This window comes from Furipterus horrens, unplaced genomic scaffold, assembly GCF_987537825.1.
Source record: "Furipterus horrens unplaced genomic scaffold, mFurHor1.1.pri manual_scaffold_1, whole genome shotgun sequence".
NCBI classification, from domain to species: domain Eukaryota; kingdom Metazoa; phylum Chordata; class Mammalia; order Chiroptera; family Furipteridae; genus Furipterus; species Furipterus horrens.
Window position 1 is genome coordinate 40,813,173 of NW_028327171.1, and position 126,771 is coordinate 40,939,943.

Here is a 126,771-nt window from a genome sequence, read left to right on the forward strand (position 1 = left end):
GCCGGGGTCGCGCACCGCCAGGGGCTTGCGTAGCCGCTCTCCCCAGCTCCGGAGTCGCGCACCCCCCGGGACTTGGCCACCGGGACTCCTCGCCCGGGTCGCGCACCGCCAGGGACTTGGCTACCGGGACTCCTCGCCGGGTCGCGCACTGCCAGGCCAGGGGCTTGGCCACCGGGACTCCTCGCCGCCCGCCGCTCCGGGTACGACCGCAAACAGCACTGCCCACTTTAACTCTTACCTGCCCAAATGGCACCGTTGGTTTATAACTTCATATGTTGGACTTCCGTGTAGTTTTATTTTCTGGAATTTCTAGTTATCCTTTGTTTTGAAGTAGTTGTATTCCTGTATAGTTGTAGAAGGAGACCTAGCGTGTCCGTCTAAGCCTCCATCTTGGCCGGAAGTCTATATATAATGTCACCTTTATGTAGTTCCATGAAATACATTTATTTCATATCCCAGCATAGGGGCAAAATAAAAAAACCTTTCTTTTCCCCATGAGACTGCTTTGTTTTTTAAGTTAATAGCACTGAATCTTTTAGTTTGATCATTGTGGGGCCATCCAACAAGACGGCCCCACAATGATACCCATCTCCTGATATTCACATTCTTGTGTAGCTGCATCCCACAGTGTAATAAGGGTGGTCTGTGTGACTAGCAGAATACTGTAGACGTGGTGATAGGTCATTTCCAAGACTAAATCATGGAAGGCAATACGGCTTTCTCTCTTGCTTTCATTCTTAAATCACTCACTCTGAGAAATCCAGCTGCCATGTTATAAGGACACTCAGGCAGCTCTGTGGAGAGGAATGGTCAGGAATTAATGCCTTCTGCTGACAGCCAGTGAGAAACCAGGGCCATCAGATGCAGCCAACAGCCATGTGATGAACTATCTTATAAGTGAATACCACAACTCCAGCTAACATCTTAACTTCAACCCCATGAAAGACCCTGAGCCAGACCATCCAGCTATACACCACTCCTGGATTCCTGACCCTCAGATATAATAAATGTCTGTTATTTTAAGCAGCTAAGCTTTGCAGTATTGTTATAGCATATTAGATAACTTATCTGCTTTCCTCTTTATTTTGACTGTTAGGAATTCCAGATTCAAATTCAAATATGAGACTCATCTCTAAAGTTTATACATGACTCTCAACATGTATTTTTCTGTTCTGTTATTTCCTTATTTTCATTTTTCTCTTATTTCAACTTCCGCTTCTATTTGTTTAATTTTACTGTAATATATGCTATAAGCCACCTCAAATAGTTTTTTGGGGATGAGGTAAAGTATTTTTTATGACCAAATTAAGAAATAGGGCCAGAGGAAGCTAACAGGATATAAACAAAGCGACAAATATTACATGTTAGGCCTAAATTTGAAGGTGTCTTCAGCATGAAAAAAGAAAACAGAATTATCTGAAGCTTTCCTAATGGAACAAGTTATAGGTAGGAAAAAATAAAAGTATTCAACAAACCTATAAATTATTGAAACAAAGAATATACTTTTATCCTGAGAACTGATGCTAAATCACCAGTTCATAAAAATATTTTTACCAGTCTTCTAGAAAACAAGAAAAAAATAAGGAAAATGTAGCCTATTTTCCACTAAGTTAAACTTATTTGCCCTAATTTGACTGTATATGTTGAAATTATGTAAGAGGGAGCATCTGTTACGTTCATATTTTCAATATACCCTTTGTTGTCATAGCACTAAATATAAGGGAAAGCTTGTATCAACTTGTATCTCAGGCCCTTCATTCCTAATTCTGGTTGAGTTTCATTGTTTCACAGCAGTAGAAAGGTTTCTCCCTTTGGACCTTAAGCCTGCAGAGATAATACAACAGTTTATCCAATACTTTTGCTCACTTAACATTACCTATAGTTTAAAGAATGTCTCCAGATAACATGGGGCAACACAATTTTCATTGAGTTAGATACGACACTTGTTTTTGACTAACTTTTGGCATCTGAATCCAAAAATGACCCCAGTTTTTCTCTATCGCGTCAACTTTTTAAAGTACTGGATACCCTCCTTTTGTCCCAAAAATCATACAAAATGTACATACAAAGGAAAATTTTAAAAGTTACCTAAATATACTATTTAGAGTTATTTTATTCATATAAAGGCTACATATTGTTACTGTAAGTCAAATTGTGTACAAGTAGTGAAGTTCTGCTACCAAACATACATATTAAGGTATTTTATCTTTTCAGACAACAGGCTAGGAAATGCCAAAATGAGATACTTGAAACAGTCTCCTTTAGTTGGCAAAACTTTAACAAACTGCTTCATGAGAACTACTTTTATGTGCAGAGGTGGAAATATAATGTTCTTTCTGTCAACAAGCACCTCATGTAGAATGTTTGGATCACCAGGTTTGAGGTCAGATCTTGGAGCCAGTTGGACTCCACCCAGTGCTTCTAGCGAGCTCTGCTGTCCCCCATACACAGAAAACAGGGATACTTGGTGTATCTGTGTTGCTGATTAAGAAGGAAGCAGACCATTTTAAGGTAAACACAGATGATCCAATTGTGCTTGTGATATTGCAACAGATCAATGACTCTCTTTATGTCTTCATATTCTTCATGAAAACAAACTGAATGGCCAACTGGGACTGCACCAAATAAATTATCATTGTGGAGGAGTACACACTTCAAGCTCTGCTTTGAGCTATCAATGAATAGTCGCCATTCAGTTGCATTCTAGATTAGAATTCCCAATTCCTCCATTAAACCATGGATGTTATGGAAATACACAAAGCCACTGTCACTTCAAAAGTACTGCAGAAATGCACTTTCTCTTGATCGAAAGTAGGATGCCTTCGCTCCTTTTCCAAGCAAGTTTTTCTCATGCAGTCTTGATGCTAGGAGTTCTGAAGCCTTTTTGGATAGTCCCAAATCTTGTGCCAAATCATTCAACTCTTGCTGATCAAATCCCTTATAAATTGAGTCATCTTCAATTTCAAAATCTTCATCATTGGTATCACTCAGTTCTTCACCATACTCCTGTTTTTCAAAAGAGGGTAGTTCGATGAAAACTGGCACTAGAATTTCAGCTGAATGAGGCATTGGGTGTATAGCTGATGGTAGACTAGGATACTCTATTCTACATTCATTTTTCTTGTTATATCCTGACATTTTCACTATACAAAAGTAACAGTCACTTGAATGATCTCTGGGCTTTCGCCAAACCATAGGTATACCAAATGGCAATTTATCACATGTTCCCTTCGTCCACATCCATAAACTCTTGATACACTGCTTGCACACCTCGTAAGGGGCCCAAGACTTATCTTGATCACCAATTTTTACTTTAAAATATGCAAAATAGACCTGCCTGACATATGTGCTGATGTTTGTCCTTTGGGAATGGTGAAACTGCCACAGATATAACAAAATGAATTAGGGTGGTTTAGGCACTTATGATGAGAAATAGCAGAGGCAGACATAATGTGAAGAAAAGGAAATAAGTACATATGTAAATTAAAAAATAAATTCTGCTAACTCCTTTTATACAGACAAGAACTCAGACTACACTTCGGAATACGATTAACTATATAGAGTGCCACACAACCTCTCACCACACTGTCTCATGTGTAACTGAATAGTCTAGACAAGTATGAACTTGTCGCTGGTCTCCAAAGTCATCCCCTACACCTCCCCACTTGAGGGAGGTTTGCTTTCAGCCAATAGGAGAGCACTAGTGCTTCCTTCGATCCAGGTTCGATCTAGCCTAGAGCGGTCGCATTAAGATTAACTGTACAGAAAAATCTTGACATGACAGAAGAAAATTAACTGCAGTTTTGAAATCAGCATGCCTATTTAAGTCTAAAACAGCTGAAAAATCGAACTCAACAGGAATTATGTTAAAAGTTATTCCCCTGTGTAATATATGCACTGCATTCTAATTGTACAGAATTGCTAGAAATAATTACTTAAATTCCATAAATAGTGGTCTAAATTCATGTCAGTTTTTATATATTGTGTCATCTCCTAATTACTAGATACAAAAACAATTATTATGAGATGGGCATCTTATAAATATTTTTTATGCCTTTTAAAGGTGACCTTGAATTAGTGAAGAATGACTGGTGCTAAATAAGTTTTTGGATAGATTATAGTGGCCTGAAAGAAGAAAACAGAGATCTCTGAGCTTCCTTGCCACCCAACTTACAGCTATTAACAGTACCTTTCCATATGAATGGCTGGTCTTGGCTCATGCTTCACAACTTCCTAAATCCTTTCAAACAGGCAACAACTGACCTCAGTGAATCCCCATCACCCTCCACCCCACACCTCTTGCTAGGTGGCCCCAGGTACAGGACTAGCAGCAGTCAGCCTACATTCACAGCTTGGCTTGGCCTGGGAATCTCCAAGCCCAGCACAAGTAGCAGCCATCTCAGATTGCTCTATAGATCAGGTAGGATGGCCCTAGGCAAAACACAGGTGGTGGCTGACCTTAGTCTGCACCACCCAGGAAGACCCAGAGCCAGAGCACCCAGTGGAGAGCTACAGACCATGTCAGAGCACCACCATCCTTGCACAGCTGATTCTCCACAGAGAGCAGAAGTTGGTGGCCAGTGCTCACAGCCAATACTTGCAAATGACTGGCCTGGGTAATTCCTTCCTATTGATCTGCCAACAGTAACCAAGGCTCAATTACAAGAGGAGAGTGTACTCAGCCCACATGAAGGGTGCACCTCAAGTACCCAGCTTGGGTGACAAAGGAGGCTATGCCACTGGACCCTACAGGATACCTACTAGATTAGACCATGATACCAAGACAGAGAATCATAGCAGCTCTACCTAATACATAGAATCAAACACAGGGAGGCTGTCAAAAAAGCAGAGAAAGAAACATGGCCCAAATGAAAGAACAAATCAAAACGCCAGAAGAAGAACCAAATGAAATGGAGATAAGCAATATATCAGATGCAGAGTTCAAAACACTGGTTATAAGGATGCTCAAGGAACTCAGTAATGACAGCAACAGTATAAAAAAGAGCCAGTCAGAAACAAAGAATACATTAATTTAAATAAAGAACAATTTACAGGGAAACAACGGTAGAGTGAATAAAGCTGAGAATCAAATCAATGATTTGGAATGTAAGAAAGCAAAAACAACCAACCAGAGTCCATTTCCCCCACTCCACCCTCAAAAAAAGAATCCATAGTGTAAGCAGCCTCTGGAACAACTTCAAGTGTTTCAACATTTGCATCATAGGGGTGCCAGAAGAAGAAAAGACAGAGCAAGAAATTGGAAATCTATTTGAAAAAATAATGAAAGAAAACTTTCCTAATTTGGTGAAAGAAATAGACATGCAAGTTCAGGAAGCACAGAGTCCCAAACAAGACTGGTGCAAAGAGGCCCACTCCAAGACACATCATAATTAAAATACCAAAGGTTAAAGATAAAGAGAGAATCTTAAAAATAGCAAGAGAAAAGAAGTTAGTTACAAGGGAATTCCCACAATACTGGTAGCTGATTTCTTAAAAGAAACTTTGCAGGCTAGAAAGAATTGGCAAGAAATATTCAAAGTCATGAAAAGCAGGGACCCACAGCCAAGATTGCTCTACCCAGCAAAGGTATCATTTAGAATCAAAGGGCAGATAAAGAACTTCCGAGACAAGAAAAAACTAAAAGATGTCATTATCACCAAACCATTATCATATGAAATGTTAAAGGGACTATTTAAGAAAAAGAAAATCAAAACTATGAAAATAAAATGGCAATAAATACATACATGTCAACAGTTGAATCTAAAAAACAAACTAAGTGAACAAGAAGAACAGAAACAGAATCATGTATATGAAGGATGTTTTGATTGTTGCCTAATGGGATGGCAGTGTAGCAGAAAGGGGGAAGAGGTGAGGGGATTAAAAAGTTCTAATAGGTAGTTACAGAATAGCCATGGGGTTGTAAAGTGCAACATAGGAAATGGGGTAGTCAAAGAACTTATATGCATGACCCATGAATATGAATAATGGTGTGGGGATTGCCTGAGGGAATGACGGGTGCTGGGTAGAGGGGGATGAAAGAGGAAAAATCAGGACAATTGTAATAGCATTATCAACAAAGTATAATTTTAAAAAAAGAAAACAGAAAAGAAAGAGTGATGTGCTTGAATCTTCTTTTACATAATACAAGCTCCTGGTGAAGCTTCTAAATAGAGATAGGCTCTAAATCTGACACAGAACTGTTTTTATTTTCTTTATAAGTATCCCTTGCTTACTTCAAATAAAGTAAAATTGCCTCTCCTTTAATGGCAAAAGCCTTCTTTTTCTTCAGACTATCTGAAGAATGTTTTCATTAAGTCTAATATCCTATTTCTGAGGCAGTAGTACCAATTTTCATTTTATACTAGAAAATCAGTAATTACTTCATAAAAAGAGCTCCAGTTTCCAGGAGTCATGTAAGTAGATGGTGACAGCATGCATCTCATCGGTGAGGAGTCAGGATCTTCTGCAACTCCTGTGGTGTTTTAAATATTTAAATACACCTCCAGTACTTTAGCTTCCATTTCATTTTTTCTCACCAGAGCCTTAGGTTCCCTTATGATACACTGCATGCTGTGAACTTACATCTTTTCCAATACTGAATATTGTATCCTTTTTCTAACAGAGACACAGCTCACACGTAATAGAACCAATTTTTTGTTTTTGTTTATTTTTTTAATTGTGAAAGGATGAGGGATATTGCTGAAACTATTCTGCTACCTTTAAGCAAATGGACCTAAAAGAAAAACAGTAACCACTTAACTTTCCTTATTTCTCCAGCAACTCTTTCACTAGTATTTATTTCCCTACTTCTTCAGAAACTGTTTTCTAATAAAGGTTTGCATTCCCTTCAAATATGGAGAACAAATAAAATCCAGCAAAGTAAATAACAAGAAAAATTACTGCATCTTACAGATAGAAAGAACTGTTAAAAAATCTAAACTCAATGCTTGAATGCGTAAAAAAAGAGAGTCCAGAGTAGCCTATGTGTCTTGACTAATGTCATACCACCACTTAATGAGCAGGAACAGAATCAGAATTCTGGTCTTCTGGTACTCGCTTAGAGTTTCTTCTAGGTAGGAATTCATATTGTTTATGGTACACCTGGATGGAGAAATGGGAATAAGAATAAGATGAAATATTCTAATAAAGCATTCCATTCTAATTTGGTCCTCTCAGAGGAAACTCTGAGGGGCCCTTAGCCTACAAGGCAGGAAGTCCTCTTTCCGGATTCTCTTCCATCACACCAAGTGCTGGCTTCAAAGACAATTGAATGTTACATTTGTATTGAAAGTCTATTGATGGTGTCATGGCAGACCTACCCAAGCAGCATTTCCTTCAGGGTCACACATTTTCTAAGAGTGAAATAAAAACTAAAACCAGTATTTTCCTTGCATGGAATGCAAAAAAGAAAGAGGAGGGATGGAGGAAGAAAGTGAGGATGACAGTATGATAAGTATATGACAATTATAGCCAGTGAATAACTTAAATGGGAGTTTATGATTCAATTGACTTAAGGTTGTTTAATTATTGAGAAATAATCTACCTAATTTTTTAAACATTAAAAATCATCACCAGGAACACATTAATGAAGTTGGAGCAAAGAAAGTACAGGAACCCAGAAGCCAGCAACATAAGACAGAAAGTGTTCCAAATTATATCACATTTCATTGCACTACTTTAGAGTGTTCTTAATTTTTTAACTTATATTAGTTACCTTTTCTGTACATACCACCCCTTGAGTTATTTATATCGGTTTCTTTCACTGGTTTAGCTTTAATACATAGAATCTAATTTGGGAAATCATTACATGCTATTAAATAGCACCATTGGTATGATACTTTCTCACTTTCTATTTTAGTTTTAATTATAGCTTAAGATTTTAATTTAATTATTTACTTTTAGAGAAATGGGAAGGGAGTGAGAAAGAGAGAGAGAGAAACATTAATGTGTGAGAGATACATGGATCATTCCCTCTCACATGCCCCAAACTGGGGACCTGGCCTGTAACCCAGGCATGTGTCCTGACTGGAAATTGAACCAGCAACTTTTCAGTTTGCAGGTTGGCGCTCAATCCACTGAGCCACACCAGCCAGGGATAATTATGGCTTAAATTTTTAAATGGATTATGAAGGGCATTACTCCTCAAAAACCAACAGAGTATCATGTTAATTAAAAACAACATTACAAAGAATATATATGAAATGCCAACAGACACATGACTAGATGCTCAGCAACACTAGTCATTATTGAAATGCAAATTAAAACCATGTTAGAATGACTATCATCAAAAAAGAAGAGATAACACAGGCTGATGTGGATGTGGAGAAAAGGGAACATTTGTGCACTGTTGGTGAGGTTGTAAATTGGTACAGCCACTATGGGAAATAATATGGAGGACCCTGAAAAAAGTTAAAAATAGAACCACATGACCTAGCGATATGATACTTCCACTTTTGGGAAGATATCTGCACTTCCATGTTCATAGCAGTATCGTTAACAATAGCCAAGACTTAAAACAACCTGAGTGTCCACTGATGAAAGAATAGATTTTAAAAAGACAAATATATTAAATATAAATATAAATATTATTCAACCATAAAAAAGAGGATATCCTGTCATTTGCAATAACATGAATAGAACTTGAAGGCATTACACTAAGTGAAATCAGTTAGATAGAAAAAGACAAATACTGTTGGATCTAACTTACATGTGGAATCTAAAAATGAAAGAAAGCAAACAAACTAGAAAAAGTGATCAGACTTGTGGTTACCAGAGGTGGAGGGGCAGGGAAAGGGGGGAATACAGGAAAGTGGTCAAAAGAAAAAAACTTCCAGTTATAAAATAAATAACTACTAGGGGTGTAATGTACAATATAATGGCTATAGCTAACACTGCTGTACCCTATATGGGAATGTTGTTAAGAGAATAAAACCTAAGAATTCTTATCACAAAAAAAAACGTTTTTCCTTTTTTTCTTCTTTGTTATCTTTCATTGCATCTATATGATAAGATGAATGTTAGCCGAATCTATTGTGGTAATCATTTTATAATACATGGAAATCAAACCAGCATGTTGTATGCCTTAAACTTATATAATGATGTTTGTCAATTATTTTTCAGTAAAACGGGGAAAAAGCAACATTACAACATCAACTTTATTACACTAGATGGCAGCAAATAATTAGAAGGGCTAAATACAAGAAAATATTTTAGTATCACATAAATATTGAAGCACTGGATGTGAGTAGAGAAAGAGTGGTTATATTTGAGAAAGTACTAAAACTTCTACCCTGGCTGGTTTGGCTCAGTGGATTGAGCGTCGGCCTGCGAGCTAAGTGTCGCTGGTTCGATCTTCCAGTCAGGGCACATCAGATAAGGAAAACTCTGATTCCAAAAAACCTCCGCTGCCTTGCGGCATACCTCTTCAGGGGAAAGGCTAAGGGAGTAAACCCCGACAGAAAATCCGGAGCCGGAGTCCCTAAGGCGGTTTGACGTTGTAGTCAACACCGGCAACTCCTGCGGCGCACCTGAAGCCAAGCTGTATTGACTTCGTCTTTCCCTTGGACCCTTCAGCTGCGAAGAGAGGGGGGGTCTGCTGCATGGGCAACAGCAGACCCTCCATATCACCCTGCCCAGGCTCTGTAGCTTCATCGAAAGATGTCGATTCAACATGGGAGGAGACAGATACCATGTCACTCCCGAGTCGGACTGCACAGCCATTCTCGGCGGTGCAGATAGACTCTTAAGAAGCTACACCATCGTCTCTCGAGACGGACGGCTGCCGACGACTAAAACTTCTGCCTGTCTGACTCCTGAATGTTCTCTAAGATTTATCTTTTATTTCTTTCTTCATCCAACAAATACTAACAACTTATTAAACAAATACTTAGATTAGTACAAAGTGCTATGGGAGTACTTACTTCTTCTGTCCTGATTTTATCATCCTCAGATACTACGGGAGGACTTAATTTCCTGCTCTTTTACAGGCAAGAACTGTTTTGGTCTTTGAAGACTCCGTGTTTACTATATAACTTTGATAGTCATCAGAGTTTACATTCAAGTACTTACTAGTTTCCAATCATAACATGCGCTCCCAAACCTCTGTAGTTTTGCATATGTTGTTCTCTATACCTGGAATAATGCCAAAGCCCCCCCACACACACACTATCCCTTTCAAGTGCTTTGCCTTTACCAAGCCTTCATAAGCATATCAGAATTCCCTCTTCTATGTCCCCAGCATTCTGAGAAGGCCTATAATAGTGGGGAGTTCTGTGTTATACTGACTGTCTCTTCCTCTAGACTGTAAGCAGTGTGTCATATTTTTATATAGCCCCTACCCAGCACAGATTCTCTCACAAAGTAGTCCTTATGCAAAATTTGTTGAGTGTTTTAGGTGTGTTATAGGAAATCAAGCTTCTTTGTTAGAGATTTGATTAGAACTTAAGAAATGTAGGTGTCAATATCATGATTTGGTATGGTGCATGTGGATAAGACTTGTGAAAGTAGCCAATAAGCCAGAAGTTCCTCCAAGAAGGATTCAAGATTCATATACTACATTTTTATATAATACTAATACTAAGGAAAAATATGAGGTGAAGGAGAAGCAGAAAAAGAGGAGGAGAATAAGGAGAAGAAAGGACAAAATAAGAGGAAGTAAAAGAAGAAGAAAGCGGATGAGGAACACTGTGTCCAGCACTGTTTTAAGCAACTTATCTCATTAAATCCTTAAAACAACCCTAGGGTAGATACTATTAATATTCACATGTTATAAAATAGGTTCTTAAAATTGAGAAACTTACTCAAAGTCAAAGACAGTAGTTTATGGGGTCTACAATGATTCCATTGACATTTAGCTTTGTTGGAAAACTACTGTCAGACTAATCAACACTCAATCTACTAGTTCTATTTACAAACAATATATAGGGTTTTTTTTTAATACAGGCTTATACGTTTTTGGTTTACCTATCATATAGCTTTAGAAGGAGGAAAATTCAAGCAGAACAGTGTAGAACTACCACAGAGTACTTCTAATTCACACTATATTAAAAATCTTTGCCACAGATGGTATGGATTAAGGAATTCGAGTGTTGATGATAGTTGATGAAATTGTGAACAAAAAACTCTAAAATATATTCATAGATCTCTTCCTTTTAATTTACTCTTTCTCCCCCTACTTCACTTTCCTTGATTCCTGTAGCAGACATTTGCAATTTATTTGCCTCCCCTCCCACCACCTCACTCCAGAATCTGCATCCCGTTCCATCTTTTTGGCTTTTTGTCAACTATCCTGAAAGAGAGAGAGAGAGAGAGAGAGAGAGAGAGAGAAAGGGAGAAAGAGAGAAAGAGAGAAAGGGAGAAAGGGAGGAAAGGGAGGGAAGGAAGGGAAGGAAGGGAAGGGAAGGAAGGGAAGGAAGGAAGGAAGGAAGGAAGGAAGGAAGGAAGGAAGGAAGGAAGGAAAGAAGAAAGGAAGGAAGGAAGGAAGGAAGGAAGGAAGGAAGGAAGGAAAGAAGAAAGGAAGGAAGGAAGGGAGGAAGTCAGAGGAGTTAGAGACAATGCAGTGAGGAAAATAAACAAATAAAGATTATTAGTGCCCTGTGAAATTACAGAAGACAGAACATCTATGAAACAAGAACAGGATGCTATAAAAAGGAACATTCAACATGAGATATGTTAGTTATCTATTGCTGCATGACAAATTACCCCAAAACTTAACAACTCAAAAGAAACATTTACTATATCACAGTTTTTGTGGGTCAAGAATCTCGGAGTGACTCAGCTGTATAGTTCTGTCTCAAAGGCTCTTATGAGATTTCTGTCTAGCTGTCAACTGGGATGCAGTTTTCTGAAGACTTGACAAGGACTGGAGGATCCTCTTTAAAATGGCGTATTACACAGCTGTTGGCAGGAGACTTCTGTTTCTCACTGTGTAGAACACTTCATCACACCATTGCATGTTCTTACAACACAGCAACTGGCTTCTCCCAGAGTAAATAATCCAGAGAAAGAGAAATAAAAAACCCAGTGTCCTTTATGACCTGGTATCTAAAACTTATATACCATCACTTACATTTTTAAAAAATTCATTATAAGCAAGTAACTAAATCCAGCCCATACTCAAAGAGAGGGTTATTTAGACTACACATTTTGTTGGGAGCATCAAAGAATTTATAGACACATTTTAAACCACCACATAAGAAAATAGCTGTAGGAAATTATATATATGATCAAAGCATGACCATCAAAATAAAAATTCAACAAAAACATTAAAAGGTAAAGTTAAGAAAAGTTAACAAAAAGTCAGAGATAGTTAGTATGAGAAGAGTAATAAGAACAATGGAGCTTTAATCCAAAAGTTCAAATTCCCAGCTAATTGGGATTTCAGGAAAAGAAAACATATGAACAAAAAATAGAAAAGGGGAAATAATTAAAGGAAAAAATTTCCCAGAATTAAAGGACATAAATCTCCAACTTTATAAAAGAATTCCCCTACTGCCTAGCATAAGAAAAATGATCCAAACCAAAGCATAAGAAAAAATGATCCAAACCAAAGCATAACACTAGAAATAAAGAGGAAATTCTAAAAGCTTCCAAAGTGAAAAATTATTTCTTTAATTATAAGCTTCCAAGAACCACCCATCTGGTATTCAAATTTAATATATTAGCAGGGGTATGGGGTTAAATTTTTTAATGTCTGCTAAGTTCCCCAGGTGTTTTTAAAGATAAGTAAGGTTTGGAAACTTTGGGTATAAAGAATTCTGAGAGGAGAGTGAGATAAACATCTTTATATTTAAGCATCACCTTTTTAAAAATCATTGCACATGTTTTCTAAATATTCTGCTATAAATATACCCACATTTTTCCCCACATGGGTGGCAGAATTATCCTCGTTTTCTAGAATCATAGTTGAGAAAAGCAAAAAGAATTTCTAAAGCACGTGTGACATTTCTCCAATATCTATACACAAGGAATAGTAACTTGTTTTCTAACACCACTAAAGAAAGAATTAAAGGAAATGACTTAAACTACAGCAAAATAGCCTTAGGGTAAGGAAGTTTCCTGACATTGAGATTTGTTATACACTAACATGGATTTCTAGGGATGCTAGAAATCTTGGAGAGTTTTTAGAAAATGTTTCATGTCTGTCTGAGTTTAGAGGACAAGCTTGATGAAAGAATATAGTTGGGAAGACCAAATACACTTTCGTTTAGTAACTTCTTGCTAAGCTACTGCTAAGTGCCTGGCATTGTGATGTGTCGGGTATTTTAAGACAGAATTTTCAGATTTACTTGATCGTGGAATACTTCTCAAATGAAAGTGTGTGAACAGATCTCCATCAAGAGGAACTGCTAACAAATCATGCTAATTTGCATAAAAATAAAATAGAAAAAAATCACAAATTGCAGCAAGAAGATGAAAAATAATATTTATCAACAAAATTTATCAAGCTTAGTAAACCAGCTTTCATCTCATATTTTGTGATAAAATACAATACAAATTTTAACATTGTTTATACACATTTGTATAAAAGAATCAATTCTCCTTTTTCAGAACATGCAAGAGTTGATTGAAGTTATCTGATACTAGATAAATACAAAATATTTTCTATAGTCAATTAGAAAATGTAATGGAGGGTTGAAATAGGGGTCTATTCCCTAGACAAATTAAAATGATGAAATATCTATTAATAAGATAACAGAAAACATATAAGCTCTATATGAAGAACCTGGTAGTAATTTACTGAACAATATCAAAAAACACTTGAATAAATTAAGAATTTCAGAAACGGAAAACTCAGTATTGTAGAGATATCAGTTTCACACAAATTAGCCTACAGATTTAATGCACTTCTAAATAAATTAGATAGCTAGGTGAAGGAATGGATAGGTGAGTTAGGATAACATGGAAAATTGATTATATGTCCATGAAGAAGAATAAATACATTAAAAGAAACAGACACAGATGTTATATTTATCATAGAAATTTAATTCCTCTGCCTCCAAAGTCCCACCAAAAAATAACATTAAATGTATTATTGAAAAAGATAAGTAACTTTACAAGGAAGAGAATACCAGCTGGAAAATGATAACAAATTTTTGGAAGATGGAAAACAGAGATATGATACAGAAAAGAAGAAGATGCTATAAGATGCCTACCAAAAAGAAATGTGTTGATTCACCTCAGTGAAGCCCTAAGAGGCTCAAAATATGAAAAAATCAGGTGCCCTACTTGTGGACATCAGAGGCAGAGATAAAAACAGAGAAATTAGTCAAAAGTCTGTATACAAAATGACTGGAACAACAGGGCCTCTTCTCAGTCCAGCATAGGCAAACCACTGTCTCTGAAGAAAATGAAATCAGAGAGCTTCTGTGCTTAGACACAATGTGTACAGCAGCGTATTAGAGAAGTACATCGTAAAACCTACATCCTGAGTAGTGAGAACTCAGGATCCTTTCTTCATTGTAGAAATTTGGTGAATCATAAACGTGTCTCACAAAGAGAATACTAGAAAATCCTTTAAAAAGAAAGTGGATGGCCGTGGAGCAATTACTTACTAATATCTAATACTGATGTCATCCTAACAGCTGAATCACCCTACAGTGAAGCCAGCCATTCAGTCTTTTTAGCACCTCATTCTAAAATATAAATGGGTAGTCTGTGTCACCAAACCTTTGAGGAAAGTCTCTAACATACAGTATAACATTGAAAAAACAAACAAAAAGTGGGAGTGCAAAAGGAAAAAAAACCCAGTCCAGCAGCAAGAAAATGAACAACAAAAAAGAGGATCCATTTTGTTATGCCCCTTGGTGGGAAAAGGAAGACTTCACATATATGATATATGATCAAACAGAATGTTATTTTTTAAAGTAACAAGCACAACAGAAAATAGCTCTAACAAGGGTAAAATTTAATCATAAAAATTAAAAATTCAATAAAGAGAAGATTAAAGAAACAGACTATAGTGCAGCTAATATTAACAAAAACAAAAAGAATGATATAGAATATATAATAACTGACTAATAAGAATTCCAAAAAGAGAACATAGAAAAAATAAAATAATAAACTTTTCCAAAGTAAAAGAATTTCCAGATTAAAAGAATCTACTGGGTACCCAGGAGTATGAATAAAGAAAAACTACACTAGTATCATTAAATTCTAGAACCAAAATCATGAAATTATGGTACACTTAGAGCAGAGAGTCTAGAAGATTCCAGAGAGAAAAACAGATCACTTAAATTAAATCAAACAATTAATTCAGATTATTTAAAAATGGCAAGCCCTGACTGGTGTAGCTCAGTGGATTGAGTGCTGGCCTGCAAAACAAAAGGTCACTGGTTTGATTCCCAGTCAGGGCGCATGCCTGGGTTGTGGGTCTAGTTCCCATTTAGGGGCATGTGAGAGGCAGCCAGCAACTGATTGATGTATCTCTTGCACATCGCTCTTTCTCTCCTTCTCTTTCTCCCTCCTTTCCCCTCTCTGTAAAAATAAATAAATAAAATCTTTAAAAAAAATGACAATAATAAAAATGATGACAATTGATTCAGGCAGAAATCATCAAACAATTCTAAAACTAGTAGGTGAAAGTAATTTAAGAACAATTACAATAACATACTCAAGAATTTTCCCACATATTATTGATTAATTATAAAAAGAAAATAAAAGGAAGAGTAGTAGCTTATAGTAGAGAAATAGAGATCAAAGTAATTGTTATAAAAATCTTCAGCAGCATAAAAAAGACAGAAATAATAAAAAAGTACTAGATGGAAAAAAATGCAATATGTGAAATAAATAATACATTGGAAGGAATAAACAGAAGGTTATATGAAGCAGAAGATCAAATCAGTGATTTGGAAGACAAGGTAGAAAAAAAAAAAAACCCAAGCAAAAAGAAAAAAGAAATTTTTTTAAATGAGGCTAGTTTATGGGAACTTTGGGAAGCATGAAGTATAACAACATCCATATCACAGGATACCAGAATGAGAAAACAGATAACAAGAGATTGAGAACCTATTTGAAGAAAAAAAATGACTGAAAACATGTCTAACCTAAGAAGGAAAAATACACACAAGTCTAGGAAATACAGGGTTCCAAACAAGATGGACGGAAAGAGGCCCATACTAAGACAAGACGTAATTAAAATGGCAAAGCTTAAAAACAAGGAAAGAATATTTAAAGCTGCAAGAGAAAAGCAGTTAGTTACCTACAAAGCAGCTCACATATAACTGTCATCTGATTTCTCATCAGCAACATTTCAGGCCAGCAGGGATTGGTATGAAATATTCAAAGTGATGAAAAGTAAGGACCTACAACCAAGCCTACTTTACCCAGTAAGGCTATCATTTAAAATTGAAGGATAAATAAAGAGCTAACCAGACAAGGAAAAGCTAAAGAGTTTGTTACCACCAAAATAGTATTGCAACAAATGTTAAAAGTCTTGACTGAAGAGGGAGGAGGAGGAGGAGAAGAAAAAGAAAAGAACAGAGGAACATAGTTAAAAATAAAATGACAACAGGTATATATATCAATAATCACTTTAAATGTAAATGGCTTAAATGGTCCAATCAAAAGACACGGTATAGCTGAATATATAGGAAAACAAGAGATATATATATGCTGTCTTCAAGAGACCCACCTCAGAATGAAAGATACACACAAACTAAAAGTAAAGGGATGAAAAAAGATATTTCATGGAAGTGGAAAGGGGAAAAAAAGCTGGGGTAGCAATACTTATATATGACAAAATAGACTTTAAAACCAAGGTTACAGTAAGAGACAAAGAAGGACACTACATAATGATAAAGAGAACCATCCAACAAGAGGATATAACCACAGTAAACATTTATGTACCCAAAATAGGAGTAGCTAAATATGTAAAGCAAATCCTGATGGACATAAAGAGCAAGATTAACAAAAATACAGTCATCATAGAAGAGTGACTATATTGTCAATACACCCTATTGACTTCAATGGATAGATCTTCCAGACAGAAAATCAACAAGGAGACTGTGCTTAAATGACACACTAGATAAATGGATTTAACTGATATCTTCAGAGCATTTCACCCCAAAGCAGCAGAATATACATTCTTTTCAAATGCACGGGGAGCATTTTCCAGGATAGACCACATGTTAGGGCACAAAACCAGTCTCAATTTATTGAAAATTATTGAGTTCATATCAAGAATCTTTTCTGACCATAATGCTATGAAACTAGAAATCAATCACAAGAAGAAAACTGATCTCAAAGATATGGAAGCTAAATAACTTGTTACAAAATGACAAATAAGTTAACAGTGAGATCAAGAAAAAAATCAAAAGATACCTAGAAACAAATGAAAATGAGAACGCAACAATCCAAAATCTGTGGGATACAGGAAAGCAGTCCTAAGAGGGAAATTCATTGCATTACAGGCCTATTTCAAGAAACAATAAAAGCTCAAATAAACAATCTAGCTTTACACTTAAAGGGACTAGGAAAAGAACAGCAAACAAAGCCCAAAGTGAGCAGAAGAAAGGAAATAATCAGGATCAAAGCAGAAGTAAACAAAATAGAGTTTAAAAAAATAATACAAAAGATCAATGAATCTAAGCTGGTTTTTTGAAAAGATAAACAAGATTGACAAACCTTTAACCAGACTCATCAAGAAAAAAAGATAGAGGACCCAAATAAAATCAGAAATGAAAGAGAAGTAACAAGTGATGCCAAGAAATACAAAGGATTGTGAGAAAATGCTATGAACAACTATATACCAACAAATTGGACAACCTGGATGAAATGGATAAAATCCTAGAAACATACAATCTTCTAAAACTAAATCAGGAAGAATCAAAGAATCTGAATAGATAGATTACAACTAGTGAAATTGAAGCAGTAATCAAAAACTCCCAACAAACAAAAGCCCTGGACTGAATGGCTTCACAGGTTAATTTTACCAAACATTCCAAGAAGAACTGATACCTCTACAGTATTCCCTCACTTATCGTGGATATTATGTTCTAGACCCCCCCTTTGATAGGTGAAAATCCATGAAGTAAGAACCTTACATTTATTTTAGTATTTATATGTATTTTAAGGCTTTATAAACCCTTCCCACACACTTATAAACCATTTCCAGTCCCTTATTAACCTTTTCCACACTTTTATAAACACTACTTATGTTCTTAAACACATTCTACACTCTTAAATCTACGTAACTTTAACAACATATGTATACAGTACCACGAAATCCCACGAAATAGTGAAAAATCCACAATAAATAATTAAATATAATATTTTAAAAAATCCTGTGATACAGTGAGGCCGCGATAAGTTAACCACAATACAGAGAGGGACTACTGTACTTCTCAAACTGTTCCAAAGAATTTGAGAGGAGGGAAGATTCCCAAGCTCATTTTAAAAGACCAGCATTATCCTAATTACAAAACCAGGTAAAGACACTACAAAGAAAGAAAATTATATGCCAATATCCCTGGTGAACATAGATGCTATAACCCTTAACAAACTATTAGCAAACTGAATACATCAATACACCAAAAAGAGCACAAACCATGATCAAGTGGGATTTATTCCAGGGATGCAAGGCTGGTGCAACATTTGCAAATCAATAGACATGATACACCACATAAACAATATGAAGGATAAAAACCACATGATCATATCAATAGATGCAGAAGAAGCACTTGATAAAATCCAGCATGCATTTATAATAAAAACTCTCAGCAAAGTGGGAGTAGAAGGAACATACCTTAACATAATAAAGGCCATATTTGACAAGCCCACTGCTGGCATCATACTCAATGGGCAAAAACTATAAGCATTCTTTTTAAGATTGGGAACAAGACAGGGATGTCTGCTTTCACCTCTCTTATTCTCATAGTACTGGAAGTCCTAGCCACAGCAATCAGACAAAAAGAAGAAATAAAAGGCATCCAAATTGGAAAAGAAGAAGTCAAACTGACATTATTTGCAGATGACATGATACTATATTTAGAGAACCCCAAAGATTCTGCTAAGAAACTGTTAGAAATGATAAATGAATTTAGTAAAGTAGCAGGATACAAAATTAATATCCAGAAAACAGTTGCATTTTTATATGCCAATAAGGAACTATCAGAAAGGGAGATTAAGAAAACAATCCCATTCACATAGTTTCAAAAAGTATAAAATACCTAGGAATAGATTTAACCAAGAATGTAAAAGACTTGTACTTGGAAAATTATAAGATATTGAACAAAGAAGTTGAAAAAAATACAAATAAGTGGAAGCACATACCATGTTGCTGGATAGAAAGAATTAACATCATTAAAATGTCCATACTACCCAAAGCAATCTATAGATTCAATGCAATTCCTATCAACATACCAATAATGTATTTCACATAACTTGAACAAATATTTCAAAAATGTATATGGAACCACAAAAGGCCCCAAATAGCAACAGCAATCTTGAGAAACAAGAACAGAGTTGGAGGACTCACACTACCTAATATCAAACTATACTACAAGGCCATAGTAATCAAAACAGCATGGTACTGGCATAAAAACAGACACATAGATCAATGGAACATAATAGAAAGTCCAGAAATAAGCCCATGCCTTTATAGTCAATTAATATTTGACAGAGGAAACAAGCACATACAATGTACTAAAGATAGTTTATTCAGTAAATTGTGTTGAGAAAATTGGACAAATATGTGCAGAAAAATGAAACTGGACCACATTTTTACACCATATTCAAGAATAAATTCAAAATGGATTAAAGACTTAAATATTAGACCTTAAATCACAAAAACCCTAGAAGAAAACATAAGCAGTAAAACCTCAGACATTGCTCAAAGCAATATTTTATCTGATATATCTCCTTAGGCAATGGAAACAAAAGAAAAAATAAACAAATGGGACTACATAAAAGTTTTTGCCCAGCAAATGAAACCATCAATGAAATAAAAACACAACCCAAGGAATGGGAGAATATATTCACCGATATACCTGATAAGGGGTTAATATCCAAAATGTATAAATAACTCATAAAACTCAACACCAAAAAAACAAACAATCCGATTTAAGAAATGGGCAAAGAATCTGAACAGACACTTCTCCAAAGAGGGCATACAGATGGCCCATCGACACATGAAAAGATGCTCAAAGTCACTAATCATCAGAGACATGCAAATTAAAACCACAATGAGATATCATCTCACACCTGTCAGAATGGCTACCATCAATAAATGAACAAACAACAAAGGCTGGCAAGGATGTGAGAGAGGGGAACACTTTTGCATTAGTGGGAATATAGATTGGTACAGCCACTGTGGAAAGCAGTGTGGAGGTACCTCAAAAAATTAAAGATGGAACTGTCTTATGGCCCACTGGTTCCACTTCTGGGAGTTTATCCAAAGAAACCAGAAACACTAATTCAAAAGAATATAAGCACCCCTATGTTCATCACAGCATTATTTACAATTGTCAAGATAAAGGAAGTAGCCCAAGTGTCCATCAGTAGATAAGTGGATAAAACAGCTATGATACATATACACAAAGGAATACTACTTGGCCGTAAAAAAAAAGAAAAATTTACCCTTTGCGGCAACATGGACGGACGTGGAGAACATTTGCTAAGTGAAATAAGCCAGTCAGAGAAAGACAAATACCATATGATTTCACTCACAGATAGAGAGCAGACCTACATCTCTGGGGTTGGGGGTTGGTGTTGGGGGTTGGAGTGATTGAGGGAAAAAGAAAAAGGACTCATGAACATGGACAACAGTGTGGTGATTGCGGGCGGGGTCAGGGTGCGTGAAGGTGGAAGAGGAAATGGGGGAGATAAATGGTAATAGATAAAAATACAATAAAAACAAACTATTGAAAACTAAAATTCATAGGGAAATAATTTAACTCCACCCCCTAGAATTCTATGCACAGTTTTCTATTGCTGCATAGCAAATCTCCATAATCTCAATTACCCACTTATAATCTTAATAGTTTTTATGGGTTAGAAGCCTGGTCACCTAACCTGTGCTCTTCTCTGTAACTCAAAATTTTCTTTCAATCTCATTTGAGTTGTTGGCAGAAGTCAGTTCCTTGAGGTCATATGACAGAAGTTCTTATTTTCTTGCTACCTACCAGCCTGGGACTGCCCGAATTCCTAATGGCTTTCCCTCAGGCCCTTGCCATATAGCCCCCTCCTCTCACAACACAGCAGTTTGCTTCATCTTTCAAGGCCAGCAGGGGAATGTCTCTCAGATGCTTTAAAGACCTTCCCTTGAAGGACTCACCTAGACTCAACCAGGATAATCTCTCTAACTCAAAGTCAACTCATTAGTAACTTATTCATGGGAAATATATTTCATCATATATACCACTACCACCCACACTCAACAGAAGAAGATTATGCATGTTGTGTACATCATGGAGAGAAGATGAGGGCCATCTTACAATTCAGCCTAACCTTCATTTCAAGTTTGCAGCAATCTGATTCTCAACCTTGTATCACATTAGACTCTCCTGGTGAATTTCAACCCTATTATCAGAATTCTCCTTTAATATGTCTGACGCAGGGCCTCGGAAGGTGGTTTGACTTTATTTTTGTTTTTAAGACTCTCCCATGTAATTCCAATATGTAGCCAGTGTTGAAAACCACTGGAATATAACAACCTTTTCAGATACTTAAAATCTCAGATAATTTACTTCCCCTTCACCCTGTCTCAGGAAGCTACTAGAGAAGTACTCCTCTGAAATGAGGAAGTAATCAAGAAAGAGGAAAGCACAGCATCTGAGAAACAAGGACTTTAAGAAATAGCAAAGGAATTCTCAGATGCCAGGCAGCAGGAGCCTGAAAAGTAAGCAGTCCAGACTGGAGCAGCAGTAGGATGAGGGCTCTAACACATGGTTTGAGAGAAAAAATAAATAAATAGAATTAATGGGTTATTTGATGTATCTAATCAGATATATTGGGGTAAGAGAATAAGTATTATGCACATCACAAAATTGATTCGCAATATATAAAAATTATATATGTGATAAATGATGCAATTATTTTCTTCAAGAAAAATTCAAGCTTTTCAAGACAGAAAGACATGCCCTATTTGGCTATGCAGTTAACAATATTAACACAGTCAAAATGTAAATATTGATCCTTAACTGAAAATTATAATTATACTGAGAGTATAGGATGAGGGAAAGCAAGGGTATATATGTGTCTATGTAACAGTTAAATCAAGAACATGCAAAATAGTTCTATAATACTAATTCCTGAAATAACAAGAGTTTAATGTGTTTGGCTCCAAAAATAGCATGCAAGAAATGAGAAAGTACTGTTGTTTTTTTTAAAAATGTAATATTTTTAGTGAGAGTACTCACTTAGGCAGCATGTATACTAAAATTGGAATATACAGAGATTAGCTTGGCCTCTGTGCAAGGATGACATGCAGATTCATGAAGTGTTCCATATATATATATATATTTTTTTTAATGTTAAAAAAGAGCAAGACCAAAAAGAAACTTATTAATAATAATTCGTTTAAAAAACAAATTGATAGTTGAATGTCAGTTTTTATTCAATAGATTAGCAAAAGCTAAATATTCTAACATTATTAATTAGAAAAGACAAGGAAAAATTCACAACTGGTAAAACGATAAATGAGCATAGCAACTGCGGAAGGCAACTTAGCAGTCTACTAAAATTGAAAATGTGCACATACTACTACCTAGACATTCATATTCATTCATGAGACATAGAAGGACATCCAAAGCAGCATTGCTTATAATATGGAAAAAATTCAAATAACCTAGTTGTTTATTGACTGGCACATCACTAAATTCATTTGTTTCTTAAACAAATATTTATTGAATGCTGCTACATGTCAAACATTGTTCTGAAAACTGGAGACGTAGCAGTTAATAATACAGACAAAAAAATCTTTGCCTTCATGTAGCTTCTATTCTAACAGAAGGAGATATCAAAAATAAGAAGTACTTAATATGTTAGGTGGTAATAAGAGCTGTGGAGAAAAACAAAGCTGGGAAGCCAAAACAGGAGCCCTAGGAGAGAGAGTGTGTGTGATTTTCAAAAGGAAGGGCAGGAAAATCCTTACTGATATTTGGATAAAGACTTGAAAGAAGTTAGCCAGTAAATCAAGTGAATATAGGAATTGAAGATGGGGAAAGGAGTGTGCCAAGCTTTTAAAATAAACTAGATCAACATACATCAACACAGATAAATTTCAAAGACAATGTTGTGTAGAAAAAGCTGTAAAGGAAAATGTACCACACGACACTATTATTAAAATTACTTTATATGTAGGGAGGTAAAAGTATGAAAAGTGCAAGTGAAACTAAGAAGAAAAAAATACCAAATTAAAAATAGTGGTTGGTTCTTGGGAAGAGGGAATTGGAATGGGACTTGGGCAGGGGGGTCAAATGATACTTTAGCTTTATTGTAATGTTTTATTTTCTTTGATAAAAACAATAGATTTCACTAAAGCATAACAGACTGTTAAATATAATATGGGGGAGAATTGGAGATTTTGTTCCCTGTCATATATGGTCAGTTTGACTTATATAAATGCTTATAAAACTTCTCTACAGGTTTGGATGTTTCTTCTGTTGACAGTTACTTGGCATAGTCAGCACAATTCCAAAAAAGCCCACCCAAAAGAACCCTGTGAACCAAAACCCAGTGCTAGGTAAAAGCAAGGGCCCATCATGCCCTACCAGCTCCCTACTTCATATCGGGTGAACTGGGGTGAGTTTTTCTTGGACTTTGGGACCTCCTTGCTTTAAGTAGCAGGCCATGACTTTATTTGAGCTGTTCTTAGAAAATCCTTGGGGTGGATAGGGTTGGGATAACCCAGGGGAGGCAAAAAGAGAAGAAAAAAATGGGTTGCTGCTTTTAATTTTGGCTTTGCTGGTTAAATGAGAGGTTGAACTTTTTTAGCTCTGAAAGAGAAAGGACATTTGCTTCCCCAACCCAAATAGCCAATGGGGTGACAGAAGTTGTTCACATCCCCGAATCTAGAGTGGGAGAGATGGGCACCATGAATCATCCAGTATGTAGCACAGCTAATACTGGAGAAGCCAGTGGTGGAACTGCAGGGAGAAGGGCAGAGCACCTTAGAATAGGTTTAACTTCAGAGAGGGGCCTGAGAGAGTGTTCTGGGCCTTGGAAAGCATCCTGGTTTAGGCAGAGTCCAGTAAGCTCTCATTGGCCCTTGCTCAAGTATTCTTAGGTGACTAAAAATCTTTGTAGGGTTGCCTGAGAAAAATTTTCTCTAGGGTATAAAGCAGTTATATAAGTATATTCACTGCAGTGGGTCATCTAGAAATATGGACATAAGGGCTGGTTTTCCCCTAAAAGTTTGTTCTGTCTCTACAGATCTCATAAATAACATGAAAAATTGTACCTTTGAGGCCAATAAGTCTCATGAAAGTCAGCCTTCCATTGGTATTCATACTAAGATAGCCAAGATGAGGATGCTTTGATACCTCTAAATTAATCTTTTGCATGCATACTTAGAAAAATCCATCTTTAATATTAGGCAGAAAGAATGGAAACATGTTTAATTGGTCTCTCAAAGCTTCAAAAAGAGGATTTAGATAAGTGGGTCAACCTATGATGTCCTTTAGGTGCTAACCCAATTCTTTATAGTATTAAAAATGGGTGTCCTTATTGCAACTTGAGTTGTCAAGGACATACATAAATTGTAAATGTCTCCAAAACAAAATTTGGATCCAACTATTCTGTTTGTGTCTATGTGTGTCTGTGTGTGTGTGTGTGTGTTGTAAGTGTGAGATAATTTTCTACCTCCACATGGTACTGTTAAAATGAATTTAAAGGCAAGTGATTGTAAGGATTAAATATTCTAAAATTCTTAGAAAAATAGAAACTAAATCATGCTTTTCAAGTTTACATGATCTAAAATTAGTCCTTAGTAAATGAAACCTAGTTTAAGTTTGTTGGTTTAAGTAAAACAAACATGTCTCTTTTTTGGCCTGGGTTTAATAAAAATAAGGGTATATTGTGTAGGTAAACAATAGTTGTAAATTAAATGAACAAGTTGGAGCTATAGAAAACCCAAGGTGGCTGCTTGGTTCTCCCTGGCTCTTTGGCACCACCATAATGCATTTAAGCTGGCCTTATATGAAGGAATTGATGAGCTGATATTATGGGAAAGAGACATCTTACACTATTGCTAAGGTTTGATAGAGTCACTTCATGAAAATGCCAAGTTGGTAATCACTTGCTTTCACCGAGAGCTCCCAGGAGACAAAGACTGTAAACATCATTTATGCTGTTCCCGAAGGGGACAGTGACACCAGCACTTCCCTGCCCACCTCTGTGTGGTTGTCTCAAGCAATTATATGAAGGGCTCAAACCTTAAACCTCCAGCACAACACACAAAGAGTAAAAATCACTTAACTGCCACCTGGAGATTTTGTCTGTTGGAAAGAACTTCAAATAAAAGACACTCTCCAGCCTCATTGGAAGAGAACTTATCAGGCTCCTAACCTTAAATGGACACCTACAATAGTCTGCAAACATCAAAGACTCCTTGAGGATAAGAACCTGCTGCCATCAGAGGTAGATAGCTATCCTGAGAGATCAACAAGGCCTGGATACCAATGAATTGATATTGAACTCAGAATCCATTTGGAGGGACTTTGGGCCAAGATGGAGGCACAGGCAGACATGCTGCATCTCCCTCCACAACTAAGAAGGAATACAACTACCTCAAAACTGAGAACAACCAGAAGTTCCAGAAAATGAACTGCATGGAAGTCTGATGAGCAAAAATATAAAGAAGAAATATCCAGACAGGAAAAAGGGGCAGAGCCTGGCACAGTGGATGAGGTATGCAGGAGGCGGTGGAAAGCACAGTTACACATTTAAAAAACTAGGAAGAGACACCTGGGGAGTGATCGCAGCACCACACCAGGTTGTGCAGCTCATGGTTCCAGTGTCAGGAAAAATAAAGCCTAATTTCTTCTGACTGTGAAAACCAATGGGGGTTGGGGCAGAGGAAGAAACTGCCAGTCTCTCAGTGGAGTCTGTTTATTTAGAGGCCCCACAGTCCTAGAACATCTGCAGACTCACCCACTCAGGAAAACAATACTAGGGCAACAGCTAAAGAGGCACCAGTCCCATACAGGAAGTGGGAGAAGTACCTGGAAAAGGGGCAAGTGCTGAGCAAGCAGCATTGTTCCCTCTCAGACCCTTCCCCCATATACAGTGCCACAATGTGGTGAAATGGGTCCCCTGGCACTGACGAATACCTCAGGCCCCACCCCTTACAATGTAACAGGTGCAACAGCTCTATCTAAGACATAGAGGCAAACACAGGAGCCTGTCAAGTTAAAGAGACAGAGAAGTATGGCCCAAAAGGGGTAACAGATCAAGGGTCCAGTGGGAGAACTAAGTGATAAGGAGATAGCCAACCTAACAGATGCAGAATTCAAACGCTGGTGATAAAGATGCTCACGGACTTGACAGATATACTTGAGTACGGCAAGCACATAAGGGAAGAAGTGAAGGCTATGCTGAGTAAAACAAAGGAAAATCCACATAAAACCAATGATGAAAGGAAGAAAACTGGGGTTCAAATCAATGATTTGGAACATAAAGAAGAAATAAAAGTCAACCAGTATAGAATGAAGAAACAAGAAGTGAAAAAAATGAGGAGAGGCTTAGGAACCTCTGGGAGAACTTTAAATGTGCCAACATCCGAATTACAGGAGTGCCAGTAGGAGAAGAGGAAGAGCAAGAAATTGAAAAATTATATGAAAAAATAATGAAGGAAAAGTTCCCTAATGGGGGAAGGAAATGGACATACGGATTCAGGAAGCACAGAGTCCCAAACAAGCTAGACCCATAGAGGACCACACCAAGACATATATATCATCATTAAAATGCCAAAGTTTAAATATAAAGAGAGAATCTTAAAAACAGCAAGAGAAGAACAACCTATGAGGGCGTTCCTAGAAGACTATAAGCTGATTTCTCAAAAGGAATTTTTCAGGCAAGGAGGGACTGGCAAGAAGTATTTAAAGTGATGAAAAGCAAAGACCTACAATCAAGATGACTCTATCCAGCAAAGCTATCATTTAGAATGGAATGGCAGATAAAGTGCATCCCAAACAAGGTAAAGCTAAAGGAGTTCATCATCATCAAGCCCTTATTATATGAAATGTTAAAGTGACTTATTTTTTAAAAAGAAGATCAAAACTATGAACATTAAAATAACAACAAACTCACAACTATCAACAACAGATGTAAAAAAAAAAATCAAAACAAATGAAACTAAGAACACCAGAATAGGAACAGAATCATAGGTATTGGATCATTTGGAAGGTTATCAGTTGGGAGGGGGAAGGAGAAATGGGGATATGGTGCAGTGATTAAGAAGCAAATTTGGTAGGTACTAAATAGTTGGAGGTAGGAGGAAAGTTAAGAATAACATAGGAAAGGGTGAAGCCAAAGAACTTATATGCACAACTCATGGACATGAACTAAGGGGGATGGGATTGCTGGAGGGAATGGGGGTACTGGGCAGAGGGGAACAAAGAGAAAAGGAATTAAGACTACTGTAACAGCACAGTCAATAAAATATACTTTAAAAAAAGAATCCATTTGTTTATCTTTAATGATACTAGTCATAATAATAGTTACACTTGTTTTTTGATTTTTCTATATTGTCCAGCAGTTTATGATTACTGGACATGTATAAGATAACTTTTAATACTCTTTTTATGGCTTATGTAAATGTTATACTAGATGCCAAATACAAAAAAATGAGGTAGAAGGCAAAACTCTGATATGGTATTTCCCAGGCTAGAAATGATTCAATGTTTTTTTCATAATGAAGGGCATAAGACCTGACTGCCTTTCATTTACCTGCTTTTCCCTTTTGGAAAAAATTCAGCCTCAACTCAGCTCCCATGGCTATAGTATTGTCCCATCACCAATAGTCAACAACACAATGTCAATACTGACATGTCCTAGAAATGAGCCCTCCTAGCTCTGTGAGAACACACTATCGGACCAAAAGGTTGCTTACCAAAGCATCCTTCATATTGATGTATGATCAAAAGGGGCTAAGTGTGGATGAAAAAAAAAAAAAAAAAGGGTTCTATGGAAAGTAACCTCAAAAGGTGATCTGGTCATAAACTCCTAACTAGGAAGGTCATAGTGGGTAGTCACAATCCAGGCCTATAACTTTTTTAGTGAAAGGTTTTAAGCCAGCCCTGTCCATTGTTCTTGTGCATCTAGATTACATACCTTTGAAACGCCGTAAGTAATACCCTTCAAAGGAGGCATTAGCCCTCAAGAAGTACATAATCTTGTTAACTATTCTGTAATCCAATCCCACCTTGCTTTCTCCAACCTCCAAGTACATTCCCTCATCATTTTCAAGAGCATAAAAGAAGCTACAAAACTTACCCTCTGGAGCATTTGAGAACTTACTCCCTGACATATGTCATCAGTTTGGCTCAAATAAACTTTTATAAAAGTTTTCAAAATAAATAAATATAATAGTATATCAACTAGGACATAAAAGTTAGTAGGGAGTGGGGACAGAGGAACCTATATGGTAGGAAGGTATCTCTACATTTTACTTGAAGTGGTGTAATATTAACACTCACTACCTGTGAAAGTTTAGATATTTATATTTAAGCCACAGAGCAACTACAAAAGAGACAGCTGTATTCAAAGACAATATATACATTAAAATATAATATTAAAAATATTCAAACAGAGACTTCCGGCCAAGATGGAGGCATAGACAGACACGCTGGGTCTCCCTCCACAACTAAGAAGGAATACAACTACCTCAAAACTAGAAACAACCAGAAGTTCCAGCAAATCGAGCTGCATAGAAATCCAACAAACAAAGATATAAAGAAGAAATACTCATTCAGACAGGTAGGAGGGGTGAAGCCAGAGCGGAGAGAAGGCGGTGTGGTGGCAGCAATGGCAGGCTGGTGGAAAGCAGAGTTACACATTTTAAAAAATTGGGAGGAACACTTGGGGAGCGTTCCCAGCTCCTGACCAGACCCTACAGATCATGGTCTCAGTGCCAGGGAGAATCAAGCCTCATCGCTTCTGACTGTGCAAACCAGTGGGCGTTGGGGTGGAGGAAGAAACTGCTGGTCTCTCAGCAGAGTCCTCTTGTTTAAAGAGCCCCCACGGTCCTAGAATGTCCACAGGCCCACCTACTCTGGTAACGACAGTCAGGGCAACAGCTAGAGAGGTGCCAGTCCCATACAAAAGTGGGAGAAGTGCCTGGAAAAAGGGCAAGTGCTAAGCAAGTGGCATTGTTCCCTCTTGGACCCTTCCCTCACATACAGCGTCACAACAAGGTGAAAAGGGTCGCCCTGTACTGACGAATACCTAAGGCTCCGCCCCCCTATAATGTAAGAGGTGAGAGAGCCCTAGCCCAAATCACAGGGGAAAACACAGGAAGATGAGGAGACAGAGAAGTACAACCCTGAAGCGGGGGCAAATCAAGGTCCCAGTGGCATAACTAAGCAATGAGCAGATAGCACACCTAACGGATGAGGAGATAGATAACTTAACAGAAGCACAGTTTAAGGCATTGGTGATTAGGATGCTTACAACTCTAACAACAAAGATTAAACAGGACAGGGAAACAATGAAGGCTATCCTGGCTGAAATGAAGGAAAATCCATATGAAATAAATGGTGAAGGAAAGGAAACCAGGGTTCAAATCAACAAATTGGAACATAATGAGGAAACAAAGAGTCAACCAGTACAGAAGGAGGAAATGATAATTTTAAAAAGTGAGGACAGGCTTAGAAACCTCTGGGACAGCTATAAACAAGCCAACATCCGAATCATAGGGTTGCCAGAAGGTGAAGAGGGAGAGCAAGAAATTGAAAAATTATGTGAAAAAATAATGAAGGAAAACTTCCCTAACGGGGGAAGGAAATGGACATACGGGTCCAGGAAGCACAGACAGTTCCAAACAAACTAGACCCAGGGAGGACCATGTGAAGGCACATCATAATCAAAATGCAAAAGGTTAAGGATAAAGAAAGAATCTTAAAAGCAGCAAGAGAGAAGAGGAGAATTACTTACAAAGGAGTACCTATAAGACTGTCAGCTGATTTCTCAAAAGAAACTTTGCAGGCAAGAAGGGACTGGCATGATGTATTCAAAGTGATGAAAAGCAAGGACCTACAACCAAGATTACCCTATCCAGCAAAGCTGTCATTCTGAGTGGAAGGGCAGATAAAGTGCTTCTCAGACAAAGTAAAGCTGAAGGAGTTCATCATCACCAAGCCATTATCATATGAAATGTTAAAGGGACTTATTTAAGAAAAAGGATATCAAAACTATGAACATTAAAATGAAAACGGCCGCATGTGCCCCTGCCTGGCTGTGCGCCTGACTGCAGACTCGTGAATAAATGCTTCGCTTTGTTGCTCAAAAAAAAAAAAAAAAAAAGAAAAAGAAAACAATATCACAACTATCAACAACAGAAGCTAGGGAATGGAACAAAGGTAAACTAAGCAGACAACTAGAGTGGGAACAAAATCATAGGTACAAGGAGCATGTGGGGGGGAGGGCAATTAGGTGGGGGGAGGGAAAGAGGGAAGGAAATGGTACAGGAATTAAGAAGCAAGGTAGGAGGGTGGGGAATAGACAGGGGGATGTTAAGAGCTTTATCCACAACCCATGGACATGGACTAAGGGTCGCGGACTGCTGAAGGGAGGGGGGTTGCTGGGTGGAGGGGAGCAAAGGGAAAAGAAACTGGGACAACTGTAACAGCATAATCAATAAAACATATAAAAAAATTCCAACAATTCAAAAGAAGGGAGGAAAGTAAAAATAGGAAAAAAGTAAGGAAAATCAGAAAACGAATAAAAAATAATAGGCCTAATTCCAACTGTATAATTACATTAAATGTAAATCATCGAAACATATCAGTTAAAAGAAGAGATTATAAGATTGGAATTTTTAAAAAAAGACCTATGTGTTATCTACAAGTAAACCATTTTCAATATAACAACATAGAAAGATGAATAAAAAAGTCGGAAAAGATACTATATCAGAGAAAAGCTAATCAAAAGAAAGCTGGAGTGTTTATATTAATGTGAAACAAATGAGTTTCAGAACAAGATATTACAAGAGACAAGGAAAAATAGTACATAATGATAAAAAAAAAATCAATTCATCAAAAATATATCATTCTAGCCCTGGCTGATGTGGCTTGGTTGGTTGCAGCATCCTCCTGCACACCAAATTGTTGAAGGTTCGATTCCCAGTCAGGGCACATTCCTAGGTTGCAGGTTCAATCCTGGTCAGGGCAAGAATGGCAGGCAACCAATCTCTCTCTCTCTCTCTCTCTCTCAATCTCTGTCTCCCTTCCTCCTCCCTCCCTCTCTAAAATCAATGAAAAAAAAAAAAAAAAAAAAGTCCTCAGGGGAGGATTAAAAAAACAAAAAGCATTACCATTCTAAATGTGTGTGCAACCTAACAGGGCTTCAAATTGTATAAAGTATGTTAGGAAAAATAGACAAATCCACAATTATAGTTGGAGACATCAATACTGCTCTCCCAGAAATTGTAGAATTAGTAGAGGAAACCAGTAAAAATATACAAGACTTAACAGTATAAACCAACTTGATATAATTGACATTTATAGAACACTTCGCCCAAGAATACACATTAAATTTTTTAAAATAAGTGCACATAGGACATTCTGAGGCAAAAGAAACCTTATGTTTTCTGACCATTACTGATTCAAAATGTGCTATAAAGTAGCTCACTCTGTTATCCCTTGGTGTATTTTCAGTTTGACTTGGCAATTTTACTCACCCACATTATATTGCTACATAAACCAATTTGACCTGTTTCCAAATTACTTCATGAATTAGTAGTGACTTAAATGCTATTAGAGAATGTTTTGGTCCACAATGCAATTTGAATTTTCAGTTATCTTTCCTTTCATGGAAATGAATCCAAAAGGCAAGAAACTTATATTTGCAATGTGTTAGAATGAAACAATAGTTTCATCTTGGGCATTTTGAAAACTTAGGCTGCAATTCTTTAATTCTGAAGTATTCCATTTTTTTGTTTGTTTGATATATGGTCTGAGAATTGCTATTTCAACTGTTCCTGTCAAACATTCTTTGTGCAGTCAAAGGACCTTGAGTAAAATATACCTAGTAGAATTTTTCCCCACTAAGGACTACCTACTAATCTCTCATGAAATTCTGCCTGTAAACACAATTTGGAAAATGCTGCCTTGAGGTTTACTTTGACTAGTAATTCGATTTTTTAAAAAAAATTGCCTGCTATGGAGTTACAGTGTTGTGAAACTGATTTTTTTAAAAGATTTAAAAAAAATAAACATTGGTTCGAGAAAAATATTTAGAGAAACGTACCCCTGGAATGTGAGATGAAAACAAGAGCTTAAGAAAATACAATAAATACAGAAATTCAATCAGATGAAACTATGACCACATAGAGGAATGCATCTCATTTATGATGGGGTATGAACGTGTAGCGCCAGGTTTTAGCTCTGCTTGACAAGTTGGGCTGTAACATTTCTGGGGTGGGTCACTTCCAAGACCTCTACTCATTAAAAATTCAAGAGAACCAACGTTTGAGGACTTTATCACTGCTCCCCTCTTCAGTACAATGAAAGACCACTAGGGGGAGAAACACGGAGAAAACCGGGCCCTAATCAATTGTGATCTCAAAAGGCAACAAATCGCATTATAGGGTTCTCAAGCAAAATGAGGCTTCTTTGGTACACAGTACCAAAGCAACACCTTGAATGTGATCTATAGCCAAGATGTCTTGTCTGAAGTCTCCCTGGGAACTACGCGGAAAAAAGGCACGCCTTCTAAATAGTCAGAATTGAATCATACAAGCTGATTCTAATCTGAAAAAAAAGGAAAGAAAAGAGGGGCGGAGGGGGCATTGCAAAAGGTCTCCCCCTTGAGTCAAAGGATTGCAGAGGGCTTGTGGCAGTGCATTCCTCTTTCGGAATGGGCTACAATTTAACTTTACCTTGAACGTTTTGTAAAAGGCCTTTCTAGTATCTATAACCACTTCTGGTTAGCCACCGACCAGCGGCGGTTAGCCACCGCGCCCCTTCTCTCGCCCCCAAATAAGAGGAAATGCCATTTCCTCTATGGGCATAAAGTGAATGAACTCACCTGCTCCCTATACCCGCCCCCCCTTTCTTTATCCCTACCTCAGGCCGCCTGATGCTCATAGAAACCGATACACGACACCTATACCGTCCTAGGATGACACACACCTCACTACAATAGGCTAAGCAATTAATACATGCACTCCAGAAAAACAACCCCAACACCACCCGAACTTCGGGCGGAAAAGCAAGGCGCAACCGCACCAGCACATTGTTACCCGATTTACCCACTTCCCCCTCCTGGCCTCCGCAATTTTACTTCCCCTTTTGCACATCTGCTTCCGGGGCGTTGTAGGCCCGGCCCCTTCTTAGCTCCTACCCTCCTCTGCAAGAGGAGGGGGGGAGTCAAGGGGGTGGGGATGAGTTCGTTGTTTGTTTACACGATGTGAGCGGAAAAGGAGACCAATAAAGTTTATTCTGGAAACCAAAGGGAAAAAAAAACCCAGGGGTGACAGAGAAAGGAGACGGGGGGTGGGGGCGTGTGACGGAGGCTAGGCAGGAGAGGGAACGAGAAGGAGAAAGCGGCAGTTCCGGTGCCGCCGCTGCGGCCACTGAGGTCTCGGGCTGCCGCTGCCGCCGCGGCCGCTGGGGCTGGGGCCGCCGGCGAGGCAGGGCTCGGGCCCGGCCGGGCAGCTCCGGAGCGGCGGGGGAGAGGGGCCAGGAGGCGGGGGTCGTGCCGCCCGCTGTCCTCTCCCTCGGCGCCGCCGCCGCCGCCGCCGCCGCCCGCGGGGCTGGGACCCGATGCGGCTAGAGCCGCGGAGCCTGGAGGAGCTCCGAGCGTGAGTAGAGCGCGGACTGGTCGGGAGCGGGCGCGATCGGGATGGGACCGGGTGGGTGCCGGGGACTCCTGGGCGCGCCCGCCGTATCGGGCGGGGGCTCCCACCGGTTGTCTCTCCCAGCGTCGGGCCGCAGCGGAGTTCGCCTGTAAGAGCCGCTCCCTTTCCCCGGCCTGCCACTGGCCTCACCCAAATGCTGAGACCAGGGCTCCCTCTTTTCTCCCTGTGGCCGCTGCCTCGCTCCTTGTTTCCTTCCTCTCCCATTTTTGGTGATGGGGCGGCTGGGAACTGAGGAAGTGCGCCCAGGGCCGCCGCCCCATCCACTGTAGCTCGGTCCTCTGCGCCCTTGCACGCCCACCTAGCCCGCGGGTGGCCGGGCAGTCCAAAGCACCGCGGCTGGAGGGATCCCAGCGCTGAGCTGCGAGCTGGTCCTAAGAGGCTGTCATGCCCGAGGGAGGACTCCGGCCCCGCCAGCCCGGCGACCCTGTGTTTGCCTCGGACTGGGTTTAAATCGCCCGGCTGGGGCATGAAGGAAAACTGCTCCCCTACCCTGCAGTTCCCCTCCCACCCTTCCTCTCGAGGTTGTTTTTCCCTTTTGACGGTGACAATCAAACGTCTTGGAGCTTTCATTCATAGACCTGAGACAATTGTCTCGTGATTTGTGTCTCTTAAGTCTATTCTACTATGCCGATTTTATAGCTCCTAAGTGGTTCGGGAAGAGCAGGGTAGCGTGCCCATGAACACGGTTCGAGTGGTTTATTTTAGAATGCTAAAGGAATAGTGGTGATGGTGGCTAGTTACCAGACTTGGGAATCGAAAGCTACTTTCTTAAATGTCAATAACTAGGGAGCTGTTTACATAGCTACTTGAAAGGTAAGGGGAGCGTAGCAAGAGGAAGCTTTTAGAAAACAGCCTGCATATTCTTTAATGAGTTAGAGTTGTGATTTCGTTTTTTGGTGAAGCTTCCTCATTTTAGCGCTGCGCCTTTATGCACATGTAGGATATGGGTTGGCGTGATGATGTTTTGATTCGTAGTTTGTGAAGCCTGGGAGAAGCCCTAGAAAACTCGAGTAGGTAAACTCCCGGTAACCCAAGTCGGGTGTTTTCTAAGGCTACGTTTCAACCACTGCGGGCAGTACTGGTCGCATATTTCCCTGCTTAGAAAGTAGATTCTCTGGTTATTTGCTTACATTGCACTGGACAGAATTTACGTGCTGCGCTGCCTGTTAAGAAAGATCTCGAAATACTTAGGATACCATATTGCCAACTTAATTTGGAAAAATAAAACTTTGTCTTTATTAAGGGACCCTTGGATTAACTGCAGCCTAAGAATTTGTTACTATGTCTGCGTGTTCAAGTTTTAAGATTTTTAAATTCTCGTTGCCAGCATAGATCTCCATCTAAACATCGCGTGTTCTGGAAAATTTTAAATATCAGAATAACTGTTTTGCCGTGTCAGCAGCCAAAATTATCTGACAAGGGCCCAGCTGTGTGTGTGTGTGTGTGTGTGTGTGTGTGTGCGCGCGCGCGCGCGCGCGCACGCGCATTGGGTTTTTTATTTCTTATCTCGTGTTTTGAGATAAAATTAAATAAAATTTCATTGATAACTTATTTCAAAAGTTTCTTGTGCCTTTTTCACCATTATAAATTAAGTGATTTAAATAAATAATAGCACATGTAATAGTAATAGTCATGGTGAAAATAGCAGTAAAATAAGTTAATATTAACTTAGTATTTTATCATTGATTATGAGTATAAAGTTTGAAAGGCATTGCTATCAGTTTTAGTTGAAGAATTAAAAATGAACCACGTATAAATGTTTAACAGTGTTTTTATACATCTATAATAATTCCTTGACTATGAGTAAATTGGATATAGCATTAAAGAAATGTCACTAAATACAAATACTGTATATTGTCATGGGGCTAAATATATATAAAAGGGAGACTGTAAAAGAGCAGTGGCTTTGCCTGGCTCTGTGTATGAAACAGTCCTTCTGGACGCAGAGCTTCCTTCCTGTCAGGATAAGATCCTCTCCATCCCAAATAAGTATTCCCTTAAAAAAAAAAAAAAAAAAAAAAAACCCTAAACTTATAAATAAAATACTTATATAATAATGTCGATAATAACTTTTCCCCCTAAAACAGTTTACTTTGTGTGTAACTTTCCTTACTAGTACCTTTATTGAGTAAAGATTTCTAAATATTCACTGTTACCATTTTAAAAAGGCATTTACTCTGTTGATTAGTTTATTTGAAAAGCTAATTTAATCCCACTTGATCTCTTTAGCAACTAGAGTAGCATTAAAAGATTGGTTATTTTATTATTTTAATATCTTGAATGCCAAGGTAGGGGTGCTTCTTTAAACAAAGTACCATAAAAGATTTCATCTCTGGTGAAAATATTTATGATTTAAAAACTGTACGATTTTAGTAGCCTAATACTTGGAATTTCATGGTGTATATTTTATTAGCACAGTTTCTAGCTGTTTTCTTAAGTGTTATTTATCCTGAAGTATACAACAATGCCATAAACAGGGCAGAATTATTATCTCTGAGAAACGATATTTTTAATCTAAGGTCAGACAGGTGTCAGATGACAGACTCATTGACAAAAACCAATGTTTTCTGACTCCTTTCACTATATCATACCACTTCTAACCTACTCCAGCATGCTTTTTAATAGATGAGAAAGTAGGGCCCACAGAAGTTTAGTTACTTAAGATAACCTTTTATTTGCAATATATTTTTAATTCACTATAAAGCTTAAAGAGTGTTTTTCTATCCTGGCTACATATTAGAATCATTTAATTGCCAGTAGCTTTTTAAAAATACCAGTGCCAGGGTCTCATTCCCAGAAATTGTGATTTAATTGGTTTCAGATGGGATCCAGACATCTGTGTTTTGTTTGTTTGTGTGTTTTAAAGTTCCCCAGGTAATTCTAATAGACAAGATTGTAAATTGCTTGCTTTCAAGGACCTGTATTAAAGGTTTAGTCTTTCTCTTTCTAGGTACATTCTCTTCCCTCCTACAGCTCCTCCTGAAACATAGGTATGCTCTATACCCCATCCTTAAGTAGCTGACTCCCACTCATCTTTCATATCACCTGCTTTCATGTCCCTGCTTCCTGTTCCCATAGCACCTTGTACTCCCACTATCATAGCACTGACCCACTGCATTATAATTGCTTATTTATTTATCTTTACCCTCTACCAGGACGCAAATAGGGACTCCTTCTCTCTTATATACAGTTGTATTCTTATTGCCAAGCATAGTAGCTAGTATATAATGGGCACTTTATTAACTGAATAACCAGGCATATTGACAACAAACATCTTTACAATTTTTGTTCTTGCCAAATAAATTTGATAATTTTGATCACTAAAAATGTACATCCCTGAACTTGCCACACATATGAATTTCATTTGGAGACAGTTGTGATGTTATAAATTATATGCAAGTTATAATAAGAGTGACACTCAATGTGAAACACACACACATGCAAAAATAAGGATCATTATTATACACAAACTACATTGGAAATCCGGAGACTTGAATTCAAATCCCAGTTTCACCATGGGTGTGTAATTGGGAAGTCTCATTCTCTTTGGCCTCAGTGTTTTCATCTGTAACACAAAGGAATTGTACTGGTGCTTTACATGCTTCTAGTGTTCTAACCTAAAAATCCTGAGTATGGCCCTGGCCAGGTAGCTCAGTTGGGTCCTGATCCTCCAAAGCTGCAGGTTCCATCCTGGGTCAGGGCACATACAGGAATCAACCAGTGCATGCATGAATAAGTGGAACAACAAATCTATGTCTGTCTCTCTCTTTCTCTCTCTCCCCTCTTCTCTCTCTCTCAAATCAATAAATAAAAATAAATTCTGTGAGTACTAAAATTATTGGATTGGGAATCTGGAACTCCTTAATTCAAAGCCTGGCTCTTACACTTTCTGGCAGAATTACTTTGCTACTCAATAAGGTTGTTGTTGTTGAATTAAATGAGATATATAGTTAAGAGAGTTTTTGTCCTGAATCGGGTGTTTAATAAATGTTCACTTCCTTTTCCCTTCAGAGTATTAGAGCTCATGAGTAGACTTATCTGAGATAACAAACACAGTTGGTGTAATAAATCCTGTTTTCCACATTGCTGACTGCTAGCATTACAAGTGTTACTAGTGACCAAAAATTACTGTGGCTTTTAGGTTCATTTTACTAGAACCCCATTCCACTGTCAAACACAAAGGTGTTAGTCAACCTGCTTGGGAAATAATTATGCCTAGAAGTTTCAGCCATGACAGGATAGTGAGTTTCAAGCTATCAGTATATCTATAATACATAATAGAGGGAGGGGAGGGTCTAAACTGATTTCCTTACACCATCTCCAAAGATAAGTAAAATCAGACTTGACTTCCAAAGGAAGGAAGCAAATTTTAAAAGACCCAGGGATTTTGGTGAAATCTCTGCCCACCAAAGCTTAAAATTTAGGAACCATTATTTAGTTATTTCCAGGAGATATAGGAAATAGACCTCTGGTCACAGCCAGTTCTAGAAGATGAGATTATTTTTTATGTCAGATTAGCAGTTATAGATAACAATGAACAGATTGAAGTTGTTAATATTTTTCTCTATTTGGGAGCCATGTTTCTTAACTTTATATAATTATCTTACCTTTTATTTATTTGATAATAGAGAGTAACCTTACACACAATGTAATAATATCTCTGCTGAAGTTTCTTGATATCAATCTTATTTTTGTATAAATTAAATTGGATTGCCTGAGTTTTTCCTTAAGCATATATTTAAAGGGAATCTTAACCTTTTGGGGAGAAAATACTGTAATAAAAATTAAAAACTGTGAGTAGGAGAAGCTGAAGTATTAAGGGTATAAAAAAGAACTATGAGGCAAAACATAAAGTCTGAGGATTCCACTTGAAGGCTTGAGAGTTCCATCATTCTAAAAGATCATTCATCCTTAGATATACTGTTAGTGTTTTATAGCTATATATCTTATTCACACTTAATCCTTTATTAAATGAATCAGTTGATCCTGATAAAGGAATTTTTATGTGTTCTATCTTCCTTTCCCCAACTATTCAGTGTGGGGAGTTCAAAGTTAAAATGCTCCACTAAAGAGTTTGTAAGTTTGTAGTAAAAGTGGTAGCTTAGAGCGGTTTCTTCTAGTTTAATACATTTTTTAAAAATGAAGCTGTTTTTAGTATGGATTATAGAGCTCTGGTCTTGATGGCTGAGAGATTAAATTCCAATTCCAAACTGCTACTTTGTATTTGTGTATGGGGTAGAGGAAGGAGACTGTATCACATCTTTGCCTCTTTTTCTGCATTGATACAATGGGAACTGTAATATGTTGCTTGTTAAGTAACTGATATAATTAATTAAGGCAGTGATTTAAATAATCCGAACTTGCATAAAATTATTTAAGAAATAATGTATATATAGTAACCATTATTTAAAATTTACATCTAATGCAGGAATAACATGTTTCATATTTGGCATGACAACTAAATATTCATCTTTTCTGTATCATTTTAGTAGTTCGCTTGATAATTTATCTAAATTGCACTCATTCATAAGAGGTTTAAGTTTTAGTAACTTTTAGCACATAATTGCAATTGTTAACAAAGGAATCTTTGTATCAGGGCCAGCATTACCATTTGAAATAAACATGGGATTTTTAAAAATAGTAAAAATTCTTATATACCATGCTTATCTGGTACATACACTTACGAGTTTCAATATTTGTGTAGTAGAAACCAAAGAAGTCAGTGTTGTGATGTGGAAAAAGTCTGCATTAGGATAGAATCTACTCTGATCACAATTCCCTTGCCTAACTCACCAGGAGTTAATGAGACTCAGTGGAGAGATACATCTTATAAAGTCTGTGTTCATTCTTATATCCTCAGCACCTAGTATGGTGCCCAAATGTAGATGACCAGCAAGCATTGATATTTTTGAGGTACAATCATAATTGGGAATCAAAATACCATATTTTTCGCTTGATAAGGTGCACTTTTCTTTTCCCAAAAAGTCAGGGGGAAATGACTGTACGTCTTATGGAGTGAATATTGCATCACAGACCATGATGTATATTATCTGACCAGTCAGCGGCAGCGACAGCTGTTAGAAGAAGAAGCGTTGGGCCCATGTGAAACCCCTGGGGATGCTTAAATGTCCCACTTTACTGCTCAATCTCAGGGTGTCTGGTCAGTATGAAGATAGCAAAGAAAGTGATATCAGTAATTGTGAGCAACTGAGCTTCATAAATTCTGACACTAGTGATGATGAGTTCTTGGGGTTCCCAGAAAACAAGAAGAGTACTTGAACCTTAAAGCCTCTCCTCATTTTTTAATGGCAGTGATGATGGTTCTTAATACCGCGATTGACTGTTGTTCACTTTACATGGTTGAAATATTATTCTGTATATTTTATTGAATATTTTTGTACACCATTTGGTTCAGAATATTTTTTTTTCCTTGTTTTCCTCCTCTAAACCTAGGTGTGTCTTATGGTCAGGTGCATCTTATATTGCAAAAAATATGGTACTTTTCTCTCATTTACTAGCTTTATTCTTTAAACTATCTGAAAAGTAAGTAAATTGCTATGTGCCAGTCTTAGTAGATCATTTATTAAGTATAGATTTGAAGTATATAAGAAATATTTTTCTATAAGTTGTTAACTAGCAACATGTTTTTATTGATATTTGGAGACATTTTTACAAAGATTAGATAGGCCAAGGAGAGGATGTATGCTGTGGTTAAAAGAACATTGGATCAGGAATCTGAAAATATGTGTTCTGTATTGACAGTTAACTAGCTGTTTGGCCTTAGATTTTAACCTTTCAGCACTTGCTTCTTCACCTGTAAAATTTCTAAGGTTCTTTACAACTCCAAAACTCTCTGAGATTACTAGTATTGTAGAGTCTATCTCTGATTTCAGGGAAGATGAAAATAAGCCACTCCTTAAAGGAAGGACATTTTATCTCAGTTTGTAGTATTTTCAGAAGCTAAAATAATTTGTCTGCCTGTTTATAAATTTGCACATATTTTAAGGCTCGTGTGTGAAATTCTGTGGTCAAGACAAGCTGCCTGCCATCAGAAAAGAATGGATTGGAAAAAAATTTTTTTTTTCTGAAACCACCAGTGACTTCAGAGATTTAGACTTCTTGCAGGCATGGCCATTTTGTTTACTAGCACTGAGAACAATTTAATGACTGACAGGCATTGAGAGTAGATCATCCGTTGCACACCAGTTGCCAGCGTTAAGAAGGCCAACAAACCAGTCACAGCACTCTTAATAGCCACTGGCTAACACCCTTGTTAAAGACTTCTAGGAAAATATGTTCTATAATTTCCCTAGGTAACTCACCCCGTTAAATGATTATCAGAAAATGTGTTGTAATGTTAGAAACCTAATCCTAGAGGCATAGTACTACTCTTTTTTTTTTCTTTTTCTAGATGTATCCTATGTTGTGCAGACAGATATATGGTTGACAAAAATCATTGTCCTTGATTAGAAAGTAATGGTGTTTGCTATTGATTTGTTGTTTCTATAAATGTTCAAATTAGTCACCTTCAACTTTTGAATATTTTTTAACCAGCAAACTGTTAGCGTAATAATATATTATTTAGAGTATTTTGAGTATACACTCATTTTCGACAAGGCTAAACATATTTCTGTGGCTTATTTTTCTTTGAGAGATAGTCCTTTTGCTAATACTTTTCTGACAAACTTACTGCAGATCTAGACTGAAAGTACTATTGCATTTTCAAACATTTTGCTGCCTAAAAGCAAGTGAATTGTGCTTGTTTTTCCTTAGGAAGTTAATGTTTTTGCAAGGGCAAAAAACCTGGGAGTTTTTGTTTTTGTTTTTGTTTTTTTTGCTAAATAAATTACTATTCTGTGAATATAGATTTATGGAGCATATCATCAAATGTAAAATGGCATTAATGGGAAAAATTGTAAGGAAGAAGATTGAAAGTAGGCATTACTGTAAAACCCAATTTGAAATCAAACCATACCTGACAGCAGAGGAAGGAAAAGTTATATTTTCAAACTGTCATTTTTACAATTATCATAAATATTAGTAGTAACATTATTTTATTTTACTTTTATTTAACCATTTTTTATTTTTAATTACAGTTTACATACAATATTATATTAGTTTCAGTTGTGTGCCCTAGTGATTAGACATTATATAACTTGCTAGGTGATCATCCACATAAATTTAGTATCCATTTTACCCCATAGGTAGTTATTAAAATATTATTGACTATATTTCCTATCCCATACTTTACATCCCCACAACTATTCTGTAGCCACCAATTTGTGCTTCTTAATCCCTTCACCTTTTTTCACCCATCCCCCTATACCGTCCTCCCACCATTAAAATGTCCTCTGTATCTGTGAGTCTGTTCCTGTTCTGCTTGTTCATTTATTTTGCTTTTTAGATTCAGTTGTTAATAGTTAATAGTTATGTATTTACTGCCGTTTTATTCATATTTTTTACCCTTTTCTTCTTCTTAAGGAAGACCCTTTTAACATATGTTAACATATCATGGTTCAGTGGTGATGAACTCTTTTAGCTTTTTCTTGTCAGGGAGGCTCTATGTATGTCCTTTGATTCTAAGTGATAGCTTTGCTAGATAGAGTGATCTAGGTTGTAGGTCCTTGGCTTTTCATCACTTTGAATATTTCTTGCCATTCCCTTCTGGCCTGCAAAGCTTCTGTTGAGAAATCAGTTTACAGTCTCATGGGAGCTCCCCTTATAGGTAACTCACTGCTTTCCTCTTGCAGCTTTTAAGATTCTCTTCTTGTTCTTAACTTTTTGCATTTTAATTATTATGTGTTTTACTCTAGGCTTTTTTGGGTTCATCCTGGTTGGTACTCTGCACTTCCTGAACTTGTAAGTTTATTTCCTTCACCGTGTTAGGTAAGTTTTCTGTAATTATATTTTTCAAATATGTTTTCAATTTCTTGTTCTTTCCCTTCTCCTTCAGGTACCCCCATGATACAAATGTCGGTACATTTGAAGTTGTCCCAGAGGCTACTTTTACTATCCTAATTTTTTGGATTCTTTTTTCTTTTTGCTGTCCTGATTGCCATATATTACAAATAGTTGATTTGATTCTCAGCTTCATTCACTCTACTCTTGATTTCCTATAAATTATTTTTCATTTCAGTTAGTGTATTCTTTATTTCTGACTGGTTCTTTCTTATGGTTTCCGCATTCTTTTTTATACTATTGAAGTTATCGCTGAGTTCCTTGTGCATACTTATAACCATTGTTTTAAACTCTGCATCTAGCCAGTTGCTTATCTATTTTGTTTTGTTTTTTTTCCCTGGAGTTTTAGTCTTTTCTTTTCTTTGGGCCATGTTTCCTCATGTCTGCATTTCGGCTTCTTCTCTGTGTTTTTTTCTATGTATTAGGTAGAGCTGTTATGTCTCCCAGGCTTGGTAGAGTGGCTTTGTGTAGTAGGTATTCAGTAGGTTCCAGTGGCACTGCCTCCCCGATCACCCCAGCTGGGCACTACAGGTGCACCACCTTGTGTGCGCAGTGTACACCCTTCTGCTGTAGTTGAACCTTGATTGCTGTTGGCATATCAGTGGGAGGGATTTACCCCCAGGCCAATTGGGTACAAGGACTGGCTGTGACCACTGATCACCATGGAGAATCAGTTTTGCAGGGACCCACCCGACAGAGCAGGACTTAGTTCAGCTGGTCTCTGGTGCCTGCTGAGTCTTCCCTTTGAGAGTGTCACTTGTGGAGGTGGTTGGGTGGTGCCCCAACGTGGTCTGAAGCTGTCCACTGGGTGCACTGGCTCTGGGGCCTCCCAGGAGGTGCAGGCCAAGTCCAGCTACTGCTTATGTTCTGCTAAGGGCCACCTGGCATGAGCTACAAAACAATCTTCAGATGGCTGCTATTTGTGCTGGGCTTGAAGGTGCCCAGGTGAGGCCAACGTGGGAATCAAGGCTGGCTGCTGCTAGGACCAGGCCTGGGGCCACTTAGTGATAGGTACGGGGCACACTGAGGTTGGATGCTGCTTACTTGAGGAATTATAGGAAAATCTGAAACAAGAGATGAACAGGCTATTCATATGGAAAGGTCACTGGAATCAGCTTAGATAGACTAGCAAATGGGGTAGTGTAGGGTCTCAGGGAATTACCAGGGTGGGGTAAACAGTATGAGCTAGGTCAATTGGAGACTCAGATATGGCCCACCTGCTGTCTCTGGTGGAGGGATCAGAAAAGGAACAATGGCCTTTGCCAGCACTTTTTTCTGGCAGAAAGCTGTCCCTCTTCCCCCAGCTTTTGCCCTGATGCCAGACAATTCAGTTTTTCCCTTTATGCCCCTGGTGCTTTTCAAGTTGCTATCCCCACACTGAAGCTCAGAGGGAGTAAGTCTGAGTAAGTATCGGTATTGGCCCTTTAAGAAGAACTGCCTTCAACTTCAGAAGTCCTTTGTCTCCCTCAGCCTTAATCCCCACTGGTTTTTACAGCTGGAAGTTATGGGGACTTGTCTTCCTGGTACTGGGACACTGGGCTGGTGGCCTGGTGTGGTACTTGGACACCTCACTCTTCCAGGTGAGGGACAGCCTCTGCGGCCAAGATACCCCTCTTGTTTTTTAAATGCCACATGTGGGTGTGGGAACAGCCCATTCCATGTATCTGCCCCTCCTACCAGTCTTGATGTGGTTTCTTCTTTAAATCCCTAGTTATAGGACTTCCATTCAATTTGATTTCAGGTGGATTTGAATGATGGCTGTTCTATAGTATAGATGTAATTTTGATGTGGTTGTGGGATCATGCAGATACCACATTTACCTATGCCGCCATCTTGACCGGAAGTCAAAATTACAATTTTTAAAATTATTTTCTTTTTTAAGTATATTTTATTGATTATCTTTTTAAGTTGTACCAATTTTTCCCCTTTTGTCCACCTCAGCCTGGTACCCCCCCCTTCCCTCCAGCAGTCTCCTCCTTAGTTCACATCCATGTATCATGCATGTAAGTTCTTTGACTTCTCCCTTTTCTATACTATCCTTAACATCCCCCTATCTATTTTGTTCCTACCAGTGATGCTTCTTAATCCCTGCACCATTTCCCCCATCCTCTCCCTTACCCCTCTCTGCTGCTAACCCTCCATATATGATCTCCATATTTATGGTTCTGTTCCTGTTCTAGTTGTTTGCTTAGTTTATTTTTGTTTTCTAGATTCAGTTGTTGATAATTGAGTTTGTTGTCATTTTAATGTTCATAGTTTTGATATTCAATTTCTTAAATAAGTCCCTCTAACATTTTATGTAATGATGGCTTAATGATGATGAATTATTTTAGCTCTACTTTGTCTGGGAAACACTTTATCTGCCCATCCATTCTAAATGGTAGTTTTGCTGGATAGAGTAATATAGGTTCTAGTTTCTTGCTTTTAACCACTTCGAACACTTCTTGCTAGCCCTTTCTTGCTTGCAAAATTTCTTTTGAGAAACTAGCTGATAGTCTTATAGGAACCCCTTTGTGGGTAACTCTTCTTTTCTCTTGCTGCTTTTAAGATTCTCTCTTTATCTTTAACCTTTGGCATTTTAATGATGATGTGTCTTGGTGGGTCCTTTTTGGGTCTAGCTTGTTTGGAACTCTGTGCTTCCTGGACTTGTATGTCTATTTTCTTCACAAAATTTGGGAAGTTTTTCTTCATTATTCTTTTACGTAAGTTTTCAGTTTCTTGCTCTTCCTCTTCTCCTTCTGGCACCCCTATAATTTGGATGTTGGCACGTTTAAAGTTGTCCCAGAGGTTCCTAAGTCACCTCATTTTTTTTCAGTTCTTCTTTCTTCATTGGATACTGGTTGACTGTTTATTTCTTCCTTATGTCCCAAATTATTGATTTGAACCCCAGTTTTCTTCCTTTCATCATTGGTTTTATGTGGATTTTTCTTCGTTTTACTTAGCATAGCCTTCACTTCTTCCCTTATGTGTTTGCCATACTCAAGCATATCTATCAAGTCTGTGAGCATCTTTATCACCAGTGTTTGAACTCTGCATCTGTTAGGTTGGCTATCTCCCCATCTATTTAATGTTGGCTATCTCCTCATCTGTTAGGTTGACTATCACCTTGTTGCTTAGGTCTCCCACTGGAACCTTGATCTGTTCCCTCTTTTGGGCCACACTTCTCTTTTCTCCTCAACTTGACAGGCTCCTGTGTTTGCCTCTGTGTGTTAGAGCTGTTGCACCTGTTACGTTGTAAGGGGCAGGGCCTTAGGTATTTGTCAGTGCCAGGAGACCCATTTCACCAGATTGTGGTGCTGTATGTGGGGGAGGCCTACAATGACGACACCTCCCCTACGGATTCTGCCTGCAGCCAGTGCTCTGCATCTCACTTCCCCCAGCACAGCAACTTAAATTGCTTCAAGCCAGTCTCAGAGCATCCTTAAAGCGCCTTCCCCGCAGTCCCTGCACAGCTGTCTGGGTGATGGGCTGGAGTACAGAACAGAGAGGGACCCTCACCACCTTGATTACCTCTCTGCCATGAATAAGCCTCAGGAAGTGGGAAGGCTGGTGTCTTACAGCCTCCCCACAAGAGTGAGAAAAACAAACAGCAGCAGAAGGCTGAATAGACAGAAAGCCACAATGGCGGGGGGAAAAAAAAGAACAGAGTTTAAAAAAATAAAAAAGGCCCTTTTGTGGCCGGCTGTTGGGAAGATTCATGATACTGATTAGATCAGGCCGGTGTGTATTGTAGTTCCTCCCAAGCCTCCTTCTGCCTGACAGTGAGGTCACCCCCAAGAGCTGCAAATATCCACCCTAACTCCAAATTAGAGGCGCACAAAGGCCATAATCTTTGGACTTTAGGGTACATAGTTGTATTGGTCAGACTTTTCCAAAGGAAAGAGACTCAGTCATTGTAGGCCTTGGCTCCTTTTAAGCAACACAGATAAAAAAGGTGGGAGACAGGACATGGGGCTGCAGAAAAAGACAGTCCTGAAAGGTGATTTCTCTCCTGGCACCCTGAACATCCTCTGGTGGCAGAGTTAGTTAGGGTCTATTATCCCTGTGACCATGACGGTCATCATGGGCACCAGCTACAGAAGGAATGAGACTAATCATGGTGCCACCTTGTTGTAAGTATCCAGTGAGATGACATGTGTCGAAGCACCTGAAGCTACACCGATGTCATCCATTTATTGTTTTCTTAGTACCTAGAGACCATGAACTCTTACACTAACCCCTGGGTTGCTGTAGCAAATCTAATTATATATATATATATATATATATATCCCCTGGCTGGTTTGGCTCAGTGGATTGAGCGTCGGCCTGCGAGCTAAGTGTCGCTGTTTCGATCTTCCAGTCAGGGCACATCAGAGAAGGAAAACTCTGACTCCAAAAAACCTCCGCTGCCTTGTGGCATACCTCTTCAGGGGAAAGGCTAAGGGAGTAAACCCCGACAGAAAATCCGGAGCCGGAGTCCCTAAGGCGGTTCGACGTTGTAGTCAACACCGGCAACTCCTGCGGCGCACCTGAAGCCAAGCTGTATTGACTCTGTCTTTCCCTTGGACCCTTCAGCTGCGAAGAGAGGGGGGGTCTGCTGCATGGGCAACAGCAGACCCTCCATATCACCCTGCCCAGGCTCTGTAGCTTCAGCTTCACTGGAGAGGACACTCCAGCGTCATCACAAGATGTCGATTCAACACGGGAGGAGACAGATACCGTGTCACTCCCGAGTCGGACTGCACAGCCATTCTCGGTGCAGATAGACTCTTAAGAAGCTACACCATCGTCTCTCGAGACGGACGGCTGCCGACGATGTGGGGGAGGGATCTGAGAGGGAGCAATGACACTTGCTCAGCACTCACCCCTTTTCAAGGCACTTCTCCCACTTCTCCTATGGGACTGGCACCCCTCTAGCTATTGCCCTAGTTGTGGTTCCCAGAGTGGGTGGGTCTGCGGACATTCTAGGACTGTGGTGGCACTCTAAACAATCATACTCTGCTGAGAGACTGACAGTTTCTTCCTCTGCCCCGATCCCCATTAGTTTGCACAGTCAGTAGCAATGAGGCTTTCTTTTCCCCCGTGCTGGACCAGTGAGCTATGCTGTCCGGTCTGTGACTGGGATCGCTCCCCAGGTGTTCCTCCCAACTTTTATAATATGTAACTGCGCTTTCAACCAGCTGGCCACAGCCACTGCCTTGCTGTTGCTACTGCCCCTACACCGCATCCTCTTCACCCCAGATCCACCCCTCCTACCTGTCTGGATGAGTGTTACTTCTTTATATCTATGTTGTTTAGACTTCCTTGCAGTTTGATTTTCTGGTGGTTGGTTGTTTTTAGTTTTGAAGTATTCGTATTCCTTTTTATGGTTATAGAGGGAGGCGAAGTGTGTCTACCTATGCCTCTGTCTTGGCCAGAAATCTCAACATCTTAAAGTATAATATTAATGAGAGATATTAGTGTATTTTTTCTCTATATACCAGTTGATAAAGTTGAACATGACTTTCAAAGCAGCTACTATACTTGCCTTGATCATTACAATGATAGTAGAACTAAAAACAATTTAGACTATTAGTAATTTTATAGTGTGGAAACTGGTTCTTTCTTCATATTCTCTTCTCTACAAATGACCAACTTTCAACTTCCGTAGTGATATTATGGGACTCCAGATTTTCTCAAAATCACTTTGAATAATTTTTACTCTTTCTATACAATAAAAGCCAGCTCTTTTTACATCCATGTGATGTTCACAGACACTACTAATATACGATTAAACACATTTACTAATATATAACTGGTAACCCACAGCTAAATATAACATGATACGGTCTTTTTTGTTAAGTATAAATATCAGACATTTAAATTAGTACATTCTTCCTGCAAAATTTATTTTTCTTTTTTTTAAATTTATTGGGGTGATACAGGTAAACAAAATTGTACAGGTTGCACAATTCTACAGCATGTGATCTATACACACAAATAATTTTTTTCCCAATCAAAATGGGCAAGTATTTGACAACAGGACAGAATATTTGAGGTCCAGACAGTCTTAGAAAATGCACAAAATATGGTCAGTGTTCTTAGGGTTCTTTAATTTTCCTTTTCTTCTTCTAAATATACTCCTAATTCCATAATGGTTAAGAGTGTGTGCTCTGGAGCCAGACTATTGAGATAACTAGTTTTCTAACTTAGGGCAAGATATTTAACTTGTCTGGGTTAAATATTCTCTGGGTTAATACATACTTCCTCATTTATGAAAAAAGGGACACTAATACTATGTAGTAATATTATAACGAGGATAAAATGACTAATACATGAAAGCATTTAGGCCAATGCCTACCACATAGTAAGCACTCAAATATCTGTAGGCTGCTTGAGAGCAAGAACCATGTCATATTCATCAGTTTATTTTTGTGATTTAACATTATGTAGTGAATTGAATTCTGTCTATTCTGCATATTTATAAATGGTTCGAATCTCTAGAGAGTGACCAATAAGGCTGCGTTCTAACAAGCTTCTTGACATTACTGCTTGCTTGCTTTTTGTTTTATTGCAACTTTTAAAGTTTTATTCTAGCTCTAGGAATCTGAATTCTATTTCAAGCCTAGTTCTAAGAGAAGTTAGCATATGGAGATTAAGTTTGATAGGAATGAGAGATTAATGGATGAGAAGATATTAAATAAATGTATGACTTTTCACATCTAGTGTGATCTTCCTATGGATTGATTTTACCTGTCTATTCTTGGAATCTCAAAATCACCAACAGATATCTTAATAGTACTGTGCCATTGAAGCAGTATTTGTTTTGTGCTTCTAGGTATTTCTTTTCCCTATCTTTCTTCATGCTCTAAAGACAGTACATGTGTCATATTGTCACGTAGTCCTTAGGTAACATGGCTTTTATAGACTTATCATGTCATGTTTTAAAGCTCCTTGTATCTCACTTGCCCATAATATTTGCTACGAAGTCTTTATTAAATACAGTATTTGTTCTTTTATATATCATTGTTACCTACTTTACACTGACTGGACATTGTATAAATCTTACAAGTCATTTATGTGAAAATAAAGAAAGCAACTCTGTGTTTTCATTATTCTCATCAGTTCAGTCTCTTAAGTCTTTGTCTTTAATCACTAAGGTGAGCTACCTGGCATCATTGTTACAAGTTTCTATGGCATCACCTACCTGGTTTCAGTACTGTTGTTTGCACTTTTTATAAATGAGACTATTAGTTCATATTTAAGATTTGGTAACTAAATATGGGATTATATTGTCTTATCTCTTAGTTTTAGCAGTTTTGATTAAACTGCTTTTGATGGACACACAAGGTAACTTGTTCTTCTCAAGTTAATGGCACCATAGTTTATATCTCTCATATGCCAGAATAATAATAAAAAAACGCATACACTTTTAAAGCCTACATAGATTGCTATGAATTTATAGGAGATTGCTTTAGAAATGGTCTGTAATTTTTGGCATAATTGTTCAAAATTTTCATTATCACTTGCTTTTAAATAATTATTAAGCATACTTTTAAACATTTTTATACATGTAAAACTATATAGAATTTAGTCTCTTTTTGGGGGTGGTATGCACAATGAAGAAAAAAACAAAACAAAACATGGCACTAGTACTGACCAAGAGTTTATTGCCATACTATGTGGTTATGACTAAACTAGATATTGAAGTTAAGAATTAACTACTTATTTTAAAATGGTATTATAAAGAACTACAGTAGACAGTGTACGGGGAAAAAATTTCTTTATTCTCTAAATGTACACATTAATGTGTATATTTTGAGTTACCTCAAACACAAACTTTAATATCATGAATCTGAGAAAGGGGAATATTAAGGACTTTGCATATTTTATCTCCTTTAATTCAGACAGTAACACTTTTATACACATGTGATCTCTCCATTTCACAGATTAGGAAACTGAAGTTTCACATCTAATCAGTACAGTGGAGTCTTATCACATTTAATTTACATGAATTCAACTATATGTACTCATCCAAAAGTAAAACCATGATGAAAGTAATCATCTAAATATTGTAATAGCATCCCACTGCTGAGCACTTTGCTTCAGAGTAGACATGAGATTAAAGATGTGAATTGGTTGTCACCTCAACTGGTCTCAGTGTGTAGCTATGGAAATCCCACTGTATTGAGTGTGATTCTGTTATTCAGGCATGTTTAGTGTTCATACAACATGGCCTTTTATACTAAGCCTCTAGAGCTCAACCAAAGAAACAGCAATTTGTTCCAGTGCTTGAAGAGAAACTGCTGTTTTAGACTTGCTGAACAATTGTGTTGATTTCCAAGATGACCCATGGATACGGACACAAAAAACTATCACCTATGCACGTACTTCTCTTATACTGCACAAATGTGCATAAACCTACTTCTTTTCAATACTACATATATGTATCGCATATATAATTTTATTGCGTGTTCTGGATTGCTATATATATATATATTTTTTATATAAAACATTGCTATGCAAGGTAGTATACAAAAAAAAGATATACATTGTAATTTATGGGTGATTTAAGAGATTTTGCAAGGAAAAATACTGACTTTGTACATCCGCAGACTATGTGTATGTTGTTTGCTACCATATATCCAGGGTCTAGCACATTTGTTGAAGAAATGAAGAAAAAAGTCTAATCACTCAGTTACTCATTTTTATGTTAAAAATATACATACAGTGATCATATTTTTCTCATCCCAAATTCTGGAGTCTCTTGAAAAATGTGCTTCATTCCCTGAGATGGGTTACATTTTAAGTCACATTAGAACAATATGGAAATAGAAAATTAGAAATAACAACTATCAAACAATATCTGGTCTTAATATGACCACTCAACTTACCATTATTTATGTTTCTTTCCTTTCTTTCATGTTTTTTTTTATATGTATATGGATTTATTAAGGAAAATCAACCATACCAAGCAGAATTTATTTCATGAAAACTCTGAGTGGCTTTCTGCTCTTTCACCTAGAGGAATGGAAGGACTAGAAAATAGAAAATGTAAATAATGTGACAAATTTATTGTACGCATTACTCTTACCTTCTTATGTAACATTCATTCCCTTTATACAAACACCCACTTTTTGAATGTTCTTTCTGTTTTCTTTCTTTCTTTCTTTATTTGTTGACATTACGACGGCTGTTCCCGAATTCCCTTCCTTTGCCTCCCACCCTCCCAGCCAACCTTCACCTCCGCATTGTTGTCTGTGTCCATGCGTGGGCTATGCATATATGCATATATGTTCTTTGGCTAGTCTCTTCCAGTCCCCTTCACCCTATCTGTGTGGGGAAGTAGAACTTTCCTTAGAGCTTGGAAAGAGAAAACTGGACACTGAGCTGCCATGTGCCATTCTTCTGAGCTGGCCAGAAGACACGACTACCAAGCCAAGAAAACATGGGGGAGAAGGAAAGGTTTGATGCAGTGAAATGGTATGTTTGCTTGTAATTCTACATCAGAACCAGAATGGATGACCTGCCTGCTAATTACAAGACACAGAATAAACTATGTTTTAAGAGCCTGAAAAGTTGTTACTGGATGGCTAGTCACTGAAAGATATGTTTCTAGAGTTTTTTGTTCCAGAATGTAGAATTCAAATAAAATAGCAACTGTAAATAAGATAGGAGTAAAAATAATTCAACAGTACATTAAGTGCATTTTATGATTACCAAGAAAGAATTATCCTAAGAATGCATAGATCACTTAATATGAAAGTTTGTATTGGATGGGTGAATAAATCTGATAAGGGAAATAAAGATCATATCAGTAAATATGGAGAAGAAACTAATAATTTCCTTTTGTCTCTTTAAAAACCAGGAATGAGGAGAACTTTCTTTAACTAAATATATCAAACTAAAAACTAAAATAATAATTAATGGAGAAACACTAGAGAAGTAATCATTATTAAACACTTGGAAACTCATTTTCACTACATTATTATATAACATTATTCTAGAAGTTCTGACCGATATAATAAGACATGAATTAGAAGGAAAAGGGTTAAATACTGAAAAAGAAGCTGCACAGTTACATTTTTGGGGTGATGTGATTTCATTTCTAGGAAAACCAAGAGTCAACTGAAAAATTATTAGAATAATAAGACTATAGAATAACTAAATTTAAGACAAATATTTTAGGAAAGAAGGGGAAGGGGACTAGTCAAGGAACTAGTATAAATGACCCATGGACATGGACAATGGGGTGGGGACAGATTGCGAGAGAGGGGGGAGGTGGGCGGGACAGGGGAGAGCAATAGGGGAAAAAATGGGACAACTGTAATAGAAAAACAATAAAAAATAAAAACAAGAAAATACTTTAAAATCAATAGTTCTTCATAGTAATTATTCAGAAAATATAATTTTAAAAAACTTTTTAACAATAACAGAAAATTAGGTTAATAAGAAATGTGTTGAACCTATGTGAAGAATCCCAAAAATTTTTTGGACATTAGCAGAGCTGGGGGTGGGGTGGGGTGGGGGCAGTATTAAGAGGTATAGGCAGAAGAATATCATGTTTCTCAATAATTGGACTTCCCATTCCAACTATTACAAATATCAGTTTTTCTTAAGTTAACTTACAGGTTTCGCATAATTCTAATTTTTAAACGTATTTGAGAAATCAGTGAGATAATTTTTTATTTTGTCCAAGGCACTAAACAGGTAAAAAAAAGTGAGGTGACTTTTAAGTGAAAAACCAAAAACAGTGACAGAGAGCTAACTCTATAGCCTATTAGATATCAAAACATATTATAAATTTATAGTAAATAAAATAGTTGGATATTGGCATAGGTGAAGTTGGTAAAAGGGAATCAAGATCCCAGAAATAGACATTCTAAATAGTACAATAAAGGCATCATTAGAAGTTAGTAGAAAAAGAAAAACATTCAGTAAATGTTTTTAAGAGTGTTAAATAGTTGGAAATACATAGTCAGTTTGAATCTTTATACCAAAATAAATTCCAGGTTAATTGAAGAGTTTGATAAAATAAATGCCCTTATGCTAGTCTCATTTAAGAAAGATATTTATCTGTATGAGGAAATACTTTTCTAACTTTAAAGAATAGGAGGGACTTAGGAGGGTAAAGTTCATTACATTTGACTCGTATAAAACAAGGACATTTATTCTGTCTTTTTTCTCCTACCCACTTCTCCTCCCAATACAAATGAACAACCTAAAAGATGTGAAAACCAGGATCCTAGGAAAAAAAGAAAAAAAGGAACAGACATATTTATATCTATTTTATTACTTGGTGGATGGGGGATCAGATCCCTTTATTGAGGGTTTTCAGAGGAGGTTTGAATAACTGGGAAGCTAATGAGATCAGACCTCCTCAGCCTAGCAGGATTTCCCCAACTTCACAGTTGCAGAAAGCCAGATTTTCATCTTTAAATTTTAAGGTGCTTATACAAATACTTTCAAAAGCACCAAGATCCATGGAGATAAATGAGCAAAGAACTTGAAATTAAAAAGTCCATTTACTAAAGACATAAAAGCATGTGGAAAAATGTTTTTCCCTAACAGATAATCAAAGAAGTGAGACTTTAAAGTGCTGTGATATAGTTTTACTATTTTGAGTTAGCAGTATGTTTTTTTCTGTTGGTGGTGTTGCTGGTGAAGGTGACATGAAATGTGCCTGCTCATATATGTCTACTGGCAGTCTAAATAAATTCATTCAGTTTTTTTTTTTATAGGAATTCAGCAATTTTTGTGCCTTTAAAATTAATGTATTTTAATCCTGTAATTCCATTTGCAGCATTATGTATAGTAGTGAAAATTTTAAAAGTTTAAGTGTTCAACAAGTAAATTGTACTGTATCTCCCATAGCAAATAGGTAGTCATAGAGGACTATTGTTTATGGAGAGTTTACAGTAATTTGAGGAAGTATTTTTGAAGTGAATAAACAAAATACAGTTATACTATATGAGCACAACTGTATAAACAAGTATGCATAGAAAAAAGATGTAAGAGAATAAATAAAAAATGGTAATAATATTTGTTTCAGATGTGTTTTTCACTATTTTGTTCTCATTCTTCCATGCACCACTGTATTTCGAGCAGGTACAGAGCACTGTCCTAGATCTTAATAGACAATTCAGTCAGTATTTAAATGAATGAATGAATCTCTATAGTAAGCATGAGTTACTTTTACATTGAAAGAACTATGAATATAATCCACATCTAAGTTCAGAAAAGAATTGTGGGAAGCAGTCTAGAAAGGAACCTGATTAATATGATCTTACACTTAATTTCCAGAATTCAAAAATACTTCCACAGTTTCATTTTGTATAATCCTTTTTTATTAGTAACATCATTACTTGCCTAGGTTAGAAATTTCTGTTAACCTTGACTCTCTTCTCTGACCTATCAAATCCAGCTGATTACCAAATTTTGGGTATTCTTTCTTAGAAATGTCTCTTGATGCTATCTTTATCTTTTCTCATAATCACTGCCTTAGTTTAGTCCTTTCCTTTAGTTTAGTCCTTTCCTGTGTCTCTGAATATCCTAGTCAGTCAATCCACTTTTCTCTTTTGCTTTCCACACTGCTGCCAAAATTATCAGACATGTAACTAGCAGAATTTTGTGGAAGAGAGAGATTGACATTGCTTTTATACTGCTGCCAAAATATCACTCCAAAATACAAAAATTTAAAAATAAAAAAAATTAAAGCTTAATAATTCCTTATGGCCTATATTGCTGCTTCTCAAGCTTTGTATATGTAAAAATCACCTGGGGAACCTGTCAAAATGTGAATTGCCTAGACCCTAAAAAATCTGATTTGGTGGATCTAGGGCCTGGTAGTGTGCATTTTAATAAGTCTTCCCATTCTTGATGCTTGTGCATGTGATCCCAGGACAAGATTTGGAGGAACACTGACCTCAGAATAAAGTGCAATTTCATTAATTTATTATCATTCTCCTCATAATTTGAAAACAGCCCACTTTTCTGTATGCGATATGTTATACTTTCCTGTCCCTAAACTCCGTACAACCCAGCCAGTTTGAACTGCCTTAGACTTCTGTGCTTATTGTGCTCACATTGTTCCTGCCTCTCAGAGCCCCTTTTGCTATGGCTGCTCCTACCCAATAACTTGTTGACCTGGCACACTATCTTCAGATTCTGTGTAATCTGTATAAAGTATTCCTAGACTCACTCTCCAAGGCAAAGTCAATCTCCCTCTTCTACATTTCCCTAGCTTCTATTTAGTACAACAAACACATACTAAGTTTTGCTTACTTATTTATGTACCCATCATCCTTGCTATACCATATATGAGCCTCTGGAAGTCGGGAATGTCATTTTGTTTATCTTGTTTCTCTAGCATAATCCTGGCACATAATAAATGTTTGTCATGTGATTTAATGATGTAGTAAAGGAAGCAAGGAAGGAATGATTAATCTTATTTTTCAATGAGAGAATAAGGTCTTCTTATTGTTAAATATTGCCTACAATTACCCAGTTGTAAATATAGACTTGACATTTACACACAAGAAACCTGGCTTCCTTTCTGATTTTGGACTTCACAGAAAAGGTAGAATGTCACAGTAAAATTACACACATGCACAAACACACACTTCTTTTAAGCACCCTCCCCACTCAAATGTTAGTTGATCTTTTGTAATTTCGGGGGAGAAGGTATTTTAAAAAACTTTTTCATCATAATCCTGCTTTATAAAATACCTGTTCCTCCAAGGCAAGAAGCAATTACTGGATAGTAAGCTGGTTGTCTCTCAGTTTTACTTCCAACCTCCTATACTCTCCTTTGTGATACTTGTATCTCTTGCAGAAACTGTATCATAGTACCTAATGGGGTGTCCACAAATACTTCTTTTCTTTTTTAAGTTTAAATTCAACTGATATTTATGTAGGTAACATCTTATTCTGCAATAATTAAGACAAGAAAGCATATATGTATAAGTATTCAAGTGGGTTTCCATCATATTTTCTAAAGCTTGATTTTCAAAGTTTAGCTTGTTTTAGCCTTGCTATAGACTTCAGTCTTTAGGTGTTGATGGAAATCAACCACCAGCTGCAAAGTTCAGATCCACTGTGCCATAGAATACATGTAGCTATGGCTTAAGCCAAATGTTAGCAATGAAATATTTAGTAGCAACTGTTCTTTTAAAAGAAACATTTTAGATAATTAGAATCATCTTGTAATATCCTTATACCCAGCTGTTGGCTTTTTACTTTTTCTGCCAATATTTCTAGAACTGAAGTCAAGAAAATGGGAATTAGGGTAGCATACTTTGAAATACACTCAGCACTTGAAAAACTGTTATGTCAAGATTCCCAAATAGAGCTCCTTAGTGTCTAAAAATATTTTTATAAAAAGCAAATGGCTATAATAGCCCTCAGAAATATTAAGCTGAAATATATACATTAGTAATAGAAGCATTTGAGAAATGGAGGAATTGCCTCTGATAGCCACTGGACTTCAAGATTATTAAAGTAAGCTTGAACATTGTAGTTTCACTTTTGAAATTTTCTGCTACTGTTTCTTCATTTTGTTACCATGTTTCATCAGCATCTCACCATCCTTCCATTTTCCCTTTCTTTAGCTTTTGTTGTTAGCATTCTACTTTTAATATACTCAGATCTTCATTTTCTATCACATCAACTTCAGTAATATTACAGATTCTCCACTGTTAGACAGTGATAATAGCACCCTAGTTTTCCTTTCAGCGCTGCTTCTACACTCACACAATATACACATAAAATTACATTTTACATTTTCAAGTAATTGAACCGTTTACATTCTATTCTGTAACAATACTTAAATCCTCTTATGTTTTGACTATAGGTAGATTTTAATAGTTGAAGCTAAATACTATTGTATTTACTCATTATGATTGTATTAATAAGAAAAACATTGATACAATTATAAAAATGTTTCACTCCACAACCAAGTAGAATGCGAGGATTAGGTTTTTTTCTCTGTATGTTCAACATCATGAACTACACAAAGAATAATCTTAGCATTCAGGTCTCATGATTCCTCTGCATACACTCCACGTGTTGCTCAAAACTGGGCTGTTTTACTTCATATCTTGAGTATGATTTGGGTTGTTTTTTCCTCAAGTTTCCAGTTGCCTTTTTTCCCCTTATTGTGAAAATAAACATGTCAATGCTGCATGACTCCTTGATTCCTTTATCTGTTGCTTAGAACCTGTTGTTTACTTTTCCTAAACACTATTTACTTGGCCTACACAGAGTTCATCTTCTAGTTTGGCTTCATTGCAGTGAATGTGAAACTTTATCCTAGAATTGCTTTTTATAATTTATTTATGTTATTTGGTAACTGGATCAGTTCCACTACTTCTAGCATATGATCTCTTCCTCTTTCTTGACCTCCATCTTTGTTAGCTAGAGTACTAACTCAAGTGCCTTAGAATTGACTCATGAGAAGTAAAACCCATAGAAATACCTTACTTTTTCTTTACACATGATAACTTGCTGGGTATAGAATTCCTGGTCAAATTATTTTCCAACAGATTTTGTTTTTAAGATTTTATTTGTTTTTAGAGAGAGGGGAAGGAAGGGAGAAAGAGGGAGAGAAACATCAATGTGTGGTTGCCTCTCATGCTCCCCCAACTGGGGATCTAACCCGCACCCCAGGCATGTGCCCTTTGGTTTGCCGGCCAGCACTCAATCCACCGAGCCACACCAGCCAGGGCTCCAACAGATTTTAATTACTGCATAAGTTTTCACTCCTGTTGCCATTGATGAGAAGAATGATATCAGTCAGAGAATTGTTCTTTACATATTACCAATTCTGCCCCCTGTAAAAGCTTTTAGACTCTGATCTTTATCTTTTATTGTCTAGTGTAGTTTGTTTTTTTAACATTTATTCTGCTCAATGGTCCCTTTTAATCCAAACATGTAAGTCTTTCAAGTGAAAAAATATATATATTTTTAATTTCTTTACTTTCATTTTTCCCTTATTTCTTCTGAAATAACATGTATGTGGTTGTTGGACCTGTTTGATTAACCTTATATCTTTCTACCACGTTCTCAACATGTCTTTTTTGCTGTATTTTCTAGCAGTTTGATTTTGAAAATCCAATAGGTGAAATGTTATATCATTTAATATGCATTTTTATTCTGATTAAAAATGAGTAATTTTCATATGTTTATTTTCCATTTGCATTTCTTTTTTGTGACTTCTCTGTTTATATCCTTTTGTCCATTTTTTATTGGCTTGTTTCTATTTATACATTAGGGATTTCTTTGTCAGTTATATGAGTAGCAAATAGTTTTTACTAGTTTATTAGTTTATCTTTTGTCTTTGCCTATGGTTTTTTCCTCTTCATATAGGAACTTTTGTTTATGTCTTTTTATTGCATCTTTATTTTACTTAGAAAAGATTTCCTCACATGTATTTTAAAAGGTCATTCATGTATTCTTACAGTACTTGATGGTTTTGTTTTTGTATTTTATTATCCTAAGTAGAATTTATTTTTATGAAATTATAAGTTGGGAACCCGCTCTTAATTTTTTCAACTGTCCAGTATCTGTTCCAAATGATCTTTTACGTACTCATTTGAAATGACACCTTTAGCATATAAATAAAGGATGGGGCAAAAGTTGTGAGTATGTGAAAGAGTTTATTTTTGTATTATTATTTATTATTGTATTTATTAATTTATTGTATTTTCCATGTGAACAACTGTAAACCTGCTTTTGCCTCACCCTGTACATTCTTATGTCTATTTTTGAATTTTCTGTTCTATTCATTCTAGTGACCTGACTCTTTACAAGCTATATCTGACCATCATAATTATTATAGTTTTATAATATGTTTTGATATATGGTAGGGTTAGATCTTTCTCTCTGCTTTTTTCCGTCTCCCCTAATTTTTCCTGGGTTTCTTGCAATTTTTTTTTGTAATGTTAGAGTCACCATGATAACTTCTGCATATGCAAATCATGTTGGTATTTTATTGGGATCATGTTAATTGTATAAATTATTTAAGAGAGATATGCCATTTGTGAATTTGAGTTTTCCCATCCAATAATGTGGTATGTTTTTCCATTTCTTCAATTATTATGTTACTTAGGAGCATTTTGAAGTTTTATTTATATATCTTGAATTAAAGCAATAAAAATTCAACTTTTCCACCCTCCAAGTGGCTAGTCACTTATACCAGAACCATCTGTTAAATAATCCATCTTACTACCTGCACTTAGAGATGGTTTATTTTCCTTATACAAAACTGCAGCAACTACTTGGATTCGTTTTTGAACTTAGTTGTGTTCCCTGGATCTTTCTGAGTCAATACTGCACATACTGTTTTTATAACTGAAGCTTTAAAGTTTCTTTTTTTTTTAATCAATTATGCTATTACAGTTGTCCCAATTTCTTTCCCCACTACTCCCCCCCTCCAGTTGTCCCCTCCCCTTAGTCCATGCCCATTTGTTGTGCATATAGTTCTTCTCAACATCTTCTTGTCTACTCCACTCCCTCCTACTATGCTTCTTAATTCCTGCATCATCTCCCTCTCTTTTCTCCCTCCCCCCTTCCCACTGCCCTCCCCCCAATATGTCCCCCATACCTATAATTCTTTTTTCCCCTCTCGTTGCCTACTTAGTTTGCCTTTGTTTCGATTCCCTAGCTTCTGCTATTGGTTGTTGTGTTACAGTTTTCATTTTAATGTTCATAGTTTTGATCCTCCTTCTTCTAAACAAGTCCCTTTAACATCTCATATAACAGTGGTTTGGATCTGATGTACTCTTTCAGTTTTACTTTGTGCTGGAAACACTTTCTCTGCCCTTCTATCCTGAATGACAGCTTCGCTGGATAGAGTATTCATGGTTGCAGGTTTTTGATATTCATTACTTTGAATATTTCTTGCCAGTCCCTTCTTGCCTATAAACTCTCCTTTGAGAAATCCGCTGATAATCTAATTGGGACCCCTTTGTACATAATTCTTCTCTTCTCTCTTGCTGCTCTTAAGATTCTCTCTTTATCTTTAATTTTTGACATTTTGATGATAATGTGTCTTGGTGTGGTCCTCCCTGGGTCCAGCCTATCTGGAACTCTCTGTGTTTCTTGTACCTGTAAGTTCATTTCCTTCCCCAAGTTGGAGAAGTTCTGCTTCATTATTTTTTCACATAATTTTTCAATTTCTAGTTGTTCTTTTTCACCCTCTGACAATCCTATAATTCGAATGTTCATTCGCTTATAGCTGTCCCAGAGGTTTCTGAGCTTCTCCTCATATTCCTCACTTTTTGTTTCCTCTTTCTGCACTGGTTCACTGTTGTTCCCTCCCTGTGTTCCGATTTGTTGATTTGATGCATGGCTTTCCCTTCCTCACCACTTGTCTTGTATGTATTTTTGTTCATTTCAGCAGGGCTAGCCTTCATTCCTTCTCTGTCTTGATTCAGCCCCGCTATTAGGTCTGTAAGCCACCTTATGACTATAGCTCTGAACTGAGCCTCAGAAAGATTCACTATTTGTTCATCGCTCAAGGCTTTTATTTTTTTTGTTAGAATCATTAATTCTGCCATTCTGACTGTTTTGTTTATCTTTCCTTCTTGCGTGGGGCGCTGTTACACCTCCTATGCTGTATTGGGCGGAGCCCCATGTGCTTGTTACAACCTGGCGACCTGTCTCACCACACTGTGGCGCTTTTCGTGGGGGCGGGCGTCCAAGATGGATTCCTGCTGTTACTCTCGGCTGGTGAACAGGGCCGCCTCCCAATGGGGTCTGCCTTCCCCAGCGTTGGAATCGCGAGTCGAGGGGTCTGGTCTGCAGCCTAACTTCTTGCCTAACACTTTTGGTACTTTCCCCTGTTTTCATTATTATTTCTGGAATTTCTACAAGTTAGATATTAGACTTCCTGGATTGGCTTTTATAATGTTTTACCTTTTCTTCCTATTACTTTTCTCTTTCTTTTTATTCTGCCTCTTGGAAAATAGCCTTGACTTTTAACTTCAAACTTATATTGAATATTTTGTGTTCTTATTCTCTGATTATTATTCTTATTAGTTCCTCTTTTGGTTAATACTGCAGTATTTTCTCTTATCTTAGAATTTTAATTAGTTTCTTTGACATTTTCTTCTATCCTATCATTTTCTCTGTTTCTCAGCATTCCTGTTATGTTTTGGTCTTTGTCTTTAATATTGGGGGCTTTCCTCAAATGCATGAAGATCCTTGACTGTCATTCATATTTAAAAGGCATTAAAAGCTGGTTGAAAGTCTGACTTTGAAGGCAGAGCTCTTATATGCTAGACTGTGCTGTAGGAAATTCCTAAATGTCGCAGTCTTTCTCAAGTTTAGTAAGTTTCAGATCTTTTCCTGGAGAAAATCTAACGTCTCCTGTGTGAGCTGCTTATGGTCTAGAGCTAAACTGAAGAAAGGGACTTTGGGTCTCGTTAGACTTTCACTTAATCTCTGATTTTAGTCACAATTTGTGTCTATTTAAGTCCAAAGTCTCTTGGGCTTAGTTTTTCCAGAAACTATTCCTTTTGATTTCTAAAGGTAGAAAGTCATTGACTATACTAAGTGGAGTTAGAAACCTGGAATTCTAATAATTCCAAGTATCTCCTAGTCCTGAACCTTTCTGAGGTTCTGTTAGAATTGACTTTCTTCTTATCTATAGGCACTTAAGTTTAATATTCGTCACCTCAATTTTCAGTTTTTACCTGTCTTTATATATTATGGTTTAGAGTTGCTATTTTTTTAGCTTCATCAAAGACAGTGTTTGGTTTTCTAATTCTCCTTATTTAGGAGCAGTTAGGGACACAAAGGTCTTTACTTTGATATTTTGAAATCAGAAAGCACTGGTCTGCAGCTCTTGCCCTACCTCCTTCCTGTCCTTAGCAGTCTTTACATATCAGTAAGTACAGGTCTACGTCGTTCATTTTAAGAGCTGTATACTGTTGCGTAGAATTCTTTACTATAATTTATGTAATTCTCTTACTGATGGATATTTTGGTTCTTTCTAGTTTTTGCTTTCATGAATATTGCTGCAATGAATACTCTTTACCCTACTTTGTGGTGAATTTTTACAAATATATCCATATTATAAAGTCCTAATGATGGGATTGCCTAGTCTTAACAATGTGTGCATTTTAAATTTTGAATCAGATTGTCTTTTGGAAAGTTTACATTTCCACCAACAATCTGCGAGTGCTATCTTTGCAATAATGGCTTTCATCAAACTTAATTTTTTTCAATCTGATAAATAAAAAGTAGGGATGTATCATTGTTTTTATTTGCATTTCAATTTCTTTTCCTGCAAACCATGTACTTGTGATATTTTCTTAATTGATCTTTTTATTGACTTGTCTAAGCTATTTGTAAATTATCCCCCAAAATTAACCCTTTGTCATATGGTTACAAATGTATCTTCCAATTTGCCAGTGGTCTTTCAATTTGGTTTATGGTGATTTGCCAAACCAAAATCTCAGACCTCTATTTAGTCATATTTTTCCATCTTTTTCTGTATGGCTTTTCAGTATGATAGCATTAATATATAAATAAACCACAGTTTTCCTTTATATGAACAATAACCAATTATATAATGGAAGAGAAAAACCCATTCATGAAATTAACACAGAAGATCACTTATCTAGAAATAAACTTAATAAGCCATAGTAAGAAATAACATGAAGAAATCTTTTAAAATTCTACTGAGAAGACAAAGATTTCTTGGACAGGATATAAAAAGCACTAATCATTAAAAAAGTATATTGGATAAATAGGACTTTATCAAAATTAAAAATTTTTGCTTATTAAAAGACAATATAAATAAAATGATTAGACATGCCAGAAAAGGCAGAAATTATTCTTAGTACTTATAAGTGACAAAAAATTTATATCCAGAATATATAAAGAATCTCTGAAATCAGTACTTTTTAAAAATTAACTACCTAATATGAAAATGTATAAAAGACTAAAACAGACATTTCAGAGAAGATATACAAACAGCCAATAAGCACATTAAAAAATATCCAACATTATTAGTCATAAGCAAATGCAAATTAAAACACTGGTTTTCATTTGTAAAGATATCACTACATACCCTCTAGAACACCTTAAAAAATAAAAAGAAAAAAGAAAAAGCTGAATAGTTATTAAGATGCCGAGCAACTATACCATTTCATTTATTGCTGGGAGGAATGCAAAATGATTTACCACTTTGGAGAACTAGTAGGCAGTTTGTTACAAGATAGAATATAACATTATGTGTTGGGAGGTCACCAAGACAATGGACAGGTTCTGTGGCTTCCTGGGAGGACTCAGCACTCAGCGTGTAACTATACTCATGGTTACAGCAAAGGATACAAAACACAGTTAGCAAAGGGGAAAGTTGCATGGGAAAAAATGCAGGGGAGAGTTGGTGCAAGCTTCCCTAAGGTCCTGTCTTAGTAGAGTCATACAAGATAGTTAATGCCTCTAGCAAGGAATTGAGACAACATACATGAAATTAGCCAACCAAGAAAGCTGGTTAGAGACAGTGCAAAAGTATTTTATAAGAGGCTGATCCCTCTGCACGGCACATACCCAGATTCCAGAAGGAAAGCAAGGATTCAACATTAACCTTACTGTTTCATGAACGGTTTGGGCAAACTGAGCCACTCTTATCAGGAAATGGGAATCTTCTCAAAATCCAAGTTGTAAGTTCCCAGACACAACCAAAGGATGATTTTACAAGCAGGCTTTTTAAAGAATCAGCTGTCAGTTTGCACACTGTACAACCCAACATTTCACTCCTAATTATTTACCAAAAGAAATGAAAGTACATGTCCACTTAAACAAAAACAAAAACTAATGTAAGAATGTTCATAAGCAAAAGTGGAAGCGCCTTGTGTATTCAACAACTGGAGAATGAACAAGTATATTTGAACTAATACTTTTGATTAAAAAGAACCAATTACTGATACATTAACAACCTGGGTAAATCTCAAAAACAGTATGTTTAACAAAAGAAACCAAACAAGAGTATACACTGTGTTATTTGATTTATGTTGATTCAAGAACCACCAAAAGTCATCTATAATTACAGAAATCAAAATGTTATTATCCGGGAGCAAAGAGAGAAATTAATTGGGAAAGAGGATGAAGGAATGTTCTGGGGCAATAAAAATTTTTTATATCTTGTTTTATGTGGTGGTTACATATATAAAAAGTTATCAAAAGTCATCAAACTTATCAGAAGATATGTGCAGTCCATTGTATGTTAATTATAGTTCAATTAAAAATAACGACCGAGGAACATTGAAAAACAGACTTAGATTAAGTGGAAAAACATACTTGGATAGAAAGGATAACTTGTAAAAATGTCAGCTCTCCCTAAATTAGTATAAATCAAAAGTTCTCAATCAAAATACCAACATTTTGCTTTGATCTTTGTTTTTGAACTTAACAAAATTATTCTAAAGTTTATCTGGAATTACAAACCAGACTTTACCAGACTTTAATGAGACTATGAAGGGACTGTAGGGAAGGCATTTGGGCTGAATTTAAAGGGTAAGTATGAAATGGCAACAAATGGAAATAGAGGTGTAAAAGAAAGATCATAGATCCTATTTACAAAGGCAAAGAAAATTGATCCAATAAGATTAGAGCTTTGTAGTGTGGTTAAAAAAGAGTAACAGTAGAGCATAGTTGGTGGGGCTTTGCGTTTTAGCCATACATAATCTATAGATATTAAAGAGTCACCATGTTATTTTAATTAAATAGCAGTGTAATTAAGTATGTATTTAGGTAGCCAGTTCCAGTGACACTGTGAATAATGAACTGGGGAAGGGAGAAATTGAATAATATATGCTTCCCAGTCCTTTTGCCTTATTTAGTTCATACTACCCACTTAACCTTCTGTGGCCTTATTCTTGTTCTGTACCTATCAGAAATCCTTTTCATTCACTAAGTGCAACTCCCTTAAACACACACAGACACACTTTCCTGTGATTAATACATTCCGCCTTGTAGCTTGGATAGTAAAGTTCAGAACTTTGTCCTTATCACCTTCATTTATGTAGGATTTATTTTTTTCCCCTCTCTTCCATCACCCATCCCTTCACTTTAACTGCTGATGTCTTATAGATAGCAATTACTTAATGAAGCCTTGTATAATTAGAGACAGGTTCAGTGTTCCACATGAGAACTCTTTAGGGTCTAAGAGTGTTAGAGAAGATGGCCAAAAAATAAATAAATAAGATAACTAATTTGAGGGTGATTTAATGGGTGGAAATGACATCATGCAAGAGGAGCTGAGAACTCCAAAGGTTCTAACCTTGGACATTGAGAGCAGTGATGTCATGAAAATGCCGACATTTGAGTAATTAACAGAGTAAAAGAGACCAACAAAAGAATAGGGGCCAGAAAAATATCATAGCTTATTTTAACTTTTATTGGGGAAATTATCAGGGGAGAAAGTTCAATAAATCACTCATAGCATCAATAGGTCCTTACTTTTGTAATTTTGATCTTTTAAGAAGGGAAGTATTTTAAGATGAGATAAAAAATATGAACCTGAGAACTATTTAACATTAAACATTATGGAAATAAATATCCACTTTTAGAATGTTTATGTATATTGCAATTACTTTGTCATAGATACTGAGTCAAATACAGAGGGAGAGGTTGTGTGTGTGTGTGTGTGTGTGTGTGTGTGTGTGTGTAGGTTAGGGGTGTGTGTGTGTATGTGTGTGTATGTGTTTTCTCATGGAAAAATGGCACCCTGACAGGACAGAAAAACAAAAGACCAGGACTGAAAATGACTAGACTACTAAAGGTGGTTTTTTTGTCACCACCACCAGATATGGAGAGTAAGAAAAGCAGACAGATGGACAGTTATGCTAGTTTTGGTGTATTCACAGAGAGAAAAGAAACATTCTCTTCCTTTTATTCAGAAAATGAATTTCTAGTCTAAATTACTGGTTTCAGTAATGTTTCTTATCCTGATCAAAGAAACATTATTTTTTTTACCCTGAGAATAATGACTCATGCTTTTCTCAGAATTCTGCTTTTGTAGAAACTAAAGTGCAGTAATAAATACAGCACTGTTATCTTTATCTTAGTGCCAGTGATACTATTGTGAGTACACTACTAATACGTAAGAACACTAGTACGTTAAAACCAATTTTAATAAAGGAACCGACACAAGTTTTAATTAGTCTTTTTAAACTAGTGAGCTAGTTATTGTGATTTTTGTCAATTATGCTATAAAATAGAATCCATACTTTCATCTTTAAAAAAATACTTAATAGTTTTCAGGGCTTTATGATAGAGGATACATTTCTGACTTCCAATTTTTTTCTATCTTTTTTTTTTTTCTCTCCCCTGAAAATTGGTATGGGAGCCCTGACCAGTGTGGCTCTATTGTTTGGATCTTGTTTTGCAAAGCAAAAACCCACTGGTTCCATTCCTGGTCACGGGACATGCCTGGGTTTGGGTGCAGTCCCCAGTCAGGTTACATATGAGAGGCAACCAACCAATCAATGTTTCTCTCTCACATTGATGTTTCTCTCCCTTTCTTTCTCCCTCCTTTCCCCTCTCACTAACAATAAATAAAATCTTTTTTAAAAATTGGTGTGAGAGTATCAAATTATAATCACATTAGACCTTAGAGCAACTATTAAGTAGAGATTACAGTAGTCCTTCTCTATATCGCGGTTCACTTATTGTGGCCTCACTAAATTGTGGGATTTTAAAAATATTATATTTAATTAGTGATCGCAGATTTTTTGCTATATCGCGGGATTTTGCAGTACTGTATACAAATGTTTTTAAAGTTACATAGGTTTAAGAGTGTAGAATATGTTTAAGAACATAAGTAGTGTTTATAAGTGTGGAAAAGGTTAATAAGGGAGTGGGAAAGGTTAATAAGGGACTGGGAACGGTTTATAAGTGTGTCGGAAGGGTTTATAAAGCCTTAAAATATATATAAATACTAAAGTAAATGTAAGATTCCTACTTCGCAGATTTTCACCTATTGTGGGGGGTCTAGAACGTAATACCCGCAATAAGTGAGGGAATACTGTATTAGTATTGACTAGATGAAGTTAAAAGCTTATGTTCCAGTTTAGTTTAACTGAATCTTCCAATTTAAGAACTAAAGCTTTGAGTGTCCCTTTTCTGCACCATAATAGATGCTCTCTGAGTTTTTATCATATCAGAATTCTCCATCATGTATCCATCGCCGTAATATCCATTATGGGGCACAACCACAGAAGTCTCTGTTAATGACTCCTACAGTAACTCTCTCCAATCTAGGGATTTTCCTTTATCTCTTTACTTCAGCCTTTGCAATTATTCCCTCTCTTGAGGTACTACTCTTCTGGGAAGGTTTTTGAATTTGAGTTCTTTAAGTTTCCTTTTTCAAACTTTCTTATATCTTCCTCCATGCCTTTATTTTAATTTTATTAAAATTAGCTAAAGAATCATAATGTGTGAAGCAGTTCTTGGGATAATAGTTTAATGCTTATGTTAAATAACCAGTTTAAAAGTTTTTATCAGTTTATACATTAAAAAAAATTTTTTTTAATTGTATTTGTTTACTTTTATTTTTTTTTCCAGATTTAATGTGTTTTATTGATTAAAATATTACATTTGTGCCAATTTCCCTTCCCTCTGCTCCCCTCCACCCGGTGGCCCCCCTCCCTCCAGTTGTCCCCCCCTTTTAGATTATGTCCATTAGTTGTGCATACACTTCCTCCCAACCTCTCTCCGTCTATTCCATTCCCTCCTACCATGATCCCCAATTCCTATATCATCTCCCTCCCTCTCCCCACTCCCCCTCCCCGTTGACCTCCCCCCAATATGCTTCCCGTACCCACAGTTCCTTTTCCACTCTCGTTGCCTGTTTAGTTTGCCTTTGTTTCATCTCCCTAGCTTCTGTTTTTTAAACCAGTCCCTTTAACATCTCATATAACAGTGGTTTGGATCTAATGAACTCTTTCAGTTTTATTTTGTCCTGGAAACACTTTCTCTGTCCTTCTATTCTGAATGACAATTTCGCTGGATAGAGTATTCGTGGTTGTAGGTTTTGGATTTTCATTACTTTGAATATTTCTTGCCAGTCCCTTCTTGCCTGTAGGGTCTCCCTTGAGAAGTCAGCTGATAGTCTAATTGGGACCCCTTTGTACATAATTCTTTTCTTCTCTCTTGCTGCTTTTAAGATTCTCTCTTTATCTTTAATTTTTGACATTTTGATTATAATGTGTCTTGGAGTGGTTCTCCCTGGGTCCAGTCTCTTGGGAACTCTCCTTGCTTCCTGGACCTGCAAGTCTATTCCCTTCCCCAAGTCTGGGAAGTTCTCCTTTATTATATTTTCACTCAATTTTTCAAGTTCTAGTTCATCTTCCTCACTCTCTGGCAAACCAATGATTCTTATGTTGGGCCTTTTATAGCTGTCCCAGAGGTTTCTGATCCTCTCATTGTTGCTTCCCATTTCCTCTCGCTGCATTGGTTGACTGCTTGTTCCTTCTCCATATTCCAGTTTGTTGAAATGAACTCTGGATTTTTTTTCCTCACCATCTGTCTCGTATGCGGTTTTGTTCCTTTCGTTATGTATGTTTTTCGCTTCTTTCTTATCTTTTTCCTGCTCTTTTGTGAATTCTGTAAGCCACCTGATAACAATGGCCCAGAACTGAGCCTCTGACAGGTTTCTTATCTGTTCATCTGTCAGGTTCTCTATCTGTTGCCTGGTGAGCTGTGTCACCGGGATTTCTATAGTTGTCTGCCTCATTTTGACAGATGCATTTTGTTTTCTTGGGCCGGCTGTAGGGGGCAGTGCCTGTGTACGCGTCACAAGTCAGCGACCGGCGCCTGTCTGCGACCTATTTTGCAGCCCTGTGGTGCTTTCTTTGGGGGCGGGGGTCCAAGATGGATTCACACAGTTATTCAGCTAGGAGACTGGGGTCCGTCCTCCCGCCCCCCTGGGCCTCACTGTTCAAGGCGATGCGGTGGCCGCTCTCCCCAGCGCTGGGGTCGCGCACTGCCAGGGGCTTGACCGCAGCCGGGATTCCTCGCCGCCCGCCGCTCCGGGTGCGACCGCAAACAGCACTGCCCTCTTTAACTCTTACCTGCCCAAATGGCACCGCTGGTTTATAACTTCATATGTTGGGCTTCCGTGTAGTTTTATTTTCTGGAATTTCTAGTTATCCTTTGTTTTGAAGTAGTTGTATTCCTCTCTAGTTGTAGAGGGAGACCTAGCGTGTCCGTCTAAGCCTCCATCTTGGCCGGAAGTCCGTATTTGTTTACTTTTAGATAAAGGGGAAAGGAGCAAGAAAGAGAGGGAGAGAAACATCAATATTCGAGAGACACAAACATCGATATTTGAGAGATACATCGATTGGTTGCCTCTCACACACCACCAACTGGGGACCCGGCCTGCAACCCAGTCATGTGCTTTGACTGGGAATCGAACAGGCAACCTTTTGGTTCACAGCCCAGTGCTCAATCCACTGAGCCACACCAGCCAGGGCTATACATTTTTAAGGAAGCATTTTAACTTACTGCATTATTATAAGGTAATTTGTTGTTTAACTGATTGCCTTAGATGGTCAACTGATGACATATTGAGCATCAGTGAAAAAAATGTTAATATTATAGTTACTGGTCATTTATGTTGCTGTTTTTACACAATTATACCCATTTCAGTTTGTCATTCTCATTGATCTCATTTTAAGGTATAGTAACTATAATTTCCCAGATACTTGGTACATTGTACTACATCAAATAAGCAAACAGTAAATGTTTGAAAAGGCCAAATAAACACCATCTAGTAATACTTCTCTCCCATTGTTAAATGCATTCTGAAATGCCTTTCCCATATTGTATTAGTTTTTAAGAAGTTCAATTTTTTAGAATATCTGTGACTCCACATTGTTGTTACTGTTATTAGTAGGACTACCCTTCACATCTTGGCTAGGAGGTACTTGTAGTAAAATTAAGCTACCCCTCTCTCTGATTGCATTTCTGGAAGATCTGGGTTTTTTTTTTTTTTTTTTTTTTTTTTTTTTTTTGCTATTCTGCATTACTTCGAATTTTGCTAATTTACTAGCTCTTTTACCAGAGTTCAAATATTGAAGGGGATGATAAATCACTATTGAAGTTGGTCAACAATTGCTCACGATGAAGTTTTTCAGCATTACTAGTGTAATATTAAAATATTCTGGGCCTGACTGGTGTGGCTTAGTGGGTTGGATGTCATCCCACAAATCCAAAGGTCGCCAGTTCGATTCCTGGTTAGGGCACATGCCTGGGTTGTGGACTAGGTCCCCAGCTGGGGGTGTGTGGAAGGCAGCCAGTTGATGTTTCTCTCCCTCCCTTTCTCCCTCCCTTCCCCTCTCTAAAAATAAATAAATAAAATCTTTTAAAAAATATTGTTATTACCAGAAATGGAGCAGATGGCAAACAATTACATCAGACTATAATGTTATTTTTTAGTCTCTATCATTTAGAAAGCAAATTTCATCCAATGCTGTAACATCCCTCTTGAAATGCAGTGTTACCTATGGATATACTTGGGTAGTGTTCACTGAACAAATAATATATATCTTACATTCATTGGAGTGTAGTTTGAAGAAAATGGAACATATTTACAAGTAGCTCTTCAGGGGTTTATCTGCTTAAGTAAATCTGGGGAATACTTGTTTTGGCCAATAAATTTTGCATTTGAAAAGAGCAGCTTAAGGATAGACATCAAGTAATCAGTTTAAGTGAAATTTCATGAAATAAAATTTCAATGCACTATACATTCTTTGCTTTGTATCTATTTCTAAGAATGCCAGTATATCAATAGGTACGATATAAGAGAAAACACTACTTGAAGAGATTACAATAATTGCCTCTAAGAAAGAAAATCAGGCCAAAAACAAAGGCTGAGATTGTGATTTGGGGGCAAAAGGATAATAGCAATGGTAGATAAATAATTAGACAAAAATGTCAGAGACCTAAATATTGATATGAAAACCAAGGGTACTCAAATCTTAAGCCACATTTTTGCAGTCTAATCTAATCCTGGTTGTTTATTAAATACATGTTTATAAACATGTTTATAAACTAAAATATGTTTTCATGACTCTATTCCACTGATGTTTAATTATGTACTGTAGCCATTAGGGACTATGCCTTGGTATGAAAGAAACTAAAAGCAAGATCCTTCTAGTATTTTTTATTAAAAATTTATTTGATAGTACCTGTTTCCACAGAACATATTACTAAAATTGGAAAGACAACAGAAGACTATCATGGTCCCTGAGTAAGGCTGATATATAGGTTCAAGAAATACTCCAGACTTCCAGTGATGATGGCACGTAGTTAAACATGGCTCACCTCCTTGCACAACCACATCAGAACTACAACTAAATTACAGAACAGCCATTATATATAACTGTCAGAAATCAAGCTGAATGAACTTAAAGAAGAAACCACATCGAGACTGGTAGGAGGGGTAGAGAAGCAGAACCGGCTGGTCCCACCCCAACCTGTGGCAGATAAAAATCAGGAGCTACATCTCCAGAGCAAGGGGTCCCAATCTCATGCCAGGCCCCCCAGCCCCAGGTTCCAGTGGCAGGAAGTTAAGTCTCCATGACTTCTGGCTCTAAAAGCCAGTGAGGATGCAAGCTGCAGAAGACAGAAACTTCTAGAGTCTCTTGCAGCTCCTCTTAAAGGGCCAGGCATGAACTTACTGCCTCTGAGTTCCAGCACGAGGGCAGCAGCTTAAAATTCACCAGAGGCATATGGGGAGGAACGGAATTGTCTGGCATAAGGGTAAGAACTGGGTGGCAGCTTTCTCCCAGACAGAGTGCTGGAAGAGGACATTGTTTTGTTTTGTTTTGTTTTGGTTTGTTTTGGTTTGTTTTGTTTTCCTGAGCCTTCCCCCCCAACAGAGCTGGCTGGCAAGCACCATATCTGAGACTCCATCAACCTGGTTCACACTGTTTTCCCCACCCTGGTGATTCCCTGAGATCCTGCCACACCCAACTTTTGGGCCCACCAGAGCTGTTTCCAGTGGGTTTTTCATATGAATGGCTTGTCTTGGCTCATGCATCAGATTTTTCTAAATTCACTTGAACAAGTAGCGTTTGGCCTCAGGGAGCCCCTTACCTCTCACAAAGTGGCCCTAGGCACAGCACTAAAAGCAGCCAACCTTGGCCTGCCCTGGGTACCTCAAAGCCCAGCACAAGTGGCAAGCACCTTCAGGTTGATCTAAAGCTTATGCCAGGTGGCTCCAGACAGACCACAGGCAGTGGCTGACCTTGGCCTGGACCTCCTAGGAGGCTCCAGAGCCTTCATACCCAGTGGACAGCTTCAGACCACGTTGGAGTACCATCATTCAACCTCCTCAACAAGTGACATACTCAAGAAGTAGATTCAGCGGACATTAGAGCCCTGCTGAGTTAAGTACTGCTCTGTGGAATGGGCCTTTGCACAGCTGATCCTCCACAGTAGTTGGGGGTTGATAGTCAGTGGTTGCAGCCAATCCTTGCAGCTGGTCAACCTGACTAAATCCCTCCCATTGACATGGCAAGCACCTCAAGTACCCAGACTGGGTGATAGGGGAGGCTGTGCCACTAAGGACACCTACTACATTAGACCACTCTACAACACAGGGAGACAGAATAGCTCTACTTAATACATAAAAAAACACATGGAGACTGCCAAAATGAGGAGACAAGGAGGCATAGCCCAAATGAAAGAACACAACATGGTAAACTATAGAACACTGAAGAAAGAAATTGAGGAAGATACAAATATAATAAATGAAAGCATATATCATGTTTATGGATTGGAAGAATTAACATCATTAAAATGTCCATACTACCCAAAGCCATGAATGGATGCAGGCCGTATTCCCAAAGACCTCCTCTACGGCGAGCTAGCAGAAGGCCAGAGGATGACAGGGCGCCCAAAACTGCGATTCAAAGACATCTGCAAAAAGGATATGACACAATGCTCCATCAATCTCAACACATGGGAAGTTAAAGCAGACGACCGCCTAGCCTGGAGGCTCGCGGTCAGGCAAGGTACGTCACGCACAGAGGCTGCGCGCAACGAGGAGGTGGTCCAGAAAAGATCGAGGCGGAAGCAGCGTCAACAGCAGCAACAACAGCCATCTGCCTTCACCTCTAACAAGTGCAGCAGGGATTGTCACTCCTGAGTCGGACTGCACAGCCATTCTCGGCGGTGCAGATAGACTCTCAAGAAGCTACGCCATCGTCTCTCGAGACAGACGGCTGCCGATGATGATGATGACCCAAAGCCATAGATTCAACTTAAGTCCTATCAAAATACCAATGGCATATTTTACAGATCTAGAACAAATTTCCAAAAATTTATATGGAACCAAAAAAGACCCCAAGTAGCCTCAGCAATCCTGAGAAAGAAGAACAAAGTTGGAGGGATCACAATACCTAATATCAAACTATACTACAAGACCACTATAATCAAGACAGTCTGGTACTGGCATAAGAATAGACACACAGATCAATGGAGCAGAATAGAGAGTCCAGAAATGAATCCATGTCTCTATGGTCAATTTATATTTGACAGAGGGGGCACAAACGTACAAAGAAGTAAAAAGCCTCTTCAGTAAATGGTGTTGGGCGAACTGTACTGGTACATGCAAAAAATATAACTAGACCACCAACTTACACCATACACCAGAATAAACTCAAAATGGATAAAGGACTTAAATATAAATCATGATACCATAAAGTCCTAGAGGACAACACAGGCAGTAAAATTTCAGACATCCCACATAGCAATATTTTTCTCCTAGGGCAAGAGAAATTAAAAAGGGGAGACTACATGAAATTAAAAAGTTTCTGCATGGCTAAAAATCCATCATTGAAATGAAAAGGGAACTGACTGTATGGGAGAACATATTTGCCAATGATACATCAAAGTTTTAATCTTAAAAATATGTAGAGAACTCACACTACTCAAAAGCAGGAAGATAAACAACCCAATTAAATTGGATAAATGCCCTGGCTGGTGTGGCTCAGTGGATTGAGCACTGGTCTGAGAACCAAAAGGTCACCAGTTTGATTCCCAGTCATGGCACGTGCATGGGTTGTGGGCCAGGTCCCCAGTCAGTGGTATGTGAGAGGCAAACAATCAATACATCTCTCACACATTGATGTTTCTCTCCCTCTCTTTCCCTGTCTTTTGCTCTCTAAAAGTAAATAAATAAAATCTTTAAAAAAATAAAATTAAAAAATGGGCAAAGGACCTGAATAGGCACTTGTTCAAGAAGAACATACAGAGGGCCCATAAACATGTGATAAAATGCTCAACAGCACTTGCCATCAGAGAGATACAAATTAAAACCACAATGAGATATCACCTCACACCTGTCAGAATGGTTATCATTAATAAATCAACAAACAAGTAGTGGTGAGGATGTGGAGAGAAGAGAACCCTAGTGCACTGTTGGTGGGAATGCAGACTAGTGTAGTTACTGTGGAAACAGTATGGAATTTCCTCAAAAATAAATAAATAAATAAAAATGGAACTGCCTTATGACCCAACGATTCCACTGCTGGGACTAACCCTAAGAATCCTGAATCACTAGTTCAAAACAACTTATGCTCCCCTGTGTTCATAGAGCACTATTTACAGTAGCTAAGTGTTGGAAACAGCCCAAGTGCTCATCAGTAGATGAGTGTATTTAAAAACTGTGGTACATTTACACAATGGAATACTATACTGGAGAATTAAAGAAGGAGGTCCTACCTTTTGTGACATTGTGGTTGGAACTGGAGACTATTATGCTAAGTGAAATAAGCCAGTCAGCAAAAGACAAATACCATGTGACCTTGCTTATAACTGGAATTTAGTGAACAAAATAAACTAACAAGAAAAATAGAATCAGAGGCATGGAAACATGAAACAGACTGATGGCTGTAGGAGGGGAAGAGCAAGGGGGGAAATGTTGGAAGGAAGAGGAAAAGACTAGTCAAGGAACTTGTATGAATGACTCATGGACATGGACGATAAAGAAGGGATTGACTGTGGGCTAGAGGGGTGGACTGGGTGGAGGGTGGCAAAAGGGAGAAAATTGGGACAACTATAATAGAATAAACAATAAAAAATAAAGAACAGAACAAAACTCCAAAAAAGAACTAAACAAAATGGAGACAAGCAATCTGCTATATGCAGAGTTCAAAACACTGGTTATAAAGAGGCTCAATGAACTTACTGAGAACCTCAACATCATAAAAAAGATCCAATGAGATATGAAGGATACACTAGTTGAAATAAAGAACAGTTTACAGGGGATCAACATAAGAGTGGACAAAACCAAAAATCAAATCAATGATTTGGAACATAAGAAAGCAAAAAACAACCAATCAGAACAAGAAGAAAAAAGAATCCAAAATAATGAGATTAGGTAAGGAGCCTCTGGGACAACCTCAGTCATACCAACATTTGCATCACGGAGATCCCAGAAGGAGAAAAGGAAGAGCAAAAAATTGAAAACATATTTGAAAAACTTAACAGAAAATTTCTGTAACCTGATGAAAGAAGAAAATAGATGTTCAAGTCCAGGAAGCACAGGGAGTCCTAAACAAGATTAATCCAAAGAGGCCCACACCAAGTCACATAATAATTAAACTGCAAAAGGTTAAAGGCCAAAAGAATTAAAAGCAGCAAGAGAAAAGCAGTTATATACAGGAGAGCTCCCACAAGATCATCAGCTGATTTCTCAAAAGAAACTGTGCAGGCCAGAAGGGAGTGGCAAGAAATATTCAAAGTGATGAAGCAAGGACCTACAACCAAGATTACTGTGCACAGCTGTCATTTAGAATGGAAGGACAGATAAAGAGCTTTCCAGAGAAGAAAAAGCTAAAGGGATTCATCACCACCAAACCAGTATTATATGAAATGTTAAAGGTCTTTAAAAAGAAGAAGATCAAAAATATGAACAATAAAATGGCAATAAATAATACATATGTATCAACAATCTACAACACAAAATAAAAGAAATAGAACAGAAACAGAATCATAGACACAGAGAATGTTTTGTAGGTTGCCAGATGGGAGGGGGGTCAGGGAATGGGTGAAAAAAAGTAAAGGAATTAAGAAGTGCACATTGATTGTTACAGAATAATTGTGGGGATATAAAATACAGCATAGGGAATATAGTAGCCAAAGAACATATATGCATGACCCATGGACATAGACAACAGTGTTAGGATTTCCTGCTGGAAGGGGGCAGATGAGTGGAAGGGGAGCAAATAGGGAAGAATTGGGACAACTGTAGTAGCATAAACATTAGAGTATAATAAAAAATAACACAGGACTCCCCCCCCCAAAAATACTCCATATTTTTAAGCTAATGCTTTTATTTGTTTTTTGTTTTTTAGAGAGTGGGGGGAAAGGAGAAAGAGAGGGAGAGAAACATTAATGTGTGGTTGCCTCTCACGCGCCCCCAACTGGGGACCTGGCATGCAATCTAGGCATGTGCCCTGACTGAGAATCGAACCAGCAATACTTGGTTCGCAGGCCAACACTCTATCCACTGAGCCTAAGCTAATGCTTTTGATTCACTTACTAGCAGCTCTTCCTGCTTCAAAGCAAATTGATGGATGTTGGCCTGTGAGCCAAGTGTCGCTGGTTTGATTCCCAGTCAGGGCACATGACTAGGTTGCACGTCAGGTCCCAGTTGGGGGCGCGAGTGAGAGGCAACCACACAGTGATGTTTTTCTCCCTCTCTTTCTCCTTTCCCCTCTCTCTAAAAATAAACAAAAAAAAACAAAACAAATAAATAAATAGTCCAATTAGAAAATATTTTTTAAAAAAAAATTTTTTTAAGCGCAAATTGATAGAATCCATTTACATTTCCTTCCTAGCCTGTCAGTATTGGCAGAATCACCACCATGATCACTTCAGCACAGTCTAAGACCTTGTCATTTGATTTTGAAAATGTCCTTGCAACAAGCCAATTACAGCAATGATATGTGACTACCTTTGTTCACTGCTTGTGCATGGTAGTATGTAATGATAGGCAATGGCACCGTAGCCGCAGTTTTATGACACTTGGCCTCAGGAAATAGGGACCTCTACTGGAGACCAGAGACCATGATGGAGCTTTATGATTGGACTCTGATTTTCCCAAATTAATTTGGCCTTCTGGCAGATAGCATGAGTCTGGAATGTTGACTTGGTCAAAAATGAAATAGTACTCCAAAGCAAAGAGATCTATGAAATATATCTGGATGCAATCAAGTGAATATATTGTGTCTGCTAGTTGCCCCGGTCAAAATTGCTAGCTTCATCTTGATTGAACTGGACTAAATTGAAAATCTATTTTGACATTTTGGATTTTTTTTTTTCCTGTGGACACAAACTACCTGTTCTGTGCAAAGAAATATAAGTAATAGTTTCTACTGAGAAACCTGTAGCTGACCTAAGTTTTACTTTGCTTATAATAGCAGTATAGGGTTGATATGCAAGACTCATCCTTTTGCCATTGTTAGAAAAGACCATTAAATTTATCAGTGGGGTGCAGACAAGTTTTAATGCATCTGGACAATGGTGGGGTATCACCAGAATGAATAATACTTGACTAGATATCTCAATAATGACTAAATTGTCTTCATCCCCTGACATAAATAAGGTAGCTGTTCATTTTTGATCAAGAGAGAAAATATAAAGCAAGTATTTTCCAAAAGTTCGTCCACCCTCACCCATAGTAGCAGGAAGACTTGAAAGAAAACAGTTGAAATATTTAAAAACATGGAAAGGCTTATGAAGGCATTACACTATAGCAGAAAGAAACAAAGAAGGAAAGCCACTTGATAAACTTTGGGGAGAGAAGTTCTCATTTCTGATGATTTATGAAAATGTCTTGCCTTCAGATTGTTTATTACAGGTCTGTAAAAGAATCAGGTCAAGTAAGCTAGAAGACACATTGCTCTTCATTTGATTAAAATGTTAATCTAGATATTCTTAAACTCTTCATGAATTTATCTAGCTGGGCCCTGGATGATATACTCTTTTGTCTCTTCTTTCTCCTTAGATAACCAGCAGCCAGGAAGTAACTATTTTACAAATCAACCAAGTCCAGGATGGTATTAGCTTCATTAGGGCAAGAAAGAGTGAAGTTACTTTTGGTGAAGCCCCAGGCTTTTGAAAGAAAAAGAGAGGAGAGTTAGTTTTGATCCTGACTTTAAGCTGAAAATTAGAGCTCTTTCATACTTTTTTCTTAAGTGAACCCACCAATCAAGAAAGGAACAATGTGTGGTTGGCATCATTTGTGTGATTCCAGGTAATAAGTGGATTTTATTCCTGAAGTATGTGGGACATGGGTCTCATTTGTAAAGGGGAATTACAAAGGAGTGTCTGCCCCAATCTAGCTATCATTCGTAATAAGTTTGCTTATAAACTTTTACCTGTAGAAGGTTAATCTTTCAGGACATTTTCTCTTTATGTTCCATGGGAGCTAAAATTTTTCCTTAGGAGGAAATTGGAATAACATTTCAAGAACCTCTTCATATTTTCCATTTCCTTTATAGTGGGCTGTCTTCCTTGCTGAGCTGGTATTTTCATTGATCTCACTGGTTAAATTTTCATGGAGGCAATCAGGTGCATAATTAGGCTTCTATTTTCATTGTCTTGGCGAAATATATATACTCTTGGCCCTTAACTGTAGATACAGTTGCCAAACTTAAATACCTTAGGGTTTTCTCTCTCTTTATATAAAAGAGACTACTTTGTAACCATTTTACAAGGAAAGTATGTTTTTTTCTTATTAAAATTTATAATTATCTAATAATCTAAGATTAATTATTTATTAAACTGCACTTCATTATTGGCTCTTAGGTTTATTTACTGCTTTTAATTTTGCTACTCACACTAGATTCTTTTAACCTACCTAAATAAAGTCCTTGTTCACATTTACTGACAACCAAAAGTCTACATTAGTATGAACATTACTGACCTAGACTTTAATTGTTTATCATTATTTTAAAAAGTCTATTAGCATAAACCCTTTCTAAGCCGTTCCATGGACTTGATATCAGGGGACCTTTGTCCTAAATAATTCATTAAATCACTGAAATGTATTTGTATAGCACCTTTCATCACATTATGAATTTAATAGTGAAAATGAATTGCATCCCCTACTAAAGGAATTTGAATTTTCTACATACTCGTCGTGAAAACTTGATTTTGCACCCTGAAGTTGTTCACGTCTCTCTTAGTCACTAAAAAGGATGAGTTAAAACTGTTTTCTCATGGTCAGCTTGTAAAAGGTCAGTGAAGGACAGCACTTGGAAAGAAATGGATAATATGCATCTTTCCAGAGCAAGTGTATATTACAGCTGTCCTTTTGGACTCACTCCAACAACAGCTCAGTGACTCTTAGAGGAAGAGAATTTTAGAGGCTGTAACTGGGGCCCAGGAAAATTGTACTGACAGACCCTTCCTTCCCATGAATATCCACTGCAGTGAAATTTATTTAAAATCATGCTTCTTATCCCTCAAATTCAATTATTCTTTCAGTACTTTTGATTATCTTTTACAAGGCATCTTCATCCACCTCTTTTTTGCTATCACTATTTCTGCTTCTCTTTGTTCAGTCTCATGTTACATTTTCCCTGAGATAATTCCAACAATTTAGTGTTTCTACTTACTTCTCTATGTTCTAGGACTATAGTGACCCCAAACAAGACCCTATCTTGGAAAAGTTTGCAGTCTAGCAGGAAGCCAAACATGGATGTAGGTAATTTTAATAATAATATATTAAGGCATCATCATAAAAATACATGTAAGAGGTTGGGTAACATTTTAAAAGGGAATAATTAACTCTGGAAATATTTAAAGTAACTTTTAAGGAGAGGAATCAGACCATAGAATTATTAATCCAGAGTATAATCATGTTATTTCTATAGCAAGTTTAGAGGCAAGTTTTGTTCTCTTATTCTATATCATACTAAACTAAATATTCATTTGATAATTTTTTAAAAAGGAAATCTTATTTTCTAGTTAATGAGCAAATAAAGAGATGCAACTGAGTTAGCCACACAACCACATGTTAATGCTTTTTTGTTGACCTTTCTGAGAATGAGAGTGGAAAATATTTCGTCAACATATATCTAAATATTCATATTTATAAATGTATCAGTTAAATCAGTTGTATTTGTAAAACCTTTAGTCATTCAACAAACATTTATGTAGCTTCTCTATTTATAGAGCATAGACATATAGAAAATACAGGCTACTTATTTTAGCAAACTGTGGCTGTTTGAGATGATTAAACTGCCAATGAAGTCAATATAGATGTCCCCTATATTTGCAAGTGTACAGTTCAATATAGCTTTCTTATTTTTAATGATTTTCTGATGCACATGTAATATCAATATTTAAATATAAATAAGTATTTTAAACATAATGCACTTCTGAAATTGAAACCTGAATTTAAAATATCTGAAATATATTCTTATGTATATTTTAATTAAATTTATTGGGGTAATATTAATTAATAAGATTATGTAAATTTTAAGTGTACAGTTTTATGTATTGTATATACGATGTGTGTCTAGAAAAAGTCCAAGCATTGTTACTATAATGAGAATGGTTTGCACAGCATCAATGTAATCTGGCAGCCAAGGAGGGTAAACTGGAATGCACATGTGTGAACAATGACTATTTCACTATACTAGTCAGTGGGGATGGTAGACACCCTTGAGTGAGCATGTGTACTGTTGTGGCCATCACATTAAAAATGACCGAGGGAGGAGAGCAACAGATCTGCATCAAATTTTGTGTTAAGCTTTAACATTCCTCCGTGGAAATTATTTGGATGATTCAGAAGGCCACAGCTATGGGCGACTGGTGAGTGGCAGCTTCATCGTGGACAACGTGCCTGCTCATGTATCATATCTCATGCAGAGATTTTTGGTGAAACATCAAATCACTCAGGTTACTTAGCCTACAGCCTAGATATGGCACCTTGCAACTTCTGGCTTTTCCCCAAAATAAAATCACCTTTGAAAGGGAAGAGATTTCAAAATGTTGATGAGATTCAGAAAAATACGACGGGGCAGCTGATAGCAATCGAGAGAACTGTGTGAGGTCCCAGGGTGAGGTCCCAGGGTGCCTACTTCGAAGGGGACTGAGACGTCGCTGTTTTATGTACAATGTTTTCTGTATCTTGTATCTTCTTCAACAGATGTCTCTTTTTTTCATATTATATGACTGGATACTTTCTGGACAGATCTTGTATATTCTATTATCATATATACATCACATTGTGTGTTCACCACCCTAAGTCTAGTCTCCTTCAGTTATCATATATTTGACCCCCTTTACCCTCTTCAATCACTTTATGTATATTTTAAAGCAAGTCAACAAAAGTCTCTGCAGTGTTTAGGCTTGTATTTATAGAGACATAATGCAGGTGATAATTTTATGTACTCTGCCTTGTTGATATTAACTCTAGAATATTGTACTAGATTTTGGTTGCAGCATTTTTAAATGAATATTAGCAAAAGAATGCATCCAATGACTACAAAGATGATGATAAACTATCTCACTTTAATTATGGTGAAAGGAATTTTGGGTGTAAAGAGACCTAGGGAAAATTTTTTATTGCTGTCAAGTATGTGAAAAAATGGAGAAGGCAGACAGAATTGATGAAATGAAGAAGTTTAGAAATAACAACCTTTTGGAATAACTTTAGAAGTACTCCACAAATAATTTCATATCAGACAATAAACAGTGAAAAATATCCAATTAAGTGATTTCTGAGAAACTTTCCTATTTCAGGGTTTTAACTTCACTGGCTAAAATTAATGTTTGTTTTCCCCCCAAAGGACTTAGATTGCAAGTGTAGGACTGTAGTTGCAAAGGCAGGATTGGGAATAACTTATTAGCAATTGTGCATTTAGAAAATTCTCCCGTTTATATCAGGTCATTCTAATACTTTATCAGAAATAAGCAAACTTTTTTTGTTAACAGGCCAGATAGTAAACATTTTAGGCATTGCAGGCTGCATGGTCTCTATAGCACCTGCTCAGCTCTGCTGTTATAGTGTGAAGGCATCATTGACAACATGTAAACACAGTTTAGTGGCTGTGTCCTGATTAAATTTTATTTTCAAACACAGGTGGTAACCTGAATTTTCACTGTGGAGCATAGTTGGACAGACCTTTCCTTAAATGATGAAATCTGGGAATACCCTTCTAAGTGAAGAAAGGCTTTCAATTTAGGAATTAATAAACAAATTGTCAAAATGGCATTGTCTTCTTGGACTGAAGAGTAGACATCAAAATTTGAAGAGTACTGTTCAAAACTTAAATTGCCCAATATATTAAGAAACCTTCCACTATAAAAGTCAAATGACAGTGGAGAGTCTGAGACAATTTTCTGCTGTTCAATTCTGCTCTTATTTTGTACTTCAAGGCCTCTTTCCTCCTGCTGAGCAGAAACATCTACTCCACTCAGACTGCTAATGCACAGCCAACCCTTACCAAGAAATAAATGCAGGTTCAAGCTTTTTAAGAACCAAAGACTTTTAGTGCCTCCTGCCCAAACAGTAATTTTTAATAGTAATTTTAATATCACAACAAGGAAGCAGAAAAAGAATCTCTGATCAGCAAAGTATCTGTTACATATTTTGTGCTTCTAAGCTCTTCTTGTACAGGAGAGGTATTCATATCATCATTTGGTCTGTTAGCCTTTTGTTTATAGACTGTTACAAAATGGTAGTTAAGTTTCGATGCTGAATAGAAATGAATAATAGAAAAGAGGCTACAGCTGGCCACAGCTGAGCATGACCATTAGCTGCTAGAAAACAAAGGGATAGGAGCATTTTTAAAAAGCACCATCTCCAACCTGGGATTGTTGGTTTTAGGGCCAAAAATGTACTCAGACTCTTCAATAATATTGAAGTGTTTTAGTATAGCACACTGATTAGTTTTATAATGAGGACTCCTCAGGATTGCTCCATTAAATAACTTATCAGTAGATATATAAAAATTTAGGATAAGCAAAACCAATTTATTTCCTAAGAGTTCTGAATAGTTATCATTTGTCAGCAAATGGACATTTAGTCTGGCATTCTGAACTCAAAAGCTCAATCGAATGCTCCTGACTTGTAAAGTGTATCATTTTTAACACAGTTTTGTGACCTCAAACAAAAAATCTGTATATTAAATATTTTTTAGTGATTTTTAATTTTCAAATAAGTTCTTTTTCTTTGTAAATAGATTATGCACTTAAGTTTGGATAATTCAACCTTCTTTATTAACATTTATCTATAGTGTAAAAGCCCTTTTACTTTGAACGTTATATGCTCTGACTTACTAACTTTAGGGATTTTTCTCAAAATTCAGGTAATTGAGACAATATTTTACACCTTAGTTTAATATTTATTTGATTATACCCTATATTTGAAAAGCAAAGTTTTAAAGAAATCTGAAAAAGTTTCATGCCATTTCTTTGCTCAAAATACTTTTTAGACTCCCTTTACTTAGATTGTACTATGTAAAATAAAGCTTTTTATTTATTTATTTATTTATTTATTTATTTATTTTGAGGGGGAGAGGAAGCGGGGAGAGAGGGGAGGGAGGAGTGGAGACTCCCGGGCACCCTCTCAGGCCTGCAGGAGTCACCCTCTCAGGCCTGTAGGAGTCCCCTCAAACTGAAGCTTCTTAATGTGGATTCTGCCCACCCTTGTGGGCCCTGCCTGCCTGTCACACTCCTTACCTATTCCTGTGCACTTCAGACTCCAGTAATAAAGAACAACTTGTATTGCTGGTAACAGGCTACGTTCTTTCATGGTCTGTAACTTTGCACACATACTCACTTATCAATCTAAAACACCCTCCTCATCTAGCTCTCCCATGTTCAAGCCACCACTTCTCTGCAAAATCCCTACTGATCTACAATATTTTACTTAAATTTTAGCTCTCTGATGCCTTCCCTAACCTCCTTAGGCAATTAGAGATTTCTTGTGACTTTTTCAAAGTTTGTTTTGTCTTATAACAGTTTTCCTTGTTAAAGTTGTTCTTGTGTTTTGTCTTTCCCCAATAAACTGAGTCCTTCAACAACCAATGGGACAGCATCTTATTTACCTTTGTTTTCATAGCATATTTGTCCTAGAGCCTAACACAAGAAGATATTTCTCCAAAAACATGGGGTTGGGGGGGCTACATATAGCAAGGGATTCCTCACACCTAAGCTACAGATAGCTGTGCCATTTAAATAGGAATATTAGGAGCCTGAGGAACTAGAAGCAGCTGCAAAAGTATCAGCATCTGAGCCACTCACTACTATTCTAGACTTGTCAGTGAGCATTGCACTACCAGTGCTCCCTTCAAGTTTCAGTTCTTGAAGTTGGTACAGCTTTATGAAGCTTCTTATTTATTTGCCTTTCTCGGTAGAAGAATCCAGACCTTTTTTTCCCATTGCTATCTGGTACCAGTCCTGGATAATTTATAATAGCTTGAAAAGATAATATAGATATACTTTACATCTTTATTAATAGAATATTTAACATTTTTGGGTGCTTACTAGACAAATCTTTTTGCTTACATGTTTTTCATATATCATCTTGTCTAATACAACAGTCTGACAAAGTATATATCATTATCCCAGTTTAACAATGGGAGGGGAGATTAGATTCAGTGAGATGAATTAAACTTCTCAGGGCCACACAACTACTAATTGAGGCAGCCAAAAATTGAATTCAGTGTAATTTTAGAGCCCATTAAGTCTTATTCACCACCAGTGAGTGCTACCCGGCCATAACTGAAGCCCAAATAGTAGCATACACTTTGAAATCACCTAAACATACCCTGGCTGGTGTGGCTTAACAGACTGAACTCCAACCTGCAAACCTAAAGGTCGCCGGTTCAATTCCCAGTCAGGGCACATGCCTGGGTTGCAGGCCAGGTTGGGCCAGGTCCCCACCTGGGGACATGTGAGAGGCAACCTGTAACTGTTTCTCTCACATAATGACGTTTCTCTCCCTCTCTGTCTCCCTCCCTTCCCCTATCTCAAAAATAAATAAAATCTTTTTTAAAAAAGGAATCACCTAAATATAAGTTCAAAATCCGTATCTGGTGGTGAATAACTTCACTTTTCTAACCTTCAGTTTCCCCATATGTGAAATAGCAATACCTGTCCTAAAAGGGTTATTGCCTAACTAAGTGCATTATGTGTACTAAATAGTAAATGTCAGCTCCTTTTGCCTTTTCTACACTTCTGTTCATGTGAATGAGGTAATGGTTTGTACAGAATAAGGCCTGGCATAAGAACACAGATAAGCATCCTCTCTCTTCTGTGTAGGAATACCATAATGTAAACCAGTGCCTGCCTTCCAAAATCTCCAGTGTTTTATGGCTATGATCACATTTATACTCTTATGAGAAGAGTGTATCTTGAGTTCTTCATGGTTGTTAATTGCCCATAAATATATGATAGTATAATAAAGATTGGAATCAGTGATATATCAACTGTACTAGACTTCTCTTTTGCTCATTCTTAGGTAATATGAGACTCTAGAGGGTTATTACTTATTCTGTAAAATAATTGCTTCCATGATTCCATAACATAGACCTGTTAGCGCCATTCAGCAAGGAAAACTATAAACACAGCTGCTGTTTTGGTGTGGCTTGTGGTTTGGTTTGGTTTTTATTTGAACTTTTTTAGGCAGGCAGATCATCATTTAAAAGTAGTCATTTGGCATTTTCCCTTGCATTCCTCAGGTTTTTTTTTTTTTTGTATGTTTTAAAAAGCTTAGCCTAAGTCACTTCTAAAATTATACCCACAGATTGATCCATCTGGTTTTTTTACTAGTCAGTGAATTTTCTTTTAAAAATATAGGACACAGGGACTTCCGGCCAAGATGGAGGCGTAGACAGACACACTGCGTCTCCCTCCACAACTAAGAAGGAATACAGCTACCTCAAAACTAGAAACAACCAGAATTTCCAGAAAATCAAACTACATGGAAGTCCAGCAAAGAAAGACATAAAGAAGAAATACTCATCCAGACAGGTAGGAGGGGCGGAGCTGGGGCAGAGAGGACACGGTGTGGTGGTGGCAGCGACAGCAGCAGCGGTGGCGGGCCGGCGGAAAGTGCAGTCACACATTTTAAAAAGTCAGGAGGGACATTTGGGGAGCATTCCCAGCTCCTCACCGGACCTCGCAGCTCACAGTCCCAGCACCAGGGAAAAATCAAGCCTCTTTGCTTCTAATTGTGCAGACCAGTAGGTGTTGGGGTGGAGGCAGAAACTACTGGTCTCAGCAGAGTCTGCTTGTTTAAAGGGCCCCCACAGTCCTAGAACATTCACAGACCCACCCACTCTGGGAACGACGGCCAGGGCAGCAGCTAGAGGGACACCAGCCTGGTGTGGAAGTGGGAGAGATGCCTGGAAAAGGGGCGAGTGCTGGGCAAGTGGCATTGTTCCCTCTCGGACCTCTCCCCCACATACAGCGACACAATGTGGTGAAACAGGTCTCCCTGTACTGAGGAATCCCTAAGGCTCCGCCCCTTACAACATAGTAGGAGCAACAGCTCTACTGGGGACACAGAGGCAAACAAACACAGGAGCCTGTCAGAATGAGGAGACAGAGAAGTATGGCCCAAAAGGGGAAACAGATCAAGGTTCCAATGGGAGAACTAAGCGACAAGGAGCTAGCCAACCTAACAGATGAGGAGATAGACAACCTAACAGATGAAGAGTTCAAAACACTGGTGATAAAGATGCTCACGGGCTTGACAGATATGCCTGAGTATGGCAAATACATAAGAGAAGAAGTGAAGGCTATGCTAAATGAAACGAAGGAAAGTCCACACAAAAGCAATGGTAAAGGGAAGGAAACTGGGGTTCAAATCAATGATTTGGAACATAAGGAAGAAAAGAACAGTCAACCAGTGCAGGATGAGGAAGCAAGAATTGAAAAAAATGAGGAAAACTTCCCAAATTTTGTGAAGGAGATGGACATATAGGTCCGGGAAGCACGGAGGGTCCCAGGCAAGCTGGACCTGGAGGGGACCACACCAGGACGCATCATGATTGAGATGCCAAAGGTGAAAGATAGAGAGTCCTGGAGGCAGCAAGGGAGAGGCGGAGAGTTGCCTACAGGGGGCTGCCTATAGGACTATCAGCTGATTTCTCAGGGGACACTTTGCAGGCAGGAAGGGACTGGCAAACAGAATTCAATGTGATGAAAGGCAACCTGCAACCAGGACTACTCTATTCAGCAAGGCTATCACTTGGAATGGAAGGGCAGATGAAGTGCTTCCCAGACAAGGTGAAGCTGAAGGAGCTCATCATCACCAAGCCATTATTATATGAAATGTCAAAGGGACTTAAGAAAAAGAAGATCAAAACTATGAACACTGAAATGACAATAAACTCACAACTATCAACAACTGAATCTAAAAAATAGAAACAAAATCCAACTAAGCAAACCAGAATAGGAACAGGATCATTTGGAGGGTTATCAGATGGAAGGGGGGTGGGGGAGAAATGGGGAAAGGGTGCAGCGACTGAGAAGCATAATTGGTTGGTACAAAATAGACAGGGGGAAGTTAAGAATAATATAGGAAAGGGTGAAGCCAAAGAACTTATATGCATGACCCATGGACATGAACTAACAGGGTTGGGATTGCTGGAGGGAAGCGGGGTACTGGGCAGAGGGGAGCAAAGGGGTAAAAAATTGGGACTACTGTAACAACAAAATCAATAAAATATACTTAAAAATATATATATATTATATATATATATATATATATATGAAACAGGCCCTGGCTGGTGTGGCTTAGTAGATTGAGCACCAGCCTGCAAACCAAATGGTTGCTGGTTCAATTCCCAATCAGGCCACATGACTGAGTTGCAGGCCAGGTCACCAGTTGAGGGTGCTCAAGAGGCAACCACACATTCTCCCTCTCTTTTTTCCTCCCTTCTCCTCTCTCTAAAAGTAAGTAAATAAAATCTTTAATAAATTAAGTATAGAAAAAAGGAAAACTATATTTTATATCCTATAACTTTAGTGGATCTCTTATATTTTGAATAAAAATATTTTTAATTATTAAAAACACATACAATGTACAGATGATGTGTTGTAGGATTGTGGACCTGAAACCTGTATAGTTTTGTTGCCCAATGTTACCCCAATAAATTCAATAAAAAGGAAGAAATAATAATAATTTTATTCTAATTGTCTTCCAATTTCTATATTTCCAGAGGTGGGGGTGAAGGTTGAAATTTCTGCTTTTCTACTCCTCACTTCTTTCATATGTGAAAGCTCTGAAGCATACCATAAACACTTGTTTGCAGCTAAGAACTGGTGCAGAGAAAAGCTGCTGAAAGTAGACCCTGTTGCTCTCTCTAGGCCACACTGGCTGTGTGTGAGGTGACGAATGGATTGTAGGAGCAAAGCTAGTTGCAGGGAGACCATTCCAGTCAGGAAATAGTAGTGGCCTGACCCAAGGTACTAAAAGTGATAGTGAAGGGGTGTAGACAGATTTAGGAGATAGAATTAACGGAATTTGTTGATGGATTAGATGTTGATGGGTAGTGACATAGAGGAGTCAGAGACCTCTTTTTGGGTTTGCTCAATCCCTGCTTGTCCTTAAAAAATTCAGTTTATATGTTACCTCCTGTGGAAGACTTCTGTTGAGTTGGGTGACAACTATGAGCTTTTATAGAATCTGGCACTTCTCCATGAGAGCATTTTTTTCTGTTTTATACCTATCAGTTTAATTACCCCCCACCCAACATACACATAATCTTCACACTCTTAACTTTGTCTTACGAGGGCCAGGGCCGTGCGTCTTATCATGATATTCCCAGCATCTAACATGTTTCTAGGGACAGCACCAATACATTTTTTGTGAATAAACAGTGTCATTTATAGCTATTGTCCACAGTGCCTGGTAGAGGATCAAATATAGTACGTTATCTGGGCCTTTTGGTTCATTTCTCTAGCTTAATTTTTATTTCTTTTTCATTTTTTTAATGTCTCTCATTTTGCCTTTTTTGTACCTTTACAGTTTAGCTTACTGAATAAAAGAAAACATAAATATAAACAACAAGAAATAAATTTATGCTTTGTGGGTTTTGACAGTATCTTCCAAAAGAACTCCCAAGATTGTTGATATCTAAAAACTGAAGGCTTCCAATCATAATACTAATTAATATTTCTAAAAATGTATTACAAGTGCTTAACACAGTTGTTTGGGACATTTACTGACAAAGAGTCAGTGGATCCCCTTTATGTGCAGCTCATTTCAATCAGAACTATTAGGACTAGGTTATTTGATAAAGTGGATAGATCATTGTAAATTTATCTTAATCTCAAGGAAAGTGCATTGATGAAACTATATTACAGTAACTATATTCCTAACTTAACACTTTAAAAGCAGTATGGTCCAAGATATCACTTAGATAATAATCAATAAACAAAAGGAAATTACAAAAATTGATTGATTTAAGAAAGAATAAAAGATTAAGCCATGTAATTTCTCATTACCACAGGGTGGAGGTAGGGTAGAAAAAGGAGAAGACTTGACTTCTCTAGCCTTTACTCATCTTTAAAACAAGAACAGTTGACCCATGATAAAGGATCCTTTCCAGACCATATTCTGCTCAATAAAAGAAGAAAATGAGAGAGGTGATATGCATTGGAAATTTTGGTTCCAATTGCAACTTAATATTCATTCTTCCCATAGCCTCAGCTCTGTCTTGGTAAGACCTGAATATTAAAAATTCATTCAAATAAAAGTTTTTACTAAATGTCTTTATTAAATATAATTAAATAGAAGTGATTTTTCTAATTTCTGCTTTGCAATCAGTTCTTTCAACCTAACTTGGAGCAATTCCATCAACATATTTAAGATGACTTATTATTACTTATCCTAATTAATTCAAACTACAGAAAATGAGTTTTTTACGTTTAATAATGCCATAAATCTGTTACTGTAGTTGTTTCTCTTTTAACATATGTTTTCCCTTCTTTGGTTTAGATTTCTGCTTTGGGACAGCAACACATCTAATTCCTTAAAGTAGTTTTATATGTAAAACTTGTAAAGGATTGGAACAATGCCTCCAAGACCATCATCAGGTGAACTGTGGGGCATCCACTTGATGCCCCCAAGAATCCTAGTAGAATGTTTACTACCAAATGGAATGATAGTGACTTTAGAATGCCTCCGTGAGGCTACGTTAATAACTATAAAGCATGAACTATTTAAAGAAGCAAGAAAGTACCCTCTCCATCAACTTCTTCAAGATGAATCTTCTTACATTTTCGTAAGTGTCACCCAAGAAGCAGAAAGGGAAGAATTTTTTGATGAAACAAGACGACTTTGTGATCTTCGGCTCTTTCAACCCTTTTTAAAAGTAATTGAGCCAGTAGGCAACCGTGAAGAAAAGATCCTCAATCGAGAAATTGGTATGATATAATTTTTAACTAAATGTCATTGCCATGCTATTCTAAATACAAATAACTATGAAATTTTATTTTCTCATCACTGAAATATTTGTGTTTAAAAAAAATTAATTACCTTTGTAATCTTAAATAAATAGATTATGAAATCAAAATAGTTACACATCTAAATACTTTTTGACTGTTGAGTTAAAGAACTATTTTTAATACCTTGGTGTTTTTCTGTGAAGTTTCTTTAAGAAGTATCATTTCTATGGTTGACTTAGATTTGTTATATTCCAGTTTTATTTTATTATTCTTTAAAGAATAATTGATAATGGATATTTGGTGCCTTTGCTCCAAATTGCTATGTGTAATGTATTTTATTTAAAATATTTGAGACCTTATCAACTCTTACCATATATATTCATAAAAAAATTTTTAAACCCAGAGAAACTTCTTTACTGTGATCTTCCAAATCTACCAAGTTTTCTATTTATAAGAAACATGTTTATACTATGTATTTAATAGAATATTATATTCTTTATATAATTTTTAAGGCTTTGCTATCGGCATGCCAGTGTGTGAATTTGATATGGTTAAAGATCCAGAAGTACAGGACTTCCGAAGAAATATTCTGAATGTTTGTAAAGAAGCTGTGGATCTTAGAGATCTTAATTCACCTCATAGTAGAGCAATGTATGTCTATCCTCCAAATGTAGAATCTTCACCAGAACTGCCAAAGCACATATACAATAAATTAGATAAAGGTAAGAAAATTTGCAGTCTACCATAGTTGGTTACTGTAGTAAAGCTTCTCTATCTGTGCCTATATTTTTAAACCATCTTTGTTATCCCAGTTAGATGATAACCTTCTTGAAGTCAGATACTGCTTATACTGACGAGATAGTTGAGTGCCAAGTACACTCAATAAATATTTATTAATTAAATGAATTGTGTGCATATGGTGTTGATCCCTTGGTGAATTGTTTATCTCAGAATAACTTTGAGTTTGAAATTCACTGCTGTAGAATTACAGCTGATTTTCTTCTTACAAGTAAAAACAAGTATAAATAGAAACATTTTATGAAATTTTAGAAAAACTTTTGTCATATAAAGAAAAATAAATTTCTTAATGTTAAATGCAGTAATTAAATCTGATCATAATGAGGTTGACTTTTGACACTTAATATATCAATTTCTAGAATTAAGTGAATATGAAAATATATAAACTAATGTTTCTGAAGTGAAAATATATCAAATAAATATCTGTATTTTTCAAGATAACAAAGTGAAGATTTTAATTTGAAGTTATAGAATAGGTTTACTCACACACTATTAAGTATAAAGTTCTATTGGAATAAGTATTACTATTTCACCCATATTATTCAAAGTAGTTTAATACAATAAAACATAGTTATTTGAAATTCTTTTCTATTCTAGCATACTTTTAAAAATGGAACACTTTTCATTTTTCCCCAACATTCTTTATGAAAAATTTCCAGCATTACTAGATAGTTGGGAGAATTATACTGTGAATACCTAGACCATTTTGACTGTTTTGATCTTATCATTTTATCATGTTTTTGTCCCTTGGCTTAATTGACCTTAAAAGAAAAATATAAGAAAGTCCATCTTATTTTCCCTCCTCCCCCATCTTTCTTCTCATTCTAATTTAGCGTCTTCCTCTAAGTCTCCACAATTTTTTCCCATAGTTAACAAAAACTCTTCCACTTTTGAACCTTTGGTACACCGTCATGAGACACTCTTCACGAAGGTTGTATCCATGAAGTATTCTGTGCAGTTTAGAATGGAATTATATTGGTCTCAGTTACTTGTGACCCAGTAGAGATTTTGGCATGGTCAGGTAGCCCTATTAGATTTGAAGATTTACTTTTATTTAATTAATTTGATTACAAGTTATTTATGATTATGGTTAGAGTAATGGTAGTTCATACTTTTTAAAATTTGTCTCTTGAAAAATGAAGTATATGTGGTCATTGTATCTAATAATGTTTTCTTCTTATAGGGCAAATAATTGTGGTGATTTGGGTAATAGTTTCTCCAAATAATGACAAACAGAAGTATACTCTGAAAATCAACCATGACTGTGTACCAGAACAAGTAATTGCTGAAGCAATCAGGAAAAAAACGCGAAGTATGTTGCTATCATCTGAACAACTAAAACTTTGTGTTTTAGAATATCAGGGCAAATATATTTTAAAAGTGTGTGGATGTGATGAATACTTCCTAGAAAAATATCCTCTGAGTCAATATAAGGTGAGTAACAAGTTTGAAAACATTAATTTTAAATTTAGAAAATAATTGCATTACTTTTAGAACATACTTTCTGAAAAATAATATTAAATAACATTCATAAATTTATATTTTTATACAATAATTACTTAATCTGAGAAATTGATGACAAATTTAATTTGAAAGAGCAGATGCTATTCTTCCTTTAAATTTTATGTAATGAATATTTGTGTATCTGACAGTATATGTGTGGGTAAGTTGATTAATATTTTTGCAATTTTAACAATAGTTATATAATTATTCAGATACAGACATTTGATTTGGTGACTGTTTAATTGTTCTATGAGGTAAGATACAGTGTTTCAGGTATTCTACATGCAAAAAGTGCATCATGTGCTTTTTAGATAGCTCCAGTTCTATAGTGGAAATATTTTTATTGGCCAGTAGAAATTTTAAATAATATGAAATTTTCACATAAGGCTATCCATATGCCTTTCTTTTTTTAAAAAAAGAGGTTTATTATATTTGAATATGCAGTGTAAGCAATAACATATATGTTCCCCTTGTCAAAAAGACAAGCAAACATAAAAACATGTGGCAGTTACACTATTAACAAAATATTGGGTATTTCATAGTGTTTATCTCCCCCTGGGCAATGGCACTAACAGTAATTAAACATTTCCAAAAACAATCCATGATTTGCTGTTAATTAAAATATACTATTACTATTACCCTACTCTATTTCTGTTCATTAAATAAATACCTATGAGAACCAACCATACTTGTACCAAGCATATGCTAAGTACTGATTTATAAGACCAAGCAAGACATGGTCTGGCCTTCAGATGGCTTACAGTGTAGTAGATATATGGTAAAAAAAAATTGGCTATTATAATATGTATACAGTAGCATTTACACTGAACTACCACTTCATAGTTCAAACCAATGTGTTTTAATATATTTTAAAAATATATCCTATATTTTTATCAGTCTCTTCTCATTGTTGTTTTTTTTTTTTTGGTTTTGTTTTAATATTTAACAAAACAAATGTTTCTCAAGAAATATTGTGACAGAAGAGCAAGGGGACAGCAACCCTTGTTTTGGACATCAATATGTCTTAATAGATAAAATGATAGAAGCTCACTAAATGATGTTGCTTTTCCTTTAACAAGTTCAGTGTTTTCATAATGAGTGTAGCCTATGATTCTTGTTTTCCTTTTTTTTTCTTTTTTTCCCTCACAGTTAAGGGTAGAATTATAGTGTCAAAAGCTGAGTTTCTTTTTGGTATTTTTTTTCTTTTATACAATTTATATTTCAATAGGGGCTTGATTGATCCTGCGCAATAGCCTAACTCCCAAATGTTAGTATTTTAAATGTTAAATATAGCAACTGCTAAGAAATGTAGTCTATAAGGTTTGATTTTTTAATCACCTTTGCATATTTGTGTGTAAATTCTCTCATAATACTCTTACATGTTGCTTTGAAAATAAAAAACCTTATTAAAATATGGCTTCCCCCTTCTCCCTTAATCCTTCACAGTATATAAGAAGCTGTATAATGCTTGGGAGAATGCCCAATTTGATGCTGATGGCTAAGGAAAGCCTTTACTCTCAACTGCCAATGGACTCTTTTACAATGCCATCTTATTCCAGACGCATCTCCACCGCTACACCATATATGAATGGAGAAACTTCTACAAAATCCCTTTGGGTTATAAATAGTGCAGTCAGAATAAAAATTCTTTGTGCAACCTATGTAAATGTAAATATTCGAGACATTGACAAGGTAAAGCCATTTGATGCTTATTCTCTGATATAAATTACTTTATATAAATTTTTTGTTGAACTAAATAATTATCTGTTGACCTGCAGTATGTTTTCAGATGGCTAGAAAACCACCTGTTGACCTCAGCTATTACACAGTTTAGTATCCGTTGTCTGTAATTCTAATATCCCTAATTCTAACATTCTAATAGTTCTAATGTTTATAATTCTAACTTCTAAAACCAAAAGTTTACAGAATTTATTTTGCAGCAAAACCTGACCCAACCTGAAGAAAAGTTTTTTAGTATTTTTATTTATCCCACTACTATAAGTATTCTGTGTTTTGTTGCAGAAATAGTAATATATTTATGGTGTTCTAACTTCTAATAGTATTAAGTAATGTTTAGTATATGTACCAATTTTCTAAAATATGAAAAACTCTGAATCCCATACCTGTCCTAAAGGTGGGCCTGTATTGATTTTTACTAGCCTGATGTTCCCCTGAAAACTGCAACAAACCTTGGTGGAGAATCTGCATCAGTATTAACTTATACATGTGAAGAAAAGGAGAACCGAAAAGCTATATCTGAACAGAAATTTCTAATAAATTCTCTTGATTCCTATTGGTTATACTATTTTGATATTATTTAATGTTGGTTCTATCTAGTATGTATAGTGTGGGACAAAAGTAGGTTTACAGTTGTGAATATGCAAAACAATTTATTCTTGTATTATTATTTACTAATTATTGTATTATTTTCCACTCATACAATTATAAACATAAATTTGCCCACCCTGTATGTGTGCATGTGTATATTCTATATATATATATATATATATATGTGTGTGTGTGTGTGTGTGTGTGTTTGCATACACATACTATTTTCTTTTCTTCCTTTTTTTTTTTTTTTTCTTTTTTAGATTTATGTTCGAACAGGTATCTACCATGGCGGAGAACCCTTGTGTGATAATGTGAACACTCAAAGAGTACCTTGTTCCAATCCCAGGTAAGGAAATATATGGATTTCTATCTTCAAAAGTCATATTAGTGTTTAGCAATGTAATCAATAAAAGTAGTATAGTTTACATCATTAGTTTTATACAAGTCATATAAAGAACCATTGTTTACATAAGGACTTTCTGTCAAATTACAGGATCACTTTACTGATTCTGTGTAAAATTTTATCTGTAGGGTTTTTCTAATTCTCTGTTCCCATTGTATCGAAGAGAGAACAAACTGTGGTTACAGTTTTGTACTGATAACTGCCCCACATTTGATTCATAAAGCTTGCATTTTTGTTCTGTTCTTATCTCCATTATCATGTACACTGAGAACTGAGAGTTGGCAAACACGTCCAGAACCAGACCACTCTGAGGCTATTTTCTGCACATTACTCCCAAGATAAATACGACATTCAAATGAATCAATTATGAAGGAGGAGGGAGAGTTCTTGGGAACATTTTAAATTGTCACTGCCTAGATATAATGATGAAATTGAAGGAGGTATAATCCAACAGCTTGCTATCCCGCCATTTCTTTGCCTCTCTGTATAGAATCATTTGGGATAAGAGTCTACCCCTAAATATAACAGTAATATTTTAAGAGAAATAAAATTGATATTAAAGATTAAAGAGGGATTTTGTAAAGTAGCAATGGATCTAACTAGTGAATCATCCAGAAGTAAATTTCATAATGAATTTAGACTGAATTCTAGGAGATTCGAAAAAAGTTTTGATCTTGTAATTAATTTGGTAGATGTGGCCACGGTTCTAGAGTTTAGGTAAAGTTCAAAGAGATAGTAGTAACCTTCTCTCCCTGGAGGAAGGGAAATAGTTTCTCCCCCTACTTGAATCATTAGGTCAGAAAGTATGTCATTCAGATTGAAACTTATGCTGTGGCAACAAACAACCACAAGATTTAAAAAAAAATTTTTTTAGAACAACAAAACTTTTATTTCCCACTCCTTCTGCATGCCTGTCACAGGTTGAGTGGTGTGGTTGTGCAAGGAACAACAAAATAGTATTTGAGTAAAGAATAGGCAAAATTTTTCCAAATTTGATGAAAACTATAAAACCAACAATCTGAAGAGTTCAACAAGCCCCAAGCAAAAACCCCAAATGATACTGGGTAGATTTGTTCTTCTTGCTTCAAAACCAAAAAGTAAACTAGCTTTATAAAAGTGAAAGGTAAACTTATTTAATTATATAAGATTAAAATGTCAAAATTTTATTGAATTAAAGAAGCAATTTAAAAAGCACTTATATTTGATTATCTTTTTTTGAAGAATACTCAAGTCTAAAAGATAAAGTCCCTATGGTAGTAGTATAAATATTTAAGTAAACTTTTAAACATTTCTGTATTTACAAAAAAATAAGGATAAAAGAAAATGGAGCTATTAGGAAGAAAAGTAGATTTTAAAAATTCATACTGAGATTAAGTGATTGTTCCAAATCTGTATTACCCATATGCTAAATTACTTTATGATTTCTTCATAAATGTTACCAATTATCTCCCAAACTCAGATTCAATTTGAACTATGTCTATAAAACCATTGCCTAATAATAAGGAATGTATCTGGAATGTGTGTGTGTGTGTGTGTGTGTGTGTGTGTGTGTGTGTGTGTACTTGAGAAGAAGCAACATGTTTTATTCTCATAGTACTATAAACAACTGCATTCATAGGACATAAATCTCTTAAAAAGTGTGTAGAATATTTCCCATTAACTCTGAGCAAGTCTAAAAATTTAGAAGTAATTAAAAACAAAACAAAACCCTAGTTACATTTACTGTGGACTTATCAAATCCCATAGTATTTCTTCTCCGTGCATGTTGCTAAGTTCCCCCATTTTAAACATCTTCTCTATTTAAGTGGACCATATATATTTTTAACTTCATTCATAATCAAGCAAAGAGACTAGAATAAATAGAACTTATTATACTGATAAAGTTTTATACTTAGATTGGCTCATTAAAAATAGAATTTTTATACCACCTTGTTGTTAATTAAGTCTTGTTTTATTTATAATAAAAAATAGAGTAGAATTTTGAAGAATCCATTTGAAAAGTTTTCAAAATCACTATCTAGCACTTGAGCTTTTGCCATATACTAATTACTCCTCTAATTGATTTACTTCTGTTATCTCTTTTAATCTTCACAACAACTTTATGAGAGTAGGTACTATTAGTCACATTTCCAAGATGAGAACACAAAGTAAGGGTCACACATGTAATACAACATAAGAAACAAGATTCTACTGTAGGCAGTGTGACTTCAGAGTTTATACTCTTAACCATTGCTATAATCATTCTAAAAAAATAACAACTATGTATTTTACTTGGCTCTTCATATTTACTGTGTATCCCATTATATGAATATACCACAATTTATCTATTTTACCACTATATATTAAGATTGTTTGCAGTTGCACAGGCTAGTGTGGCTCAGTGGATTGAACACTGGCCTATGAACCAAAGGGTCTCAGGTTTGAGACCCAGTCAGGGCACATGCCTGGGTTGCGGGCCAGGGCCCCAGTTGGGGGAGCACGAGAGGCAACCACACATTGATGTTTTTCTCCCTCTCTTTCTCCCTCCCTTCCCCTCTCTCTAAAAATAAATAAATAAAATCTTAAAAAATAATTAAAAAATAAAATATTTTTTAAAAAGATTGCAGTTTTGGAATATCGTAAATAATATTAAGATTTATGCATAAATGTATTCATTTCTTTGATTTTATACAGAGAGGTGGAGCTGAGTCTTAAGTCACTTTTAGTAGATTATGCTTTCCACATTGGTTGTATAAATTACATCTTTGCTAGCAGTATATGAGATTTCCTGCTACTACACATTGTAAACACCCTTGGTATCATTGATCTTTATAGTTTTAGCCAACCTCTTGTATAGGGATAGCTCCATGACATTTTATTTTGCATTTCCTGAATGACAAATGATATTGACTACTTTTCCATGTTCATTGGCCATTTGGATATGATCTTGTGAAATGTCAGTTCCATTCAATCATGGTCCTGTTTTTCTGTTTTATTTATTTATTCTTTGATGGTTTGTAGGAGTCATATATATACTCTGGATAAACCCTTTTTTGGTAAATTCTTTTTTTTTTTTAATTTAATTTTTCATAGGTGGAATGAATGGCTGAATTACGATATATACATTCCTGATCTTCCTCGTGCTGCTCGGCTTTGCCTTTCCATTTGTTCTGTTAAAGGTCGAAAGGGTGCTAAAGAGGTAAAGTATTTTAGAAGAAACAATTATATTCACCCTTAGAAACTCTTACACTGCTTATTGAACTTTTATCAAGAAATGGATATTATTTTTATTTAAAATAAATAAATATTTAAATTTTTTAAATAAATAAATGTATCATAGAAGAATAGCTTGGGAGAGCTTCCAGAATTTATTTATGATGAGTGAGCATGTCCTGAAATCAGACTGATACAATTTTTTGAACATGCAAAGTGACTACACACAAATATATACATGCATATATGTCTTGCTTACTTCAGTTTATATTTCCTAATAATAATTAGAGAAAGACATGTAACTTTAAATGGGAAAAAGGAAAGAGACTTACTTATACTTTGAAAAAATTAATATGGCTTATTATAGATATTATTATGAAGATAGTTGTTGAATTCTGCTTCCTGGGGGGAAAAAAGTGCTTTGAAATGTGTCTTAATAATTTATTCCACAGAGTAGTGAATATTTTTCTGTTTTTTTGTTTGTTTGTTTTTTTAAGGAACACTGTCCATTGGCGTGGGGAAATATAAACTTGTTTGATTACACAGATACTTTAGTATCTGGAAAAATGGCTTTGAATCTTTGGCCAGTACCTCATGGATTAGAAGATTTGCTGAATCCTATTGGTGTTACTGGATCAAATCCAAATAAAGTAAGCTTTTTATTATTATAAATTAGAATTCTTTTTCTTTTTCTGCCACTTATTAGTTATATTATTCTGGGAAAGCTACTTTCTTTTTCTGAGATTTTATTAATTATTTTTTAGAGAGAGAGGGGAAGGGAGGGAGGAAGAGGGAGAGGAACATCGGTGTATTAGAGATATATCAATTGGCTGCCTCTGGCACACCCCAACTGGGAACCTTTCCTGCAACCCAGGCATGTTCCTGGACTGGGAATTGAACCAGCAACCTTTCTGTTCACAGGCCAGTACTCAATCCACTGTACCACAACAGCCAGGGCTTTTTCCTTTTTTTAACAGTCAAACACAATATATGTAATAACTTCTATTCCATCTCTTAGGAAACTCCATGCTTAGAGTTGGAGTTTGACTGGTTCAGCAGTGTGGTAAAGTTTCCAGATATGACAGTGATTGAAGAGCATGCCAATTGGTCTGTGTCCCGAGAAGCAGGATTTAGTTATTCCCATGCAGGACTGGTAAGGCAAATAACTTGAGTTGTCTTAAGTCTCAATCATAATCAGTGGATTTGGGTACATACTCTTTGTATGAAAGGGCTTCTTGTGTTTTAGTTACACTGGCATAGGCTCTAGGGGTAATAAAATATAATAGTAATACAATATAATGAAATTCTGTATATGCTAATACTTTTACTGCAGCCCTGCCTCTTTTTAGTTTAGTCATAGCTCTCTAACCTGCCTTCAGTTTAACAAATATTTATTGAATGCCAAGTCTGTGTATATATTTATTGCATGATACATACTAGGTAATAAAGTTGTGACTGAAAGAGACTTCCACTGAGTATGCAATCTAATGGTGAAAATAGACATTAAACAGGTAAAAGCAAAAATATAAGATTATAGATCATGGCTAATGCTATGAAGGAGAAGTGATAGTATGCTAAGAATGATTAACTGAGGGATGGGAGAGAAAGACTAATGTTGGGTTCAGAAAAAACCTCTTGGAAATAGTAAGTTGAACCAAAGTATAAATATATTGTTAGGTCAGTTTGGAAGCAGAGGAAATTGCTTCACCATCATAGCGCAGATCCCCTAGAAAAGAGTGTATAGAAAATAGAATTTAAATATTGATCTACTTGACTGATCTTGGCCATAACTTTTGAACCACAGTATAACTTGGTTAGGGACCATTAACTCTTGCTTATTTCTCAAGGGCAAAGGTGTCAATGCTAAGAGAAGAAGACACTTTTGTTTTTGTTATCTGTTTTTCTAATTTTCAAATTTATCACTTTTTTTTTTGGCCTGGTTGTAGGTTATAAATAGACCAACCAGTGAATATGGGGGCAAGAGGTTCTGAAATATGGCTGCCATATTTTATATATTGCTGGGTACAATAACAGCAGCACCCAGGGGCAGCTGGCAATCCAGCATTTAGAAACTTTCAGTAAAGAGTTTACCAGTACCTTTTGTAAACTGGATAATGACCTTTACCTTCCCTGCTTATGCAATTTCAAAGATATATAAAAGGCAATTTAAGTACAAATAAATGTAATGAGTTTTGTCAGATACTAAAAGTACAATTAACCTTTTTGATATTAAAGAGATTCTATTTCTTGAAAAATGAAGCCAGTATTCTGTAAGTTTAATTTTTTTCATTTATTTTATTTTATTGTTGTTCAATTATAGTTGTCCCTGTTTTTCCCCCACATTACTCTCCTCTGCCCCGCCCACCCTCACTCCCATAGTCAAGCCCCACCCTGTTATTCAAATTCATGGGTCCTTTATCTTGTTCCTTGACTAGTTTAATTTCTTGATGACAATTGCTAATATCTATCAAGTGCTTACTGTGTACCAAATGCCATACCAATCACTTTTCACATTATCTCATTTAATTTTAAAAGGAATCTGTATGAAGGTAGGTACTATTATAATCCTTATTTCACTAAGAAGGAAACAGGCTAAAGGAATCTAAATAACTTACCCAATGTCCCTGTTTAATAAATATTGAGCATCTTACTCTTAACCATTTCATTATTACTGAGCAGGAATTCCTTAATTTTTAAATTGGGATTGAAATACTGATAAGCATTCTCATGGTATATTCCTGTCCAATTAGTTATACCTATAACTGGAAGGAAGAAGGTGATGTAGAAATTTAAAAATTCCCTGGATTCATTATTCTGATTGGTGTCTGTAAGTGTAAAAATAGAAATGTTTTACAAATATGAAGCAAAGAAGATGGCCATTCTAACAAAATTATGAGGCACCAAAGTCTTCAAAAATACTGCATTTTGATTTACAGGTACAGGAAGAGCCAGAAGTAATGATAAACTAGAATTTTCTAGATATATATTTAAAATCTGGACTCAGTATTTATAAGATAGATATGGTCCAGGCTCATGCATGACAGTTGATGAGCAAGCAATTATCTGCATTCAAAAGATGTTGCTTATTTTGTATTTTAACCTTGATTTTACTAGGTTTAAATTCTTACCAAGATGCCATGTAATTGTTTTTAATCATTGCTTTATTCTTCTCTAAGTTATTCTATATTAAAAATATAAACAAATAAAAATAAGTAAATGATATAAAAGAATTAAGAGTCCATGGACCCAAAGCCAGGCCTGCATGGCTCAGTGGAATAAGAACCTTCCTGTGAAGCAAGAGTCCATGGACCCAGATGGTAAATGGTAATGAGTACTTTTCCTGGTGAATTGAGGGTTGAACATGTATTATCTCTCACCTGAACTATTTCAGTAATCTCCCTCCTTCTACAGAGCACCCAGCATAACATTTATTGAACGTAAATCAAATCATGATTCATTGTTTAAATAACTTTTGGTAAAAATAAAATCCAAACCTTTTACCTTGACCTGCAAATTTTACAAGCCTTGAACAGGGATCATATTACTCATCTATTGGGCTTCAGGCTCACTGGCCTTCGCACAATCTCATCCTCTCCTTAGGTCCTTCCATTGTTCCTTCCATCTGCAGTACTTTTTCTGGATCTTTGTGTGGATCGTTCTTCCTGGTCATTGGATCACAAATTAAATATCACCCTCTCCAAGGCCATTTCTGAACACCCAGTCTAAAGTAGTCACTCAGTCATCCTCTGTTAGGTCACCCATAGTATTTAAGTCAGCTCTCCAATATTTTTCTTATGTGTTTATTAAATTTTCCACTACAGGTTCTTTTACAGTTTTATGGCCCCCACCAGTAAGAACAAGACAAAGCACACAGTAAATGTTTTAATAAATATTTGTTGAGTGAATTTGTGCCAGTGATATTTCTTGATGCTGTTAGATAAGTTAACAATTTAAGTGTATAAAAACCTAGTAGCATGGATGTTTGATTTCCTTTTTAGCCATTAGTAATATGTGTGACTCATTCTGAGGGATGTATAATTGTTTTTTATAATACATTAATATGATTTCATAGTTATTATGTAGTTAATATCTATATATAAAGGAAATAATGCCTTACTTGGAATCTTGGAATTATACCAAAAGTTATGATGTTTACTTTTTAGTTTCCAAACATGTAATATATATAGTTTTAATGGAGGTATTACTTTTGCTTTTTTCCCTTATTTATTTTTACTTTTTTAAAATTTGAAAACATTAGAGTGATTGTATGGATGTATTCAGGCAAAGATTATGGAAGAATTTACATTTTAATATTATTATTTTACTATTTTATATTTTCTTATTTTAGTAACTTTAGTTGGTTAGTTAGAATACTAAGAAGGGTCCTCATCAGCAAAAGAAGTAAATTATTCACTACTACCCCTAATATTCCAATCATCTTAGCCCTGACTAACTTTGGCAGTTATTGTTCTGTGGTTGTGGTAATGTTAACCAAGTAAGTTAAGGGATTTGTTCCACAAATACTGTCTGAAGTTGTTTCTTCTCTATCCCTAAAATAAAGTCTTGAAATGGGAATAGTAAACTGTTTCACAACAGTTAATAAGCAATGTAAAGTTTATTGACAATTTTCTTTTTTTGTGTATATCACTCATGAACCCTGGGTGAAAAAAATATAGCAAAGAAAATCACATAAAAGACTACTTTATTTTACAGAGTAACAGACTAGCCAGAGACAATGAATTAAGGGAAAATGATAAAGAACAGCTTCGAGCAATTTGTACCCGAGATCCTCTATCTGAAATCACTGAGCAAGAGAAAGATTTTCTGTGGAGCCACAGGTAAGTGTTAAGATGAAGAGTCTCTGTTTCTTATGTTACAGAAGAAAAGAAAAAATTGACTTTGGCTGATCTTGCCATTTTTCCACCATACATATTAAAATATAGCATAATTTACATTACTTTTTATTCTAAATAGTATCCTTTTTAAAGCTGGAGATACAGATCAATATTTCTAGAAAAGTCATGCTGCATTGGTGCTAACTTTGCACATCGAAGGCTTTTTGTTAAATTCTAAGTTGATAAGACTTTTTTTAGGATTTGGTTTTCATTTTTGTTTTTTAATAAAATCCAAGATCCAAAAAATATCCTGTAGTTTTAGATCAACTTAGTTGGTCTGGATATTTCAGTTCTTAGGAGTTGCCTCCATTTTCCTTTTTCTCTTACACTTCCTCAAAGTAAGAGTGTAATGCCTTTTATTTATGAAGAGATTATCCAACTACTTGGTAGTGCAATTGTAAATAAAGCAATTGTAGTGCATTTCTACAGAAAGTTTGTTAAAACATAAATTCTTTCCAGTGACCACAGTAGAAGTAGTGACTCTTCTCATGGTTCAGGTTGCTTAAGTGGGTGAATAGAAGGGGCTATATAAAGAGTGTTATAAAATAAATTAATAATTTTTCCTAAGTACCTGTCTTCCATTTGAAGTTTTCTTTTGCCTTCCTTGCCATTATAACTGTATCTAAATATATATATACATATATATGCAGCAAAATGTTAAACACTGATTCCTTTTGATGTTAAAGAAGGCTAGTAATGGTAAAAATAGTTTTAAGTGTTTGGTACTTCTTAAAGATTGAACAGTCGAAATTTAGACATCTAGGCCTTTTCAATAATATGCAAGAATGTTTTTTATTTTGTTTTCTTTTCCACACAGACACTATTGTGTAACTATCCCTGAAATTCTACCCAAATTGCTTCTATCTGTTAAATGGAATTCTAGAGATGAAGTAGCTCAGGTAAATGCATGTTTGAGATTACTGAATAACTGTTGCACAGAATAGGTATGTTGCTCAAATTATTTTCTCAGAAAGTCAGTATACATATGAGATGAAATAGACTGTATTAAATTAATTAATAATGGTAATATAGTAGAGAAAAATACCATTCACACTACTTCCACTAATAAAATTAATTAGAACTGAACATTTTAAGCACTGAAAATTTATTATGGGGGTAGGGGTGTGGCTTTTATCTAAACTAATCCTAAAGTAAGAAATTAAGACAATGTCTTAGAGGGTTCATTCACAACTGTCTTTGCGTTGTACACAGATGTACTGCTTGGTGAAAGATTGGCCTCCAATCAAACCCGAACAGGCCATGGAGCTTCTGGACTGCAACTACCCAGATCCTATGGTTCGAGGTTTTGCTGTTCGATGCCTAGAAAAATATTTAACAGATGACAAACTTTCTCAGTACCTAATTCAGCTAGTACAGGTAAAATAACATAAAATAGAAAAATAATGTTTTATTCTAAATCCATGCAACTTCCAAAACTTACTGTATTAATTGCTTTTAATTTTTTTTAAATTTTGTTGTATTTTTTCCATTACCATTTATCTCCCCTGTACCCTCCGCTACCTCCACTCACCTGCCTCCACCTCCGCACAACGCAGCAATCACCACACAGTTGTGCATGCTTATGAGTTCTTTCTCTTTTATTTTTCTTTTTACCTAGATCCCTTCACCCACCCCAACTGCCCCCAACCGTGCCTCCCGCCCCCATCCAGAGCTGTCAGCCTGCTATGAGTCTGTCTCTATTTTGCTCGTTAGTGCAGTTTAAAAATCATTTTTGTTAGCAGTAGTATCTACTTTCTTTCTAAAAAAATTATTTTTAAATCCAGCCATGCAAAAACTGACCTGATTTATGTAAAGTTGTTTTTATGTTTGTTTGTTTTTAAACACATAGGTCCTAAAATATGAACAGTATTTGGATAATCTGCTTGTGAGATTTTTACTCAAAAAAGCATTGACTAATCAAAGGATTGGGCACTTTTTCTTTTGGCATTTAAAGTAAGTCTAATTATTTTCAAATTAAATTTTTTAGATCATATTACTTTCTTAATATATGTATAAATACATATACTTATATACTATAGCTTTTGTTTGTCTGGAAGAGTATTCTGTACTATACCAATGATGAGTTTCCCCTCAACCTTTTCTCTTTAACATTTAATAAGTGGTAAAATTCAAAATTGAATTTTCTACAGGAATGAGAGCTGAAATATTTTTAAAGATTTTATTCTATTTTAAGCAAAGTTAAATCTGCTGCATTAATGTTGATTAATGATGTATTTGGTTTCGCTGTGTATGTGAATTAAAATACCCCAAAATAAAGAAAAAAATCTTACCTTGGAATTCAGAAGAATAATGACAAAAAAAATCTCAACTTTCTTGCTAGAAAACTAATTATGAATTTAAAAGCCCTGGCTGGTGTGGCTCAGTTGAGTGGAGTGTCGTCCCATAAACGGAAAGGTGTAGTGGGTTCCATTCTGGGTCAGGGCACACATGCCTGGGTTGAGGTTAGGTTCCAGTCAAGGCACATACAGGAGGTAACCAGTCCATGTTTCTCACATCAGTGTTTCCCTCCCTCTCTCTTGCCTTCCTTTCCCTTCTCTCTAAAATCAATAAGCATGTTCTCAGGTGAGGATAAAAAAAAAAGGTTTTAAAAAAGAATAGAAAATATTTTATAGAATACAGTAAGTACTCAAAGCTAGGAGTCATACACCATACGCTTTTTTCTAAATTTAGAAACAAATTTGCAATTAATATGCATTCTTAAATGTTAAAATAAGTTAAAAGTAAAACCTACAAGCTGGGTTTAAAATAACTTAAATTCAGAGGCGGTATAGGAAAGGAACACGTATGCCAGAAGAGTCTAATAGTATTCACTGAACTCTTAACTCATTCCCTATTCAATTTTTTTTTTTGTACCTACTTTCCCTTTTTTCCTGTTTATATATCTTGTACTGAGATCTGTTAATAAAAAGTAGTTGAAATAAATCTAAAAGCTAGTTCATTAAGTTAACATTTGCAGGAACTACCTAAAGCCCTTGATTGTTTTGCTTCGAAATGATAGGTTTTTAAATCACTTCACTGTTAGTATGATGATAACATTTATTGGATTTAGAAAATGAATTTTTTACTTTCCTAAAAGTGATATGTACACTCACTTAAGACTGTACACACACACACACACACACACAGTCCTTTAAAAAAAATCTTGCATTCTTCTTCTAGATCTGAGATGCACAATAAAACAGTCAGTCAGAGGTTTGGCCTACTTTTGGAATCCTATTGTCGTGCATGTGGGATGTATTTGAAGCACCTGAATAGGCAAGTTGAGGCTATGGAAAAGCTCATTAACTTAACTGACATTCTCAAGCAAGAGAAGAAGGATGAAACACAAAAGGTATGTGACTTTCAATTTGTTTTCGAGACTCTTTATTGCAGTGGGGCAAGGTTATTTGAGATACCAATATGCAGGAGTGGGCAAAAGTAGGTTTAGAGTTGTGAGTATGCAAGTAATTGATACTTATTAATTATTGTATTATTTATTTGTATTTTTTCCATACAAACAATTGTAAACCTACTTTTGCTCATCTCTGTGTATGCAAATCATGAGTCTTAGAATCAAGAATATTAGGACTTGAATCCATTTCCACTGGCTCTCAGCTGCATAATGTTGGACACATTATTTAGTCTTTGAGATTCATCTTCCTCATCTGTAAAATGGGAATAATACTTTCTTCATAGGGTTGTCATGAGAATTAAGTTACATGAGATATGCAAAGCACCTGTCACAGCCCCTACAACATGGGATGTGCCCCCAAAATGTTAGTTCTCTCTTCTTTCTCTTCCTTTCTCTTTTATATAATCCTAACTTTTAAAAATAATTTTTTCCTATTCTGTGTTATTTATTATCTTTTAGTAATGACCTTGAAAATGAATGGAAATTAGTTTTTACATTTCTAAGTTTAAAATGGACACTTAGTCACTCAGTAAATGTCACACACTCTAGTCATCTGCAGTCACGTAGTGATACCAAGGAATACAAATTGTGAAGATTGTTTATGGCCTTTTGCTATTCTTTATCCTGTATTTAATCCACTATGTTTTATAGTAAAAAGTGAAATCACACTTTATCTTTAGTGAAAATGAAAAAAAATCTTAGTTTATTAGTGAGTCCCCAAAGGACAGAGTGTAAATTAGCAGTACTGAATTAATTTCTCCAGCATATTTGTTAATATTGCTTGAAAAAAAACTTTAAAAGAAAGTAACTATTTTAATCTAAATGCCACTGAGTTTATTTTATTAAAGTTGTGGCATATAAGTTTAAATATAGGTTATTAAAAAAATAATTGTGACAACAAACACAATTATCAACAACTGGATCTAAAAAATAAACTAAGCTAACAACCAGAACAGGAACAGAATCATAGGTGTGAGGATCATTTACAGGGTTATCAGCTGGGAGCGGAACGGGGAGAAATGGGGAAATGGTTCAGGAACTAAGAAACATAATTGGTAGGTACAAAATAGACAGAGGGAAGTTAAGAATAATACAGGAAAGGGTGAATCCAAAGAATTTATATGCATGACTCATGGACATGAACTAAGGGGGGTCAGATTGCTGGAGGGAAGGGTGGTACCAGGAAGAGGGGAGCAAAGGGATAAGAAATTGGGATTACTGTAACAACATAATCAATAAAATATACTTTAAAAATTAAGAAAATAATGATAATTGTACTGTTTTTGATGCTGGAATTGTGAGCAAGATGGGGCTAGACTGCTTTGAAAGAATAAAGTATGTTATATTTATATTGTAACTTAGATAAGAAAAAAGAAACTAGATATTAGTTGAATTTGTAAATATAGGCATTTTTTCTAAGCTGGAATTTTTATATAACAGATTGGCTATGATACAGTGGATTAATTAGGAACATGAAATTCATTACAGTAGTTTCTCTCTATATTGCGGTTCACTTATCACAGCCTCACTGTATCATGGGATTTTTAAAAATATTATATTTAATTATTTATCACGGATTTTTCACTATATCGCAGGATTTTGCAGTACTGTATACATATGTTGTTAAAGTTACATAGGTTTAAGAGGGTAGAATATGTTTATGAACATAGTGTTTATAAAAGTGTGGAAAATGTTAATAAAGGAGTGGGAAAGGTTAATAAGGGACTGAGAACGGTTTATAAGTGTGTGGGAAGGGTTTATAAAGTCTTAAAATATATATAAATACTAAAATAAATGTAAGGTTCCTACTTCATGGATTTTCACCTATCGCGGGGGGTAGGGGGTGGCGGGGCAGGCTAGAATATCCACGATAAATGAGGGAATACTGTACTCAAATTACCATTGGTTTAAGTGGGATTGTGATAGAGAAGTAAAAATACAGTCATGGGATTTTGGGAATCTAAAGAACAATATGAACAAGCAAAACAGAAACAGACTCATAGACACAGGGAACATTTTAATGGTTGCCAGATGGGAGGGAGTTTGGGGGATAGTTGAAAAAGATGAAAGTATTAAGAAGTACAAATTAGTAGATACGGAATAGTCATAGGGATGTACAGCACAGGGAATACAGCAATAATATTGTAATAACTATGCATGGGGCCAAGTGGGTACTAGATTTATCAGGATAATCACTTCATAAATTATATAAATGTCTAATAACTGGGTTGTACATCTGAATGAATATAATATTGTATGTCACCTGTAGTTTAAAAGGAAAATTTTATTTAAAAAATACACAGATTTAAAAAAAAGATTTTCTGCCCTGGCTGGTGTGGCTCAGTGGATTGAGCACCGGCCTGTGAGCCAAAAGGTCGCTGGTTTGATTCCCAGTCGGGGTACATGCCTGGATTGTGGGCCAGGTCCGCAGTTGGGGGCGTACAATAGGCAACTGATAAATGTTTCTCTCCCTCTCTTTCTCCCTCCCTTCTCTAAAAATACATAAATAAAATCTTTAAAAAAATTTTCTTCTATGAAATTCAAGTGATTAAAAAATGCAGTCATAGGACTAAAAGCAGTTACACTTTGTATGGTTTTGTGTTTTATCATAACAGTAATAAAGTGTAGGAGCAGTATGCTAACATTAGGGTCGATAGTGATAGAAGAGGAATCGCCTTTATATGATCAAGAGCTGCCCCAGTCAGTGATGACTAGATTTTCTAGCTATTCATTTATACATAATAAGGAAGGGGGGGAAAACTTTGTTACTAAAATTCCAACATGAAAGTAAGTTTATTTTGACTTCTTAGGTCCTATACATACTTTTTTTCCCCACTCGCATTTTAATTTTTCAGTAGATGTTTTCTAAAATAAAGTGGCAATTATTGCGTGATAGCTCAGTAGGTCTGGGCTCTAGTTTGAATTGATTAAAAATGGGGTGTTTCTAACTATATACTAGAACCTGAGTATAGTGTGAAACTCACTGTAACAATTATTTTTTATAAGTTCTTTTCTCAACAATTTCTTTTAGCCTCATATGACCTTTTCTATCCAACAGAAAGATAGTGAATATGATGTTCTTAAAAGGCCAGATAGTAAATACTTTACATTTGCAGGCCATGAGGACTCTGTTGTAATTACTCAACTGTGCTATTCTAGTATTAAAGCAGCCAATGTCTAAATGAATGGGCATGGCTATATTCAATGTTGTTTGATTTACAAAAGCTGGCCACTCACCTGCTGTACTTGACCACGCCCTGTTCTAGAGCCAAAACGTTGCCTCCATCATCATGCAGAGTTCTCACAGGAAGGGGCATGGTTCTGCCACTCTTTTCCTCTCTGCCTGAGCTGTGCTGTTCTGTGTTATAGAAACCCTTCTAACTAGAATGCTGTGAGCCAAAATATAGATTCAAAGACTGCCGTTGTCTCAAAGAAATTTGCAGTTGGTTTTACCTTTTAGGAAACCAGTCCCTAACCATGAGTATACTAATTTATCAGGTACAGATGAAGTTTTTAGTCGAGCAAATGCGGCGACCAGATTTCATGGATGCTCTACAGGGCTTTCTATCTCCTCTAAATCCTGCTCATCAGTTAGGAAATCTCAGGTAAGGTACTTCATTGCACGTTTTATTGATATATTTAAGTAAGTACCTTCTTGGGAGAAAAAGCTTAAGGAAAATCAAAATGTTTATTGTAATTAAAATGTTCAATTACAAAGGGTGGGGCAAAAGTCGGTTTACAGTTTGAGTAGGCAAAACAGTTTATTCTTGTATTATTACTTATTAATTATTATGTTATTTTCCATATGAACAACTGTAAACCTACTTTTGCCCCACCCTGTATATGCTTCCTTCTCCCATTCTCCTGCCCTGCAAAGTAAGAATTGTAAAATTTTCTTTAGTTCAGAACTACATTTATTCAGAATGAGTTTTATTACTTTAATGATAGAATTTAGAACACTCTGGGGCCAGAATTTATGGTATCATGGGTTAAGAAATGGAACATAATATCTGTAAAACTAATAATGTGTCCCTATATTTGTTGGAAATTCGTATACTATTATATAAGAAATTTTAAGCTTAATATTTATTTTCTGTTTATAATCCCTTAGAAATGAATTCATAAATAAAATTGAATAGAAAGTTTTAAATTTTTGTAATACTTCAGAAAGCTATACTGTGTATTATTTTAAAATTAAATTGAGGGTTAAAGAGTAACAAAGCTAAGGTGCCTAGTAAAGTTTTTAACTATTTTAAAGGCTTGAAGAGTGTCGCATTATGTCTTCTGCAAAAAGGCCACTGTGGTTGAACTGGGAGAACCCAGACATCATGTCAGAGTTACTCTTTCAGAACAATGAGATCATCTTTAAAAATGGGGATGGTAAGAAAGAGTATTAATGAACTTATGATGCATGAATTTAGCTATCTTTTTATATACAGGATATTTATGAACCATGAAGATTATTTAGGGAATATGCATGTGGTAAAATATATAATATTAAGCAGATGTTAACCTTTAGAATATGTACATATAATTATTGAAAAGAAGTACTGGTTTAGAATCGGAAAGCCAAAATCATTTTCTATGACAGAAAAGTGTAATATGCCAAGAAATCATATTAAAGAAGGTCCTAATTTACTTCGAAAACAGACTGGGGGCAGGAGCAGTGGGAGGATCATTGATGGGTTTCCATTGGGAAATGACATTTCAGCACTGAATTCTGTTAACTTATATTTTAATATGAACATGTTCAAATTTAGGGATTCAGAAAAATATTTTAGTTTAAATATTTTTGTAAAATAGCTTATCCTACATTATTATATAGACGGGTTTAGGCAGATACTTTAGAAAGGGGTTAAAGAATCAAAATATTGCTTCCTTATAGATTATTTTGAAGAGTAAATATAACTCTATTTATTTATCATTTGAAAACAATGTGATAACATGATACCCAGATTTGAACTTATGACATTGAGTGATGATACATATTATTTGAATTTCAGATTTACGTCAAGACATGCTAACACTTCAAATTATTCGCATTATGGAAAATATCTGGCAAAATCAAGGTCTTGATCTTCGGTATGTAACCAATAAGGCATCATGTATGTTGAAAGTTATCCTGAAAAAGTAAACTATTAGTACATACTAATTATAAAGCTTACAGAGACATATATCCATAAAGAAATGTATGGCATAGTAATGAACACTAGTTGATTCCACTATGGTACTTTCCTTTGTCCTCCTCTTCTTTGGCTTAGAATAGCTAATGAGATTCAGCTCGTTAAGAAGCGCTGTCTCTTACAAGCTGGTCAAGACTGCAACTGCCTCCAGAGTGGCACTATTTAGGAACAGGACACAGGACACACAGAGGCCTCTGTTTTCTTTCAGAAGTTAAGGGTTTAGAAGAAAGTATCTTTTAGAATATAAATTTTCTAATTTTAAAACTTTCTACATCCCCAAATCTTGAATCAATTTCACAGGAAAATTAGTGAAAGCAACTAGCCTTACAGCTTTTACCATTCTGTTGATTTCTGGCCAGCCTTCCAGTTACCAGTATTATCTCCCAAGTTTTCTGTCATGTCATCATCTAATGATTTTTGCTTCTAATGGTTTTTCCTTGTCTTACTTTGCAAATCTAGTGTCATTCAGACAAAGGGTACCCTCTCCAAAGGTATTTTTGTCTGTAAGTGGGTATAGGAGATAGGAATCAATTCTAGCTACAGAAGGATAGATTAGTTTCTTTGTATGCTTCTTATAGATTAAGAATAGCTAGTGTATAAAAATGTGTGCTTCTTATAGATTAAGAATAGCTGGTGTATAAAAATGTATCTGTGTAAAAATGTATCAGTGTATTAGGGTTTCTTTGTATGCTTTTTATAAATTAAGAATAGCTAGTATATAAAAATGTATCAGTGACAAATAGTAGAACCCTTTTATTGCAAAGAAGAAAAATGACATCTAAAGTAACCTGCCAAATAACAAAATATAGTTATCAACTTTAACTCTTAACTCTTAATTCTCTACTTGATCCCTTCTGCTGTATAAGAATCAAGTTTCCTTTTTTGGTATAATTTCCTGTGTAATGAGAGACCCATATGGCACTACTACTACCACCCCCAGGGGAGTAGAGTAAAAAAGAAAATACTGAGCTAGACAGTAAAGGAAAGGATTTAACTATATAACTATGGTAATTACAGTATTTAATTGTATATTAGTGACCTAAGGTTAGGCTAGGTCATTGGAAAGTAAGTTGGATCATTGGGAAGTTTTTGTCATAATACTTTCTAAATATTTTTCTTCTGACTTAAATAAATTTAAGTAAAATTTTTGTTTCAAGTTTAATTTCAAATAAAATCATAACATTTTTATTTATAATTGGCAAAACGTAGTTCAGATTTATGGTAACTCTGCTTGGTTTTTTGTTTCCCCTGAACAAGCCTTATGGGTCTATGCGACTCAACTATGAGCATATTAAACAGTAATAAAATGTAAAATAAGAGAGAATGAGCAGAAGTACAACCTTAAGAAAGTCCTGTATTTACCAGGGCAGGTAGAAGAAAAGATTCCATAAGAGAAATGTTCAAAAGAGTAGTAAGACCAGAGTAAGTGATTCACAGAGCCCCAAAGCGGGGAGAGGTTCGCAAACAATTTATAGTGTCAGGTACTTCAGGGTATTTAAGAGCATGAGAACTATGAAAAAACCTTTGGATCTGATGACTCATGGTTGGCTTTAAAAATTGCTAACTAAGTAAAGTGGTAGGTGGAGAGGTTAGGCTACAAGGAATTAAATGAGAAAATGAAAATAAGTGTAGACTATTACTCTATTTAGCAAGGTGGAAAGAATGGACAGTAGCTAATGAAAAAAAACAGAGCAAAAAAAACCATACTTTAGTACTTGCCCTGGGTGGTGTGGCTTATGTGCCAATTTGGGTGTTAGGTGCTTTTTTCATTTTTTCTTTAAATCCTCCCATCTCTACCCTTGAGTGCATGTCCTTTTTAATATTCTGTGTGGTGAATGGGAAGTACCCATAAAGCACTTCTGCCGCATACCACCAAAATATGGCTGAATCAAGGAAAAGCATTTGTGGGTTGTTTGAATTCTGAGATGAACTAACTACTCTTTTCATAGAATACCATTTCTACTTTAAGAAAACGAATAGACAAGCTGTGGTTGTTCAGACATGGGTGTTTGGCAGCCATTTTCTTGAAAATGAACAATACGAGCCTCTCTTCAAGGACAACTGACAGTATTTGTTGTTAATTGTCAAAGTTAAGCTTTCCAGCAAAAATTAGAATTTTGAAAACTTCATACCCCTCCCACAGTAGGAGCTAACACCCTCCCCAAATTAAAGGACTTTTCTGATGAGATTGGTGGTAATACGGAGTTGGGCAAAAGTAGGTTTACAGTTGTTCGGTTGGAAAATAATACAATAATAAATAATAATACACGAATAACCTCTGTGTTTCACATACTCGTAACTGTAAACCTATTTTGCCTACCCCTGTATTGACAGTTGTGATCTTTTAGTTGCTGTAATGAAAAGGATCAACATTTGAAAGACCTCCATAATATAATAAACTAATATCTTCCAAATTACTCATATAAAGCCATACATTGTAAAAGTTCCATTCACAGGCAAGACAGACAAATGGATTTTAATGTAATAGAGTATGAATAGTTGATTGATGTGGTTTCAGATTCTATATTGCAGCTTGAGAAGCTATCTCTTGTCAAGTTTTGAAATAGTATCAAGAAACAATATCTATAATTATCTGAAAAGGCTATTATAATGCTCCTTTTTCATACTGTATATTCTGTGTGAGACCAGATTTCCAAGCATATATGAGAACTCAGCTCAGTACTGTTAAGCCAGACATTAAAGAAATTTTAAGTACAGTATTCCCTCACTTATCACGGGTATTATGTTCTAGACCCCTCCGCGAAGTAGGAACCTTACATTTATTCTACACTCTTAAACGTGTCTAACTTTAACAACATACGTATACAGTACTGCAAAATCCTGCGATATTGTAAAAAATCCGCAATAAATAATTAAATATAATATTTTTAAAAATCCCACGATACAGTGAACCACGATATGGAGAGGGACTACTGTAATGGAAAGCAGTGTTACTCTTTTGATATAGTTTTTGTGTTATACTAGATGTTATTTATATTACCTTATAATAGTTTGTTGTTTTTAAATGCATTAATAAATATTTCATTGTTTATTGTCTCCATTTTAATTTCTAGTATCAATAGATGTTACCCACATAAATAAAAGCTCCATGTAATCCCTGTTAATTTTAAGAATATAAAGGGGTCTTGAGACCAAAATTTTGAAACTGCTGCCTTAAAGTATTATTTAGCTATCAATTAAACATCTTTAAATTCATCCATATTTTTAAGTTACAAATGTTTATGAAATTTTAATTGCCACAATAATTGTCTTAATGTTTTTCTCATATATAATTAAATGCTTTTTCAGTTGAAGGTTATAATAAATGATGGCAGATAATTTTGAGAACTTTTCTAGAATGTCATACTGTAATAAATGAAAATTAAAGTTAAGTGAGTAACAAGACAAATTTGCAAATACTAAAATATTCCTGTATTAACCTAGTGAAATATTTGCTATTTTAAAATCCCATCATTTAATTGCAAGTATCTTGATCCTTTTTCAGAATGTTACCTTATGGGTGTCTGTCCATTGGTGACTGTGTGGGCCTGATCGAGGTGGTGAGGAATTCCCACACTATCATGCAGATTCAGTGCAAAGGGGGCCTGAAAGGTGCACTGCAGTTCAACAGCCACACGCTCCATCAGTGGCTCAAAGACAAGAACAAAGGGGAAATGTAAGCTGATTATCTTTTTCTTCCTATTTAATCTAAGTTTTTGTTAGACAGATCTTTCAATGGTTGAGTGTATTTCTGAGTTAGAGCAGAGAAAACAACAGTACTTACTTTGGGAAAAAACATGTTCAGCCTTTGACATATTTGAGATTATTTTTATTTAAATGATCAGAATTGCTTATGAGTTAGTGAAATCCATACATTCAACTTGGGTATCTATCTAAAAGGTGTTTTTCTTATTGCTTATTCTTTTTTAGAAAAATTAACATTGCACATTAAAATGTTTACTTCTAATTTATTGTTATAATAACTAGAAAATTACATTTTAATTACATAAAAGTATTTTTTCACTAAGAATTGTGCTTTGGTCAGAAAATATCTAGAAATGTCCTTAGAAACCTTTGAAACCTTAAGAATCTCAAAACTTCTCATATCTTTGGACATAATTAATTACTTTTTCCCCCTAAAGTCAATGATTGTTTTCATTGTTTTAATACAGACTTGACAATCTTTTCCCAGTTTGGACTGGATTGCTCTGTATTTCCACAGTACTCTTAAAGAATTTATTTCTTCTTTGCAGATACGATGCAGCCATTGATCTGTTCACACGTTCATGTGCTGGATATTGTGTTGCAACCTTCATTTTGGGAATTGGAGATCGTCACAATAGTAACATCATGGTTAAAGATGATGGACAAGTAATAGCCTTCTCTTTTATTTTATTTTATTTTTTTTTCTATTTTGGTTTTTCAATTACAGTTGTCCCCTTTTCCCCTAATTTCTCTCCCCCACCCAACCCACCCCCTAATAGCCTTCTCTTTTTAAACATCTTTGGTGTTCATAAATTTATTAATTCAGCATATTGTACTTCTGCATTTATTAAGCTATAACGTAATTTCTTATTTTTGAAAGCTGTTTCATATAGATTTTGGACACTTTTTGGATCACAAGAAGAAAAAATTTGGTTATAAACGAGAACGTGTGCCATTTGTTTTGACACAAGATTTCTTAATAGTGATAAGTAAAGGAGCCCAAGAATGCACAAAGACAAGAGAATTTGAGAGGTAAGCTCAAGAAATCAAAAGCACAATATAAAGAATTCTTGCCACTGTATCAAAAACAATTGATATTTTTTAATCAACTTAAGTAATATGTTACATTAACATATAGCATTAATTGAACATTTTAATGTATTAATTTTATTTATTATATAATGTTGTAAAGAAAATAGAAAAAATTATTTAGTCCATTAAAGGGAAGTGATTCTTAAACTTCATAATACATTAAAAGCTTTTAATTTTGCTGTTTAAATATTTGGACTCCATCTTCTCTATATTGACAAATAATGTATAGCACTTAAGATGTTTTTTAAGTCATGCAATTTGAGGAACTCAGTCAACTATAATTACCATGTTTAGTCATAATTTTTTTTACCACCTTATGGTAGGTATATCAGTAGTCTATCTTAAATCTTAAAGTATTTTTAAAACCTTTTATAAATTTTTATTTTATCTGTAACGCAGTCCTGGCCCTAGACTAAACCTTAAATGAATCAATTCATACATGTAGTAAGTCCTTATTAAACTTCTAATGTTCCAAGCATTATTGTAGGTACTGGTGATAAAGCAGTTAAACAAAGTCCTTATGGACTCATGGAGTTTACTTTCTCATGTAGGATTAACAGATTGAGGAGAGGAATTTTATTTTTTATAAGTTTGTCCAAGAAGGCCTCTCTAATGATGTGACATTTGAGCAAAGACCTGAAGGTATCAACACCATTTGCTTCATACTGACCAAACTGTTCTTATTACTTGTAGGTTTCAGGAGATGTGTTACAAGGCTTATCTAGCTATTCGGCAACATGCCAATCTCTTCATAAATCTTTTCTCAATGATGCTTGGCTCTGGAATGCCAGAACTACAATCTTTTGATGATATTGCATATATTCGAAAGACCCTAGCTTTAGATAAAACTGAGCAAGAGGCTTTGGAATATTTCATGAAACAAATGAATGATGCACATCATGGTGGCTGGACAACAAAAATGGATTGGATCTTCCACACAATTAAGCAGCATGCTTTGAACTGAAATGATAACTAAAAAACTGAAAGCTCAATGTTGGATTCTATACTGCACTGTTAATAACTGTCAACAGGCAAAGACTGATTGCATAGGAATTGCACAATCCATGAACAGCATTAGAATTTACAGCAAGAACAGAAATAAAATACTATGTAATTTAAATAATGCAAATGCAAACAGGGTTTGAAAGCACTAAACTAGTTCATTTCAAAATTAAGCTTTAGAATAATGCGCAATTTAATGTTATGCCTTAAGTCCAAAAAGGTAAACTTTGAAGATTGTTTGTATCTTTTTTTAAAAAACAAAACAAAAAAACCCAAAATACATAGAAAATATGGAGAAGGAAAAAGAATGATGCTCTTTTTTTGACTTGCAAATATTTTATGTCTTGAAATGTGGACAAGCAAAGCCTATTATTGCATTAGGTCCAAGTAAACTGGAGTTTGATGTTAAATTACATTAAGATTAGAGATAATGAAATTTCTTATTTTTTCATTGCTGTTCAACTTATAGTTTGAAGTGGGTTTTTTGACTCCTTGTTTAATGAAGAAAAATGTTTGGGGTGGAAGGGACTCTTAAGATTTCACCACTTTTCTTTTTTAATAAATCAAACCTTTTGGCAGTTTGGGGACTTAATCTGCAAAGTTTTGGAAGCAGTCACAAATGAGACCTGTTATAGGGTAGTTTTTGGGTTGCTTTTTTTGTTTTTTTCTGGACAGTATTTACAAGAATCTGATTCTTATCTCCCAGGGAAATTCTGGGCACCCATACAGTAAAATAATCATCATAGAGAGAAAATGAGCACGAATAGTTCTTGCTCCAGAATTGTACAGTATTCACCTTAGGTTGATTTTTTTTCCTCTTTTTGCAAATGAATTGAATACATTTTTCATGCATGTTTTCCAGAAAATAGAAGTATTAATGTTATTAAAAAGATTATTTTTTTTATTAAAGGCTATTTATATTATAGAAACTATCATTAATATATATTCTTTATTTCATGATCTGTCCCATAGTCATGCATTGTTTTGCACCCCAAATTTTTTTATTGTTCATATCAGCATGATCAGCTCTTCTCTTGGTCTGTGGATAAGGCCAGGCACTATCCCATTTATACCAATACTGGTGAATAACTACGTAAAGAAAACAGATTACAGTTTATTCTCTTTCCTTTTCTTTCTTCCTGTTTTTAAATGAATCCCTCCATCTTCTATCCTCTTTTGTAGTTCAGAATGCCTCAATCATATGAAATTAGTTACCAAAATTAATAAAATTTAGAGTATCTTCCTGATTGCTTAAACCCTCTACTGAGGTATGCTCATGAATAATACTTTATAATATTGGGAAATAGAAATCATGAACTTTTGACCATTTTCAGCTATTTATCCAGTGTCTCAATAATAAAAGTAGGACCTTACACAATTTTAAGATCATGTCCCATTTCCAAGTGGTCAGGGCTCACTCTCCAACCTTATTAAATTACATTTGAGCACAGGATCCATTCTTAAACGTTCTGAAAAACATTAACCCAAGATGTAGGGGCTAATGCTAGTCATCACTCCAGAATCCAGTATTTCACTCAATATTTGAAATGAATTATTAATGCCCTAGGAAATAGCTTTAGCAAATGTCCAGGTGCCACACCAGAAAAAGTGCAATAATATACTGACAGTTTTCTAGATTAGGCATATTGTTGGAATACAACCTTATAAAGAGGTGCACATTGTATACTCTAGTGAAACAGCATCACTTAAAAAAACCTTCACTTATAAAATCAGTTACCTATAGTAAAAGTCTTGAATAGTGAATAAGGACTCTAATACAAATATCCTTAATATTTGGCTATTTTAGAACCCTTAAAGGGCATAATTATTGGAGATTTAGGTACTTCACTAAAGCATGTGTATAATATTGCCAACAAGAAAAATAAATTTGAAGATTAGGGGAACTTATTTCTCTAAACTGTCTTGGAATAGTTAAGAAGAACTTAAACTGTTAAGGAGGAAACAAGTGGATTCTTTTACAGATATAAAAGATTCATAACTTATTAAAACTTCATGATTAATATTTTGTGTCTTTTAGATCTATACAGTTATAATACATACTGACATCCCAGTCTTTTCTATGTCAGGGATTGATTACAGAAATATTCAGTGAAATGGTACAAATCTGAAACTTTGATGTTGGAAACTGAAGTTTTAACGGAGAGCCGTGCTTTACCTGAGTGCCAAAAAAGCTTTGAGCTTCCTTGCATAAAATTGATACAATTTTAGCATGTTCCACATCATTTCAGATAGTCCCCTTTCCCTGGGACCTCTCCACCATTAAAATGCATGACACATACCTTATTTCATCATTGACATTTATTTTCAAGAGTTATTACAACCAAATTAAGTCTGTTTGAGAAGTGTAAATTTTATAAAGAATATTAATTAATTGGTCTAGCTAAAAGCAAAGTAAATTTTAAATAAATCCAAGCAAACAGCATTAAAAATAAGAAAAAAGGGACAAGTAGTTCTCAGAAGGCAAAGGACCAAAAACTGAATTAGATGCTACATGGATAATTAGGATATGTTTCAAATCAGTGACAGCGTAGTCACTTCCAGGTACTTCAGTATCAGAGGTCAGTTCTGATTGATCAGCTCCTATGACCAATCATCCGTCATTGAATATGGTATCGCTCACTATTGGCTCTACAATTTCATTTGGTCACTTGAGCAATATTTCCTTCAATGACTATTTTGGAGGGGGGAAAGCAGGTTTAAAGAAAGTAAAATCTAATTTTAAAAACATTCTAGAAAGAAATAATCAACTGTTTGAAAATCATGATTTACCTTTTTGTCTTATTGTCAGCTGTACAAAATTGTTTATTTTAAAGATTTTAGACTGCTGTTAATTTGAATCTGTTAATCATATTGTGGATTTTGGTTTTTTTTTTTAAAAAAGATGTTTCTAATTGGATTTTTTAATCAAGAATGGAACTTGGTATCTATTTTATGATAGAACCTAAGCTTTTTGTGGTTCTTAGTGTCCTGTGTAAAACTTAGTGTCAAAGTAATCAATTTCGAGGTTTTCCCTTCTACTCTGCTTTATATTACAAGCCCTTTAGGAAATGGGAACCTGGTGAATATACAATGAATTGTAAAATATTTTAATGTGTAACTTTTTCAACTGTGAAACTATGACTATTGGTTTTTTTGATGAAAACAGCTGCTGACAAAGTATTTTGTGTAAAGTGTAGTTCTTATTAATCAGGAAAATAATCAATGACTTGATTAGAATGTATATACCCTCTTGGATTTTATTTTAAATGGATTGGTAATTTTCACATAGGTAAAACACAATCCATCTGTATTCTTTTTTTCCATCAAAACTTGTGTGATTTGGCATTACAAAAAAATTATGATCAGCCTATCTATTCTAAAGGCACTGTGGAAATTTCATAATGTATAAACTTGGATTTGTTTCTTAATGATTTTTAAAAATCTGTTTAATTCATATCCTGACCAACAGCCCATGCTTGCCAGCTCTTTGAAGAAAATTAATTTCTAGCGTTATTTTAAAGCCAGCAGGTTAACGTCTTCTGAATGTTGTAAGTTCCTCTTGTTGCTGCGTCTGCACCAACAGCAGGCCTGGGCTGGACCCGCACGCTCAGAATCCATCTTAAAAAGTTGATCTTGATGTCCAAGACATCACTATTAGTATTTCAGTTTAAAGGCCAAATGTGGTGTTAATGGATTGTGGTGCTTCTGCTATTTAAAAACAACTTTCATACTTCAGACGTGATTGAGAAGAGGGGAATGTGGAGGGAGGGAGCAAAACAGGGAGGGGTTGTTTGAATGAATTGCATTCTTCATATCCTGCTCAGATTGGGCACTAGAGAAGACTGAAAGTTGTGAGAGTATATTGTGTGTACCACGAGGGAATTAACTCTTCATCACGGATGGGATTGCGAAGGCTGAACTAGAAAATTCAGCATTGACAGGATATTCAGATAATAATTCTTCATGACAGAATAATACAGCTGGGCTGTTTTTGTTTTTGTTTTTTTTTAAATATAAACACAAACCATTTTTTAAAATATTACATTAAAAATTGTAAATGTGCCATGGCCTGGAAAGCCTTTTTTTCTGTTCTATTAAAGGTTATGTTCACTTTCTGAAAAGCTTTTAGAGTTTAGCTCAAGATACCTATGGTCCTGATACAATTGGATTGGTAACTCTACCTCAGAAGGTTAATAAGGAAAAAAATAGATGAGTCACACAATTCAATACTTCAGGCTCTGATATTACAGAAATTTGCAGAGCACTGTATTTTACATTTACAAAGTCATAGTTGTCATGCCTTGTTTTTAATGGCTTTGGAGACATTAAGAAAAAAATTTGGTTAAAAATTTAATTATTGCTCCAGCCATTTGGAAAAGGCGATAGTGCTAGGAGGTTCGTGGTACTAGGTTCTTAAATTCAATATTTGAAACTAGTTGTGTCTTGTTTCTTGATTATTAGTAAAATTAGTGTGTGTGTATTTGTACACATTTCTATTTGTATACACACTGCTTGCTAGCTCTAGTCAAGAGGCATCTTTTATAAAAGGTGTAAACATCAAGGTTCTAAAATTCAGAAGAGTTTAGAATATATTAGGAGTTTCCCAAGTTGGGATGTTAGTTTTTAAATAAGCTTATTTCATTCAAGTGTTCCACTTGATTCAAGTTTTGCACTTCCTTTTTATCAGTGCAGCACCATTCCGTTTGCTTAGACATGTTAGTATTTTAGCTATCTTAATGTTACAGCCGTGCTAGCTAGCATAAAGTGACAGTTGTGAGCCATAAGGAAATTTTCTGACAATTTTTACACAACTACATATAAGTTTTAGCAGGGAGAAAAAGATAAAATCAGAAAATCAGTCCCTTGTACATTTAGCATAGTTGAGTAACTGGCTCACTACCAACCATAGACTCCATTCCTCTTGTTGGTAAGCATGGAAAGGGGCCTTTTTAATGCATTTTGTAACCTGTTTAAGTCTATGAATCTATCAAATCATATTTAATCTGCCACTACAATAATATTGTGGTTATGCTAAGAGCCATGTACATTTTTACATGATTCTTATTTTTTGTGAATTCTTCTAGGATAGCAAAGAGGCAGGAAACCAGCTTTGATGTTTTCTCCAAATATCTTTATTAAGACAGAACTGCTTAATTCTAGTGTAAGTTTCTAAATGTGATCATTATCTATTGATTTCATAAGAAAAAAGCCCTTACCATATTTCATTTACGTTCGTAAGAGTGGTTGAAGAAGTTGGCCTTCATCTGGTTTCTAGAAACGTTTTTGGTTATAGAACCTAAGTTTCAAATGCAACCAGTGGTTTAAATGTGAGTCAGTCCTTGGATTTAATTGGGTTGAATAAAATCTAAAAGAATCTATCCTTTTGGAACATAACACTTCTAACATCTTGGGGATTGTGGCACTACCAAAAGACTACTACTAACACACCAAATATTGACTTTGGAAGTTTTAAGAAGTAGTTCCCACCACCCTTTTTAACACCATTTATTGTAGCAAATCTATTTCTCTATATTTTGTCATTCAATGAATTGAAGTCCTGTGGTGTTGTGTATTAGTTAGGAGAAAAATGTTTTTAAATGTTCTTTTAATGAGGGCCCAAAAAATATTTAACACAGCAAGATGCATGTGTTATTGTGCTGAGAATATAGAATAATACAGTGTCACTAAATTTAAGACCTCTTCCCAGTCTTGCTGTTCTTGGCAAGAAGTTTGGCCTGTGGCTGCACTTCCTGTTTGTGCTCATCAGAAACTGTCAATGTCTGCTTTTCTTTAACTTCGCAGTCTGTAACATCACGCTGTTTATTAAAAAAAAAAAAATTACTTTGACTTGTGTCGAAACAATCCTTAGTGTACTATATACTTTAAACGAACAACTGTGATAATTATATTTTGCAGTCTTTTGAATACTTGAGAGCAAACCAGTGTTGCTAATAATTAAATTTCAACTGAATCTGAGCTCTTATCAATAATGACTAAGAAACATTGAATGAAAACCTGAAACTATTATGCCTCAAAGCCAGTTTTTCTGCCCCAGTAAAATGAGGAATATTAGAGAAATATGTTTAAATATTAACTTCCTTTAATCAAAAAATTATATGCTTGTATTTTAAGCAGAAATATATTTGTATGTGTAAATGGACTTTTTAAAAAAAGTCAGTTGAAGAACAGAACCTAAAAAAGAAGTTAAGTTAGAAGCAAACTGGTTTTGCTTTCAGTTCATGTAAACCTTGCAAAAGGTAAGTCAGAGCTCTTCTTGGATCCACAGTGCACATGTGCATTGACTACTTCTAAACAATTAACAGCAAATGATTGCTTAAATTTTATTTGTTAAGTGATTTGAGTGACTTTGAATTAACATTGTTCTACATTGACTTTGTTCTCCAAGCATAATGTCTCTATTTCCTGATATGAACCGAGTAGCCTCTACATAAATGGAAAACTATAGGAATTGCAACACTTTAGGTTTCACACTTTTACACATTCTAGGTTTCAAATTAGTGGTTTTGAATTTGTTAGAAGAAAAATCCCGAGAATTGCATATTGTTAAATGGGTGTCAAACTTATCAAGAAATGAAATAGAGATGTGCCCTTAATGTAAGAAAACTACGGAAATTCACTGTGCAGAATCACTTAAAATGTGTATGCATACGTATATTTTATTACAGGGAAGTCTTTGGTATACAAAACAATTTACCACACCTTTTAAACAGTATATTCTGGATATTTTATTTTTAATAAGAATTGTATATATTTAAGGTGTACAATAATTTGATAAACATAGTGAAGTGATTACTACAGTCAAGCTAATTAACATACCATCTCATAGTTACTGTGTGTGTGTGATAAGAAACACCTGAAATCAATGCTCTTAGCAAATTTCCAGTATTCAAGACAGTATTATTAACTGTAGTCATCATGCTGTACACTAAATCTCTAAATTTATTCACCTTATAACTGAAAGTTTGTACCTTTAACCAACATCTCCCCTACCTCCCTACCCTTAGTAACCACTATACTACCATTTTTCTATGGATTCAACTTTTTTATATTCCACAAATATCCAAGTGAAATACAGTTTTCTCCTTTCTGTGTCTGTCTTATTTTAATTAACATAATACCCTCTAGGTTCATCTGTGTTGTTGCAGTAAGATCTCCTTTTCTAAGGCTAAATAATATTGCATCGTATGTATATGTACTTACATACATTATAATCTATAATCACAATTTCTTTATTCTGTTGATGGACACTTAGATTATTTCCATATCTTGGCTATTGTGAATAATGCTTCAGTGAACATGAGAGTGCCGCTGTCTCTTAGAGGTACTGGTTGAATTTCCTGTGGGTATATAACCAGGAGAGAGATAAGGCTGACTGAATATTAAAACTTAGCAGAATATTTTTGTTATGTACTAACATTGTAAGTGCCTCTACTAGGTGCCAGAAACTACACTACATGTTTCACATACTCTTGTTTACTCCCTAAAATAACCCCATGAAAAGAGAGATTATCCCCATTTTATAAATGAAAAGAGAGAGGCTAACAATTCAGCTGAATTGCCCAGGGATGCATATCTGAAAAGTTGTAATTATGGCCTACAAAGTTAAAGAATTCTTACTCTGAGCCACATGTTCTCTCCACTATTCCACACCAGAAAGAGGAAAAAACCAAAATTGTTCATTACTGGTCAAGTTCATGTTGCTCAATTTGATTTTTCAGTTTATTTAGTAATTTGTGGCTTAAAATTAATTTCTAAAAGGCATCAAATTGGCTTAGGATCAAAGTTTCTGGTCTGGTTACAGCTACATGCAAAAGTTGCTTCAAGTCTCATTCTATTGTCTATGAAGTAAGATATGTTGAGTT

The 126,771-nt window shown here is 35.9% G+C and overlaps 1 protein-coding gene and 2 non-coding genes across 3 annotated transcripts; all 3 read left to right on the top strand.

Annotated features, from left to right (window-relative positions):
- The first annotated feature begins 22,347 nt into the window (after positions 1 to 22,347).
- Positions 22,348 to 22,450, top strand: LOC150020915 (U6 spliceosomal RNA). Its single transcript, XR_016513500.1, has one exon. It is a non-coding gene; the product is annotated as a U6 spliceosomal RNA (small nuclear RNA).
- Positions 22,451 to 33,832: 11,382 nt separating this feature from the next.
- Positions 33,833 to 121,272, top strand: PIK3CA (phosphatidylinositol-4,5-bisphosphate 3-kinase catalytic subunit alpha). The gene is made up of 21 exons (XM_090274098.1): positions 33,833 to 33,958; positions 90,924 to 91,351; positions 91,885 to 92,094; positions 93,354 to 93,604; positions 95,120 to 95,365; positions 96,265 to 96,350; positions 99,480 to 99,585; positions 100,097 to 100,249; positions 100,618 to 100,752; positions 104,313 to 104,437; positions 105,312 to 105,393; positions 105,707 to 105,871; positions 106,344 to 106,447; positions 107,675 to 107,846; positions 111,405 to 111,511; positions 112,165 to 112,286; positions 112,910 to 112,988; positions 116,595 to 116,765; positions 117,343 to 117,460; positions 117,675 to 117,826; positions 118,580 to 121,272. The coding sequence occupies exons 2-21, from the start codon at positions 91,000 to 91,002 to the stop codon at positions 118,848 to 118,850; spliced, it is 3,207 nt and encodes a 1,068-aa protein (XP_090130224.1). The 5' UTR covers positions 33,833 to 33,958; positions 90,924 to 90,999; the 3' UTR covers positions 118,851 to 121,272.
- Positions 72,134 to 72,235, top strand: LOC150020917 (U6 spliceosomal RNA). The gene has a single exon (XR_016513525.1). It is a non-coding gene; the product is annotated as a U6 spliceosomal RNA (small nuclear RNA).
- Positions 121,273 to 126,771: the final 5,499 nt, after the last annotated feature.

Coding starts and splice junctions, on each gene's coding strand:
- PIK3CA (XM_090274098.1), top strand. CDS start 91,000: ATGCCTCCAAGACCATCATCAGGTGAACTGTGGGGCATCCACTTGATG. Junction 93,605..95,119: donor ATCCTCTGAGTCAATATAAG/GTGAGTAACAAG, acceptor AATCCTTCACAG/TATATAAGAAGCTGTATAAT. Junction 95,366..96,264: donor ATATTCGAGACATTGACAAG/GTAAAGCCATTT, acceptor TTTCTTTTTTAG/ATTTATGTTCGAACAGGTAT.